Genomic DNA, 141,849 nt, shown 5'->3' with positions numbered 1-141,849 from the left:
AAATATAGTGACAATTAAGTGAAAAGTATCTGCTAACTTTTATATACCTAATACCTTGATTATGGAAAGTCAATTCATTAAAGGCTATTTCAAATTTTTAGGTAGACCAGTGACTGTCTCTTGTTCCATCTCTCTCATATGTCAGTAAGACATGCATTTAAGCTTACTTTGAGCTTATGAATCTCTAACTCCGCTATCATATTAACTCATTAATTATTTTTAAAATTTTAAACTATCATAAAATAATATAATTATATATATATATATATATATTAAGAATTAGTATATCTAATTTTAAAATCAAAAATGTTTATGTGAACCAGCAGAGAGATTTATATCTTTTGAAACAAGAAGGGACACTCAACTCTTCTAAACAAGAAGAGGTTAATATGTTCCTTTTTATTATATTTTGAATTGTTATTAAATATTTTAACTTAAGATGTTCCATTCCTATAAGATAAAAAAAGGAATTAGAATGCAAAAATAGGATATTAAATGCAACTTTTTTTTTTATTATTTTCCATTTGTTATGCGAGCTAAAGATTAAAGAATGAATTCTATATAATATACAGTGACGAAGCTTCCGGTCAATTCTCTACCGACAGATGCATGCAATGATAGATATTACATGTAGCCATAAATGCCAACAAAATATAGTCAAAAGATTTCACGCAGGTGATTGGTTCATAACCACGTGTATTGCACGAGGCCATGGATTTTCTAAGCAATCTCTTTCTTTACTAGATCACAATCTCATAAACTAATTACAAAATTAGATTTTAAAATAAAAATTAGTCCTTTTTAATTAATAAAAAATGAAATATTTAAAATCATAATCTAGAATCCGACATTCCGATTACATGGGATGAAAAGGTCTGCCTAGCGGTGAAAAAGATAAGAGAAAAGGAGAGATATAAAAGTTGATCAGTGGATTGACTAGGATTTGATGGACCTAAATAATATTTGATAGTGGAAAGTAACTCACGAAAGGAGACTCATCACTCTGGCCGACACCTAAATTACCCCCAATTTAAGGTAAACAAAAGTACCTTTTATTGTGTTCCCTTTTTGAGGATGCTTTATATAATATATATAAGCATTTTATTAAACTTCAATTTATAATTTGGAAACTACTTCAATTTATTATTATAAATTTATTTCTTTATTTACATTAGCCTTCATATTAACGGGTTATTATTTTTTCTGCAGAAATATTAGAGAAAGAAAAGGAAAGCGAAGATGGAAATATTTTAAATTCCTTCTTCTATGCTCGTGTTTCCGGCTTCGACCATCTAGAATTTACTAAGCGAAGACGTGTTGTTACCTCGAGCCAAAAAAGAAAAGAAAAATAGGAGTAGAGTACGGATCCGGGCGTGGGGATGTTTCAGCGAGATTAGGATCCGTCTATAACGGGTCGGGCTCGGAGGAGATCGTATGGCGCCCAGAGCGCGTCAAGTGGGCACGGGCGCCTGGCGTCGATCCGAACCCAGGGCTTGCCCTTACCACTCCAATGCAGCAGGCTAACGGGTCCCGGATGAAGATCCCTACACAGCCCGATGAAGTTATCCCCTCCGAGCCCGTGCTGGTTCCACTTGTGGTCCACCGCCGCGATCCGACCCGCGAAGACTAGCAGAAAGGGAGGCAGCGACCCGAGCTCGTAGATCCGCATCCGCTTCTGGAGCTCCATCCACTCCTCGATCCGCTCCGTATATCCGCTTTCCCTCCACCGCTCCAGATCAATTACCATCACGCCCGTATTAAAATAGCACGCCCTCCTCCCCTCGAAGGCCATGGAGAGCACCGGGTTCGCCCAGAACCCGGGGGTAAAATACGACGTGAAATTAGCATTGCAGTACTCGGGCGCGGCTAGGGCGATCCCATCCGGTAGCGGAGTCGAAGCCAGACCCGTTATGTCGTCGACCAGGACGAGATCCGAATCCAAGTAGACGACGCGGCGCACGCATGCCGGGAGGAGATGGGCGAGGTAGGAGCGGGCGTAGTTCAGCGGGCGGTCGAGCGCTTCGCGGATGGAGGTGGAGATGAGACCCGAGACCCGGGACTCGTCGAAGGGGTAGATTCGGAAAGAGAGGGAGGGGAAGGAGGAGGCGATGGTAGCGTTGAGGTGAGGGATCGCCGAGGAGGCGAGGAAGTGGAACTGGATCGACTCGGGGCAGGAGGAGTGGTGGAGGATGGAGAGGATCGCGGCGATCGAGCCGCGGAGGTACGCAACGTCCAGGGTCATCGCCACGTGGACGGCGGAGGAGGAGTGGGAGCACGAGGCGGCGGAAGACGTCGCGAGCGGCGGCGGGCACCTGGGGGAGTTGTAGAACTGAGGGGCTTCGCGGAAGGCCAGGTCAGCTGCGGAGGAGGAGATCGCGATGGCGGAGAGCATCGTGAGGACGAAGATGCGAGCGGAAGCCATTACGTGGAGTGGAGGAAGGGAGAGGGAGAATTGGAGATGGAGATGGAGGAGGTCTATATATAGAGGAAGAGAAGCGGACTAGGGAAGTCAAAAGTTTAGAAGAAGACTAGGAATAGAAGGCGAACTTATTCAGTATCGGGAATAAGTTATTCCAGTCAGTCGAAATCGGCGGATAGAGAGATCTTTTATGACGATGGGCGAGAGAGAGAGAGAGAGAGAGAGAGAGAGAGAGAGAGAGAGAGAGAGAATAAAATAATCCGGTTCTCTCGTATGAATAAAAATAATTTGGACAAAGGAATAGAGGTTGAGGATGCTTCGGGTTGACGCCAACTTTCAAAGTACCAATGGGGCGCCGACAATTAGACGCAGGTGGGCTTAGCTGTCATGAAGTTGCCCTCCAAGGATTAGGAAGGATTAGTTTTCAGTTTATGCAATCAAGTTATGATCGGACTAGGTTCTTTTTAAAAAAAAATTAAACCTAACACTTATTTTTATTAATATTCTATAAAATATTAAATCCATCTGTTCCAAAACTACCTTGCACCATTTCTTATAAACTTATTTTTATAACATTATTTTAAAATGCTAAGATGTTCTACATGACACCAAATTTGTCACTAGTTTATATGATTTCAGAATAAGCCCCCAGCATATTTTGCAATGTATCCCTCTCTCTCTATCTATGGACAATTGGATCCTTAATTTGCTCTAAAATCCTGTGCAAGTACTTTCTGTAAGGTTGCAAGATAGCTGAAAAGAGCACACCTTACAGTTGTAGGATAAAGAGCAAATCTTGCAGTTGTAAGGATGGATGTCTCTCAGAAAAAGTGATAGCTTTCTCTTTTCTTCTGCTGCAAGTGTGAATGCAATAAGCATCTTTTCTAAGAGAGTGAGAGAAAGAGAGAAAGAGAGAAAGAGAAAGGTTGGTGGGAATTGGTTGCTGGGCTTGTTTGAAATCCTCTATAGCAGATTAGACTGGGAAATGGCAAATGGGTGGCTCTTTAATTTAAGTGTGGGGTTCCCTCAGAGGTGGCTGTGGCTCTTTAGGTGTGAAAAACCCACTTGGGATTATTAAATTTCCTGTCAGTTATCAGGATGCCACTACTCTCTACTTTTACTCATAAAGAAGAAGAATGGAGGGTGGAGAAAAGGGCTCAGATGTACTACTGATATATAAAATTGATACAACTTTACATCTTCAACTATTATTTATTTATGTTTCAAATGTCAAAAAAATTGCTCATGATACTTTATTAATTTGGTAGCTTTCTTTTATACCTTATGTTTTAAAAGGCATGGAAGAACCCATTGAGAAAGGAGGAGGAGGATTGAGGAAGAAAGGCTTGGAGAGATTTTTAATTTTAGTGAATGGTTCAAGTTTTACAATAGATATACTGCTAATTTTAGTACTGTAGATTAATTAAACTTAAAGGCTGGTTAGTCTAATAGATAGTAAATATAAAAATAGAGGTTAATTTAGAAAGGAAGAGAACGAAAAATAAAATTTCTATACTTATTTTTCTCTTTTTTATTTATATTTCATGACACATTATTCTCATAGAACTTTTTATTACATTAGCTATCTATTTAAAATTTTGTTAAATATATTAATTTTAGATGTTTTGCGAGTCGTATAACATTTGTATTTATAGTCTGCACCACCGTCGTAACTTTAAAATGTTATGAAAAATAAATAAAAGAATATACGAAAGCAAGCAATGCTTTATAAGTTTAAATGCAATTAATCTTATAATGTCATGTATTTTAATGGATTAGAATGGGATTAACCACTACTTGCCTCTTTCTTCTCTTCTTTCCAAGCCAGTTTATTCTTCCATCTATTTACAATAGCTCTCTTACTGTTAGAAAGATGATCCAAAAGATACAGCAATCCAGAAATAAACTCCCATTAATGCAAATAAAATTATTATTGTTATTAATTATCTTGGTTTCATATCGTTATCAACCAAAACCAAAGATTTAAATTTCTAATAAATGGAAATTTTAGAATCGTAGTGAGAAGTACAATGCATTGCCGGCAAAGTTTTTGCCAGAAAAGATGAGCTGATGGGTTGACTGACACTCTACGTGTGAGGGGACACCAAAAATGGCGGAAGAATATTGGCGAAGAATAATAATGCATGGGGAGTACGGACGTAGATACAGAACTCTAGTTAACATTAATATTATTAGGAGCCATTAATTAACACCGACACCAAAATGTTGACCATCTTCTCATCATAAATTCTAGCTTAATAAACACTCTAGATGGATGGATAGATAGATCTTGACTGATGAGTTCCATAGTTTGTGAGTTGAATAGAGTCAACTCTCCGTCCAACATAATATTGCCAAAGTGTAAGAAATAGGAAGAGGAAATTAGGCTTACTTTGACGCAATGGAGACTCTTATTTTACCTAATTAGAGCTAAACTATAATTTACCCTTGAATTAGAATGCAAGGAAACAAAGCCTAAGCAAAGTAACTTGTTGAAGCTCCAGATGATAGATTCACCTACGTTACCGAACTGAGACACCATGCAAGTGCTCATGGAGAATAGTTGAAGGTACTACCCCTTCAATTAATGAGCATTGAAAGCTTTCCAGTTGAGTAGAAACCAAGTCAAGAATCGGTAAGAAAGAGGCCAAACTATTTTAGAATGCACTAAATAAATCATGGAAACTTACAGCTGACAAAGTACAGTCTCAGATCCCAGAAATCTATCACTGGTGTCTCCTTGGCCACTGCAATGGCAGCACATGGGAAAGTCATCAGTGGTCTCCTGCATTAAAAGGTTAGCAAGAACTCTATTAAGAAACCTGATACAGATGTGAACACTAAAAAATTATATACAGTCTCTGGTCAACTAGTAGCCCATAACTTGTCCCATATCTAAAGGATAAAGTATTTAATTCTCCAATAACTCTGCAGTCTCGTGTGTGGCCTTTATAGCTGGAGCCTTTCCTCCAAAAGGAAGGGCATTTTGGTTACAGAGGGTCAGTCTAACTATCTATGATGGAGCTATCAAGGCCATTGCAGTATCCATGTCTCCCTACTTGCAGTAGTTCTTGGATGAAACTGGGCCATCACAGTATGTAGGAGACATTACTTGCACTGGAAAAGGTGTAATATTCACAGACAGAGCTATAGGACTCTCACAGTGTTGAAGAATACCATACCTTCTGAATAAATAGAAAAAAAAATAGGAAGAACTTCTGCACTGGCTAGAAAGGACCAACTATGTTAAGTATTGGCTAACTGTCCAAGGATTTATGAAAGAGTGATTTCATTCAAGTTGAGGTTTCTGGAGACACAATGGAAGACCAAAACTGATGCGTAAGTGTTAGTAAGAAAAGATATGATCATAGACTGAAGACTCTATCATCTTTGGTAGTGATACAATGAACTAAAACCTTGAGACTGGACCAAATACTTCATTGTATCACTACCAAAGAGATAGGATAAAGTGATCATAGACTACGACATTATCACTAGACTCACTTAATGGAATAGGAAGAGCGATAAAACTACAAGTTTGGTGCTGCAGTATCTTGCTTAAGTGCTGGCTTTTGTCTATCTACTTGTCTATCTTGCACTTCTGAATTAGTTGGGTCCATCCACAACTGCATATGCAAAATGTTGTAAGAACTCTACTGCACCAGATGCTGCAATTCCCTAATTCCTACTAAAAATTCTATAATGAACAACATCCAATGCTTAAAAGAGTGCTTCTCGGCGAGTACCTCGACACCTAGAATCATTATTCTGTGAGCAATTTTGCACAAGGTTGCAACCTCTTACTCCAGTAAAACAATCTCAAAACACGCCAAATCAGAACACATTGTGAACATGTACCGCAAAATTGTCAAGCAGAAGACATACATCTAAACTGTTTGCCTATGTCCAATGATTCAATCACTGAATTATCCTAACCTTCAATGATAAACAATCAAATTACGCAGGCGTACCTAGTAATTTTCCCCCACCAACCCTTAAAGGGGTTTTCACCTTCTTGTAATGTCATAACTAGATGCAAGTCCACAGAAATAACTACAAATGATTAAATTCTTCTAAAAGTCTCTTCCATAGGGATCATAAGGTCCTCTGCCTTCAGACTATCCTCTCTGCATGTTCAAATCAATTTTAAGACTAAAAATGAAAAATAGATCTGCAAACTCCACAATCTTTGTTTTAGAACCGTATATTAAGGTGGAGAACGGCTGAATAAGTCCATTTTCTGCAAAATGAATGACACGAATTTGGGGATTTTCTCATTTTTGCTATTTAACACAAGTGGATAGTGAGGCTCATATACCATTGCACCCCAACATTATCTTATCTCAGGATCTAATCCACATCTTGTTTCTTTTGCCAAAAGCAACAATAAGTAGTATATATTTTACGTCTAAACTAAAGCTGGAAATTTTCCCTCAACATCTAATCATTTGTTCTACAGCATCTCCCAGATTCCCACAATTGTTTTATTTCCAAAGCTAAAAGAATGCCCCCAAAACATCATCTCTCTTACAATGTACTATAAATCGCCAATTATCATCTAACACTTTCTTGTTATCCTTTCTGTATAACCTATTTCTTGCTCTAAATGCATGTCATCCATTATGCCCCCTATCTTCGTAGCCTCTCTTAAACTTGCTCGATAGCCCCTACTCTCCAGTACCCAATTAAGATGAACCTGCAGTTACTAATAGGACAAGCGTATTAGTTATAGTAATATAAAGAAAAGCTCTAATATTTCTGTACTTCCATGCACATATAAAAGTTGGATTAAATATATTTTACGAATATATACTTATAATAATATTACTTTACTCTCATGTGATTCAAAAAATTTCAAACCAGCCTTTAGATTAAAGTGAGATTGTTTGTTTCTCTATCAAATTTAACTAAGAATTGCTAAAATGACCAAACTACTCAAGTCGTTCCAACAATCATAGACTAAACTGCAGATAGATATATGGCAACATCTTACTCCGGGCTCAATTTTAAACTTCAGTATGTCTCCTCCTGCCATATGAGAAGCTAAGGCTTGTTAACTCCTCACCTCTCTGTTGGATCACCTCACAGTTTATAACCTGTAAAATTACCTTATCTCTCAATGACTTTTACTTGCACCTGCATGAAATTCTACATTGCCAATACTTCACTATAGTAATCTGTTGATTTACACTTTGTTATTTAAAAATAAATATCATTATAAAGAAACACAGATGACAGACCCCATTAGATAGATGATACCATGTCTAATTATTCACTTTGTGCCGCAAGCAGTGGCTAATTTATCAAGAAACAGAAACATTATGAACAATCATGCCACTAATGTAGAACAATGTAAATGCATACGGTAATCAGAATCCTATGAATACATATATAACATCACTGTAACTATCTAAATCGCGAGAACGGTTCCAACTACAAGGTAACCAACAAGAAACAACGCCACCTCCAGATCCAATGAACGCCTGCTGTAGGACTCCCTGCCCCATACCTGACATGAAATGAATGGTTATACTCATACCCGTAAGGAAAAACAGCAGATGGTCCATACGGGAATCCATGCACCTCGAAGCTAGCTCACCACTGGGTACAAGCCCTCCATAGAGGTGGCGACTGGAGCACCGCCCATGACCCCCGGAATCCCATGAGGATTAGCTTGAGGGCCTGTCGCAGGCTGCTCCCCTGTGGGCCGAGGGGGAATGGATTTAGACTGCGGGTACGCGAGAGTCCTCCCGCGTCCGTAAAGAGGGACTAATTTCGCCTAACTCGACGGCGGCCTTGCAGACGGGGCAGTGAGGCGAGTGGGCATGGAGACGTAGCCATTCGTAAAGGCAGGGCCAGCAGAAGAGATGGCCGCAGTGGGTCACAATCGGGTCTTGCGACGATTCAAGCCAGATGCTGCATTCAAAACTCCCGGCGTCGTCGCTGATGCCGCTGCTTCCGGAGCAAGACGGGTTCTGGTGATCACTGATCACTGCCTGCTGATTCTCCAAAACTAGTATCCATTTGTATAAGTGTAATGCCCACAGCAAAGAAGAATTGATTTCGTAAAATAAGGTAGAAAGAGGCAGTGAGACACGCCGCAGATTGAAGACCGTCAATCAAGCCCACCCTAAATCAAGCATAGCGTGGTTGTTGAAGCAGAGAAATTACCAAAAGAAGAGATTCAAGACGTATAAAAGTCGTTCTAAGAAAGGAACGGCAGAGGATTGATTGATAGACGAGTTAACAGGGGAATTTTCGACCAAACTAACCTTATTCTAAATTTCTTTTACCAGAATCGACTATCCTCAAATTTATTTATCAAATGGGTCTAACGGTCCTAATAAAAATGCAGATCTAATCAGTATTTTTATCTAGTCCTAAAATATTAATATGTTCAGTATTTTATGTATATAATTTTTTTAAACTTATCTTTTAATAGTTTAGGAAAAAAAATTAGTCTTTTAGTGTTTTAAAAAATACTTATTAGTTCATCATTTTTATTAAGACTACAGTAAATTAAACCCCATATAAATTTGAGGATAAATTTTTTTTTAAATGAGTCTATTTTAGTTAAAAACTCTTAACAGGGGTTAAATTGCTTCAAATAGAAACTTCGAGGTGAAAAAATTCCAGATAGGTTATATCGGATCTTTCGATGCCTTTTTTTTCCCCTGGGTTTTCGACCTTAATCAGCCAATGAAAGGAAATCGAATGGCTTCTTGCGCGTCGTCGACTCCGTGCTCCAACGCGATGAATTCTTGCATGCATGCATGCACTTTACAACCCTTAGGTGCGTGACGGCATCCCGGCCGTTCTTAATAGAATAAACTGCCCATGAGATCAATGCTTTATATTTTGAGTAACGCACCAGCGCTAACAAGCGTCATAACAATATTGTTTGTTGTTAAGATTGCGCTACTGGTCTTAGTAGCGACTCAACAATACTGTTTATGAAAAGAAAATGGAAAATAAATCTGGTTTATGTTAAGATGCCCTACATGGCACAACATTGTAATTCACAGGAAGATGAGTGTTTAATAAAAATCAAATAAAAATCTAATAAAAACCTAATCCTAACCCTAAATCTAATAAAATCTCTCCAACAAACTCAACATCTACAGATCAAGCTGCCGCCTCCACTAATCAAACTCGGGCTCAACTTAGGCTCGACCTAGATCAGCTTAAGCTCAGCTCATATTAAACTAAGTTGAACTTAAACATCTTTGGAGGGCTCAAATTAATCTCGAACAGAGCATAAACTAAGAGTCAACTCACTCAGGCTCAGCTCATTTACACTCCTAATTAAGGGACTTCATTTGATCATAATGACAACATGGAAGAGTAACATGGTAAGATTCATACACATGTCAACCATACAAAAGATTCAAATTACAAAATTTTAATAGTTAAGATTGACGATCCATCACCAGAAAACACAAAAGACACATAATGGATAAATTTCATTGAGTTGAAAGAATGCAATTCTTTACCACCTCTCATTTGAGCTCAATAATTCATGACACTGATTTATTGCATCCACGATCCCGATCCCGAACCCGATCCATCTTTATATAAAAGCAACATAGGTATCTTGATCACAAGATAGCTACTCTCTTGGGCCTGAGGGATGCTACTCACTCGCTTCATCAAAAGATAACCATTCCGATTCCAGGACTACCCTGCAGAAAAAAGGGAACTAAAAATAAAATTTATAGTGGAGATCACTGATGTGGAGTCAAAGATGTGATCAAACAGTAAAAATAAAGGGAGACGAAAAAGAATTATCAGAAATTGTGGAGATCACAGAAACACCTGCATATCTATTGTTATGTCGCCTTGATTATGAGCTCAATGTCAGCTCCCACTTCAGCAATCTTCAAGTCCTTTGAAGACTTTGCATCTTGCGCAATACTTTGAACATCAAAATCAATGGCGATGGATTTTATGAGACCATCTAACATCTATTTGGGGATCAAAATTAGGGACAACAAATGTTTGTATCCGGAAATTTCAGTACAAAGTATGGCAGAGAAGATCCAAAGCATAGTTGGCCCACACAATCCCCTCGTCGGACCAAAGGATTAGTTATTAGCCAGAGAAGTATGAAGGACGTACCAATTTATTCAATAAGGAATAATGACCACTAGAGAAGATATTCACACGCCAGTACAAATATGATTATGTGACAAAAGAGTACCACAATTATGTGCTAGATGAAACTACTAAACATAATTCTTTCTGAAATATTCTATCCATAATGGATGCAAAATTTTTCATAAATATAGGTTCAAGTAACAGAGCCAAAATGAAAAAGAAAAAACATTGAACATACCTAGCTCACAATGAAACGGAAGATAAAGAACATAAAATGTATAGACCAATCTAGTGCAACACTAGAAATAGTAAGGAAATAACTGTTTGCTTTGGTCCTAGTCAATTATATTAGATTTTAAAATGTAGACACCTAGTGGAAATTGAAAGTATAGTCAAGTTTCTTTAAGCTATGAAATCTGTGGAAGTTCGTTCTTGGATCTCACTTGTGGGATTTTCCTAACAAATTTTTTGTTGCTCACTCTTTTTGAAATAGGCTATGTAACAGGCAAGCAAAGTATCAAGATCAATTATGTGCATTACCATATGTGATATAATTAGTCGAATGCGAATTGAGTTAAAAGCAACTGCTAGACAGCATCGTGAGGACAATAGGAAACAGAATTATCCAAGGATTGGAACCAGGTTACTTGCCATGTGTAAATAAGTATCTGAGGCAAGCAAAGGTCAGTTTCCAGCTCTACTTGCAAAACTAGCATAGATGGTGCATCCTTTAATTACCATTGTTTGTAAGTTTTGCCTGAGATGGAACAGTAACTGAAGAAACTTATTGAAAATTAAGGCCAAAACTTGCAAGTTTGTTGATTTCAACTTTTGTACAACTGATACATTTTGGCCAATTTTTTTCTAGGGGTCAAAACTGAACCAACTGAAACCAAAACCAGAACTGTGAACCACAAAACCAACAAAATGTCAAACATAACTTCCCAAAGGATACAAGAGAACCAATTGTGACAAGCGCCCGGAATCTTGAATCAACATCTTGATTCCCATCTTCTGCAATCTGACAATAATCTAGGATGTGAACAATATATACCAGAAAGCCAACACAAAATATTTTCACTGAAAGAGATAAATTAAGGGCATCTCGAAGTTATAATCTTTGCACACACACACACACACACACACACACACACACACACACATATATATATCATATCATATCATATCATATCATATCATATCATATCAGAGAGAGAGATTAAAATTTGCAAAAGTTCACTAAAAGGTGGCCATACTTCAAGAGCTGCAGAGAGAACATGAGCTTGACAATCTTTATCCTTCAACTCGATCAGCAGTACAGCATAACTGCAAAATGAAATGAAATGAAATCTGGCATTTTACTTGAGTAATGCTGAAGAAAACAAAGCAAATCAGTATAAGCCAAATAAATTTAATACAATTACTGTTATCTTATCAACTATATCCAGAACATCTCATCTTCTTTTATTGAAACAAAAGTTCAGCATGATGTCATCAGCAAAGAACATATGCATGGGCTTATATATTTACAAGTATATTCAAGAACAGAATAATTCGATACTGTCTGATTATTGCCCCATGCTACATTAACAAAATATATGGAAGTGCTTGGTTAGGTATCTAGAAAATTTATTAGAATATTGAGGTCTCATCAATCTCTTCTTCTGTCCCTACTAAAATATGCAGTTATTTATGTACTTCATATTGGGAATTTATATGCATACAACATTCCTAGGAATCTGGTTTCTTGTCCTTCATGTGATGTGGTCAAAACCAATGTTCGCCATGTCAACCATCACATGCTGATACATGTTGATACATATTGTGCCAGTGAATTACTGGCATTGTTTGGGGACCCTCATGCCCATCTTTGCTGATCGATAACTCCAGGTATTGAATGTATCTTACTTCGATGAGTATCTCGATATTCCCTCCTGCCTACGCATGCCTCTAAGTATTAAGCATATCTTACACTAATTTTTAGCACTAAAAGACTTCAATTTAGCCCCTAATATTTACTTAAGGCCCTAAAAAAGGTTTACAAATTGTTTTCTAGACATACTGAGCCCATCCAATCTGCCAATATGCAGTGGCACACCATCTCACCACTTGCTGCCACAATACATGCCGAGCAAAGACCGACATGTCATGCCTATTGCACGAGAGTCCGTTGTCAAAACCTTAGGAAATTACACAACCAGAGACAACATAGTCCTCTACATCTTGTGTCGTACCATATGCCTTTGATTATTTATAATCCTTTAAAGTTCTCTTGTGCCTTATTTTTCTGGTGCACACTAGAGTCCATTATTGCAAATAAAAAAAATCAAATATAATTAAATTGCAAAAGTCCCCTTAATTCAACCTATTGCCTTTAGGCCCACAGTGGCAATTTGCCTCATCCTTTGTCTTATTACATCATCAGTCTGCTAGTTAGATTTTAACAAATTAATTTCTTTAAACAAGGAAAAAACACATATTAGCAAGATTCCTTACAACCTAGTATTTTTATTCAAGGAATAAGCAGACATGCCATCTTAAAGTTTGCATAGACATCATACAAAATGAACAAAAAGAAACTTGGAAATACAATTTATGTTTTTAAACAAGGAAATAAAATGAACGTTAAGAAACCAATTCTACCATGTGATTATCTAATGCCTTTTGCAATAGATATGCTATGAATATAGATAAGCTTATTTATAACATAGAGAAGCCTTACTAACAAGCAGGACACAACAAAGTAAATAATCTCTCATTAGCCTGGAACTATAAGAATTTGACAAAACAAACCATGTGTTAATGACAGAACAACTGACACTTACTTCAGTAATAGTGTGGCAAATGATAAATTTGTATTTTTGTTGAAAGATGGTCGACAACTGGACAAGGCATCCAGAATCTGAAAATTCACAAAATGAACACATCCCCAAAAGTAAGTGATAGACAATCATAACATCTGAAATTGACTTCTTTCTTTCCCCCTTAAGATTGACAAATAATTCAAATCAACAGTTTTGCTCATCATATTATCTATCAATGATTTGATCCTATAAAAATAAGTCAAAAGTCAAAATATTCAAGATCAGGAGGAAGTTATTTTGAATGGCGGTCAAAGTGTGCTCTAAAAGACTACACTAGTTGACAGCGTTGTCAAACTAAGAATCTGAATCAATAATTTCTCATTAGTACTGAACTTCTGCATGTTTTCTTTTCTCATTTTCATCTTAAAGTTTTCTATGGACAACTGTATGTCATTCAGATAGTTTACCATAAATTTCTTAAATTTTGACAATGCTCGCAATAGAAAGTAAAGATTATGGCAAAAATGTAAGCTGATAAAATATTGGTTCTATAATTCGCAAAAGATATCATAATGCATACATAACTCAATAATCCGCCAAACTAATCACTTTAAAAAATTGATTATTTCTACGAAAAATATAATATTATACAACAAACAGATGACAACAATAATACAACAGACAAGATATAATAGTGGAAAAAATTAGATGAAAGAAGATAGAGTTGAAACATTCAATGACGGAAAACTTGTTAGATAAGTTGCAGAACAAAGGTTCGCTATGAACAGACTCCAAGATGTCAAAGAGTAAATAAACCAGATAGTTTTAGTTACTGCAGTATGAATTCACCAGATGATAAAATAATATCCTCAGATGTCATAATATGGTTAAAATGATGCCTCCAGGTACTCTATTAATATACTAGTTCATTTAATAGATTATCTTGCTTTCTCCCTACTTTCATTAGCAATAAAAACAACCGAGGAAAACTGTTAGGGTTTGGCTACATGGATCTTTCCTCCATTCATCTTAATTAGTACAAGGTCAGTGACCACAGTGTAATCATGTATTTTCTTACTACTACCTCTCACATTAGACTTGGACTTCTCCCTCTCAAGGCACCTTTACTTGAAGGAAATCACTCTTCCTTATTTGTGCAACAATCTGTTTTAACATATTCAAATCATCTTAATAAATTATAGCAAAAGTTTGGAAAGAAATATAACCTCGCTGCAATGGGATTGTAACCACGGGAAGAAACATGAATGCCTAAAAAGATTTGTAACAGCTTTAATGATAGTTAGTAAATTAGCTGACAGAGTAGGAGCTGTTACGGCCTTTTGAAATGTCTCCTTTAGTATATCTGCCACAAAAAGAAGAAAGAGGGAGTTAGACACAACAGGATAATGGAGGGTCGTAGTTCTGCAATAACTTATGGTTGCCATGCGAGACCAAAAGCATCTCTACTTTCATGTACTACCAACAACTATAACTAGAGTGTCATAATACAGTTTAAAATCTTGAAAAAGAATAAGATAACAAAGAAGTGCTTTTTCCTGGCACCTTTTCCACTCTCGATGTGCTTGGAAAGTAAATTAGCTCCATCAGGATGTAAAACAGTCATTCTTAAGATATCTATAACTGCAAGGTAGAAACAGAAAGTATGACAGATATATAAGTAACAAGATAAAACCTGATAAATTTTGAACTGCAGAAGGCTAAAACGATATGAACTTAAACTCTCTTTTTTTTTTGGTGGCAAAAAGATAACTATATTACCACAAAACAGAATGAACCTAAGCTTCAGAGAATGACATGCTAACTTTCTAAATACCCAGTTATACGGTTGTAAAATTGATGATAAAGACAGGTTGTCGATATTAAGACAAGTTGCCAGCAACTTCCAAAAGCTTTGACTGGCTTAGATGGATTTTCCAAATAAGTTACCATCAAATCATAGTTCATACCAACATGCCTAGTAATGAGAGGAAAAACGGGGATAGTTCAGTTATCCACAGTAGGAAAAGGACAAAAAAGAAGTTCTGCTTTTCAATGTTAGACATGCAAGAGAAAAGGAATTTGAACAACTCCAAATCTTCTAGTGCTTTCTATACTTTCTTAGTTTCTTATTAGAGCATATAGTGGAAGACTGCAAGAGGTAGGCTTAAAAAACAAATGCCACGTTTCCACAGTATTTGAAATAAATTGGACGAAAATTTCACAAGAAAACTCCAACTTTATCATTCGCAACATAAAAACTTAACAAGCAAGCCAAGGAAAAGTTGTTCCAACTTCCAAGAAAAAGAAACATATATTCTACAACTTTCCTCAACTAAATTCACCTAAACAAATTCTTGTATTAGCATTTTCTGACCGTAGAAGTTGTTACTACAGCCCACACATGAGGGGAAAAATGTTAAAAAATTTCAATTTTGGCGGGAATTTCCTTTAATGTTATGAGAGAATAATCAACAGTTCCACATAGCTCAGAACCTTTAACAGTTCCTTTCATTAAAATTTCCTTTAAATGTCAAATGAAAATTTGGGAAAGTGGGATAAAATGTACTTTCCCCAAAATTTACTACATTTTTTCTGCTGTTCAGCATAAGTAGAAGAAAGTTTCAGCCAAAATGGATTTTCTTGCAAGAAAATCCAGAGCAACAATTAGCCTTGATGAATTTCGGATAATAAAACTTGAGTCAAATAAACAGTAGTAGACTAATCAAGAACTACCTACTGCAAGAACAAATCAACTATGAGTAGAACTATAGTTGATAATCAACAATAGTTTAATAGAATAAAAGAACTAATCAACTAATAAACGGTAGGATAATAAAGTCAAATAGTCAAGAACTAATCAACTATGAGTCGCAAGAAGACTACCCACTGCAATAAAAGAAACTGGATGACAGAACACTGGAATAGGGCATTTGCTCCAAAAATTTGATAAGCTCTAATTGAAAACTTGAAGTGCAGGAGACTAGCTATTCAATGAAAGGAACTAATTGTAATACAATCTGAAATAAAACAACATGGATTGTTGGATTGCCAAAGTCAAAAAAAAAAAAAATATTGCAACTAATATATCCTTGTATACCATAGTGGTTTATATTTCCATGCCAAAATAATGCTGATAAGCATCTCAATTAATGGCTAGAAGTCATAGAATGATAGAGCACTGTTACAAAATCAAGATTAAAGAATGAAATTCAACAAAATAAAAATTCTACAATGTTAAGGTAGCAGTAGAAAAGAGACTCAGAAAGGAAATAACCTGGAAACATCATTGAAGGAGGCCATGACTTCAATAATTTCAGTAACAAAACAATATCAACATCTGCAAATGTACTGGAGTGATAGTATGATGTATCTTTCAACACTTTAACAATGGCAGCCAACCTTGATAACTCTTGCTCTGACAAAGACAATGAAGTCTTCTCCTGACCAAGGGTAGCAACAACAAGATGAATTATGCCACTACAACTTTATCCTGTTAACATACAGCAAGGAATACACAAACCAAGATAAAAGGAAAGGCTGAGGCAAGTTGCAGTCAAGAATAGCATTTATTTCTCATATAGGATTGCATGGAAAATTAAAATGCCTAAACAAGTGGGCTTCTAAGATGAGTACGAATTTAGGTGCGGTTGAAGATTATTAATAAGATCTTTACCATGAAATAAACTGATGTTCACTGGTCTTAATTTCAACATCGGTTTTCTTCTGTGCAGTACAACCACTGATGGTTTCAACAGTTTACTGCAGCAATAAATAGAGGGAAATGGTAATGTAGTAGTGCTTTACCTAAGCATGTTTGACAAGCCACATTGGAAAGCAGAGGATGACACTGCATGGATTCTTGGTCGTAATTTATTGTTTGGTGGGATGGGTATCACATCACATGATAACATACGAGTTCACGGAATTAAAATCAACACAATAGATTTGAGAAGAGCTGATCACATGAGATAAGGTGGGCCCCAATGGCATTTGGTACTTTAAAAATATATTTGGATCTAAGTAATTACTGATAAATATACTATCATATAAAATGCAAATAAAAGATGAAATAAACATATACTAAAAAATATAATAATAATATGTTAACTACGTAATGATCCTCATGGCAATAACAGATATCAATTTCACCCTCTCAGGAAAAATAAACAATGGATAATAGACCTGATCAAACAGCCCAACCCGCCCGTGCTAGGCCCAGACCCGGTTTGGGCTCGGCCCGGCCCGAGCCCAAACTATCCATGGGTAGCACGGGCTAGCCCTTTGGTTGCCAGTTCGGCCCGCAACTAGGCCTGTCCATTTTGCTACAGTGAAAACCAACGAAAATTTTTGATACTATACCATTTTATATTTTTTTTAGCACATCTTTTAATTTTTTTAATATATATATATTTTTTCAATGGAGGAATAGAAATATTTTTTAAAAAACAATCTAACGGTAAATTTTTTTCTAAAATAGCTAAAAGGTGGGTTAGGTGGGCCCCAGCTAGACCGATCTCTCATAGGCTGATGGGCAGTAATGGGCTAGACTATTCTAGCCCAGCTTGAGTGATTGGTGGGTCGGGCCGTGAATAAATACTTAAGCTTGGTTGGCTCGAAAAGTCCGGCCCGGCCTGCTCGAACTCGATCCGACCTACCCGATGATCACATCTAGTAGATAGGTGCAACCCTAATTTACTTAAGTATATCACTGAGCCCCTTTCATCAGCGATCTTGTTGACATAAGCTAGAAAATTAGTCACATGATTAGCATGTGACATCAAGAATGGAACTAACTAAATTGGTGGACTTGTATAAATGCCCTTACAATCTCATCTTGTCATCCTTCATTTATTTTTTTTCCTCTCCATCCTTCTTCCCTTTCCTCATTTCTTATAGTCAATTAGGGGAATTAAATTTAGGGGTTAGGAAAAGACTAGGTTGCAATTGGAGATTTAGAGATAGATGATAATGGAAGCCCCCAATGGAATAGTTTGAAGGAGAAAGAAGGGTAGAAGAAAAGAAAGTCTAAGGTTGTTAGCATTGGTGTCGTGGAGCGCATGGATTGTGGTGAAAGAGGGTAAGGAAATGGAAATGGAAGGGAGAAGAGGAATAAAAGGAGGATGTTCTATTTGAATTGTGGTTTGCATTGATTAGGTCAAACCTTTCTCTATTTAAATATCATTCTTAAGTAGGGATAGAACTATAGTTTCATCATTATATTAATGGCATCCAAGGGGTTATCAAACCCAAGTAATTGAAGGGGTTTTAATTCTTTTCTTACGGGTGAAAGTGATACTAAGATATAAAGCGGTTAAAATATAATTACTAATTAACCTTAATAGTAATATATCATAAAGAATTTCATATATAATATTATAAATATCTTACATTTATAAATAACATGAGACTAAAATTTTTAATATTATACTATAATATGTTTAAATACTGCCAAGATATTTACTATGAAATAATTCATATATACTAATGTAATTCAGATTAGTTGTATTTAATATTTCTATTTCATGGTCATACAATTTGGAAAGAACTTATTGGATCAGCCATTTGCTCATAACAAATTAAAAGTTGCTCCTACTTAGAGGTGATCATTGCACGAGCTTGGTCGGGTTCAAGCCAGGCTTTTCGGGTCAACCAGGCTTAAATATTTGTTCACTACTCGACCCACCAATAACTTAAGTCGAGCAGGGTTTAGACTGGACTAGAATATTCTAGCATGCTACTACCCACTAGCTCTTTAGATATTGAACTTGGGTTGGATATAATAGGTCTAACTGTCATGGATTTTGTGTCCGTTCTCAATCAAGCTTGGATGCAGGGAAGCAGTCCGAGGAGAATAATATCAAAATATTTTCCCGTAATCAGAAAATTACGAAACTAGTGGTGATCCTTCCGTATCTTTCTGATCTACGTTTTTTATATTCACACCCTTCGTAGATTCTGACTGCACCTAAGGCGAAAATATGCAATATTGTGGTGAAGGTAGAGATGACATGTGATGATGATAATGGTGATAAAGGTGGTGATAATGGTGATGGATTTGGTGGCACGTGGTGTTGAAGGAATAAGGATGAGGGAGAAGAAGTTGGACAAGATCCTAAGGAGGAGGGAGAACTCGATAATCGAGGGGAATTAGAGGTAACCGACGACAAAATGACACACAACTAGAGTTTGAACGAGGAGGGAGAAGAGTTAGAATAGAGAAGGGAAGAAAATTCAATATTCATTCATAATCCTTAGCTTGCCATCCACATCTTAAAAGGTTAACCTAACAAGACAAATTAACAAGTAATAACCCTAAAAACATTGCATTCTCGTCGAGCGCGTTCGAACGGAGTCGAGCGCGTTCGAATGCGCAATTCGCGTTCACTATCGATGCGAATGTATGCAGACGTTCGCACGCATATGTTCAAATGAGGTCGAGCGCATTCAATACACAATTTGCATTCTCTGTTGATGTGAACGTATAGAGGCGTTCGTAAGAAACATTCGAACACAACCTTCCCGTATTCAAACGCGACATCCAGAATCTTTATTTTTCTAAAGAAAACAACTAAAACAAAATAAGAAATAGATCCCATAAGTTGTATCCATGCACAAGATGACTCAGTGTGGCCCGAATCATATCATTCCACCATGCTTCTGCTCATTTTGTCCCCAAAGTGCAAATTCAGGATAACGGTCCATCAATGTTGCCTCGGATTCCCATGTGGCCTGCTCCTATGTCTGACTGACCTAGCTCACCAACACCTCTGTGACTATTCGTCCTTCACCTCTGGCCCTCCTTCGTGCTAGGACCTTCTCTAGAGTGAGCTCAACTGCCTCCGATTCGGGCTCGGGTAGTTCTACTGCAACCTGCTCAACTAGACCAACTCCAGCTCTCAAGCTAGATACATAGAAGACAAGGTGAACTCGGGACGACTTGGGTAAGTCCAGCTTATATGCAATCGGTCCCACCTTCCCTAGAATCTAAAATGGACCAAAGAAGCGATGTGCTAGCTTTTGGTTTTGAATGGTTCGTACTGAGATTTGTCGACACGGTTGGAGTCGAACATAGACCTAATCGCCAACTTCATAGCTTCTTTCCTAATGTTTGTGATCATACACTTGCTTTATTCGGTTTTGTGCCGTTGCTAGATGAAACTTGAGCCGCTTGAGTATTTCATCCCATTCCACTAGCACCTCATCTATGTCAATACGATCAGGTGCGCAGTTGGTCATAAGATCGCAATATTGGGGGCACGCACCCATAGACAGCCTCGAAGGGGGTCATCCCAATAGCGGTGTGGTGAGCCATGTTGTATGAGTACTCTACCTAGGGTAGGCAAGCTTGCCATCTCTTCGGTTGCTCCCCGGCAAAGCATTACAAATATTACTCAAGGCAGCAATTAATGACTTTGGATTGCCCATCGGTTTGCAGATGATACGCTAAGCTCATTTTCAGTTCAGTACCTTGCATGCTTGAAATACTCTTGCCAAAAGTGACTCATAAAAATCAAATCACGGTATGAAACTATTGACCTCGGCATTCCATGCAACCGGGCTATTTCCTTCACAAAAATTTCTGCTACCTTCTTTGCGGTGTACAGGTGCGCTATAACTGAAAAGTGCACTCTTCATCAACCGGTCGACCACCACCATTTTCACTGTATGTCCTCTGACCTAAGGAAGTCCTTTAATGAAGTCCATTGCCATATCTTTCCAAATTTGCTCCGAAATTGATAGGGGTTACAGCAGCCCCGTCGGTTTCGTCAAGTCCGCCTTGGCGCGTTGACAAATTTCACATGCTCGAATATAGGACAACACTTTTTTTCTCACTCATGCCCATACAAAATTGTGTTAACCTCTTCCAGGTTCTGAAGGTTCCCTCATGCCCCGCCATAGGAGTGTCGTGGGAGTGACAAATCAAAGTCACTCGTAGTCCAAATTTGGTCGGTACTCTTACTCATCCTCGCCCTCAGTCCAATAGTAGACCATCCTTCACTTTTAACTTGAGATAGCTAGCTGGTTCTTCCTCTACCTTCTTTATGAGTTCCATCATCTCTGGATCTTCCACACATGTAGCTCTAATCTCTGAAAGAAAAGAAAAAACCAGGATAGAAATCATGGCCAGGTCGACCGATTTGGGTTGCCGCGATAGTGCATCGACGACCTGATTCTCAGTTCCCTTGTCCAACAATTTTGTCGCCCACCATTGTTGTACCGTGTAAATCCGTTATCCAAGGAAATAATAAAGACTTCGCTGGTCAGTACGCACCACGAATCGCCTCCTGATGAGATATGATCTCCATTTGGTGACGGTATAGATTATGGCTAGCATCTCTCGCTCATATGTAGACATCATCTGGTTCTTTGTCGACAACGCTTTGCTCATGTACGCCATTGGCCCCCCTTCTTGCATGAGAACAACCCCAATTCTAGCCCCTAACGCGTCGCTTTCCACGACAAAAGGTTTGGTGAAATCAGGTAACGCCAAGATTGGAGCTGTGGTCATTGCCTTCTTCAATTCTTCAAATACCTTCGTTGCTACCTCGGTCTACTGAAACTCCCCCTTCTTCAGTAGTGATGTCTAGAAAGCGACGATCTTGCCATAGTTGGCAACAAATCGATGGTAATAGCCTATCAATCCAAGGAAGCCCCGCAATTCTTTGAGTGTCCCTGGGATCTGCCATTGCACCATGTTTTGCATCTTGGAGGGATCAACTTCCACTCTCGTCGCTGATATAATGTTGGCCAAGATACTCCATTCTCAGCTGGCCCCATAAATATTTGGAATCCTTCACCTTCAGCTCATTGTCTTTCAAAATCTATAATACTTTGCGGAGGTGAACAAGATGCTCCTTCCATGAATGGCTGTACACAAGGATCTTGTCGAAGAAGACAAGCACAAACTGCCTTAATAGCGCCTTAAAGACGTCGTTCATCAACCCTTGTAAGGTGGATGGGGCATTAGTGAGTCCAAAAGCATGACCTTGAACTCATAATGATTGTTATGTGTGCGAAATGCAGTATTGTGCACATCCTCAGGTCTTACTCAGATTTGGTGGTAGTTGGCTCGCAAGTCTAACTTGCTGAAGTAAGAGGCCCTCGAGAGCTCATTCAAGAGTTCAATGACAGGGATAGGATACCTATCCTTTACCGTGATGGCATTGAGTGCACAGTAATCCACGCAAAATTACCATATTCTGTCTTTCCGCACTAGGAGCATCGGTGACAAGAACGAGCTCCGACTCGGTTGGATGATTCCAATACCCAGCATCTCCTTGACTAATCTTCTGATCTTCTCCTTTTGCACAAATGGGTACCAGTAAGGCCGTACATTAGTTGGCTAAGCTCCGAGAGTAATCTCAATGCGGTGGTCTTAGGGTAGAGGCAGTGGCATGCCGCGTGGTTCTTCAAACACCTCATTGAATTCCTTCAGTAAGGCGGACAGATCAACGAGTACTTCTTCCTTTGTATGGTTTACTTGATTCTGGATTAATTGCAATAGAAGTCCATGGCACCCAGCCCTTGGTAGTCCCACCATCGGCTGAAGTTGGGCTCCAAGTTGCAGTCGAATTCCGTCTAACCGTACTCGTTTGCCACTTCGTTTGAAATCCATCCATATTTCTAAAAAGTCAAAGGTCATCGGATCCTAACTTTGCATTGAGTCCCCAATACAATGTCAGCCCCTTATAAGGCTAAGGGGTGAAGATCCAAGGTGAAGGAATTGCCTTGAATCTTCAAAAAAAACCCTCAGCATACGTCGTTTGTCCGGAGCATCGTGCCGTCTAGCAAAGCTACATCAAATGCAGAAATAACATCTATAGCCATTACTATCTTTTTGACCACAAGTTCATCCATGAAGTTGTGGATGCTCCTAGTGTCAATGAGGATTCTCACTATTTGATTCTTCACAATGCCGTCGACCCGAAGTGCCCTTGGTGCATTAGCGCCAGCATAGGTATGCATGGAGATCTCAACGTGGACCTCATCGCTGCTCTCCAAGGCTTCCTAGTCTTCCACCAAGTCCTCTACTTTATCTTCCACCGCTTCCTCTTCCTCCACATCCTCTGCTTCGTCCAACACCATCACCGTGGCCGCTGATCGCGCACATTTGTGCTCGGGAGTGAATCGTTCATCACAATAAAAGCACAACCCTTTAACTCTTTTTTGTTCAACTTGGGCTGGGGTAAGTCTTCCCATGGTAGCTCAGGAAAGTCCCCTCACCTCTAGTTGAGGCTGTGGAAGCAATCTTGCACCTGCTGTCCTCGGCGGAGCTGCCGACACATGATGTGTGGCTGTGATTTACTGAGGCACTCCTCTAAACTCTGTAGTGCTCCAGCCCTTTTTTGCTACCAACTGAAGCTCTCGAAGCTTTACTTCCATCAATTAAGCTGTTGCAAAAGCCTCAAGCAATGTGGTTGGTCGAGCAGCCTTTACTTCGGCTTGAATGTTCCACCTAAGGCCACTAATAAACGTGATTTTGAGTTAGGAATCTAACCAGTCTCGCACTCGATTGCGAACACGCTTGAACTCCTCTTGATATGCTCTCACTATAATCCTTTGGATTAGTTTGGTAAGAGTAGCTTGGAAATCTTCATAACTAGAGGGTCAAAACTGGACACAAATAGTATCAACAAACTCCTCCCACGTTCGATAAGGTTGAGCTCAATTCGTGGCCTGGTACCATCGGATGGCGGTGTCTTCGAGATGAAAATATGCTAACAACACTTTTTGTGCATTAGGTGATCGCTGGTACACGAAGAATTGCTCCGCTTGATAAACCCAATTAAGCAGATCTGCGTTGAAGGGTGGGAAGTTGAGGCAAACATTCCCTGCATGGATGCCGCGTTCTTCTTCATGTCGGTTAGGACTTTTTTCCCTTGGGTTTGATTCAGCATCCCTAGGATGATATTGAGGGGTCAGGTTCTTCGTAATCTACCCACTCATCATCGTCAACGTGGTGAGGTGGATTTGGTACTCGGTTGCGGTGAAAAATCAGCGGCAGTACATTGCGCCTTTCGGGTGGCGTAGGCAGCAAGGGCCCCCTAGCATGTCCACCCATGAGGTCTTTATTATCTTCCTCCTGCCTGGTACGGAATGGTGGAGGCGGTATCCTTTGACGAAAAGGTGGTTCCATCGGTGGTATAGCCTGGGCTCGAGTAGGAAACTCGATCGCTGTCGTACCCCTTGGTGCGCCTCAGAGGACGTGAGTCATTGCTTCCATCGACACTTGCATGGCCCGTTAAATCTCTATCATGTCCGCAAACATCTTGATCAAATCCTAGTTGGATTTGCCTCCGATCTGATAATATCCGTGGCCTCCCCCTCAATGGAGGTGTGGGTCTCGATGCCATAGATCATGCGTCCGTTCGATCAAGCTCGGATGCAGGGAAGCAATCCGCGCAGTCGAAAGAGAATAATCTTAAAATATTCTCCTGTAGTCAGAAAATTATGAAACCAGTAGTGATCGTTCCATATCTTCTCTGTTGATATGAACGTATGCAACCATTCGCAAGGGGTGTTTAAACACGACCTCCCCGCGTTCAAACGTGACATTCAAAATCCTTATTTTTTTGAAGAAATAGATCTCATAGGTTGTATCCATGCACGAGATGACTTAATATGGTCCGAATCACATCACTAACATAATAGGTTAAATATAAAAAATATTACATCTTATTGGGCCAAGTTTAACGGATTTATATAAATATATTTTAGTTATTTTCCATGGGAACATACTTATATATTGATATATAATTTACTAAATATTCAATGTGGGACAAAAAATTGTAGAAATATGCATGCATTATGAATCGGGTCATAGATGAGAGTAGTGGGTCGGGCTTTCGAGTCGGGCCAATTGGATAAAGACTTAGCCCATGCCGTCCACTACCATCTCGGGCTCAGGTCAAGCTGGGCCCAAATATGGCTAAGGTCGAGCTTAGCCCGATTAAAGCCGGGAGGGTTCAGGCTAGATTTGGGTGGGTTGAGCCTAATGATTATCTCTACTCCCACTACTCAACCTAGAGCCTTATAATTAACTTTTTAAGAAATATTCCTAACCGGTAGCTGTTTATATATATATGAAAGACCAAAATACCCTTCCTACTCAAAGTTAGAATTTTAAATATGCCACTTGTTTTATAAAATAATATTAAGATACCTTGATCATGATCTAAATCCATTTGCACTATGATATCGGGTAAACTTAGATATTTCAACCATTTCAAATGATTTATAATAGGGCAAAGTCTTTATAAAGTATGTTATGTTATAATTGTGGTTACTTATTTTTAACTAATGAAATGGCAATTTGAAATAGTCCAATAATTTCAATGGCAATTATTAGCTTTGAAGAATGTTGTGGCAATTGTAATACGATTATGGTAGCAATTATGTAAAAGTCTATATTATATATATATATATATATATATTTGAAAGGCAGTGTAAACATGTATATCATGGATTTTTATTATAAATTGTTAACATAAAATTAAATCTAAAAAGTATAAATATTACTAACATCTGAAATTGAATAAATATATATATATAGTTATATAGTAATAATATTATTAGTATAAATATAAACCATATTACCTAGATTCTTTATTGGCCTCACTAATTATTCAGTTTGGAAAACACACCCTACAACATCAAATCACTGTTTAAGTATCAGCGATTCAGCATAACCAAGAAACAAGAAGTTATTCAGTATAGTGTTATGTTTGACGAGCAAAATACAATTAAATTTCTTAATTGTTAACATGTACTAGTCGATACTTTGTGGCATATAAGTTTTTGCTTACTAGATTTCTGATCAAAGTACAAAAGGACATTCACAAATTCTTCTAAATAAGTAGACATTACCGGGTCAGAGAACAGCACAGTGTTGAATTCTGATAATTTCTTTAGAATGCCATCAAATTGAGCTGTGTCAAACAACAGCATCCCTTTCTGCAAAAGTGAATGAAGGGTAAAACATTACGGACATTTTTTGTGAATGCTAAGGTGTCTTTGTAGATGTTGCCTAAGCAATATAATTAAGGAAATTATAGTTTTCTAAACTTGCTTGGCATGATATATAGACATAGATATATGATTACAACATCAATACCGAGAGTGAAGTTAAATCATGAATAAAATTGGAGAAAGATGCCAACTAAGAAATCACATACAATTGCCACCAAAACCAATTAATTCCTCTACTAAACCATCAAAGAACAAAAAGAGAGAGATCCATCAAGAAAATTATAACTTTTATTCAAAGGAAAAAAAAAACCAACATGTTGCCGGCCTGTAGGAGTTTTTTCTTTCTTTCTTTTTTGCTTCATTCCTATGTGTACTGGTCCAGAGAAGATGAAACCCCTTGTTTTTACAAAGGAGCAACATTAACTCACACCACCTTTATCAGTAAAATTTTATATTATAGGCAATATTCTTTCCCCCAAAATATTTGAAATCAATTAATCAGTTTGTATTTATGTTTGTTGTTTATCATTCCATCAATTTACGATGCAGATGGACATTGAAGTAAGTCATCATTAAGCAACAAGTTCATTTTCATTCTCGTATCGTCATCATTATTGGACATGTACTAACAACCAAAGACTATAAGCTCGTCTGTGTTCATGTGTGACTAATATGTGCACAGAGCACCACCTACTGAACATGTCACAAACCTGACTATGCACATTAATATGTACTTTTACTGTGCTAAATTTGAAAACTGCCACTGATGAAGCAGATATATCATCTTCCAGATATTGACCTGAAATTGATTCTGTATTCCATTATTCTCTACTTCCTACTTCGAAGATGATGGAGCCTCCACAAGTAGGGGTGAAATATGTTAATACAGAAAATTACAGTAGCAAATAACCATTAATCAGTAACTTCAACAAGGAGAAAAGATGAGCTAATTACCTTTGGGATATGTTTGAAAATTGGTTTAGGTGTAGTACCTGCAACACCAAAAAATAGATATAACTAGAAGACATACATCTAAACTTATTGGGAACAAGTGCTCCATTTTGGAGCATGAACATGCACCAGTCCTACTTATTGGAGTTATTTGCTTATATGTTATTTATTTATATACATGGTGACTTTGTATAAATAGGGTCAAGGCCCCTCTATCATTTTAAGAAATGCATTCACCAAAATCCTCTTCTCTCCTCTCTTCTCTCCAAACTCCTTTCTAGGTTTGGATCTTCTACTGTTATATGGTATCAGAGCCTTTTGATCTCTAGAGATTTAGCTCAAGCCATCTCCTCTTTCCCCTTCATTGTCTTCATTGTTTCGTTAGACAGACCCAGCTCAATCTGTGCTCCTCGTCATCATTCTCAAGCATCCCTTCTCCTTCGGCTCCACCACTCGCCGGAGGAGGAAATCATTTCTTCTTAGCTCAAACTTCGGTTGCATCCTCGTTATCTTCTCTTTTAGCCTCGAGTTCCAGCAGCAGCAGCCCTCTTCGTCGACTCTACAACAGCTGCAGCATCGAGTGCCCATCAAATGCTCAATAAAAGTTCTCTGTGACGAGGACTTCTTTTTTTCAGCAGTAGCCACAGCAACATGTTGTAGTCGCCATTTTCGATCATCACTGCAACTCAATTGTTGCTCATTGACTCCACAGCAGCAGCAACAACAAATGCCCACCAAGTGTTCGACGGAAGTTCACTGTGTCAGTTGGTGTTTGTTGACTCCACAGCAGCAACAGCCCACTTCATCGACTGCATAGCAGCAGCCGCAACAGGTGGCAGTCATCGTATTTGATTGCCACTGCAGCTGAATTGGTGCTCGTCGATCCACAGCAGTAGCAACAAGTGCCTACCAACTGTTCGACGAAAGTCCTCAGTGTCTGCAGCCCTTCTTTTTTTTTCTGCAGCATTGTTTAATATTTTCGCTCATCAAATGTTTGACGAAAGACCTAAGTTAGCAAATTTTGAAACACTCTCAAGGTGTTTGATAGATTGTCTCTCCTAAATGGCATCAAGTGTTTTGGTCAGTTATGAGAGCTTTAGCTTCACTAGCGCCTTTACTTTTGTCTCTGCTTTCCCTGGTATAACTTAACCTTGGATTTTTATTCTGGCGCCTCATATCATATGACAGGTGACTCATCCACTTTTACTTGTATCACCCATGCCTCTACCTCTCTTCCTCATGTTCACATTGCTGATGAGGCTCATTATCCTATCTCTCACATTGGTTACATCACCCCGACCACAGATCCTATTAGTCGTCTTACCTTATCTAATGTTTAGCTTGTTCCCGGTCTTACAATAAGTCTTATTTCTATTACTCAGCTTTCTGACTCTAGTTATATTGTGTTCTTCTTCTACTTGTATTATGCAGAACCCGTCAACAGGCCAGAGGATCGGCACCGATAGTTGGATTCGAGGGTTTTACTACCAAGACCGGCTTCACTTTCCACCACCTAGTCCCAGTGCTTGTCCTGTTGCTCTTCTCTCTCCTTCAAACCTGTGGCATCAGCGTTTAGGTTATATATCGAGTCAGTGTCTCAAAATCTTGTCTAGGTTTGGATCCTTAGGCAGTAGTCGCTTTTCTTATTTGTTTCCTTGTACCAGTTGTAGTTTGGTAAAATATCGAGCTCTTTCTTTTTCTCTTGGTGAGAGTATCTCTGTTTCTTCTTTCGATCTTATCCACTCTGACATTTAGGGCCCGTTCCTCTTTCTCGGATCTTGGTTTTCTTTATTATGTATGCTTTATTGATGAATTTATCTCATTTCACCTGGATTTATCTTATGCATTAGCGATTTGAGGTACGTCAGATCTATCGTGACTTCTTTTCTATGGTTCGTACTCAATTTGGACGATCTATTAAGATCTTCGACGATGCTCATGAGTATCTCCCCTCTAAGTTTCGTTCTATTCATGCTTCTACTAGCATGCTGCCTCCGCAATTGTGTCTGTATACCCCTACTTAGAATGGTGTTGCCGAACGAAAGTATCGTCATCATCCTGAGACCACTCGTGCTCTTCTATTTGAGGCTTCTGTTCCTCGTTTTTATTGGGCTAAGGCTCTTCTTACCGTTCTCTATCTAATCAATCGAACTTCATCATCAGTCTTTAATGGTGTGATCCCATATGAGCGTCTCTTTAGTACTTCACCATCTTATGATCATCTTCGTATCTTTGAGTACATCTACTTTGTTCTTCTTATTCCGAGTGAATACAACAAGTTGTCCCCACGAGTGGCTAAGTTTGTCTTTCTAGGATATAGTCCTGAGCATAAAGGCTATTATTGTTATGACACTTTTGCTTGTCGTCTTAGGATATCACACCATGCCATTTTTTTGGAAGAGATACCCTTCTTTACCTTTGATGCTTTGTCTCCCTCGGATTTATTCTTTCTAGATCTTCCTACACCTATCAAATCATTCGTCCCCTCGGATGTCTTTGCCTCAGCCCCATCATCTGCCCCCCACTTGCCTGATACTCCTCTACCCATAGACACTCATTTACTATCACTTCCCTGCTACTCCGAACCGCTCTCTTACTAAGGTTCTAGCTCTTTCAAAGAGTAACCCCCTCCCATGACGACCCTACCATACTTTTACACTCGCATCATGTCCCCCTTCTATAGTTGAGCTTCCCTCTACTGCTAGTATCTCTCCAACTGTCCTATCCTCTACTGTGACAACTCTTGCACTCGCTCGTTGTTATCCAAAGCGTGTGCATTGCCCTCCTAACTGTTATGTTTGTCTGATGTCTTCCACTACATATTCTCCCCAGTTTCACACTTTCCTTACAGCCATCCACTCCACTCCTCAGTCCAGATTATATCGTGAGGCCATCCAAGTTCTAGAGTGGCAGCAAGCTATGACAGATGAGCTTCAGGCCCTTCAGCAGATGCATACTTGGGTTGTTGTCCTTCTCCCACCTGTCATCGTGCCTGTCGGCTGCAAATGGATTTTTAAGATCAAGTATCAGCTTGATGGATTCATTGCTAGGTACAAAGCTTGTCTGATTGCTCGGGGCTTTACTTAGGATTTAGCTTATTAAATAAAATCCTAACTAAGTGTATCAACGGGATAGACTACGATGAGATCTTTGCCCCTGTTGCCCGAATGACATGTTCATACTATTCTTACTATTGCTTCTAATCGCTAGTGGCCTCTTCATCAGATGGATGTGAAGAATGCATTTCTTCATGATCTTCTTGACGAGTAGGTGTACATGGATCCTCCACCTGGTTTTCCCTTTTCTTTAGGTCACATCTGTCAATTGCAACGAGCTATCTATGGGCTCAAGCAGGCTCCTTATGCTAGGTTTGATCGATTTCGTAATATTCTCACAGCTTACGAATTTCAGGAGAGCCTTTCTAAGCCATCTATGTTTCTACTGTCTTTTGCTCATGGTCGGGTCCTTCTGTATGTCGATGATATGATTATCACTAAAGATGACTCGACATGGATCCACTCTTCAACAACATTTTCGGAGTCAGTTTGAGATGAAGGACCTCGGCCCTTTTCGGTACTTTGTAGGTATCGAAATTGTTCAGTCATCCCATAATCTTTTGCTGTCCCAATAGAAGAATATTACAGACATTCTCAATCGTGCTACTATTACTAACACTCATCTTGCTAGTACCCCAGTCGAGCTTCATGTGCAACTTCAACCCGATGATGGTTAACTTCTTCCATATCTGACTAGATATCGTCAGCTGGTTAGAGTACTCGTCTACCTGACCATTACTCAGCCTGATCTCTCATGCCATTGGTTTTGTCACTCAGATCATGCAGGCTCCTCGAACTGCCCATTATGCTACTCTTATGCGTATCCTTCAATATTTTCATGGCATCATCACCCGTTGTCTTTTCATGCTATCGACTTCTATCTTAGCTCTACAAGCTTATTCTGATGCAGACTATGCTAGTGACAAGTCTAATAGAAAGTTTACTACTGGCTTCTACATTTTTCTGAGAGACTCCCTAATTTTCTAACACCGCAAGAAACAAAATGTAGTGTCTTTCCTCAATACTGAGTCAAAGCATCATGCTATGTGTACGGTGACTAAGAAGATTGTTTGGCTCCGTCGCCTCCTTAGTGATATGGGCATTCAATTGCCCCTCTTAACTCCTCTTTATGTCGACAATGACAGTGCTAAAAAACTCGTTGAAAATCCTATTTTTTATGAGGACAAAGCACATTGAAGTCGATATACACTACACTCACCAGGAGTATCAAGCTGGCATTATTTCTCTCTATCGCCTCATCACTGAGGAGCAAATTATCGACTTCTTCACGAAGTATCTTTATCTTCCACATTTTGAGTATCTAGTTATCAAACTCTCAGTTTATGATCCACCTTGAGTTTGAGAAGAGTATTAGAGTTATTTGCTTATATTTTATTAATTTATTTATATATATGGTGAGTTTGTATAGATAGGACCTAGGCTCCTCTATCATTTCAAAAAATACATTCACAAAAATCCTCTTCTCTCTAAACCCATATAAGTTTGGATCTTCTATTGTTACACTACTTATCAAGATAAATTTGGAATGCGACGAGTTATCATAACAATCAATACATACCTGATGAGAACGAAGGTTCCCCAGGTACATAAGCACTTGCTGATACACATCCATGAAGTTAGTAAGACTGTAAGGGTACTACAGTACAGAGTACAAACTTCTTAGCTGAAAGACAGAATATCATAAAATTCTTACATCCAGTGTACGGATCCCGAAATGATGTATCAAGAGAAAAGTTCCTTTGCCCACTGTTTTGCAATATGAATTCTACAACTTGCTGGCGATATGAAAGGGGCAGATTTTCCTTGAGAAGCCACTTGTCAGCAACTTCATAAGGGTTATCTGCAAGAGAACAAGAAATAATAATAGCAACAACAATAACCAAGCTTTAGTCTCAACTCATTAGGGTTAGTATATGGATCTTTTCCTTCATTCAGCTCTATTTATTATGTGTTATCATATTGAGTGTTATCATGTCTTCTCTCTACTACAACATCCAACATAGTAGGTTGTCAACAGAGCTTATAAGCTAGCAAGCCAATCATTCAGTTTCTGCTATGGTGCGAGTTTGTTTGTTTGTTTGCTTCTCCAACAAGCCAAGCTCAATCTTTCTGTTGGTCAAGCTTGGCTGGAATTAAAATCCTATAGATCAGATATATTATATACAAATATTTTGTATATATGTTCAATGTAACCAGCTTTCTAGTTGATGGAAGTCCCCCTATCTGTTCATGGTTTCGAATCCTTGCAACTGCACAAAAATTAATTATCATTTTGTAATGGAGCCGAGCTCCAACTAGCCCACTAGTAGGGTAAGCCAGCCTTGCACCAATCTTTTATTAGCTCAAGGCCAGCTTAGCAAACTCAGGCTTGACTTTTTTATGCCCTACTCCTCACACTAGTGCATTATGTGGTCTCTATAAAGACATGTTCAAATCATTTATATCTCTTAAGCTACTTGTCCCACAAGTTCACGTTTGCAAGCACGCATATATGAGATCTTCACATTTCATTATATTGGTTGGACAATTATTATATCTACACAAACACAGAAAATGTCTAGTACAGTTATTAGTACACTACCACGTATAGAGAAGGTTACTTTGTTCTTTTCAAGATAAAAATAGAAAGAAATGATAAAGATATTAGTAAAGAGCAAAATAACAACCAAGGAGCTTATCTAATGTAGTCAATTCAATGTAATCTAAGTGCTCTTCCAACTAATGAAAGTCTAAGATGTTTTCTTTTATTGGAGAGGTCTAGCATCTCTCCCTCTGTTCAAAACAGAATAAAATGAAACTGTAGATAAAACAAGTCCTCCCAATCTTCTATTGGTGAGACACTGCAACTTAAAGCATTGAAATTTTAAAGCATTTAAATCTTTTTGCGAAATTACCATCAGCCCTTTTACCATTGGTGTTCAAAGCTTTGGTGCCTGGACAGTAGAGAATTTAGGTTTCGCACAATTCTGAGATCTGCAACTCAAAATGCAATAAAAAATCTTAGGTCTTGTTTGCTTTGAGTTTAGGGGAGTCTTTAAATTGGTTCAGTGACCCCTAACCTGGTTCAGTAACCAAATATCAAATTATCTTTTTTTTTCATAATCTAGATAATATTATAATATTATATTATATTATATTATATTATTACATTTTAATATCATAAAATATGAATATTATAATATAATAATATTCACAAGTTATAATACACCATATAATATTTGTATATTATAATAATAACCACTATAATGATAATAGAGTATTTTTGTCCATCAAATTTATATATCATTCATTTCCCTCCAAAACCAATACTTTTTCACATCACGTCACAAATAATAAATATACTTTTAGCCTATTTCAGAATTAAACACCAAATTATCTTAGCCTAGTTTAAAATACTTAAATCAAGACTAAAAAATGAGACCAACTAAACTAGTTAAGAGCTTAGCCTCAAACCAAGCAAAGATTTAAAGTTCAGTATGTAAAACATATACTTGACCAATGTAATGACCAGGAGATATATTAGTGGCCCTGACATATGGACTCTACCAAGTGAAAAGTTCTGCAGCAATTACACATGATACAAAAAGAAGGCTAATGTAATAGCTGTCTTTAAGAAACAGAGAAAGAGAACTACAGGCAAAAACATATTATATAAGGGCTAATTATGATGATAGATAAAGGATTAAGAATGATAAGAATCATTACCTGTCCGATTATATGGTAATTTACGTATAGGTTCACCATCTCCAATGTCAACATCAAAAACTGCAGTGGAAAAACTTGAGTCAGAAAAATACCTATATCAAAAGTAAATAGGCATATATTCCTAACACACCAAATTGCATACCATAATCATAATGGGTACCATCAATAACTTGACGATTCATTGAATCTCCTGGTCCATCAACAACTTCACCGATCTAATAATTATAACAGAAAAAATGACACATTAATATGGTTAAAAAAAGGAAGAGACCATTTCTAAGTATTAGCTCACTAACTACTTTAAAATTTTAAACTATTAGGCCTTATTTGTTTTGAGTCTAGAGGTGGTTCCTGAACTTGGTCAAGGACCCCTAGCCTAGTTCAATAACCAAACACCTTTTTAATTTTTTCTTTTTCTAATCAAGTTAATGTGAAACAACGGGATTGTTAGGATTCTTGGAATGATGATAATTAGAAAGAGAAAAGGAATGAGGTTTCACACAACTTCATTCTCAACTAGAGTTTCACATCTTAAACTCACATTAAAGATAAATCTAAAAAAAAAAATTCTTTTCTTCATTAACCTAGATTGAGTAAAAGGAATAGGGTTATTAAGATTGATGATTAAAAAGATAAAAGGAATAGGGTTTCATACCTTCATTCTCAACTAGGTTTCACATCTTAAACCTCACATTGGAGAAAAATCTTAAAAAGTTTCATTTCTTCGTTAACCCCGATTGAGTAAAAAGTTGGCCTATATATAGTATATAGACCTTGTAAACGATAATAAGCAAATAACACCCTAAGCAATTTCAAAAAATATATATATAACCCTAAACACCATAAAAATTTATTAACTTAAGACTAATTTTCTTAAGAAGGAACTATACTAATACATGTGCCCATGTAATATGCCACTGATATCTGCAACAAAATTTTAGTCCTCAATAAATAAATAAATAAATAATATATAAATTCTAATATCCTTTCAAATTGATTTCAATTTTATAATTAACATGATTTAAATCTATCAATTTCATGTCTTATCAATCTCCTCTATTCTCTCTTCCAAAAAATATATAATTCTTTATTATTAAAGATCTCATTCTTTCACCATGGCTCACAAAAAATAACGTTACAAAAAAAAAGTTCGTACAGATGAAAAATAATTATTTAATATAATTTAGTGATAGGTTTAATATGAGTTTAAAATGGCTAACTAGCATGTATAATTTAGAAATTAAATAATAATATTTTAATACTATATGCAAGACATACTCAATTTTCCTTAAAAAAAGTATTTTTCACTTTTTTACATTTATTAAGTCCACAATAAATCGTAGAGTGGTTGTAGGCTTGTGAGCTTTTAAGCTCGCAATAACTTCTTTTTTTATAATAAAAGTTTGCAATAATAACTTCTTAAAAAATAATATTTTAAAAATAATTTGTAAAAAATAAATCATTAAAAAAATTTAAAAAGTAATAGTAAAAAATAAAAAATAATATTAACAAATATTTACAAATTATTAAAATATACTAAAAAATAATATAGCCTTACATGTGGGGTTAAAACAAAAAAATAAAAGAAAATAAACATAGTAATATATATTATAGTTGTAAATGAAATATTAACCTGTCTGGCCTTAGAAACAAATAGAGTTTGACCCCTCTGTCTGGAGGTCTCCCATACATGTGTGGCGTCAGTCAAAGGTTCAGTCGTGTGTCCGACGAGCATTCCACATCATCTTTTCGGGTCGGTGGAACGGATCGGACGATAAGCCCATCCGTACCTGTGAGCCCATTTGTGAGCTTATATAGTAAGCCCATTTACAAGTATAATTACATACTACATTTAATTGATCTAAATAATAATATTTTTAAATTTTATGATTATAATAAATGAGCATTTTGGTCCATATATTTTATATATTATTTATTTCTTCTAAAACCAATATCTTTTTCACTTTTTCACATCACATCAAAAATAATAATTATATTTCAGCCTAGTTCACAATCAAACACCATATTTTCTTAGCCTAGTTCAAAGTACTTAAATCAAAACTAAAAAATGGGGCCAGCTAACCAAGTTCAAAACTTAACCTCAAACCAAACAAGGACTTAGAGAATGGTAATTTTTATATTTATGTTCTAATACTCTCTTTCACCTTTAGGCTAAGACATTTAATAGGCCTAAGAAGTGGATTTGATTTAAATGAATAAAAATTTAATATTTTAAACATGGATCCCAAAATCGGCCGATCCCGATTAGACCGTTTTTCGGTCAGTTTCGACTATATCAGCTAAAATTAAATTATTTTCAGATTCAGATCGAATCTAAAATGTATCTAACCTAGGAGACATTAATAATTGATATCATCAACTGCTTCTTTTTAAAAATTTTAGTTTTTACTCTCTATCTCTCACGCACTCTCCTTTCACTCTCACACTTCACCAAGTTCATTTGGTAGCCGTTCCGATGAGCCTTTTTAGCTAATCCACACTTAAGTGAACTTGGATAAATTTTTATTTTATTTTATTTTTTTCCTTTTTTCTCACCCACTTTTTAACTTTCTTTTCTTACTGCTATAGAACAATAGAGAAGAGATATCTCTCTCTTCATGTTGTTCTATAGTAATAATTTACGAGTATAAAAATTTGTCTAATTCAAATTAAAATTCATTATAGTTTTAAGTTAAAATTCATATGTGACTAATTTCTATTTCTTATTTTTCTGTTATTTTTTATAAATTTTTAGATATGTTTCTCATTTCAAATAATATTTAAAATTTACGTAATTAAAAATAATCCGATCTGATATGAACGGTCGATACGATCGATACAGCCAATACGTATCGATTTTTTTAACAGACGATCTCGATCCCGATACTGAGTTTCGGAACCTTGATTTTAAATGACAGATGGATCTAATAAGATTTGAACTCATGATCTCTGTTATAATACCATGTCAACTTGCCAACTACTCCAAAGTAGCATTTAGATGTAAACTAGCTCCAAAACCAGGTAAGCCTACTCTGTAACCTTGAATATGGTATCTTAAATAGGTTTAGGGAAATTTGGTATTTGCTTGTAAACCACCAAGTTAGTGGTGTCATTATTACTTTTAATTTGACATGAAATGTGGTCTTTCAGTAGAATAAAATGTGTGTTCAAGAGATAATTTGTGTCAATTGACAAAAATATCAATTACACTGGATGGATGAAGTACACTTAAATAATATTATTAAAAGGCTTGTGAGGAAAGATAGGAGAAAAGGACTAAAATGACAATTAATTGAAGTGATGTCTTACAAAGGGCAAAAAATAGTAATTTGACTTTGTTGTTAAACTAGTTTAACTTGGTGCTCTAAATCAGGTTTAGGGAGAGGTAGGTTGACATAACCTGGTTTTAGCATAAATGATATTTAACTACAAAACCAGATTAGTGGAATACTAACCTAGTTTATGGAAACCTTTTAACCCAATCTAAATAGGACCTAAAAGCTTAAGCTATTAGATAACGATAATTTTTATATTTGTATTCTAACACTAAGTATTGCTGACATAGTCAGTAGCTTACCTTGTCCCATTTAAGCTCTTTCGAGTTCCATGAGTAAGCCACACCATTGTCCCCTTCTCTTACAACTATTGTCTGCCCATTTGTAGTACCTGACGAACCAGACAAAAGAATTAAGAAAAGTATATAGCTGCATTAAATAGAAAACAAATTATCACACCAACAATGAGATCTGCTGAAAAACAAAATAGTGAATCATCTCAGTTCCAACCTCCAAAGCATGGATAAACTTTCAAATTTGTGCAAAGTTGCAAACTGCTAGCCGATGTACAGCACAAAGATATTACTTGATCATATTCAGGAGAAAGTCAACCGAGATAAACCACTGAAGGATATTTTTACATTACTGCCCCACAATTGGTCAGAACTTTTGCAAATTTTCCTAATTATCATAAATTTTAGTTTTTCTGGCTTAAAAATTAGAAAAATCTAAACTTAAATCTAATTTCAGTTGAAATTAGATAGCAGAAAAAGGGTAGATCCAAACAATGTTCCCTTTAAATTGTCATGATTTCAACAAAATCTTAATTTTATTGAACCTTTATTTTATTTTATTTTATTTAGCTTAAGAATCTGGGAAGTTTTATTTTATTACAATATTAACCAAAATATTTTAGTAAAATCTGCATGCATCTTACCTTCTAAATGGCATATCTATAATTCTAATCATCCTCCCCCTAAAGTATCGTAGCCCATACCCTATATGCACAACCTGCCACATCAAGCCAACTGCCAGAAGTGGCACTGCAAGCTATAACTCTGAGATAGTGTAACTCGTTCCTTGAGATATCAGCAGAATATGCACTTTTTCCATCCTGATAAATCTTGCATAAGAAGATATCAAGCTTACTAAAAGTCTTCAAATTCTTATGGTTCCAATCTAAGAAGGTTCTGGATGTCTCTTCCTATATATATATTTGTCAGCTAATAGACAAGTTGTCAGCCTGTAGCTAAGAGACAAGCCTAGTTATAAACATGAGTTATAGAACTGTACTAGCTAAAAAAATTGTAATACTGCACCTCGAGTCAAGAATATCAATTAAGAGTTAAGACATCATATACTCGGGATCAACCTGATCTTAATGAAAACATCGAATAATCAGTAGTATGAGAATCATGTTGCATGGGCCAAAGAAAATGGGTAACCAAGGATACATTAAGCAATCTAGCTGACACATTTCATTTGTGCATTGCTGCACTAATTTTCAAAATTTTCTTGGCTGCTTTTACATGTTAAGGAGTTGGAACTAGTATTCCAAGAGATACTTTATTTATTTAGATTAAGGTGTAGAATAAGTGCAAGCAATCTCTAATGATTTAATGCAATTTTAACTCACGAAGAGTAAGAGATGCATTCTCAAAAAAGTGGGTAACAACCTAAGCAAAAGTCTAAGTGCAAACTCAAGCACAAAGGAATAATATAGGCTGACCTGACCGGGATTCAAATGAAACATAACAACCATAGAATCGTAGATATAACTTTCAGAGACCATGTAACAAATGCATGAATTTTGATCTATAAAAAGGCATAGCAATTTATGCAAATTTCCCTGAGCACAAAAGGAAAGAACTGCCAAGATGCAATTAAATATTTGAGAAGCATTTTTATGTGACAACAAATGAAGAAACAACAACAACAACAACAACAACAACAACAATAACAAAGCCATTAGTAACAAAAATATCACGGGTTGGCTTGTACTGACCAACTCCTCCACTTAAGCAGACAAAGAAGAAAAAGAAAAGGCTAAAGACGAAAAGATAGAAGCTTATAAGAACATCAGATATATAATAATTCAAAAGTGTAAATGTGGATTTTATTTGAAGATAAAATAGGTATGGATATGCAACCTGGAACTTGCAAAGCTTCTAAACCAGGAAGATCCATCAACTTCAAGCCACCAACTTTCTTCCTGTGATATGGTTTAGTTATAAACTAATGGAAGTAAAAAAAAAATGAATGGAAATTTAGCCTTCTTGGCAGGATGTATCAAAATCAAGCAAATTAAAAGCAGATAGGCTCCAAAATTTGCAGAAACGAAAGAACAATAATTTGAGAACTGTGAGAAAACTAATAAACTGAGTTATATAGAGAAAGTTCTTTTCCAAGCTGTGGCAGACTACCTGTTGGTCTTATATTGAGAAAGTTCAATTGTGTATGATTCAATTTCATGTGGATCAGATATATGATCCTTGTGAGATGTCCAAATCCGCACAGCTCCATCAGAACATGCAGTCACAATATCTCCATTCTCTAAGAACTTGACATCCCAAACACATCCAGGGTGTTCAATGCTTTGAATACATATACCATCTGTACTGAACAAGAGCTCGAAATTAGAAAATTAAGTGAGCAATCTTCACCTGAATCAAGAGAAATATTGGCAACAGCTAAACAGATAAAAGAGAGTCAAAGAAACTAAATCAACTTCGTTCAACTTTCAGCAATTAGCTCAGACACAGAATCGAATGCTAATTTGAGTAGTACATTTCTTAGAGGAATACTAAATATCATATAGTCTGTGAGAAGCTCCAAAAATATCATGAAGGAAACATGCAGGATAATTAACTCAAAGATTTAACACTCCTTGGTCATCCATAATTGTTTGGATCAATTCTTCAAACCACAATAATATCAAAATAAAAAGCTTCTCATATCTGAGGGAATGTTATGAACAAGGCATATAGTATTCATACAGTTATGTCAGAAACTCAGAATAAAGACAAGATGATTCCCATAATGGAATGTAATCTGTATTGAATCCATCAAACAGCCAACAATACAATAGGCAACATTGTAGGACTCTCAGTATAACCAGTTTTAAGTTAAATTATAATAGCTTTAGAACAAAAACAAAAAAGGATCACCTCGCCATATTTTGAGGAAGCAATCTTCACTCCCACTAGCAACAAGTCCAGATGGATATGCAGCCACCGAATATACCAGAGAAGTATGACCAACCATCTCCATCATGACCTGACCAGTTAATGTCCATAACTTAATGGAGCTGCCATTCAAGCAATTGATTAGGATGAGGAAAGAACATGCTAAAACCAAAACTAAAACCATAAACAAGAAAAGGAACTTAACATGAAACTCATGGAAAACCAGCATGCCAGTGCACAAAAAAATTTACAAACAGGAACAGTAATAAGAGAGGAATCAACAGGGAAGAAAATAGGTGAAAGGTGACTCACCAATCATGTGAGGCAGAAAGAACTCCAATGCCTGGCATTGTTGCTATACCTCGAACAGTATCTGCGCCATTAGTGTCACATGGCATTAGATTAATTTAGCTCTAAATATTTTATATTGTGAATTCACACAAATCGAAATGCCAATAGCAGTACCATGAACTACTAAAAGAAAAATGAAGAGAGAATGGGGGCAAGGTAGAAAATCATTGGCTTAACTTCCAGTTAATTTATCCATAACTATGGAAACATGATCTGTCAACCAAGTTCCTGCTGGAGTTACGTAATACAAAGAACATCTAACGTTATATGATTATATTCCACACTTGAAGTTAGATCTATGTAAAGGAGATAATTTAAAGAGATTGACAGTAAAGAGAAAAGGTAATTTGTGAAGAGTGGGCAAGGCGCATATAAAGGTAAAGCTACACTTTGTTCATTTGAGAACAAAAAGTCATTGATTCATCAGTGTCAAGCTACTACTATCTCTTACAGAATAAGTCATATCAATGAGCAATTCACGGAATGAAATAAGGTGATTAATTATGCGTTTTTTGTTTATAATCCACCCACTAGAAAATTTGGGATTTACTTCATGGCATGTTGTGAGTAGCTTGTTTCTCTCAGTAAATAGTAAGTTCACTTAATACACTTCTTTTCAAATTGTTGCAAACTTGGAAAATTGTTTGAACCAAATTAGACAAAAGGGAAGCTTTCAAGGAGATAGGATGGAACATTGAAACCAAGGTTCCGAAACTTGGGATTGGCCGCAAAAAAAACGATACATGTCGATCATACTGGCCACCCATATCGGCTTGGCCTATGTTTTATGAGGTAATATTATTTAAAAATATAGAAAATTTTATAAATATTTTGAAAAAGTGACAGAAAAATAAGAAAAAAAATTACGCACATATAAAGTCTAAAAACTAAAAAAATACTCATTAAAAATCATGATAAATTTCTATTCTCGTCAATTACTATGCAAAAGTAAAATGAAGAGAGGTATTTTTATCTCTTTTCACTACTGTTTGCAGCAATAAGAAAAAGGAGTCAGAAAGTTGGTGAGAAAGAGAGAGAGAGAGAAAGAAATGAAAAATAAGAATTTATAAAATGCTTACTTTTAGAAATTTTCGAGAACCAACTCGGTATTTATTAAAGTTTTAAATTTTAAGTAAGTTAATATATTTTTTAAGTTTTTAGGCTTCATTTGTGAGCAATTTTTATTTTCTTATTTTTTTATGACTTTTTCTAAATTTTTAGAAACTCTTGTATTTTTAAATAATATTTTGAATTTTACATAAAAAAATAGTTTGATCTGATACGAATGGCCCATATGGCCGATACGGATCCCAATCCTAATACTGGAAATCTTAGTCTTCGGGGCACTAGTGCCCAAGTATGCGTGCATCAAGAACTCGGCCTGCATATCCTCCTCCACTATCTCCTCAAACTCCTCTCTAACTACCTCATCTATGTCACCCCCCTCAGCCTCGCCATCATACCCGTCAATCAACATGCCACTACCCGTAGCCTTAACATAACGATGCCCCGAAGTGTAGCGCTCATTGCACCAAAAGCACAAACCCTTGGCTCATTTTTCATCTATCTACGCTTGTGACAAGGATCAACCCTTGGGTTGCGTACCTCCTCTGAATCTGGTCGTCAATCTCGTTGTATCCCATTGCCCTAAGGTGGATATCGGTGGTCTTAGAATGAAGCTGGAGCCACTGATTGTGGGCGCCATCCGCGGCATATATCGGCTATCTTTCGACATTCAACTCATCCTCATAGCCCCTTTCAAAGCAGTATACTTCTATTCCATGCTTGTGGCAATCTTAAAGGCCTCCATCAAAGTCCACGGTTGCACGGAATAGACGTCAGCTTTTATCTCCTGGCACAGCCCTGCCAAAAATGTGCTCACTGCTTTGCAGCCACTTTGGAAAGCAACAACTATTAAGGTGTTCAAAATCTTCTTGATATGCTGCCACAATAGTCTTTTGTGTCAATTTGGAGAGTATAGCACCATAATCTTCATATCCAATAGTCTCAAACCATTGAACTAATGCAAAAGTGAGTGTATCCAATTGTTGAACGGTTGGTGAGCGTGTACCGATTGTTACAAATGTAAGGCCACATCATTCAAATGGAAGCTCACAATATGTACCTTAGCTTAATCAGGTGTGAGTACTATTCGGCATGAAAAATCCAATCAATAGGATTACCTCCATTTAACTTTGAAAATTCTAGCTGATTGGGTCATCCGCGAATGCCATAGTCGCGCGCCCATTGTCTAATAGGTGCTCCATCCTCATCGCTGGAGGTGGCAAATAAAGGATGTGAATCTCCGGACCACAATGCCTCATTTCCTCTTCCTCGCGAGCAGCTTCACATTTGTCGTCATATGGCCACGCTGCCCCCGGTTTGCCCTTGCCTTGATTGTGCTCGGTTCTTCCTCCATCCACGCCATAGTTCACCACCGGTGGAGCCTGGTATGGCATCCTTGGCCTAGGAGGGTTGGACTGCAACGTGCTCGCCTGCCCAAGGAAAACTCTCGTCATCGATGGAGTTTGGTTGGCCGTCGGTGTAGCTGTGGCGGGTTCCTCTGGCGCCAGTGCTCTACGTGATATCAATCGGATCTCCTCGCATAGGGACTACACAAGAGCATCCTGCATACGCTGCTGCTGATCCATCATCCTTTGTTGCTGATCCATCATTTATTGGATGACATCTGCAACATTAGGATCGAGCAGCGTGAGAAGAGACGCACTCGGCGTGGCGTTAGTGCTAGCATTGCTGGTGCTGCCCGAGGTCACTGGTAAGCTTGAGTCAGGGTCCGAGTTAATGTGCAATGTCTTGCGCCTCGCCATTGACCTTGTGTTAGTCATGGTTCGAGAACCAGTAGCTCTAATACCACTATTACGTTCTTGAATTAAAGAGGGGATTAGATTGGGTGTTTAAATTGAAGGTAGCTCGTTAATGGTGGTGGAAGGAGGTAAAGGTGGGGTGATCGTGGAGATGGAGATGCGTGCGAGTTAGTGAAGAGATAGGACGAGGAGGGAGTAAGGGTCGCTGCTAAAAAAAAGTAAGGCAGCGATAGAAGAATGGAAAGGTCTAGCCAGTGTCGGCTAGGAGTCGACGGGAAGGTTAGGGCACAAGGAGGAAGAGAGAAGAGATAAAAAGAGATAGAGAAAAATAAAATTCATTCAAAGCTAATCCAACACGGGTGCACTCCACAGTACTTAGAGACTACCCAATTGACCAAACCAATTAAAGAAACCCTAAAACAATGCATCCTCGCCGCGGCGTGCAAGACCGTTCAAACGGGAAAAACCCGTTCTCTGTATTGGTGAACGTGTGCAAACATTCGAACAGTCAAAATTCATTTTCTATATTTGCGAATGCGTGCAGGTGTTCGAACGGCACGTTTGAACACGAGTCCCTGGCGTTCGAACGCACCCCGACATTAAAGTTTTATTCTTCAAACAAAATTTATTCCTTCCTATACAACTTGGTCCAGCCTTACTTGTATCAGAACTTGTCTTCCTTCTTCGTGATCTTTAGCAAAGCTGGCTCCTTTTTTAAAGCTTATCATAGGAATGGGTTGATCTCCTCTATTCCTCAGTAGCTCGCCTCTTTGGCAATTTTCTATTTATATTTTGAAGGAAAGCTTTGTCCATTCCCTCTATAATTGTCACACTGTGGACTCTAGCTGCTATTTTGCTGCTGCTTTAATCAACCACTACTACATGACTAATTCTAATCCAGGCTATGATTACCTTCCTTCTTCCATTGATTTATGCTCGTGATCGCTGCTAATTGGCCATATTGATCTACTACTATAGAGAATGCACTTGATGGTCGTGATCTCTCTAGTCACCTCGATAAATCTAATCTTCTACCCTTTCGATGTCTCCTAAAAATATGATGTTCTAAAGGCTCGTAATCGTTGTGTTTGATACACCTCTTGAGCTTCATATGAGACTTCACCCTACAAATGGTGTATCATTAGCAAATCCGACTAGATATAAGCAATTTGTTGGTTAGCTTGTGTACTTATGTATCATTAGACCAGATATTTCTTGTATTGTGAACATAGTTAGTTAGTTTGTGACAACCCCTCGATTTATTCATTTTGCAACACTATTTTAGATTCTTAGATATGAGTGGGGGATTATTACTCGCTCCCTTTCAATGTTTGCATATTCATCTTCTATACTTTGTTCTTATTCTGATGCTGATTGGGTGATTTTTCAGCGTTCTATCACTAGATTTTGTGTTCCTTAGTAACTCTCTTATATTTTGGTAGAGAAAAAAACAAGATATTCATATTCTCTCTCTAATACTGAAGATATATAAAGGCACTTCTACTACTTCTGAGGAGATTATTCATCTTCATCGCCTATTGGGGGATATTGGCATGTTAACTCCTATGCTCGCTACTCATTATTGGGATAACATGAGTTCTACAAATTGCAAACAACCATGTATTTCCCGAGAGAACATAACACATTAAGGTGGGCTATCATTTTGTTCGACATTAGTTTTTGGCTAGCACTATCAATCTTCCTCTTATATAATCTATTGAGCAAATAGTTGATTTCTTCACTAAGTCACATTCCACTCCACATCTTATATATCTAGTTAGCAAACTCCTTATATTTAATCCACTTAGAGTTTGAAAGGGAGTGTTGATGTATGTATATTCTTATATTGTACCTTAGGGATAACTTATCCCATGTATACATGTATTTATACTTCTTAATTAGAACAATCTAGTGTTTTTCCACTAGGTACACTATCAAAAACTAACAATTGAACAAGTCACTAAGAAAAAGAAAGCATTAGAAGAGAAACTGAAGATGCTTGTTCATAGTTATAAGAACCGGACCGAACCAGGTGATCGGATCGGTAAACCGATCACCAAACTGGTTCGATTTTATTATCAAACACGATAAGTAATCAACCTAGTAAAAACCAACAAACCCGACAGTTGAACCAGTGACCCGTGCAACCCGACTGTCTTTTAGTGAACTGGTCGGGTTAAGTATTTTCACAAAATTACTCAATTATCCTAAATATTTAATCATTCTATTGTATATCCTAATAGTATTTTTGTCGTGAACTTTGAAAATATTTAGTTTACAACATGTTTATGTTATAAGATTAGTTTTTTTCACATATACCCTTAAAAAGGCACTTATTTGCTTGTTAATTACTAGTTAAAATAAGACACTTAACTATGTAACTAAACAATTTAAAAACAGGATAGAAGACCTAACACAACTTGGATTTGAGTTGCAAGAAAGAACTTGAAAAGCATGCAAAAATACTAGCCATCATTTATGTAGAAATGATTAATATTAACATGTATATTGCTCAAAATACATAGTTTTTGCATATATACATTTTAAAATCCTTATGTTTTGCATGAATACCCTTTGTAGTAAACCTCTATTAGAATTTGAACAATTTAAATGTAAAAGATAAAAATATCCTTATTTTAGTTTTCAAGTATTTCTCTTAGTTAATAATATTTTTATCTTTTTCTATTAAATAACTTAATTTAAAAATTATCTATATAAATAACATATATTTTGAGGGATATACATATAATTATACTGCTTTTGCCGATAGTTTTTTTATTTTTAGAATTACATAGAACTATATGTATATTATTTAAATAGTTTTAAAAAATCTAATAACCTGACCGGAACTTAACCGGGTGAATCACTGATTAAACCAATAACCCAGTGACTGGTCCAGTTCTAATAACTATATGCTTGTTAATTACTAGTTAAAATAAGACACTTAACTATGTAACTAAACAATTTAAAAACAGGATAGAAGACCTAACACAACTTGGATTTGAGTTGCAAGAAAGAACTTGAAAAGCACGCAAAAATACTAGCCATCATTTATGTAGAAATGATTAATACTTGTACTAAGCCAGCCTTATCGAGTTTAGGTAAGACCTTGTGCTAGGGGTAACAATTTGAGCCTATAATAATTGGACTTATTTATCATTTTACAATATGATATTCAGTCAATTAACATTTGCCTATTTTTGTGCCACAATAAGAGAGGTTGGCATCCTATAACTAAACTTTACTGTTGGCTTAGATCAAGAAAAGCAAATGCAATGCAATTTGTAAAACTGAATCTATCACAAAATGTTAACAAGCAAACATGAGTAAATGAAACCAACATACAAGCCCCGAGAAGAAGTATATGATTTCTATATGTGAACAAAATGATAAAGAATTCAATTAAGCACATCATTATTGGAAAAGTAGAATGAGCACCAGATTAGAGAACTAAGCAACGAATAGGGAAGGCCAGGACAACACAAATACTCTTTTCCTAAATATATGTCATTTGAGAAAACAAATTAAGCAAACCTGTATGACCCACAAAAGTGTGTAGACAAGTCCTCCCTCTCCAAAGCTTAAGAGTGGAATCACTTGATCCTGAAGGAGAGAGAGGTCAATTACATTACTCCTCCTTGTATAAATCTGAGAAAATTACGCAAGTAGAAATGAAGATAATTCATGATTAAACAAATTTGGGAACTAAAGTTCACAAGTCATTCTTTACGGATTCCTTAATAGGTGATATAAGTTATTTCAGATCCTATCAACCCACTCTGCTAATATTACAACATGTACAATACCCGAACTTTTTAAAATTTGAAATTCATATCAAGGGTCCGCATGAGTTCAGTTGTCATAAGGGGCCAGTTGTTGAGCCCACCACTTTGATGCTAGAACATTTTCAAATAATGAAACCAGATGTCCTCTATATCATAAAAGTTACAAGTAGCAAAAACATAATACATGGTAGGACTTCTGATTCTAAGTTGCTAAGCTCATTCTTCTACATTATCATATATGAAAAGTTATGACAAAACAACTGCTAGTCCTGAACTAAAGGCTGTACGTATATAATATATAAAAAAATTTGCAAAAAAATCCTCTATATGGCATTGTGACTCTCCAATGGAAGATATGCCTTCTGACGTCCAATAAATTGACTAGTAAGCCTGCAATACTATTGGCTCTCTGAATACCAATTTTATCAAAAATAAGCCAAAGCTTGGCTACTTTCACACACTAGACTCGATGTGCTAAAATTAGTTTTAATTTGACTTTGGCAACACAAGTAGTAACAGAGTTAGTCCCATCTTTCATCTCATAGGTCTAACCCCCCTTCCTATAGGAAATCCAGTAACTACTTATTGTGTTATAGCCCCACGATAATTAAGTCATCTGATTGCTAGATTCAGTATCTTATCAAAAGGGCCAATTTAATCTTTTGACTCAAAAAGCTTAGGAACATAAAAAACACAATGCACTTTCTTTTTATCTCAGCAACATTTCTCGTGATCCAACTTCAAAATTTTCTTAATTTGAACACATAAGTCATATAGGTCATTTTTCTCAATTTGAATACAGCTTTTCTTTTATAAAGAAAATGGCCCTATAAGGTATACATATGCAATAGACCCTACATTACAACTCATAGTCCAACCCAATAGGGTATAAGGAGGACTTTTGGTCAAGAATAAGTTTACAGAGCATCAAAAAGTGGATTTGCACTGGTACTGGTAAAAGTAAAATTATTCCCTTCTTTTAAATGCCAAAAGAAATTGAATAGCACAATATATATTTATGACTTCTACTATCTCAAAGGGTAATAACTAATAAGCACGGTTCAAAGTTTCGGCCCTTACTAATTTGAAGCCGGGGCCAAAGCTAAATTTTCCTTAGTTTCAACACAGTATCAACCATATCGGCCTAGTATCAATTGTATTGGTCAATACATATAAGCCGTATCAAAGGCATCAACCGTAAACACAAAATTTTGATTTTATTTTATGCAGACTGTATGTGGAATACATCATAAATTGCATCTAATATAAATACAACTTAAAACATTTATTATTGATCTCTTGATGTCTTGAGCACCACATTTAATTTTTCATTCCTATGTTTCTCTCTTTTCCTTTTTATTGTTATTCTTTTCTTCCTTCACAACCCTTTATTAATTTTTCTTTTAACAACCCTGCACTAAAGGTGATTATTAGCCTCATCTATAGGAGGCTTTCTATCATCTCTATCGTTGAAGTAATGATGGCAATGAATACAGATACTTTCTAAATGCATCCAGAATTTAATATTATTTTTAGTATTTCACTCTTTGTATTATATTGTTACTATTTTATGTGAGTAAGCTAAATTTTCCTATCTTTCTTTTCCTCAACTTCTAAGATTTTTCTATATCTTATATCAGTTTTTAGAATTTAAGTAAATTAAAAATAGTCCAAAATCAAAATGGCTGATATTGCTAATACATATTATATTCTCCGATGACTAATATTGACACTTAGAACCTTGCAAGTAAAGCATAATCAATAACATAAGTTATCGAGCAATTGACCAGCCAAATGGAACAAGAAAAGTCATAAGAAGGACCCTTAGTAGATAAATAGAGATCTGAGACTTAACCAAGTCCCTATTCTACAGGGAAAAGGGTCATGGTTTTTGATAATCCAAGACATTTTCTTTTGTTCACAAAGTTTGCTCAGTATAAAACTTGCGGAAGACGTGCCAACAAACTTAACACATCAATGACGGCATTAATCATATAGTAAGACCTTACAGATTCAATAAAGTACTCATCAGGTGCATCATGCATCATTTCACAGCCACGCATACATAGCAGTACGGATGGAATTCCAAGCTTGCTCAATCTAGATGTAAGGATTACTCATGTGTAAGCTGTAATAGTCCTTTATCTAAAAATCCAGCCTCAAGGGATCTTTAATGGAAAAAGACCAGGATTTTGCTAGAAGAAAGATTGCTTGTGAAATAGACATTACTAAGTTATCGACATGATGTAAATTGGAAATATTCAACAAGATTTTCTAGGATGAATATATAAAGAATTATAACAACTTTCCATTCTAGAGGATGTTCTCCATGATGGAAGGAACAGAGGATCCCATTTACAACATAGACATCAAAATATGAATGTTCTACATGGAAGAAAATAAAAATAAAGCCAAAAACCCTACAATGAACTGTTACCAGTAACAATCTCTCCAGAAGGTAACTTCAGAACTGCTTGAACAGCAACCTTATGAGCTTCCCAAAGCTCAATCGCTTGTCCTTTCCTCCACCGTCTTATTGTACTGCAATACAGAGATCAAGTATACGCTGTTTATAGTTACATTTCAATGTCCAAATAACCATATAAGAAGCATATCACCATCAAAGAGCACACAATGATATAGGGAGCACACAGAAATTGTTCAAGACAACCATTGTCCGATATGCATAATCTAACACAATGTAGATTATCTATGTAAGTCTAAAAAGCTTATCTGAAAATTCTAGATAATGAACAACTATGTGTATTATTTGATATAGTTAAAAAAAGGGGATATTATATTTTTACCCTTGTGGTTAAGCCTAAATTAAGGTTATATTCAAACTGAAATTGTTTTTTTTCACTAATCTAAATATGGAACTAGAAGATACTTATAAGAGACAAAGTTGTAGATAATTGAATAAGCTTCTCAACGCATCTAAAATAATACTGATTAGATTTCAAATAACAAAGATGTGATAAAAACATGCATATATTCAATATATTTGTCATATCTTTGTTATCTGAAATCTAAGCTGTATTATTTTAGATGCATCGAAAAGCTTATCCAATCCTATACAACTTTCTATCTAATGAATATCTTCAAATTCAATTCATAGATTAATCAAATATGATAAAAAAAACTAATTTTAATTTGAATATAACAATAAGGGGGTAAGCTACACAAATAAAATTATAGGAGTAAAATAATTCAAGCGTAACACCAAGGGGCGCTAAAATATAGTTTTCCCTTAAAAAAGATCATGCATATATCAGTTCAGGACACGGTCCGATCTAACTAGCCAACCTAGGTGTCTTCGGTGTGGCGGGGAGCTAGGTAGATTTTACAGAATGATGGACCTGCTCAAGTTCAGAGTTTTATCCCAGAAGATTTCAAATAGACTTAGGTTAGGCAACAACACGAGAGGTTTCAAATAGACTTAGGTTAAACAACGTGCACTCTCCTTCCACTCTCTCTGCCTCATCTTCTCTCATAATTTCACACCAGAACAACTGCACGAGTCATCATATTACCAGCATTTTCACTAAAGAGAGGTTTCCTAAAGATGTATTATGGCAGTTTAGACACCTGATCGGAACTCACTCACCTAACAGATCACACTACACACAAGTTCAGAATTCAACAAGCATAAATTGAACGCCAAATACAAGAAGACACGTGGAAATGAGGTCCTTCTGCAAAATAATATACGCTTGTTATCTAACTAATAGTACTAAGTTTTCAAAAGAATTACCAGTCCATGGATGAAGAGATAATATCGCCATTATCATCAAGAGCTAGACCAGTGACCTGATACTGATGACCCTTCATCGTCTCCGTGATCTCCCCTTTAGACAAATCCCAGAGCAAGACGAGCGTATCCATCCCACCAGAAACAATCCCGCCTTCGGGAAAACGATCCCCCGGAGGAATCCAAGCCAGAGGCCCGACGAAGCTGGAATGCCCCACCAGTGTCTTGGAAAGCACAAATCTATGCTTCCTCTCGGGATCTGGCGTCCAAAATTTTACCGTCCGATCTCTGGATGACGTCGCTATCCCGGCATCGCCACAGATGCAGATGCCACGAACCTAATTACGATTCAAAGAGAAATGAGACCAAGAACGTCCTATATGTAGCAATTAGGGTGTAAACAGTCCCTAAAAGGCTAAAACACAGCAAGAGAGAAGAAAATTTCGAGACAAATCACATAAACCACTCATATGGGATCAAGAAAATCAAGAATCTTGATATTACAAGAACTAGGGTTTCATCGAATCATAGATGTCTGCCTTCACAAAATGAACTAAATCTCAATAAAATAAACGACCGGAGATGATAAAGCAAAGAATTGAAACAAAGATTTGTCTATAGAGAGAGAGAGAAAGATAGATCGCGGATTGGAGAGAGAAAAGGAGAATAAATCTTACATCGTCTTCATGACCTCGGAGCTCAGAGCTCAGGAAGTACTCGCCGGTCTCGAGCGCCATTTCTTGGAGAAGGGTTTAAGGAATCTTAGAAAGGGCGAGCGAAGCTACGAAGACGAAGCAAATGGAGTTGGGTGTAATTAAGGGCGTTTTATAGTTAGCCAACCGCTGTGGCGAGATATAACTGTGAGAAATTAATAGAAAACACCCTGTATTTTGATTTTATTATTATCAGAGTATCTCCAACCGATCTCCCTAAACTTTAAATTGGAAGCACCATCTAAAAATTTTGAGCACTGCTTCAATACTATTTACCTTTTAAAAATATCAATTTTACCCCCACAAAAGCTTAATTAAAATATTTTAATTTTATATATATATTTTTTATTAAATAATCTAATTAATTAAATTTAATATATAATTAGTTTTGCTAATTAAGTTTTAACAAAAATAGTATCATTAGAATACTCTAATCGAGATCTTTAAAATGAGTCTTATATTAAATAATTTAAATTATTTTAAATATTTTATTTTTATTTCGTGTAATATAATTTTAATATTTTTAATTAAAAAAATAGTAATTTAAAATTATTTTTAAAACTATTAAATATTAGTCTTATTATAAAGATATCGGTGAGAGTTTTCTAACCATATTTTTTTTATTAGAAAATAATAACATTAAGATGACTTATTTAAATAATTTAAAATATAATATATAAATATATATATATTATATATTAATTAAATAATAAATATAGATCTCCTTGCATCGGAGTGCATCGAGCTCTTGGCTCTATATTTAGCCCCCTTTCGACTCCAAATATAGAGCCCTCCTTCAGAAATAGAGATGCTAACGCCATGACTATGTAACGCCATGGCTATCTTTCAATCACTCATAAATTCATTATTTCAATCTTTTCTTATAAGGTTTGTTTTGGTATTTTCGATGATATTTTAATTTATAGTTCTATTCTTAATCTCATTTTACATCATTTGGAGCAAGTTTTATAAAATCGTAGAGATAACTCCCTCTTTACAAAGCTCTCAAATTATGTCATGGTAACTGACAAAATAGAATATTTGGGGCATAATATCTCTCAATGGATGTTCCTACTGATCTTTCAAAGATTCAATGTACGTTGGACTGACCTATTCCTACCACATTGAAGCAATTACAGAGTTTTTTAGGATTTACTAATTATTATTATAAATTTATTATGAATTATCAGTTGATAGCTAAAATCCATTTACTGGTCTACCCAAAAATGACTCATTTTATTAGTCATCTAAAGGTAAGTTAGCATTTCAGACTCTTAAGAAGTCATAACTTCAAAACCTGTTTGCCCAACTTCTCCAAATAGTTTAAATTAGAAATGGATATTAGTGGAACTGGTATTAGCATTGTATTACATCAATCTAGCTATTGTAATGGCAATCATTTGATTATAAATGAACTATGAGCCAAATTTAGTTCTTATTTGACATACAAAATTGAACTATTGGCTATTGTGATGGCAATCTCTTGATCGATGTCATACTTGAAAGGTTAGCACTTTATTATACATATTGACCACCAAAGTATAAAATACTTCTTCGAACAAAAATTACATACATCATTACAACATAAAATGATGGTCAAAATTGTTTGGATTTGATTATGAATTACAATACAAATAATTGGAGTTGAATGAACCAGTTGATGCCCTTTCTTGACTACCAAAACTAAGTAGTTTCTTGTCAACTATTTCAAGTGTCACATTACCTAGTGAATAGATGTCTGTAACTCCTATCATGGTGATTATCTTTTTTTTTACTTTAAACTATTATTACCCATATTGGCTATTAATGGTTCTCTGCCGCAAGAAACATTAAGTTTCATAGTAGAATTTCTATTAATTATGTCCGTGATATTAGATCACAAGTGATTTTAGCTCTTTATGCTTCTCCCTTGGGTAGTCATTTAGAGTTGCAAGCTACTTACAAAAAAGTGAAATAATATTTTTACTGATTGGGCTAAAAAGTCATAACTTTCATCTAAATTTGTGATGTCTTAATTTTTCCACACTCAGATGAACATATCGAGAGAGTAAATGGTTGTTTGGAATCTTATCTCCATTTTATAACTAGCTCTAAACCAGAGAAATGGACAAATTAGATTTCTGTGGCTGAATGATAATATAACACTCCTCAACCTCGTATCTGCGGAATAGAAACTAGATAATTATATTACTACGAGTAAACTTATTGAAAGCTCAAGCCAAAATGAAATACTACGCCGATCGGAGAATCTCTCCTCCACTCAGACAAAATATTAGTTTGAAGGATAGGAGGAGTGTTGAGCTACTTCTAACTATCAGTGCAATGATGCAAATTAGCCATCTGAGAAGATTATCACACTCTCCTCAGCCAATTTCCTTCCTTGGATCCCTGAGAACAAGAATCTCAAACGGCAGGCATTGCCATTGAATAAAAAAAAAATCATTGAAGAAGAAGGCATCATTTTAGAAATAAGCCTTGTATCAATGAGCATGACTAGTCATGTGTCAGTTCATTTTATTGCAACTAGGTTCTTAAGGCTTTATTTGTTTTAAGTTCAAGGACCAAGCTGGTTCAGTAACTAAATATATTTTTATCCTTTTCATATCTAACTAAGTTTATTATCCAAAAAAATTAAGATTAACTAATCAAATTCGGAGCTTAATCTCAAATGAAACAAGACATATGTTACTCGTGCCTAGCACATGATGCCATTAGGCTAAGAATTATTGAAATCCAATAAGTTAGAAGAGAGGGAAAGGGGCTCTGATAGCTTATAAAATTCTATAATCCCTAAATTTATAATTACTTGGTTACTCAGTGAGATAGAGGGGTAGGGGTGAAAACAGGTCGGATTAATTTCGATCAGACCCGATTTGGATCAGATAAGATTTGGATAGAAAATTTCTATTCGATTTGGATACGAATTCGGATACGGATAGAGTTTTTGAAAAAAAATTCGAATACGGATTCGGATATGGGTCGGATATATTTTTTGGATTGATATCGGATATCCGTTTATCCGTATAATTTTTTGAATGATTTACAATTTTTAGTTGTTTATTTAAATAGTAAATATTAATATTATTACTAATAATATGTTGTATATTATTTATAGAGATTAATTTCTCTAATTTTACATATTTGACATACAAAAAAATTTATTTGTTGTAAATTTTTTAATATTTTTGTGTTAATTATATCTAAATAAAATATTATAATTCTTTTAAATTTAATCAATATCCGTTTAAAATCCAGTCCTCTATCTAAAAATTATCCGTATCCGTTTAGTTAAGATATCATCTTAAATTTTGCTATCTATCCGATATCCAGAATTCGTAAATATGGAGTGTTTTCACCCCGGGTATGTACGTAGGTTAGCCACTACTTCTCCTGAGTGCAATTTTGTGAGAAAATTACTAGTTCTGGCTGTTACGATACGATGAGATCATAACATAGGCCAACCAATCCAAGAAGCCAAACTATAGGACACCAAATGGACGGTCAGGATAAAGTGCTGCCTGATTGGATTACTACGGTCCATCATGATCAGATGCGTACTAGGGCTTGCCTCTCCTCTAAACCCTAGAACTATAAATAAGACACAATAATAGCGATCCTATTTCTCTTCTTGTTAATCCTCGTAGCCGCCTGAATTCGCGAGAGGAGAGGAGAAAGACTTAGATCGGTGACCCTTAGAGATCTCAATTCTGAAGCGATGAGGGCGAAGGTGAGTTTTCTCCTTAGATCCTTAACTTCCTACGCTTCAATGTTTGTCGAATTCCATCGGCTTCGACATACAATTTGACTGTTCCGGGTCGTTGATTGGACCCAAATCCTCGATTTCTGATGTTTTGGGGTGCTATTTGGGTTCATCGGTTTAGGTTCATTTCATGGTTAATATTGTTGAAGAATTGCTGCCTTTTGATACTTATCTTTTGTTTTTAATGTATTGGATAGGTAAACAAGAAAGATTTGCTATACTTGTAAATTCATGTAATGATTTATTCTAGTGTTGCTGGGCCGTCATTATTCTGCTTTCTGGAAGACGAGAAGTAGGGTGCTGTATTCTTCTACGAATTAATATGAGTTGCGTGTAATGGTATGGTCCTTGAATCATTGATGTTTAAATGTGTCGCACATAGATATAAAGTGGGATTTGGAAGCACGATAGTGTTTTACCAGTCTGATTAGATTTTTTTTTCTAATGTTAGAAACCCATGTTTTAAAATCAGGACATAGACATACTTCGAGGCATTTTAGATTATAGAAGTGCTCAAAAATATTGAGGTCACATCTGTTAACGATTGTATTAATGAAAATTAGAAGTAATACGAAGTATGACATTAGATTTCTGTACATATTTCAAAACTACCGGTGGAGCGGAAGGTGGGGGATGGGGAGAGAGAGAGAGAGACGGGATGAAGAAAGATTGCCACCACGGGGCAGAGATCCAGTAATAAAAAAATGAACATGGAACATGCTAATTGCTGTCACTATTATCAACCTTTATCTTTCAATAAAAAAGGAGAATATTAAATAATCTTGCCAGACAACTCAAGTTGAGAGATAGCATAGCAGGTTGTTTGGGCAAAGATAGGACTTTGAAGTCTGTCTTAAATTTTGCAGAAATCTACTAAATTCAGTCAGTCATCTGGCACCAAAAATCTGATCCCAAGAAATTTTGTGGACAGATCTTGGTTTGATACAAGGTGTAAATGGCAAAGAATGGACAGTGGATGGCAGGATTTATAGTTATCATCAGGAGACATAGCTACTGGTTGACAGTGTTTAGCAGTTTTCCCTATCTTTCAATTGAGATGTAGGTACTTGTAGTAACCCATATGTCAGCAAATTATATATGCGCAAGCAATCTAATCGACTGTTGTGAAGATTGAATATTGTACTTAAGTTTGTAACTAAAGCAATAGATGATCATCTTTATTAGGAAGCTTGTTTTATATTAGTGACGTGTTTTGCAGTTTTTGGACCATTTGAATTTTCATATATTGTCACTTCTATTAACACTGTGATGGATAAGTTATTTTTTTTTGGATGTTGTATGATGCTTGTGAGAAACTACAAATATGAACAATAGTGTCTGATTAAGTCACAGATTTGGTAATAAAGAGTTCCAAGATCTTTAGAGAAATTGTTTGTCGAACACATGATTTAGCTTCACTCTTGAAAATATCTGTGTTTTTTTATCGATTCTTTTACTCATCTTTCAAATTTAGTTGTCATCAAAATTGAGTAATTTAGTTTCACTCACTCATCAAGTCTGATTATCGGTTCTATCTGCTTTTGCTTTATTCAGTGGAAGAAGAAGCGCATGAGGAGACTTAAGAGGAAGCGCAGAAAGATGAGACAGAGATCTAAGTAGTTGGATGATGCATGGACAATCTCTATATCAGCACATCTCTTCATTAGATTGGGGATATCTGAAACTTTCCTGGCTGATGTTTGAAATGTGTTAATACTGAGGGCAAGCTTTGTCATTCATTCTCTAAAATTTCTTTTTATCTTTAGGTGCTTCAGGATTTGGTTTTGTTTAATCTGATAAATTCACGTTGTCAATTCTAGTGTAAGATATAGTGTAAGATCTCTCTTCTGAGGTGCATCTTGAGACATATCTGCAATGCATGTTTTAAATCAATTTACATGCTTGTGTCAATCTCTGTGAATTTTGGAATATTGAATTCAGTATATCCGACTGAGGAAACAATTAGTTTAACTTCATTCCTGGTTTTGTTCTGCCTGTGTCTGTAGAAGATGTTTCGACTTAATGGTAGGATGAATGATGATTTGAAATGGAAAACTGGCTTTATATGATGAATTAATGTAGAGAGATGAATTGCTTCTGCCTGTTCCAACATTCCAGATTTCTGTTACTTGCTATTTTGATCTGCAGGCAGAAAGTTCATTTTAGCATGTCAGTACAAATTGTTTCAGTCAGACGACTGTAACTAATTCAGAACCAAAGCATTCACCTTCCAAAGTCATTGTGAGTAAATATCGCAAAAACCTGGTCTTTAACTCAATTCACTCATTGTGAAAAGATGAGTAAAATATGATTCACCTAACAGAATTTGCCTAATAGGTTGTTGGACTATTAGATGATTCCAGTTAGTTAATTTGAAGTCTCAAAGCAACTGCAGGATTTTGTTATTTCAGAATACATACAATCAAGTTTGAAGCCTTACGAGCAAGAGGTTGTCATGCAATAACCTTTTCCATAGGTCTTAACATTAAGAGGAAGCGCAGAAAGATGAGACAGAATACATACAATCAAAAATGTCCGCTCACCAACGAAGTCGAAGTTTGAAGTTTCTTTTGAGTAACAAATAAAAGTACTTTACTCTTCAGGAAAAGGAAGCAAGACTAGTATTTAATAATGGTCAATGCATAACCTATGAAATCTTAATTCAATTATATTCTGATAACAATGAAAGGACATAAAATTCACATAGGTCCTGGATACCAAACAATCAGACAAATATTAGATAGTTTTGACCACCTCCATAATCTTATACTGGTATGATAACAATACCTGTTTAAAGTAAGCAAAAGGATACAGGTGAGTAGTCCATCATCTGCACCTAATGTAATAGCTTCAGACTGAGCAACTTCTTTTTAGGACATCGGTTGCATGGTAAAAAAAAAAAAAAAATCAGCCAAAGGAGTGTTTGTATGGTTGACTTGAACAACTGTAATTATCGAAACATGATAGGATGAAGATTGAGTCAAACAATGTGAACCAGGAAAAATTCAAACTTTGACATCCTGTGAGAGAGTGCAACCATTCGTCCATGTTCCAACATAGGAGCAGCCACAGACAAACCCATAATCATGCTCGGAAATGCATAAATAGATAGAATGATCAACTAACATGTAATATAGTGCAGGAGTACGCAGGCATCATTCAGTCTAATGGGAAAAAGTAGTCTTTATGTGTCAAATTGAATGCAAAGCTTGCTCTACATAACAAGCAAAAGGGTACACTATAAATGAGGAACCCAAAAAGATAGAAAAGAATTCCTCAAATAGATCACCATTTTGCTATTATAATAGGTACCGACGGCCATCTATCTAGTCTGATATTTGAAGAGCAAATATTCAAACAGCCAGAAGCTACTCCAAATCATACTGCATAGTGATTCTCTCCATGGTATTCTGGCTTATAGCATTTCTTAACCGCAGTTCTTTTAACACTTCTGATGCCAAATCTGTTTCATCCTCATGAGCAATACCCTCAACAAGGATTGTGTATGTCGTTTCATTGGGGATATAACCTTTCACAATCATTCTTTCATATATATCAAATGACAGATCGGTCCGCTGGGCTTTGCACAACCCAAGTATTAGTGCATTATAGTTGTCTATGTCTGGCTTATTACCGTTTTCCTCCATCACTTCAAAAATTTCAATTGCCTCATCCAACATACCCTCCATGCAAAGACCTCTAATTAAGGATGAATTGGTGTAAGAATCAGGAGTAAATCCATGCTTTGTTATCTCATTCAGAAGTTGGAATGCAGCAAAAGTGTTACCCTTCTTACACAAGAATGAAATCACACTTCTGTAGAACTCATGCATGGAAACATTCTGCTTATTGCCCAAGCTCTGGAGAATGGAGAAGGCTTCTTCCACCTTCTCTTCCCCACAAAGCACAGCAATGGCATTGTAAGTCCCTTCATTAGGAGAACAATTCCGGTGCATCATCATGTCAAGGCACTTGAGTACCATATCCAATCTCCCCTCTTTGGAGAACCGTGCAATTACAGGGTTATAACTCGCTGCCACAGGCTTGAACCGATTGTTTACCATCTCCTCCAAAATCTCAAGCGCTTGCTCCGTCCGACCATGGTAAGCAAGCGAACCTATCAGGATATTATATGTGATGATACTTGGAGCACAATCCCTATCAGCCATCTCGGATAAAAGCTCCTCTGCCTCCTCCCACCTCCCTTCATAACACAAACTCCTCAACAAAATATTGTAGCTCACTACATTGGGACTAAACCCCTTCAAAGGCAACCTCCTAAAAAATCTGATCGCCTCATCCAACCTACCCTCCTTGCAATAACCAGTGAGAAGGACATTATAGCTGACTAAATTAGGCCTCCCACCCTTATCCATTATCTCATCCAAAAGCCTCACTGCCTCATCCACCCCTCTTTCCTTGTACGCCGCTTCTAGCAAAAATGAGTATGTAAAAACATTTGGAACCAACCCCCTGTGCATCAACCTCTCCAGGAGCTGCAAACTCTGCTGTAAATTCCCATGGATGCAAAGGCCCCTTACAAGAGAATTATACGTGATGGTGGTCGGTGGGCACCCATACTCGTCCATTTTATCGACTAACTGCATTGCATACCCAACATTCCCCCTCTTGCACAATTGATTAACCAAGAAAGTGTACGTCGGTGACTCCGGAGTATTCCCCGATTGAACCATCAATTCCATGACCCGGACGGCCTTCCGAATCTTATTCTGCTTGCAAAGATCATACAACAGCTGGGTAGCTTGAGCTGGGTCAGGTTGGTGCCCTTTGCCCACCATATACTCCAAGTATAAGAAGGCATCATGAAGCCGCAACTCTTTGCTTCTGGACTCATTCTTCCCATTCCTCCAGTTGGGTAGGGAAAATATCGCATCTTTACGAGGAGTTGCAACATGGGTCGATGCAAAAACCCTATAAAAACCCTTCTTATGGGAAAAGAAGCGGGCTTTCGGGAAACGGGAGAAGAACCATGGCTTGCTTCTGTTGGTGTCCGAAGTCGCAGCGCTTGGGAGGGGAGAAATGGAATGGATAAGAGTAGGCATGGGTTCCTTTACTACTCTTTGGAGCAAAAATCACCAAAAAGATGACAGATTAGCAAAGAAATGAGATGGGTTCGCGATTTCTCACATGGGTTTTGGCTCCATGGAAGAATTCTGCATTCTTGAGTGGTCAAAATAAAGATTAAGTAAACCAAAGGAGAAGGAGAAGGAGAAGCTCATGTGTTAAGAGGATCAGGAGAGAGGACACAGGAGAGGGAGGAGGAGGAGTAGAGAGGAGAGTTCGATACCATGCTCTGCTGATGCGATCTTATTGTTGCAGATAGGGAGAGAATAGAAAGAGGAGAGATAAGATCATACGAGCACCAGTGTCATATAAGAAGAGCACCTAAAATCTCATCCACAGTTGTTTATTGCCACTCAAATCTTCTATACACGTTTTAAGTTCTCTCTCTTTCCTTTTCTTTTATTTCCCTCTTATCTAAGGCAGCCTACTGTGATTCACTGGTACTAGAGATAGTTAGGATAATCCCAAGAGGCCTTCTTTTTCCTTTTTCTTTTATAATCCCAGGAGGGAGTTAAAAATAAGCGCATTTGTAACAGATAAACAAGTTTTGGTAATGGTAATCACTTTTTAACAATGAGTACGTATAATTAATACAGAAAGTTCATATAAGAGTTCACTCTTACTATTTTAAAAACTTGAGAAATCTTTTAATGTAAATACCTCTTTAACGGGTTTAAATATAATATTTTTTTTCTGACAGAAACGGGTTTAAATAAGTTAAACCCGTTGAACCACTGCTTTTCACTGAGAACACCTGACCTTATTTCACCCAGTAGATTGAGAGTTAGAGAGCCCACTGCGTAGTGATTTACGACTTAACTAACCCATAAATTATAGGTTCTAAATATTAGGGTGAATATTTTAGTAAAGTGATTAGTGAAATGCAATACTTAAGTTTGACCTATTTGCTCTGATGGAGATTATATGGTTTGCTTAGTGATATATGATCACTCTTAAGCTAGATGAAGATGACTAAAAGCATAATGAAATATCCATAAGAGTAGGCCAAGTTATTTATTAAGGACCAGAATTAAAAAAGAAAATAAAATAAAAACACTAGCTGATGAGAAAAAAATGAAGAAACCAACCAAAAGCTGCAATAGCATTAAGTTTTCTTCTTGACATTTGAAAAATCTTTCAAGTTGCACTGTTCATAATATATATGTTGATGATTCGAAATATCAAAAGAGAAAATAGCAAACTCTTATCTGAGAAGCTGATTGCCACAAATTATAAGAATAAATATCCTACGTTGCAAAACCAACCAAACTGTGTTACAAAATTTTGGGACCAAGAAAAGCTCGTGATCTGTGTAGTGTTACACCAACTAAAAATGGGCTTCAAAATTTGCTAAAGAAAGACAGATTATAGTAGACTATATTTTCATGCAGCCTCTTTCTCCGCCGTCTTCACCATATAAAGCACTTCTTTGAACTGCAAAAGCAGCCCTTTCATAGATCAGCCAATGCCTTTAAGGACACCAGCATAACTAGGATGTGCCAATTCTTGCAATTCCGTGTATCAGTTCTCCGAGTGACACAAGGCAGATGGTAAATGAAATTTTATGAGCACTAACTTGCACAAGTTTCTCGGCAATAGCTGCATGCAAAACCCAACCACATCTTATCAGTTCTCCAGGTGACACAAGGCAGATGGTAAATGAAATTTTATGAGCACTAACTTGCACAAGTTTCTCGACCATAGCTGCATGTAAAGACCCAACTACATCCTGCAATTATCGTTCATCTGTGATTGGTCTCTTTTCCAGCAAGGATGACAAAAATTCTGAACATAATTTTGTAAGGGGTGGAAGAACATGAGATGATCCACTGAATATAGTCTCCCAAGGTCTTTCTGATGGGACAAAAGGAATATCTCGAACAGGGTCTTTCTTCAATTCAGATCCAGGAAGCTCCCCGTAGATTGAAGCATATCCAATCAGCACTGCAGCAGATGAAAGAAACTTGAGAACCTATCTTTATTTATTTTTCTCAAAGTTCAAAGAAAAGCAATGAATTTGAAAAGATTTATAGGAGTGCAACAGATGAGCAATTATGGAACTGGCAGTCGGAAAAGGTAGCAGACTGAATAACAGCATATCTATATCCATATCCACTTCCCTTTCCCAATTATTAAAACGAATACATATATGATTATATCCATTTTTTGTTTATGTGTCTGCATTGACACACAATCACACTAATCCTATCTTTACTCTTTACCATGGAGAAAGAGGACAATTAAATTGAGGATCCACGAAAAGCTATATAGTTGCCACTAAGCTATTATTTTTGTCATTTTCACATATTAGTATGCAGATACATGAACCAAACTGTTGGGCAAGATTGCAAGGAGAAGAAGATAGAGCTAATACTAGGACGCTTCTGCAAGGCAAAAGCAAAGAGAACCCCTTCCTTTTGGAGTAGCTAAGCAAAGAGTCTAGCTCTGGAGAATCTCTGCTGGATGTTTCTTAAAACTAAACATTACTTTGTGGTTTGTTTTGTGAATGTTGGATATATTGTCTACATACTATAATTTTGGCATGGTAGTATACAAGTTCATAGTTACCTTGTAAAGCAGGGCTTATATGAGTTCTTTTGTAATACCTCTACAGGTTGACTCTATCCTTGTTCGAGGGTAAGGTTCAAAATTATGTTTCAATGAAACAGGAAAGAGAGAAGAAGATACAAGAATCAAACTAGGTTAGAAAACTAAATAAATACGCAGATTGAAAAAGGATCCACCCAGATCAAGAGGCAAGTGGGACACATCAATTTATATCCACATATCTGGCTACTCTAAGATAAAGAAGCCGATTTGGATGAAAAATGCACACTTGTGCCCTTGCATGAAATAATCAGCGGTTGATGGGAGTAGTTCCCCAGAAACTAATTTTGTGAGCCTCAAACGGTGAAATATGATGGCCTAAAGGCCCTAAACTGAATCCCTCTCTCTGTAAGCAAGAGGAACAATATGAAAAACAAAAGCCCTATGAAAAAGTTACCTGCGCACTGAACTCACAGATAGCAGACAAAGTATTGACAACACAAGCAACAAAAATCTGATAAAATTGCACAGATAGGAGACAGTATTGGCAACACAAGCAAAAATAAATTCTGATAAAATCTCACATGCTTCCTCAGGAGAAAGTTGATTTTTCCGAGCTGTCTTGCTGATCTGAACATCTTCTGTGCTTTGTGGATCAAAGATTATGTACTCATGATCACCATTTATGTACGCTAAACATGATGTGTCTTTTCTCTCTTTAGCATTAGTATCTTGCTCATGAAAAGATTGATTGTCAGTTAGAAAAACAAGGCCACCTCCCTTTGCCTGAAATCACATGAAAATCTATTAAATCAGCATCACATTTCTTCACAGGCTAGTCTGAGGAACAAGGATAGTTATATCTCAGGAAAATCGTATCCATCAAGGGAAGCATACCAAGACAGGAAAACTAAAAGTGGCACCACCAAAAGAAAATAAATAACTAAATTAATTGAGGATTAGATTTTTTATTTAGTTAAAGTTTTGCCTAATACATGGCAAGAGTATGCTCCTTGAGAATTGAAGTTCCTAGACTCATGTTATTACATCAACAAGAAGTTGTTGAGCATGAATTAACAGTTTAACACTAGTATCAAACAATACCTCCTTCACCAACCAAGTGGTTGCAGGGGCTGGATCTTCTGCACTGAACAATAATATTATGCCTTCTTGGTCTCTCACGCTACTGCCATCATGGGAATTTGGAAGGGCTAGGATAGCAAAATGAGGTGCATTTTCAGCACAGCATACAGCTGTAAAAAAGGGTAAAACCATAAGAGAATTGATAGCCATCAAAATTATCATGATAAGCACTTTCAGGAAATTCAGGGAGAGAACCTAACTAAATTTGAATGTCAGCATTATGAAAAAATGCAAACCTTCAACAAATAGCTTGTATGACCAGCACATTGATAATTTTGAAGTATTCCAGACTGCCATCTGTGGTTTTGAATTCTGGGAAAGTGACACAAGAAATTCTGTCTTTCCAATGAAAGAAAGTGTTGTGATTGGCTGCAAAATTAAAATACAAGGGTCTCGCTTATCATTCAGGCCATTTTAAGCAGAGTAGCAATAATCAGGTATCAAATGATCACCGAAAGTGCTTCTCCAATCACAGCCACCAGAATATTAGTGTCAGGGTCCCACAGCGTAATGACAGTCTCCGCTGCAACAGCTAGAACAGATCCATCAGCTGAAAATGCTGCAGCAGTCATAGGTTTTCTCCTGCAAATTCATATATGTACAAATTTATGATAACATCTTTATGAATTTCTTATGTTCAGTATAAAACAAGTGCAGAGGAAAGAGCAAAGTGACACTAATAAGAGTACTAGACATGTGAAAAGCAGGAAAAGATGTGACATGAAAACACCATAGCAAAACCGGATGTCATAATAATGGTTATAGTAACAAGAGCACTGGCTAATAAAAAAAATAGCACTGAATCTTTTGTGATTCCAAAGCCTAGAGAGCTTTGGCAAGAAAATGTCTATGATATATCCTTACAATGCAGAAAGCACCTCCCTTCCATATTTTGCAGCATCAATAATCATCCAATCTGGCATCGGTACACTTGGATATTTTGCTTCAGTATCCTACTATAAAGAACAATTTCAGACCCATGTATGAAACACTCTCCCAGGTACTTCGTACAATGGGGGAGCTATAATGTTCACTACTGAACACACTGAGAATGTCAATGGTCCAAGAAGAAAATCACAGTAAAGGAGCTTCATTTTTTAACAGAATTTTAACCATTATTCACTTATTTGATTCGAAATGTTCCTGTTTTGCAAGTGATGTTTATGATTTCGTCAGTAATATTTGTGCTAATACATTTTTGTAATCCATGAATCTCATACCTTTTCTACTCTTCAAGATTTGTATATCCACATAATGTGGTACATATACACCATATCCAGGTTAGTGGTTCAAAGGTATTTGATGTTGATGTTTAACATGAATCAGTCATAAAGGTACATCCTTACCATAATAAAGATTGATGTTCCACAATATACCAAGACTTGGTTGTATTGAAAAAGAATAGGCAAAAGAAAAGGCACATGAATTTAACTGAAAAAGGTGATGTACTGCTAAAAGATTCTCCTACTTGTATGAACCAACAGATTGGCATCTCCAACCAGCTTTCTCATATTTTTGACCACTTGACTGAATTTCAGCACTACGAACCCAGACCTACAAAATTCAAAATGAATAGTCAAGCTATGCATCCAAACAAAGAATGGCAACAGGAAAAGTAAAGCAAAATAACTACCTTAAAGTCACCACCAAAAGAAGAGCTTACTGCAACGCTTTTGCCAGGACGGAAAGCAACAGAAGAAATGCCAGCATCGCTATAATAAAAAATAGGGCAATTTAAAAAAAAATGTGAGTCAATAGAATAGCCAATTACCAACAGGTGTATATGTATGTCAGTCAGTCTAAGTGCGAGACATAACAACCACCTTTTGTCCATTCTCATATTTATGTATAAGTACATGTTACACACAGAATCAATAAATGGTACATCAGGTAACCCCTCAATATAATCTCACCTCATCAGGGGAAGACTTCAACAATGATGATGCAACTAAAGCCTATTACTAGATGCAGATTTCTCTAGTTCTTCCCACATAAGACATAGTTCATGATTAGACCTACAAGCAAAAACCCTCTGGGTATACCAATATAAGAGGCCTTTTGCCATTGGCCATGTGTAAAATTATAAGGGACAAATAGGATGACATATTCCATTTAGGTTACAATGAGAGACTTTCATTCTGCAACAAGGTTTTGAAAGGCAGTAGTGGATTGCGAATGATCACCCCACCGCACAGCGCTAAGATGATCTAGTATTTTTAATATATAAAAAATAATAAAAATATATGATATATAGCATATGCTAATATAGCACATATATATAATTTTTAATAGTGGAATTTACAATGATAACAACAAAAACTCACAAATTATATATATATATATATATAGAGAGAGAGAGAGAGAGAGAGAGAGAGAGAGAGGGAGAGAGAGAGAGAGAGAGAGAGAGAGAGAGAGAGAGAGAGATGCCATACACCCACTTCACTAGTACATATCAGAGACCTTTAAAAAAATGGTGGGTTTCTGACAAAGAGAGAGAGAGAAAAGGGGGAGAAAGAAGTAAAGTAGAAGAAGAGAAGAGAATGTGGCCTCCCGTTAGCTTACGACTCACCTTGTGTCGGCCACATTACTAGTTGTGGGGTGGTTGATGCACCACCCCGTCAAGGCGCCCACCAAAAACGCTCTCCTCTATCCTTTTCCTTTCTCTAAAATTAGAAATAGATTTAATTTGGCAGTTTCCAGAATGAGTGCCTTGAGGACTTCTTGTAATTCAAAGGCAAGCCATCTCATTCAATATACATACTACTGATGAAATTGATAATTATATGCTTAATGGACAAACACACAACTTCAAGACACTATCCAATGGTGGGAGTTCTATAGCGTACCAACCTGTGAGGCTCATAGATGATGGTGGCTAGGGAGTATTCTCCCACCTGGGACCCTTGCGTCCAAAACTTTAGACTAACAAGTCCCCCTAATCCTTCTTCAGGAAGCTTAACATCCACAGTGCACATTAAAGAGGCATCAGTAGAAAGAGCTACCAAAGCCACGTACACCTGAAACCATAAAAGTTTGTATTATCATAAAGACTTCTTCAAATATATTAGGATTTTATCAGGTGCATCAATGAATTTTCTATCTATTGAATATTGATGATGATGCTAACGACACTAGAAACCTCAGTAGGAATAAAATTGTTAGCTCAATCAAGAAATTTAAAAGCAAAGCTATTCTATGAGCATAAAAAAAGTAAAAAGAAGTCCATAATTTTAAAACTCATCAGAGAGTTCCAAATAGCACTATGATATCTAGGTTGCAACTGAATGGAGGTATTTTTGAGAGATAGAAGGAACTTATGGTGCCCCAATTAAACCATAGATCTCTATTGAGGGGTGTCAAACTTCTAAACTCTCAATGGGGATCGGGTGCTTCAAGTTTAAACAATTAGGACACAAGTCTAGAGACTGATGTACCTATCCAAAATATTCTGTTAATTTATCTGTCTCCAAAATAATCCACCTCAGATATTATCCTAGTATCTCTATGCAGGTGTGCAGAAACATGCAATGACTAATAAAGCAACTGCCAAATGTGGTTCCAGATTACAAGGGCAGACACCTGGTGGTTACCATTAGGCTGAGACATTGACAAAAAGGATCAACTAGAAAAAGTGCTTCATAAATCACAGCAATCACAGAGGAATTAGTTAAGCCATAAGGCAAATACCTCTGAATATAGAGAGAGGTAGTAATTTCATTTCACTCTTTGAATTGCTTCTACTTCTTCTTTTTTTTCAAATAACCCTACTTCAATGACACTTTCCTTTATAGAGAAAACTAAAACCGATTATTCAGTTTTCTTAATCTAGGAAACTGTTGCCATGTTTCTCTTTAATAGTTATTACTGATTCTGATATAAGTAGGCCTTAGAAGCTTCAAGCTATTCTGATACATTGAAGGATCATGGAATGCCAAACGGACTTCATAGCTGATATACAACATAAGCTACGCTATAAGGGAGAGTCAAGAACTGAAAACTAAGATGAACAGAATATATAATGAAATATCTTACAGTAGTATCATCAACAGGCTGGAAATTCCTTTCACATACTTGCACCTGGAAAGATCCACAATGATCACATCAAATGTGGCAGAAATATGAAGCATGAAAACTAGAAACAACTAACTAATGACTTAGAACGACACAAAGCTAAAGCTGCTCCTATCTTAGATCACCAACCTGTGAAACTTCACAATTGTCAAACAAACTGAAGAATTGTATGCAATAATCTTCAGTACGTATAGCAATCAATCCAGAAGTTTTGTCATATGCAAATGTACTGCGTAAACCTTCATGTATATCCGGAAAAGAGAAAGGTAGCTGCAGAGGAAGGACAAATACGTAATTTTTGTACTAATTCAACCATCATGTAAAAAACAATCTGAGGAGCATACATGACCACAACAAACCTTAATTCCAGAGATAGATTTGGCGATCTCCATTGTAGGCATTTTTAGTAGATGGATTTGATTATCTGCACAAGACACCTGAAACACCAATTGATTGAATGACTCTTCCCAGAAAATGTGAAACTAAGAATATGCAGCAAAAGATGCAAGTAAGTAACAGAACATAAGAACATAGCAACTAATATACAATAAAGGTAATATATAATGATGCCAACTACTTCAAGTATAAATGGCGCAATCTGTTGATTAAGGCAATGCAGAAAAGGCCATCTAAGTAAATGAGGCAATACAAGTGAGAATAACAATGAAACACCAGAGATGCATAGTTCTATCACTTTAAAGTCCTTCATTAAAAATTGTTAACAAGGCGAATCAAATCAGATCTACCAAATATTCTTTTACTAAACAACATGTTTGAGTAGTCAATTGATTTGATGAACAATTCTGCAAATGCTTTGTGCACTTTTAGAATCTTAACTTTTAGTCCATCTCTTCCTTCAACTAAATTGAGGTAAAGAGCGGATTTTAAGCTAATAGGCTGACATATTAAAATCTTAGAGAGGACTTCCTATTTTGTGTTCCTAAGAAAATCAGCACTTGTCATCCCCTTTATGCATTCTAGAGAAGTCAGCTACATGCCATGAACATGCTACTCCATAAAAAGAGTACCAAAGGGAACATGGTCAAATTTGGGCATGATTGACCTTGCTGGGAGATCGTATCACCAGCTTGAGGAAACAATATATACTAAAAATATATGCAGGAGAAGAAAAGGATCAACAAAGAAGGGGTTCCGCAGTATCCATTGGCAATTTTTATTGCATCTTTTACTTGAACCATCTAATGCTGTCTAAAATGGTGCAAGTCTCACACCAACAGAACTTCGAGATGTACAGTTGTACAATTGAACCACACAAAATGCAACATCAAATAGAGTACATTATTATTACACCATTTCTGTATGTACTATTAATAGATGGCCTTGTGAAAAACTGAAAATGCAATACACATTGAGATGTTACAACTTCCAATGCTAACATTTGCTTTTCTTATGAAGCAATCATGGAAAGGCAAGTCTGATGGGAAAGCATGTGGAATCAACAGTTAGCATTGAATAAGTTATATCATCCTTGAAGAGTAAGGACAGTTCAGGATTCCCATTCCATCAAAGAAAAAGATATATAGACTTATACTGTCCATCTCCAAAATTAGGTAAGACCTTCAAAGTTCAAGAACTCTAATAGCAAGCATGACATCTATGTCTAAAGTTCTACCAAGCGTAGTTTTGGTCCTTCATTGGTCAAGAGATCAGCCTTTCTCCACCTACCAGATGATGTTGCAGAATCCATTCACTGCTGTCAGACAGTTAGTAATGTACAGTAGCCCTAGCAGTAACAGGTACCATTAACTTCCTAGGAAGTGGCATCATATTGTTATTTTGTGTAGACACACAAAAATACAATTTTCAAACAAAGTATACATACCAAATGAAGCAGAGCAGTTAGAGAACAGTGAACCATGAAGCATTGATCTTGTACAATAAAAACAGAAGGTGGGCAAAATTTTCAAAAAAGGAAGCATGTCTTACACAGGAAAGAGAAGGATCAGGAGAATCTGTAAAGTACAATAGTGGGGATCCTAGACGCGGTTTGTACTTTCTCTTTCCAGTGTCAAGCTGCCAAACCACAATAACACCCTCCCTTCCACCTGTTAAATTCAAACAAGGGTATTACGAAAAATGGAGTCAAGCTTCTAAAGGAACTATTGAAGATCATTTGTCTTATTTTCACAGAGATTGTTAATATTATTGACCAAGCTACTGCCTAGCATCACAACAGAAGGAAAAGAGGTACATGCCAAAGCTTCAAGGCTGATAACCTAAAAGTAGAATGTATTATCTTAAAACGTGTGGTACCTGAGTACAAATAAGCTCCATCTGCAGAAAAGAATAGAAATTTAATTTCACTTGGGTGCCAGTGCCATGTTGAGCAGGAGTCTGCATCATCATTGTCCCTAACACCAGGCCTTTCTTCATCAATTTTTGCCCTTCCTCTACTAGATTCTTGTAATCTTTCTGAGAACTTTCTCCTTCCAAAACCTCTCCATATTAGAATACGCCCTGTTACATCGCCTCCAGCTACCATTCTCTCACTTGGATGAAAGGCAAGAGCAGTTAAGCTTTTGGTATGATGCAGCTTAATCTTCCTTATTTCATCAGGCTTACAATCTTTTGCAGGGATCCTCCATATATGAAGTTTTCTCTTGTTTGTCATACCAAAAAATTCTCCAGATCTACTCATAGTTATAAACTCTGGGTTGCGTGTCTACAACAACGTATTTCGTGTCAGGTATCAGTGATTCATCGCATGTGCTACTCAGACATAATACATCAGATCAACAAGAGAATTTAACTCTGAGAAAAATAATGAATTATAATTTGCACAAGAGAATATACAATCAAGAAAGTATTGACTATAAATTTACTTCCAATGTCTCCAGTAAATAATTTCTTTGAATTACTAAGCAAAAACTACAACCCAGTGTAACAGTATGCTCACACCTCAGCCAAAAGCCCGCCAACACGATGTGCATTCATCAGGTTGTAAATCTGAATTTGGCCACGCAATGCTTTAGACTCATCATCTGATTTATTGATATCTTCCACTGAGATAAATGCATAAAGAGTGGACGATTTGCGATTGTTTCCTATCGAAGCACTTGATATATTGGGTATTATCTGCACTTGAAGCAAAAATAGACTCAAACATAGAGTACTGACAGTTAAGAATCCACACAGATTGATGAGGCAAGAAGCCGAGAACATAAGATAAATGATCTAAGTAGCATACACGTGTACCAAATACAGACATCCACAGAGAATAGCAAGAAAATCTTTAGAGTATTAATTCAACAACTCAAAAGCACTACACGAGTCACAAAGTTGAAACAAATCATTCTGCATATTGTATTATATAAGTGTTAACATATGCAAACACTAAAAACAGTATATTGACATGTTACTATGATGCAATGGGGCTAAAACAGGACGGGCAAGAGAATACCGAGAGAAAGCGAGGTAGAGACGCCCACATACCATGGAATAAATTGGCAGCTGCACCTTCACCTTCTTAATCAACTCTGCCGCAGCGAAATCCCAATAACAGATCATCCCATCAAGCGAAGAAGTCCAGCAATAGCTAGTAAACCTACTCGCAGCCGCCATCGCTGTCGGTACTACCACGATCGATGTCACCCGATCCGTGTGCCCCTCTAATTCCGTAACCTGAGAAACCAATATGTTATTTTGACGTCAATCCAATTCTGCCACAACCATCTTCTCCATCCCAAACGAGCAAACATGTAAAGAAACAAGAAAGTGATTAAATTTGGATTTACCAGCATGCCCGTGTACGTGCTGAAGACGGAGACGGTGCATCCCGTGCAGACCAGGAGCTTCTTGCCATCGTGGGAGAAGGCGGGAGGAGAGGAGACGAAGCTTTGGCCTCCTGACATCATGTTGATGGGAAGGCGGGGTTTAGGGTTTTGGATTTGCTGGAGTTCTTTTGAGGCTGATGAGAAGGGGTTTAGGTGACCGAGGAGAGAAAACCTAACAAATTGTTCACACTATAAGAAATTATTAAATGCCACATATCAAATACCGACCTTAGCTCAGTTGGTAGAGCGGAGGACTGTAGTGTTGCAGATAAATCCTTAGGTCGCTGGTTCGAATCCGGCAGGTCGGAAATTTTTATTTCTGTTTTAACTATTTTTTTCATCCTTTTTATTTCCATTTGAGAATATAACTTTACACGACCAATAAATCAATTATAATAAATAAAAGAGTTAATTATATTTTGACACTCTTAACTACCATAATCACTTTTCTTCCTCTTAAGATTAAAAGTAGATAAAGACCCATGCTCCTAAATTATCTAATTTTATCACTGAAACTTCCTCCATCAATATTTTATTAAAAATTTCACTATCACCCCTTCTTTTCCTTTTATATTCTTTCATAACAACTTCTCCAAATATTAAACTCTAAATCATCTTCTCTAATTACTTCAAAATTTACTTATAATAAAAAGGGGAAAACGAAAATAAGAGTATTTTTGTCTATCTAATTAATTAACAAAAAACTTTCTAACAAAAGTTTTAATGAAGAAAATTAGTGATATAATTAGATAATTCAAAAGTGTAATGTGCCTACTATTTTTTTTTTCTTTTTTATTTTTTCTTTTTTCTTTTTTTTTAGAGGGGTTGAAAAGTGATACAAGAGATAGTTGAGATATGGTTAACAACTTGATAATAGTGTCACAATTAAACTGGGTCAGTAGATTTGGATGAGTTGAAGTATAATACCGGATGCAATAAATTTATTCTCACGTTAAATACCTATCTCCATAAAAGCAAAACAAATTCTATAATATAGATGTTATGAATCTAGTATTCCTCCAAAATTCTCAAAGCACATTAAGTGCAAGGAATTGACACGAACATAAGAATGGAAAGCATAAGAACCCCAATCTCCTCTAATTCACCCAAGTTGGAAAGAAGCTCTACAAAACAATTCATATGTAACAAACATGAAATCTCTTGCTGTTAATTTATCAGCATATGATCTCCATGAGTAGATGTAAATGTTGGCTTCCAAACTTCTCTTAGTTTGTGATCCTGTATGCCGAAGAGAGCTTTGGTTTATAGTATTGTTCCCCTCTAAGCTAACCGGTTTACCACATCAATGTTGAGGATGAGATCGCAGATGTGGAGGCAAAGTAGCTAAAATCCTGAAGCCTTTCACATGGATCATGATCCATTGGATTCATGCTTAGTTGTATTACCTCTCACCAAATTTTGAACAAACAGCTCCCCTGCTCTGTAGGACGATCGAACCTGCACAGACCACGAGAATAGGAATTAGGAAGTAGCTTCCTTCATATTCAAGTAACTTACAAGAACAGATTAAAGCTGTCTATCCGACAAAGGTTGCAACAACACATTAACAGTTAAGAAGAATGGAAGTTATACAAACACCATGTCCTGCAATAAAAACAAAAGTCTTCCCTCAGCAGGATAGAAAAGTATAATAATTACACCTAAACCTTCTAAACTGTTGCCCATTTCCATATAGGTCCCCTCATTTGATTTTTGTGACACATCAACTCACTAAAATCTTAACTTTGGAAAACCTCCGAAATACTTATTCTGTTAGTTATCCGTTAAATTTTTGTTAAAAAAAATAACAGACGAGTGTCACATGATCAAATTTAGGTCTTTTAGAGGAAAGAAAGAAGAACAAAGTTGAATGTAAAATGGTCATATGATGTTTTCGATTAACACTGTCAAGAAGGTGAAAGATTTTTCAAAGTTTAGGGAGTCAATGTATACCAAAAGCTTACTAGCCTTAAAGCCACCCATAGAAAAACGTGGGGTTGCATGTGGAAATAGGTAATAATTCAATGGCTCTTATTATAATCATCCCAAAATATATAGATGCTGACAGAACAACATTTAAATTGAAATATGTAGCTAGGAGTGCAGCTATCTGAGGTGAAGCTCCCAAAGGAGCAATACTTGCTTTTCCACATGTTCCTGTGAACTTCCTGTCTTATAATGCTTACTTTCAATTTCTACTTCTGAAATGGACAAATTAAAAAAGAAAAATTCTGGATTACGGGCTATCTGTGATGATCGAACTCCAACAAATTTCTACTGAATCTTGTAATCATGATTGATACAAAATATGAAATATATCTAATGATTAATGGAGGCATAATCTTCTCGGTTACATAAACACAGTACTATAAGCAAAGATAAAAGGTTGGCTGAAATTTACAACCAAAGCTAATTACAAATGAAAGTAAAGAACATTTACCAGTGGTCCACTAGCAACATAGCGAAAACCAACAGATTCTCCATATTCCTTCCAGAAGGCAAACTTCTCAGGAGTCACATACTCCTTTACTGTGAGGTGCAACGGTGTCGGCTGCCAGAGTACCCAAACATAACCGCTGTTTAATACAACTAATGAAAGTATAAATTACACTTGTTATACAATTTAACGAGTATGTAATCTAACCTGTAAATACTGCCCTAAAGTCAGGATATCAACCCCAATGGCCCTTAAATCAGCCATAGCTTCCTTCACCTCCTCGTCTTTTTCTCCAAGACCAAGCATGATAGAAGATTTAGTAACCATCCCTTCTTTGCAAAATTTTGCATGCTTTAGAACAGATAAGCTTTGCCAATACCTACCGAAAGAGCAGTTTAAATCCCAGATGCAATTAGTAGAAAAGTAAGAGAATAATGTCAAACACGCTACAGATGTTGAATCAAATTATACTTATTCAAAATTGAAAAGAAATATTTCTGCAGCAAGTTATAGGAACCTGCTATATATTGTTAATGCAACAATTTTGATTCAAAGAGTATTCTGCACCAATCATACTAATATAAGCAATAGAGAAGATTCCAGCATCCATGGAACTCTTGTATTATCTTCTTAAAGATGTATAAAATTATGAGTAAAAGGTGATTCATTTACCCAACACTAATTATGACATTATGACAAAGCAACTGCAGTACTATTAATTTGCCAATACCATGGAAAGTTGAGCATAAGGAGATGAGATTTGGTGATGGTACAGCCTAATTCATACTGAAATAATTCTAGCAATATGATGGAAGGTGCCACCTTGCAAATGGTAATCCAAATAGTATTCCATACCAGGCATTACTGAATTTCACAATTTAAAGGGCCATTACGGATTCCATCTTTCTTATGACAATGGTGGCATAACCTGCAACTGTTATGCTAGATATTCAATTCTCATATCTGCTGACGAAGAGGAAATGAGAATTGATAAACAATATTTCCACCATTGAAAATGTAAGCAAGTCTAACCTAAATGTGAACTTAGTTTTTGGGTCTTAAGTATCTTTGAGCATGAGAAGAATGTATCAGTAGAAATCTAAGAGCACAACTTCATATTTTAAAAAGATACATTGGCTATTCTTCTCCTTTTGCATGGCTGAGGCATGAAATTACCAGCAGTGAAATACTTTCACAAAAAAAAAAACTTAGTTTTGGGATATAAAGATTATACAGCCTTCCTTTCCTTTGGGACATATGAAAGGCTAATTCAATGGAGAATAAGATGAAACTTAAGAAACTAAAGAGCCTAAGTTGTCAGTCATCCATGAGAAGGATAATTGGATAAATCGATTAACTGAAAGCCTTTGTTTAAACTTTCACATGGGTAAGATCAAAATAAGAAAATGACACCAAAGAATAGGTGCTAGTTCATAACAAGCCACTTTCATATGCCATAGTAGATAACTTGGCAGAAGAATTAACTTAATCAGAAGAATGTACAAGATACTGGAGCCCCTAACATGATAAGTATAATAAAATGTATTTACCAAGTTAAATATTGATTAGGATTATAAGCGTACATGATCCTCAAGGTGTAATGCAAATAGCTAGGCTAATCTTCTGATCTTTTATGTTAGTTTACATGTATTGTTATACTTTAGACATACTTCTCTGTACTTGATGATAAATGTGATAGGTTTAGATTATCTTCAAATTTAGATAGGTTTAGATTATGATAATAATGGGCTATTTAAGAAATAAATTTTAAATTTAATATGTGGACTCCATTTAATTGCATTCGATTTAAGGGGGAATGCATGAGCTAAGGAGTAAAAAAAGAGACACAATGAGCACCAATTAAAAATCAATTGAAAACCAATTAAAATCAACTGAAACAGTAAAAGACAGGAAACAAGTTGCAGCAAGAATTTGTGGGGCTGGAGGATAGAGAAAAGATATCACAATTTGAGAGGGGGGTAATATTAATACAAATACTATCTTCTCATGACAATAGTGGCATAACCCACAACTATTATGCTAGATAATTTTCATATCTCCAGAAGAATAGGAAATGAGAATTGATAAACATAATTTCCACCATGGTAACAAAGGCAAGTCTAACCTAAATGTGATTTTGGGACTTAAAAATCTTTGAGCATGAGAAGAACATGTCCGTAGAAATCTAAGTGCACAAACTTCATTTTTTAAGAAGATACACTGATTATTCTTACATTTTTATTTTGTATGGCCTAGGCCTGGAATTAACAGCAGGAAGTGAGTGAAGCAAAGAACTATTTTCATGAAAAAAAAAAAATTTAATTGCAGGATATAAAGATATACAGCCTTATCTGGTTTTGTCTTTTGTTTGGGACATATGAAAGGCTAATTCAATGGAGAATAAGGGGAAACTTACGAAACTAAAAAGCCTACATTGCCAGTCACCTGAGAAGGATAAATGAATAAAATGACCAACTAAATGCCCTCGTTTAAACTTGTACATGCGTAGATAGAAATAAGAAAATTACATCAAAGAATAGGTGTTAGTTCATAACAAGGCACATTCAAATGCAATACTTGATAACATGGCAGAAGAATTTACTTAATCAGAAGAATATTTCAAAGCCCCTTACCCTGCACGAGGATCTCTAACAATCCTCTGTAGGCGCTTCACGGTTTCAATGTTGTGTGCAAAGACATCTAACCCAGAATCAATCAAAGTTGATACTGCCTCTAGATCACCTCGAAAATCAGAAGTTAGACACTCAACTAAAATCTCAGGTTTGAGCCTCTGCACCCCAAAAAGAAAAAGGTTCAGCATAATGAACTGCATAGAAGTAACTGCCAATCCTTTTATCAACTTATTAACTACTTATCATAAGATGCACTTTATATAAACAATAACAAAATTATGCATCTAAGATTTCCATCTTGTTCATAACTCAGGGTTGCCAAAGTGAAGTGTATGAACCTTCATAGTTTTGACTGTCTGAGCAAAGTGGCCACTTCCACCATCAGGTAGATCATCTCGATCAACACTAGTCAATACAATATAGTCCACGCTGCAGACAAAATAGTAGATAATCATAAGATCCAGCACACAATATTAAAGCCTAAACTTGAACAATTTTAAGTTAACGCAATGTTTTACAGCCTCAGCGACTTGGCTGGGCACCTGTAAAATCTGTGTCTGCTAAATGCCAGATTAAAACATGTACAGGATATCAGAGCCACTAAAAAGCATGTGTAATAGAATTTCTGGTACTACAAAGAATGTACATGATCCTCAAGGTGTCATGCAAATAGTTAGGCATACTTCTCTGTACTTGATGATAGATATGATTACTGAAATTTGAGGCAATGGGTACACCTGAAGTTGAATAATATTGAACCATTGAACCATTAAACCATTACCACACATCCAAAATGAGTCGATGGTAGGGTCAGATTTGTGATATAAACAGCAGTGATAATTAAGCATTAGAAGTTAATATGGAATTTCAACTGGATAACTTTTTTAAAGTACTACAAATTCTACAAACTACACACAAAAAAAAATGGCTATAGCACTCGAACATGCACAACATTTTGTTGCTTCCAAGCACTGTCTGAAGTGGAAAAGTCAAAAACCTACCCCCAACTAACAATCGCCTTAGCCGTATTCTCAGGCTCCATAAGATCTGGAGGTGCTGGATTTCTGCTGGTTTTCACAGCACAAAACCTACATCCACGGGTACATGTATCTCCTAGAAGCATGATAGTTGCAGTTGCAATACCATCCCCTTCTCCACCTGCCCCTCCACCTCCATTCCAACACTGCAATCACAAAACCTACGTAATCAATATATTTATGGTTTGAAGTTTCACCCGAGACAGAACAGTAATGGCTGAGACTTAATAAAATCTAAAGCTGAAACTCAGTGGTTAAGACCAAAACTGTCAAGAATTCTTGTTTTGACCTTTACCAACCAAAACTTCGAACTATTAAATATTCTCGATTTACAATCACAAATCCATCTTAACTAAGCATTAGCCTAAAAGTTTATATAATCATAATAACAGAAACACATGACTTAAGAAAAGATACAAATAAAAGGATTCCCTTAAACATTCGACCTACAATAAGTAAAGTTGAGGTGTATCAAGAAAATCCTAAGGATCACACAGTCAAAATTTACCGTTAAAGATGACAACTAATAAAGCAGTGTTCAGAAGAGGGGGAAAAAGATTATATAGCAGTCTTTAGAAGAGGAAAAAAAATATCCACAAAAAAAGAAAAGAACTTTCACCTCTCCGATGTTAGGGCATTGTGCTTCCATGCAAACCGTATTGAGCTTCAAATCCGAGAGTGATTCCTTCAACCTATCAAACTTCTCCCCTTGAGGAGCTCTCTGCCGCAGCCATTCGGGTTTCTTCACGTTTGGATCGCGACCCGTGTGCGGCCCCATCCCTCCAGGGTACGGGCCCGAGGAGGCATCGGCTGATCCGAACAGCTTCTCCGGCGTCGGATTCGGGCTCGATTCCACCTTCTTGGAAGAACCCACGGCATGGGATCGAACCACTAGGCCTAAATTGAGGGGAGTTCGCGACCTGTGTTTCGGAGAAGAGACCGGAACTGGCGAGAACAGGGGATTCGAGAGCGATTTCCCAAACATCTTCTTCAAGATTAGGAATTGAAACCTACGCCCTATAATTTTGGTGGCAATTGCAAGAGAAGATCAAATAACAAGTTCCCCAAGGCTGTCGTGAGATTACTAGGACAAATCTGCCCTGCCAATTTCATAAAAGTACGGGCTGGGTCTTGACTACCGAACAAGAAGCATTTTATTAAAATATTTCTCGTTCGTCCGATCGAAATTGGACGATTCGTTCTTTGAGCTTAGTAACGGCACGTGACTAGATTGGAATTCCTGAAGGGGGTGGGATGGGAAATTAAATAGAATTCGATGATTCCAATGAAGGGAAAACAGGCCACACCACCGTTACGTCTGCTTGCTGAAAATTAGAGTTGGGAAAATGCTTGGTTGATTCTTCTACCTTGGAAAAAAATTACTTTAATCTATCATGCTCTTCTACTTGTGGTGCCATTGCTTACCCTTCATCTTTCCTCACCAATTCCACCTACTCTAACCTCTCAGGAGCCATGGGAAGAAGCATTAGCATCTATTGTATACACCAATTAACCCAATGGAACCCACATCCCCACCAAATCTACCCGACCAGCTCTGTTCCTATCTCAAACGCCGGGTCATCGACCCAAGAGCCGTCCATGGCCTCTCTCTCAAGCTTGGTTGCTTGGCCTCCACCTTCCTCTGCAACCACCTTCTCCATTCCTATGTCTTGCGAGCGATGCTCGTCGATGCCCGCAAAGTGTTCGACGTAACGCCACTGCGGAATGTGGTTACATGGTCAATGATGATTTCCGGTTATACCCGTATGGGAAAGCTTAAAGACGCCGTATTTTTGCTTGGGCAAATGCTACGTGAGAGATCTCACGCGTCTGGTGATGAAGATGGTCTTGTTCCGAACACATTTACGTTTGGGAGTGTTATCACCGGATGTGCTCGGAGCAAGGATTTAAGTACTGGGATTCAGTTCCATTGCAATGCCATTAAATTTGGCGTTGAATCAGATTCCTTTTTAGCGGGGACGTTGATCGACATGTATGCCAAGTGCGGGGAGGTTGAAAGGTCATGGAGGGTCTTCGACCAGACTCCTGACAAGGATGTGGTGAGTTGGACTAGTATGCTCACTTGTTTGGCCAATAGCGACCGGCATCAGTTCTGGGATGTTGCATTTAATCTCTTCAAGAGCATGATAGGCACAAAGATTTGGCCGGTCGGCATGACATTTTCTAGTCTTCTTAGGATTTTTGATGAGCCGAAGAAGCTCAGACAAGGTAAGCAGGTCCATGGATACATGATGAAGCTAGGAGTTGAAGTAGATCATCTCCTGGGGAGTGCTCTAATTGCAATGTACGGGAAGTGTGGGGGAGTGGATGAAGTAGTTAGGCTCTCTGTCAGGATGCAGCATGATATGGTTTCTTGGACTTCACTGCTGGTAGCTTACATGCATAACGGATATAATGAAAAGGCACTTGATGTCTTTCGAAACATGATTGAGGAGAAGCTGGTACTTGATCCATCAGTCATAACTAGTGTAATTGGAGCATGCTCATCTCTGGGACAATTAGCAATGGGAAAGGAGATCCATTGCTATGCTGTGAGGAATAGTTTCTTGTCAGATGTGTCGACGGCAAATTCAATTATTACACTTTATGGAAGATGTGGTGAAATCAGAAGTGCAGAAGCAATATTTCAGCTAATGAGAGACAAGGATATCATCTCCTGGACAGCTTTATTGACTAGTTTTGGCCAGAATGGTTATGGCGAAGAAGCACTGATGTTGTTCAGGAAAATGCTTTGCGAAGGGCTAAGATCACCCATGTTTAGTCTCACCGGAGCGCTCAGGGCTTGTTCTACTACTGCAAACCTTTCTGTGGGTCAGCAAATTCATGGAAGGATTGTAAAATTGGGGGTCAGTACTGATATATCTGTGGAAAATTCTCTTATAACTATGTATGCAAAGTGTGGTAGTGTAGAAACTGCATTGAAAGTTTTCAACTCGATGGGCAACCAAAGTATTATATCCTGGAATGCCTTGATCACAGGGTTTTCACAGCATGGTCATGAGAGAAAGGCTTTAGAACTCTTTGACTTGATGCAGAAAGAAAGCATCCAACCTGATGACTACACTTTCATTGGACTTCTAGCTTCTTGCAGTCGAATGGGTCTTGTTGCAGAGGGTTGTGAGTACTTTAGCCAAATGATTACCAATTATGAGTTGGAGCCAAAGATGGAACACTATGCTTGTATGGTCGATCTATTTGGTCGTTCTGGCAGGCTTCATGATGCTATGGAGTTTATTGATGCAATGCCATGTCATCCAGATCAGCTAGTCTGGGAGGCCTTGCTTTCATCATGCAAGATCCACGGAAATTTAAAGCTTGGAAGATTTGCAGCAAAGAAAGTATTGCAGATAAGACCGGAGGACCCTTCTCCTTACATTACCTTATCTAGTATGCATGCCTCAATCAGTAGGTGGGATAGAAAGGCCTATATACGCATCATGATGAGAGCTCAAGGAGTGCAAAAAGACCCTGCTAGGAGTTGGGTTGAAGCCCAGGAAATTTTGGTGGATAGACTTGAAAGCTTACAAGGAGGAGAAATTTAGCAAAGGAGTCTTGAAAGCTTACAAGGAGGAGAAATTTAGCAAAGGAGTAAAATGTGGCATCAGAAAGATTAACATATGTATCTGTATATGGTATATCTAAACTCCACTTATTGGCACAATGGAAGGGTAATGCAGAGCATAAGATGTCATGGATCATCACAGTTCACAGATCACCTCCGGAAGGAAGTCATTTCATTATCTAAAAAATGTTATCATGTCACAGCCTTATCTATGATGCAGAACATTGTAGATTCGTAGCAATTCTTTAGCAGCATACATTGGTAACTAACTCATCTTCTTTTAAAAAGGAATGATGATACTGTAGATCAGTAGCACTTCTTCTGCAGGATAAATGCATTTATGAACTATTCTTGTTTCAAAGAGACAATTATATTTCTTATTTGAAGAGATAATTGAATGTGGATAACATATAGCCTACATGATTACACGAAATGGCAGCAGATACATTATCTTCAGGTTTCAAGTGTACGTTGACATATTCACAACCACTCGTGCTCATGTTTTAACTATCAGCAGCAGCAAATACGGTGCTTTTGGATATTATGTACAAACTTTTTGTATTGGGATTGCCTCGTATGGTCGTTCAGGAAGGTTTCATGATGCATGGAGTTTATTTATGTAATGCCATATCGTCCAAAACAAGCATTTCTTTCCATTGCCTAGCATATAGATATTTACCATTGAACACCTTCATTTTGCTTTTAATGTCTCAAAAATATCTGAGTTAACTTTCGATATTGATTTCTGTTTTATTTTTATCTTAATCAAAATACCGGAGTTGAATTATAAATATCCATATAATATACTGAATAACAAAATGTAGCATAGCATGAGAGGACCAAGCGAGGCGAGAAAAGGGATCTCTTTTGACAAGTATCTGCATAGTAAGAACCATAATTAAGCATATAAATTGAGGATTAAATGTTAATTATTCATGTTCAAGTGATATATAAGAAGAGTATTTCAATAATGCATGCATTTATTTAGATCGAGGACACACTTGATAGCAGAGTCACATACGCGTGCTACTTACTCTTTACTAATTTTACTTTATATTAATGGCCAATATTTAAAATCGAGTAATGTTCATTATAGGTCCAAAGATTAGTATAAACGATTCAAGTTATTAAAGGGAGAGAAAAGGTATCTCCAAAAGTAAAGGGAAAGAAAGAAATAGGAAGAGAAAAAAAAAATACTCTCTCTTTTTCTCTTCTTTTCTTTCCTCTCCCTTGCTCTTTTCTTCTTTTAGGTTTTCTCTTTAATGTAATTGCAATTGAAAACTTTTAAATATAATATAATTACCACTCTATTTTCTAAATATTGCAAATCACACTGAATCTGAGTGTTTCATAAGCACAATTAGAACTAATTTTTAATGACACAAATATCTTTCTTTCTTAAATTTTAGAGTGTGAAATATTTGTCAGTTAACTTTTTTTTCTTGCATATTATTTTTCCTTTTTTTCTCTAATTATGATATCGGATAAATATTAGATAGTTTTTAGACCATTTTAAAAGATTTATACCAGACCAAATGATCTTTTTATAATCTAAGTTCAATATTAATCATGACTAATGGCAATTATGATATGTTGAAGAATGGCAATTGTGATAGTTGAGAAGTTTTCAGTAGTAATTATATAAAGATCCAACTGTAACAGGGTTTGGATACTTATCCACAATCAAGTAGAGTAGATTCAGACATGAGCCCTATGTTTCTCATCAGTGCAGTCAGCTGCTCCAAAATTCTGCAGACTTCTTCTGTTCTTGGCTGTGCTGAATCATCAGAAGAGAATGCACAAATCTTATTCTTTATCTCTATCCAACTGCGTCCAGCTTGCTTCTGCACTCCTCTCTCTTTTATTAAAACCCTCATCTTCTCAACTTCATCCCATCTGCCTGCTTCAGCATTAATGTTTGACAGCAGCACATAATTTGAAGTCTTGTGAGGTTCCAGTTCAAATAGCTTCTCAGCAGCAAACTTAGCAAGCTCTTGATTCTTATGTATACGGCAAGCTCCAAGTAAAGCACCCCATATTCCAGCATTTGCTTTGATTGGCATACCTTGCACTAGCTCAAATGCTTCAACCAACCTCCCTGCTCTGCTGAGCAAATCGACGATACACGCATAGTGTTCAGCTACAGGTTTGATAGAGTAGTCTTTATTCATGGACTTAAACAAGTGCAGTCCTTCATCAATCAAACCTGCGTGATTGCAAGCTGATAGAACACCCACAAACGTGACCTCGTCAGGAGCAATCCCATAGATTCCCATCTCTTGAAAGAGCGAAATCGCCTCTCTTCCGTAACCATTCGATGCATATCCAGCAATCAAAGCATTCCATGAGATGAGATCCACAGTAGTCATTTCGTCAAAGATTTGTCTTGCTTGCAAGATTCTTCCACACCTAGCGTATGTAGTGATCAACGCATTACCAGCAAAGAAATCACCAATGTGTGCAGTTTTGAGAAGGAGATTGTGGAGTTGCTTCCCAACCTGCAGCGCAGCAAGGTTTGCACAAGCACTGAGGCCACATGCAAATGTAGACCAATCAGGCCTCTTTCCCTCTTTCCTCATAAGCATGAAATACTCAAGTGCTTCAGCATAAAAGCTGTTCTGCGTGAAACCGGAAATGATGGAATTCCAAGATACTGTATTCTTCTCAGTCATTTGTTTGAAAATATGTAAGGCCTCATGCATTTTTCCATTCTGAGCATAACCTGCCAACATAATATTCCAGGAAACCACATCCTTCCTTGGCATTTGGTGAAACAACTCCATAGCTTCATCCATCCTTCCACATTGTGCATAGCCCGCGATCATCGTATTCCAGCACACAACATCTCGCCGTGCTCCGATTTGCTCGAATATTTGATGAGCATCATCCATCTTCATGCTCTGAACGTACCCATTCATCATTGCAGTTTGTGCGGCAACACTGCAGAAAGGCATCTCATAAAGTAACTTCTTTGCTTCATCAAGCTTTCCTATGCGAACATACCCATTTATCATCGTGGTCCAAGAGATTGAGTTTTTCTCTGGCATTGCCAAGAACAACTTATAAGCCTCTTCTACTTGCAAATTTTGCACATACCCTGCAATCATCGCATTCCATGCCACCACATTCCTCTCTGGCATCTGATCAAATAGCTCTCTAGCCTCAATAATCCGGCTAGCCTTGCAGTACCCATTGAGCATAGTCACCCATGAGACAACATTAGGGCATTGAATTCTCCTAAAAAATTCCAATGCAGACTCCAAATCTCCAACCAAAACATACCCATCAACCATTAAGTTCCATGATACCACATCTTTCCTCGGCATCTCATTAAAGAACTTCAAAGCCAGTCCCATTTCTTCGTTCTGGGTATATCCAGCAAGCACTGCATTCCACGAAACGGAATCTGGATAAGGCATCACGTTTAACAGGTTGATGGCATCTTGGAACCTTCTATTCTTCGCATATCCCGAGATCATCGCGTTGTAGCAAACTGAGACTTTTTCTCCAGGCATTCTATCAAATAGGTACCTCGCCTTCTCCAATTCCCTATTACGGGTGTAGCAAGTAATCATTAGAGTATATGAAAAGATGTCTCTCTTGGGCATTTGCTCAAACAACTTATAGGCTTCGGCAACACAGTCGTTGTGGGAGTATCCGGCTATCATGGTGTTCCAGGAAACCAAGTTCTTGAAAGGCATGGTATCAAAAAGACGCCTCGCTTCGAGAATTCTTCCGTTCTTGGCATATGCCGAGATCATGGAATTGTAGGTGACCGTGTTGCGACTGCTCATGCCATTGAAACTTTTGATGGCTTCTTCGATCTGGCCGGATTTAGCGAGCCGGGTCAGCTTTAGATTTTGTTGGAAAACTTGGGTTGCCTTGTCGCCTATAGATTTGAGTTTGGAATTCATCCGGTTTTTTCATCAGGATTCTTTTTGGACGTCTAATATTTAAATCCTGGCGTTTCGTACTATACGCATTTGCAAATTTGCATACAGCTACCTACATTTAAGTGAATTTTGCAATTCGAACCTAGGTGAACTTAATTACGCCAATAAAGAGTATATACCTTCTTTTGAGTATTTTACATAACGGCCCCTCTTTTTTTTTAAAACTATTATAATATCACTGAATCTTTTGGCTTTCAGAATTTGCACTATAATTATCTTTGGCTTTATTTTATTTTTTTTATCTTTACAAGGGTAATTTATCTAAGGTAATTTGCCCCCTAACAACATAGTTTTAATTCACAGAAAGCAAACAGACAAATTTAATTGTAGCTTTTAAAAAAATTAGAAAAATATTTGTACGCTTCTATACTATAGTAAGTCAAAATATTGGAGGCAAAATATAATTAGTATTTTTATTGAATATGTTTCAACAAATTGTTCTAAATTTTACTGATAAAATAATATTTTAAAAGAGTCTAATAATTAGAGGGGCAATTATGATATTTACGATGGCAACTAAGTCAAAATCTGTCCTTTAACTATGCCATAATTTACCCAAATAGTGTGAGCTTAATCTAGAAGAAAATATTCTATTTACTAATTTTACGGTATTGTAGGGTCCGAACCACAAAACTTTCAAAACCTTTGTATCACAAGGAAACGCACGTAGCACGAAAACTGTAACAAAAAAATATAAGAGAAAAGGAAATAGATTCTTTGGTTTTGTAGAATGACAATCTATAGCAATTCGAAGGGCCTAATTAATATATGGAAAATCTTCCTGTGTTTAAGTAAAAAAATTACAATGAACTGCACCAACCTCACAATTACATATGAAACCCTTCATTGTATCACTTCATCCTGTAAACCTTCATAATGCCATCCCTCCCACAAATGATCAATGTTTTTTTTTGACCTCTAAGAAATTAATTTAAGTGAATTACTTATCACAAATATCAGCCTAATGAGATGATACAAAGAGCTGACTCATAATACCATGGCAAGTGGTGGACCGTAACCGCTCCTATGTGATTTCTGCCACCTCCAAGCAATCCTAAGGCTATCTAGAAGGTCTGTGTGTTGCGCCGTCCAGTTCAACTCGCGATTGATCTTGGTTGGATCACTAAAAACTTCAGCATAGTCACCTGGCCGGCGATCGAAGTAGTCGACTTTAATATCCACCCCAGTTGCTTCCTTGCATGCTCTTACAAACTCCTTCACTGATCGACCTGATTACGGACAAAAGGATAACATTAGCAGATGGAACATACAGACTGCAAATACATCTAATTTGGGGAACTTCGACCTTCTTATCAGGTCAGTACATTTACAGCAAGCTTCAATGAAACTACCGACATATTTTTACTACTAACTGATAGTTTAATGCAAAATGAGGTACTGCAATGGTACTTGTAAGCTAGTAGGCTGGTAAAGTAATCTATTTATCTCGGTTCCTTTCAGAATCATGTGAGGAGGTCTCATATAAAGGATTTCACGGAAAGAGTAACAAAAGCCATAAGACGATATGCATCAGTTAATTTGATCTACTACTGAAGTACCAACAGAAATAAGTAGAAAACTGTAGGGACCAATAAGAGTAAGAGTTGTCCAACTAACCTTTTCCTGTACCAACATTATATATGCCAACTTTTCTTGCTTCTGCCTTTTCAAGAGCTTTCACGTGAGCATCAACAAGATCAGTGACATCAATGTAGTCTCTTATGCAAGTTCCATCAGCTGTTGCATAATCAGTTCCTTTAACCTAGGTGAGAGACACATATCATATCAGTAAACCTATTGCAAATTTATATGCTCTTTATTTCTAACTGTGAGTAGTATTGTTTTTTATGTGCAACATCACTATCTGGATCAATCAAATTCTCCAAGTATAATAATTGGATTAGAAGTGACAGAGTTATGCATTTTCATTACAGAATAGCATACCTTCAGACCAGGAATAACTCCTAAAGCTGCATCAAAGCATGCACCAGAAATACGTCCATGCTCCCGTAACTCAGGTCGGGGAGATTCACCCAACCTTCCTTCTGGATCAGATCCAATGACATTGAAATATCTGATTTTTTTTTTTAAAAAAAGAAGGTCAATGCATTGAAATATCGGATAACATGAATGGAAGGTGCCTCTACTGATTAATATTAGGTAGTTCATTTCAATTAAAAGTAAATAAAGTGTTTGTTACAGCAATCCATTTTATAATACAAGTCACAAACCTTAGAATCATTACAGCCATGTCTGATCTCTTAGAGAAGTCTAAAATGATGTCCTCTGCCATTTTCTTGGCCTTCCCATATGGATTGATAGGGACCTGCAATTTGTACCCAGTAAATCAGTACATGCTTGACTATCAGCTATCATGACTTCTTTACTTAATCTGTAGAGCTAAGACTGTTGAATAAGTACATTTATGAAAAGACAAAATATCCAACAACACACTATTATAAATTCATTACAAACTAGAGAATCGATGCCATGTTTTTAAAAAAGATAAAGAAACTTCAACATGCCACTCTTTTGATATTATCCTAAGCTAACCTGAGGAGTTTCTTCAGTGATTGGCATCTTCTCAGGTTCTCCATAAGTTGCACACGTGCTAGAATAAATTAAAGTTTTAACACCATGGGCTGCCATAGCTTCTAGCACAACCAAAGTATTTGATGTGATATTATGATAGTACCTAGATATATGAATAGAAAGAATTAACACAGAAGCTATAAAAAAAGATAAGTTATTTTTTTACTTTTTGATGGTTAGATGTAAACATGACAACAATATGAAGTAAACACTAGAGTGTGGAAACAGAGAGCAAAACCAAATGTTTGGAAATTTATATAGATGAAAGGACCATAATGCAACTACTAGAAGCAAAAAGGTGATTACAGTGTTAGAATCTAAATTGTCTGCATGGAGACCTAGAACACGAAAACAAGAAAAGTTTCAACAAGAAAGGTATAAGATCTTCAAGTTTTGGACTCTAAAGTAACAACAATATGCACAATACAAGCATAGAGAGGAACACACTCGCACTCTCAGGAGCTGACCATACTGCTGATCTAATTTCAACTAGACAGTCTGGAAAAGTTAAAATTGTCGCTAAGAACTCATATCCTAATCTCAGCATTATTGAGTACATGTTTGGAAATATAAGTTGGTTGACCATACAAAACTTGTTAACATATAAACTTAACCCCAAATGTCCTTCAAGCTATGCAAGTAACAGAGTTTGCAGAAAATAGAAGCTTGCTTCATGTATTAAGGTAATACTTGATGTTTCTGAGACTGACAAAAGGCATGAAACATATTCTCTTGCATAACTTATGATGTTAAGGGTATGCTATTTGGAAAACATAGGAGTACCTAAGAGGTTCGAGGGTACTCTCACCCACATAAGCGACCGCTGCAAAATGCATAACTGCATCAAATGCATTTGCTGCAAATATTTTGTTAACCTGAGCATGCATTAAGGATCACATTGAAATCCGCCTTCACTGGCAATAATTCAATTATGAAGAAAATAACCGGGTATATAGGATACAGATTTTGCATCTCCTAAATCAGCATTTATAAATTGAAGTCGCCCAGGCTCTGGGAATTGCTTCTGGAGAACCTTGATTGCCCCAATGTTTCCTCTTGAAAGATTGTCCTGTTGAATTGAATAGGGGACTTCAATTAGTTAAGCTTTAATTTCTTACAAGCACTTGAAATCAAGAAGAAAAAGGAAAACATCCTCATATGGTGTGGAAAGGTACCACTATAGTAACTCGATATGAATCTTTGAGAAGTCGAAGAGCAGCATGTGAACCAATATAGCCAGCACCTCCTGTTACTAGGACATGTGTCACCCCAGGTTCACGTATGGAGAACTAAAGGAAACAAGACATGTAAAACTATCAGAAAACTCTGAATGAGAAAGAAAAGAGTAGCAACATATGTACTTCAACTAACTAATAAACCTTCAGACTTTTAAGAAAGAAGATAATCCAGTTTCACAATCATAATATACTTGAAAAAAAGACAATCTATCAGACTCAACAATCAAGGGAGTCAGAACAACTTTTAGTCAAATTAAGTATGATAAACTTCTAGGAATATCAGTTGCTTTAAATATAAAGTAAGAGCTAAGAAATAGTATATGAAGGTAGCCTTGTGATCCAACAATCATAGGCTCGTAGTAGGGCAGCCTTTGTCCAGCAAAGCAGAATATTACAATTAACTCCAAGACTACTGAACGTGGAAATTGATTTAATGTTATGCTAGATTTGTGATCAAATGTATCAGTCAAAAGCCAGTCATGTGGATACAGTTTTGCCAAAGTATAGGAACTTGTTAGCTGATACAGATGGTGTTAGCAAATCACTTATAGTATGGCAAATGCTCTATCGTGCATTGTAATAGCATTAACCTTTAGATGGCATATCACAGTGTAACTCTTTTAAGTACTTAAAACTAAAAGAGGTTCAGACTGATTTATATGATTCAATATATTGAAGCTGATGCAGCTCGTGGGCCTGGAAAATAACTAATCATTCAGAGGGGAAAAACAGAGCTGATTTTGATGTAAGCTTACAACATTCTCATTGTATATCTGCCAAGAAGAGAGTATAACATTAAAAACAAATAGCAGCTCCAACTGTAAAAGGATAAAGTTCAAAACTCACCACGCTAGGGGCGCTTCTATGACAGGGATTTTGTGTCAGGATAACTATGCACATGGCAGTTAGAAGAGCAGCCACAAGTACTTTATTCAGAAAACGAGGCTTGCGTTTTGGATCTGAGAAGTCTATTTCTGAGCAATCATAATAAGATCAATCAGAACCAGTATTACTGGATAACATATTAATGTAAATCCCTCTGCTCTCATCCTCAACATCAACAGCATAATTTATTATTCATCCCTTTTTGCCAAACGCCCATTGATAAGATGTACACCAAAAGATATTGCATAATCTAAAAGAACAATTTTCATTTTTTCTCAATCAAGAAAAAAAAATCAACCTTAAATATCAAGTGTTTGCAGAAAGTGCAATCAAAATTATCATTCATTTGTTCCTAACAACTGCACTATGATCCCCTAAACATAACAAAAATATGAACAAACACAACCAAGAATATATTCTCAACCAAAATTATCCTGATTTTATAATTAAGTTTGTGTCTGCATTGTCCAATTTCGAAAGCTCAAAAGATTAGTGGCCATAAAACCAAACCTGGAAAGGACCAAGATCTACCAGCCCTAGGCTGAGGTCTATTACGACTGGAAGGCAGCATTGTGAGGGAAACCTTTCTATGCGAGACTAGTAATAGAAAGAGGAACACTCTCGAACAACAACTCCTCTGTGTCGCAAGAACTGAGCTTCCAGAACCAAACCTTCCTGCAATTTATAACAGATCCAAGTAAAAAATTATGGAAATTCCATGAATCATTTACAAAAAGAGAGAACCCTAGAGGCTAAAAACATAGGAAGCAAAGATCCGAAAGCAAATAATGTGAAATACTACATCTCTGTACATCTTGCACAAGAAAAACAAGAGCAACCATAGAAAGCTTTTCCCCAGAAGCAGCAAAACACTCAAATTCCATGCTTGAAGAAACCAGTAAACCAACAAAACTCGAGATTTAAGGCCAAAAATAGCACCTCTAATTGATAAAGTGTGCAATTTGCCGAAAGAATCACCGGAAAGTCCAGATCCAATTAGCAACGAGAAATTCTCAAAGAATACGATTATAAAAGGAACCACCAGAGCAGGAGTAGGAAAGGAAATCCGAAACCAACAAAAATTCGCACCTCTCAATCACCCCTCGGAATTAATCCGATTTAATTGTAGAGAACGACGAGAATTACAACAACCCAGCTTAGATGCCGCAACAAAAACAGAAATCCATCTCGTTAAAACCATCTAGAGCCGGAAGTAATTAGAATATGGTGGTCTATGGAAAGCTACGCTACCTGTACGCAGGACGATCCAAGGAAGAAGAGAGATAATATTAAAGAAAGCTTTCGGAGTTCTCGTGTGCTACCTTCTGAGGTGTTCTCCGACAAGAAGAGGGAAAGAGGAGTAGAGGAATTCTACTCGTTTCCCGTCTTCAACTCGGAATTAGGAATCCTTTTAAACTGTCACTTTACGTTTAATCTTACCACTAGATTCTGGTAATAAAAAAAATAAACACTAAATCTTACACCACCTCTAAGACCTCTTTTAATTAATCTATCAAAATAATAATAATAATAATCTATCAAAAAAAATCCCTATCAATTAAATTTAAATTTAAATTTTATGATTAGACACATTTCTATTTTTGGAAAGTCCGGTACAATCAGTCTAGAATACGCTCTTAGTGTCACATGAGTACATGACTATTTGACATATGACAAAAAAGGTTAATAATTAGAGAAATTTGTATATAACTCCATGCTTTATAATATAATTATATTTTACACCTTATAATTTTATTATTTATAAATTAAGTCATCTCATTATTTGACTTACGACAAAAAAGGTTAATAATTACATAAATTTGTATATAACTCTGATGCTTTATAATATAATTATAATTTACACCTTATAATTTTATCATTTACAAATTAAGTCATCTCATTATTTGACATATGACAAAAAAGGTTAATAATTAGAGAAATTTGTATATAACTCCATACTTTATAATATAATTATAATTTACACCTTCTATTTTTACTATTTATAAATTAAGTCATCTCATTTAGCGGCATAAGATATCGTGTATTGATTTGAACTAACACTATCAAGATATTCTGTTAAGCAGAGTTATTTTTATATATTTTAAATGTTTTTAATTTGTATGTATAATTTTTATGTGATTACTCTTCAAGTAATTTTCAACAATCTTTATACTACTTCTTCTAATTATAATTAATATCTATCCCTAACTTTTTACACTTAAATTAATCAGACTCTAACAGCTAATCAGCTTTTAAGAGTATCTATGCCTTAAAAAAACAGAGTCCTAAGGGTATCTATCCAAATATCAAGTTTTAGATAACAGGATATAGGGCTCTCCTGCACCACATCAGAGATTCAGAATATCTAATAAAATAAAAATTAATTGGTGTAATTTGTTTGACAAATAAAGCTTTTATCATACAATTTGACCAGTATATAAGTCAATCATTTCACGTAAACAAATATAAATAAGAAGTCCTGTTCCTCATACAGGGGATTGAATCCTGGCTTGATATTGACAAACAAACGACCATCTCCTTCAAGTGGGTTGAAAAGGAAATCCATTTCTTTTTTGCATGACTTGTTGTAGAATTCAAGACTATTAAATCCACTCTCTTAATATTAGCATGCAACTTATACCACCCTAAGTTTTTAGCTCCAACTTTGCCACTCCCTCCTCAGACACAAGAGAGGAAGAAGTAATTAGCGTCCACTAATAGCTATGACTGCGGACTGCGTAGATTTAGTTGGAAAAGTTCTTATTTGCATGTGCTAAGACAACCTCATGCCCATTACCAAATACTTTAATGATTGATATAATTACTGTATCCACAAGCGTAGTACCACCTAACACACATGCAGCTAAGTAATCTCAAATAAAAGAAAAAGAAAAGAAGAAAAAAGAGAAAGCTTGCCTACTTGAGGACCCACTTTATATATAATTAAATTTATTGTTTAAAAATTAAAATAAAAAATAAGATTAATTAATCGAGTTCGAATATATTAAGCGTGACAGAGACAATTTTTTAGTATATGTAGTTTATGATGTCTTTGGACATAGTTAATTGATTAGCGTGGCCCAAAAGCAGCATTGTTAGGTGGTACATCGGCGTCACACAAAGCCCACCAGTCTCTTTACAACGTCGCTGTCCTCCAATTGGATTCTGGGGTTTCTATTATTGTAAAATTCTCTCGAATTTTTTTTAAATTTTTTTTTATCACACGTCTAATTTATCTTAAAATTTGAATTCAAAGTTAGATGAGTTATAAAAAGAAATATTCATAAAGCTTACGATAGTATGGTATTTAAATTTTAAAGTATATATTAGACGTGTTTAAAAAAACATTTGGAAGAAGTAATTTGGCCAAAAACTCCTGCAGTGGAAATTAAGAATTATTTTCTCTCATGAAAGCTTAGAGAGAGAGAGAGGTTGGCATCTGCTTACCTCTTTGTCCATTTCCCTGGACAAATTAGAAAAAGGCTCATGTCAACATGCTCGAACCTACCCATGGAACTTGTTCACGTGCCTGCCATACCGGGACCAACCTCGTTCGATGCTTCCAGTTTCCCTTTTTCCATAGAGAAAGCTAGACATCAGTGCAAGGCTGGAAGCTGCTGAATTAAAAAAACAACTACATATATATATATATATATATATATATATGAGAAGGAACAGAGTAGCAACTTAAGAAAACCTCAAGGTTCTAGAAAATTTAATAAAGATTTTACTCAACAAACACATAGGGAAAGATAAGGGTACAACTGAACCATAGAAAGGATATTGTTGCAAAGTAGTCTCATTAATTTTGTTATACCTGGCTTTTCCAGATCCTAACATAAGCTCTCAGTGCAATTGAAGCAAGCACAAAGGAGCAACTTGGTGGGCACCTTCCTTATTCATCACAACAGAAGGGAATGTTGTAGTAAAAGAATCTGCACAACTTTTAGGCCCATGATGGCAAAGCAATAAATATAAGTTGGGAAGAAACTTTCAGCCGTAGTTGTAAAACACAATGCGTTTATGCATAAGCTACTATGTTCACCATAGAAGTTGAAACGGAAACCTGCAGTTATGCAGTGATTCTACTTGTTTCTCCATGTGCATCAACCAAGAACTGATTCAGAAGGTATGAGTCCTCTAGTATCACCATGAGTAAAACAATGGCAGGCATAGACTTCTGGACAAAACCATGCAATACCTTACATCGATTTACTTTTCTTACAAGCAACACTTGCACCTCACAGCTCGGTAGACATCTTCACAGTTTTAGCTGTAGCCCGGCTACCTCAGATTCAAAAACTGCAGTGTTTGGCACCTTCAGCAACATTTGCAATACACTGTATATTTCCTCTCACAGCCCCAAAGGTCAAGAAAAGACAGTGTGGTTGCTTGCAGCACCGGGATCGGTCAGATTATCCATCAATCTGTCAAGATCAACAGATTTTATTGTTATGGACGCTTAATCACCAGCAGAACTACCAAGTGGAAGGCGAGCTGGGTGCTTAGATGAACAGACTACAGCCGCAAATAATCTTATTCCATTGCTGGCATAAATGAAGAGACCATCTTTGCAACTTTAGTTGGCATTTCTGCTGCAGTAGAAACTGAGCACAGACCTTCTAAACGAAAACCTCAGATGCCATAAAGTAGCCATGCAGATATCTGGATGAACTCCTTTCAGGGATGTGAAGGTGAATGTAGAACCGCAGAAGTTCCCAACCTCTAGAAAGATAGACTAACCAAAAGAAAAGCTAACAAACCCTGTTGACGCGTCTCTTCCCCCACAGTTAGAGGCAACCACCTTGTTGACCATCTGTAACAGCTAATACCTCGGCATCCAGTAGAAGGCATAGGCTGTTTCAACGGCAATTCAGGTACCAGCATTCGATCTTTTTATAGGACATTTATAAAAGATTGCTGCTCATGGGAACTACCACCAAATGCAAATGGCAGGTCAATCAAACCCAAATAAGGTTCATCTTAAAAATCGACAGCTTCTTTTCTTCTCGCCATCTTGTGTGTGTAAACCATCAGGATCAATCTGTAGAGGTACCTATATGAAGAAAGATGTGGTAACAGAAGTAACATTGCTGCATGAGATCAATATGCAGTACAGAATTTTGTATTGATGCCCAATCATAAAAAATTAAGTTACCTGAAAATATAGCATCAAAGAAAATATGAGAGGAACATCCATAAAGGAGTGAAATTAGCTGCTAATCTAAATATGAAACCATCAATTGAAATAGCACATCCTTACCTCTGGAAGAAAAATGTGATGATTACTGACATGGAACTTTCATCTTGACTAGTCTATTAGCTAGTAAAGCACATTGTTTTGAAGGCTTCGATTTGTTTTGCGATTACTATTTGTAGGTCCATTTCAATCAAAATAGTTGCACAATAATTAAGGGAAGATACCAAGTGAACCTTTCAAATGTAAACAGCCTACTCCTTGAATTCTAAAATGACACCATATAGTCAGGTTAATGTTGTCAGGAAAATCTAATTGCCCCGCTGCTAATACACAAGCTTCTTCATGGACCAAATGATCACCATATACAATTATACATGGACTTGACAAGGAAATGCTAAGATCCAAAATCTGGAGATCTACATCTGGACAACTTACTAGATGCAGCCTATGAACAAACTAGCTAATTGATACATAGGAATTAAGCATGTATTGCATTAGTGAGGTCAATTTAATCTGACCAAATAACCCAGAGATTGAGACTGAACCAAAAATTTCAAGCTTATGCCTTAAACCAAGCAGAAAAATTTATGCAACTAAATGAATCAAGTTCAGGTCTCACTCTGAAATCAACTGTAACGGGGTATGCACTGAAAAGAGTGAAAATTGAAAAAGTTATTGAGGAATGAATCAATTTGTGCTGCCCTGGCCCAAGAGGTCTGGGGATAGATTAGTAATCATAAAAAGGGAAGTCTTATACAGCATGAATATCAGTTCCTACCATTGATTTTACATGCTGTTCTGTGAGAGCTAGATAATGCAAGCAAGGCATACCAAATTACTACATACTTAAATAAAATCAACTCCAGAAAAGAAAAGAAAAGAAAATCAAAGTAATCTTGATGAAGTAGGTCATTATGAATAAAAAGGAATCCAAGGAATCAAATAGTTCACTAGTTTTTTATCTTCATGATTACAAAAATATACAACAACAATGACCTAGTCAATTCCAACTATTTTGGGTAGGCTATGATAACAAAGTATATGTAAGCAAAATATCTCAAATGAGCAATTACCCCTATCTCGGAACCGCTTATGAATCCTCAAAGAGTTCCTGCTTGTCAGCATCCACATGTAGTGGGTGCCAAATGTCGTGTTGGGGTACATAACCTTCATCACTTAGTTCTAGAAGAAGATTCTTTAGGCAAATGTATATAAGTGTAGAGTCCGGATGACTTATATCTGCTGCAACAAACATATGATTAGTGTTGTTAATCTCAATCCAGCTATAGCCAGGCACTTTCTGTACCTTTCTCTCTTTCATCAAGCTTCGCACCTCTGAAACTCCCTTCCATCGACCAGCCAACGCATTGATGTTTGACATAAGTATGTAATATCCAGAATTACCAGAGTCCAACTCAAAAAGTTGCTTTGAAGCAAGTTCAGCAAGCTCAACATTGCCATGAACACGGCAAGCTCCAAGCAACGTACCCCAGATACCAGCATCAGGCCTGAATGGCATAGCAGAAATAAAGTCCACAGCCTTATTTAACTGCCCAGCACGGCTATATAGATCAATCATGCATGCATAATGCTCCATCCTAGCTGGAATTCTATATTCATCTGTCATACAATGAAAAAGTCTGTATCCTTCTTCCACCTGTCCAGAATGAGCACAAGCAGATAATAAGGCAAGGAAGGTTATGTGGTCTGCTTTGTGACCTGCTTCCTGCATCTGCTGGAATAAATTTACGGCATCTTTAACAAGACCATGAGTTCCATAAGCAGCGATAATACTATTCCATGATACCTCATTTTTCTCAGTCATTGAATCAAAGACACAACGAGCCGAATATAAATCCCCACATTTTCCATACATATCTATAAGCGCACTCACAGAAAATAAGTCTGATCCCAAACTGCCCCTCACCATGAAACCATGGATCTCTTTCCCGTAGAGTAAAACAGGAAAACTTGCACATGCTGACAAAGCAGAAGATATAGTGACACAGTCATATGTCATTCCTTCCATTCCCATTCGGCGGAAAAGAGTTAGAGCTTCTTCTGGTTGTCCATTTTGGGCAAAGCTTGCAATCATTGAATTCCATGCTACTGTATCCTTTGAAGACATCTTAGCAAAAATATGACCGCTGAGATCAAGTCTACCGCATTTGGCATACATATGCATTAGTGCACTTGCCACGTAGCACCTTCCCTCATATCCATTTTTAAGAATGTAGCTATGTAGCTCCTTGCCGAGTTTCAAAGCAGTCAAACACGAACAAGCTGGCAACACACTAGCTAATGTAATGGCATTAGGTTTCAGGAGTGCCTTCAACAACTGGCGAAACATTAACAGAGCATCCCAACTCATTCCATTAAGCACATAGCCTGATATCATTGCACTACAGATGACAACATCCAGTGTTCTTGTGGCATCAAAAACCTTCTTTGCCATCCCCACATCCCTGCATTTGAAATATATATCAATGAGTGCACTCTTCAAAAAAGCGTCCATGCAGACACCATTCTTTATGATATAGGCATGAATCTCCCTACCCCGAGTCACATTATCTGAATCAGAAAAGGCTGGCAGAAAGCTTGCAAGTGTAATAGAATCTGGTTTGACTCCAGCAGTTTGCATCTGATAGAACAAATCTAAGGCCTCATCTCTCAGTCCATTTTGGACATACCCAGAAATCATCCCATTCCATGTAACCACATCAGTTTGTGGCATTAAAGTGAACAACCTCCTTACATCAGACAAGCAGCGGCATTTTGAGTACATGGCCAACAATGTATTAGCCACCGATGCCTCCAAATCCAAACCAAATTTAACCACAAGCCCATGAAGCTGCATGCCATACTTCAACATTGCTTCAACGGCACAGACGGACAACATACAAGAAAATGTTACAAAATTTGGCCTACAGTCCATATTTCTCATTATGTTAAAGAGACCAATAGCATTTCGCAGATCCCCAATCTTCACATAGCCATCAATCATCACATTCCACAACACACAATCTCTTTCGGACATTTGATCAAACACCTTCCTGGCCTCGTTAATAGAATCATTCTCTGCATACAACTTGATCAGCGAACTACCCACAAAGAGATCAGTCTCAAAACCCATCAAACAGGCCGTTCTATGAATAAATCTCCCCAACCCAACAGCAGACAAGCTGCAACAAGACTTGATCACGTAAGGAAACGTGTACTTATCCGGCAAGGTACCCACGCAGAACATCTTAAAGTAGAACAATATAGCAAATTTAAACAGACCAACATTGGTAAATCCCCTAATCATCCAATTCCAAGGACAAGGCGACCCCTTTTCGAGCCGAAAGAAAACATCTTTGGCATCCGTGAAGCTTCGGCAGAGGACATACATACCCAAAATTCTAGTGGACAACACATTGTCGTCCACTCCATTAACAAGAACTTGGGCGTGAACTTGGCGGCCTTTGCAGAGATCGGATGGGTCGTGGCAAGCTCTAATGATTGAAAGAAACCGACCCAATATATCCTCGCAAGTTTTACTTGGATAAGAGGAGTTGTGATCGAATTCTACGGGGTTTATGGCTAACTTTGACAAGTTTCTACGGTTAGCAGAAAGATATTTGGATCGCAACGTAGATATTAGATAACGGTTCTTGCAGGGACGAAGAGAGCTGCTTCCATGCATTATAATGGTGCAGAGGAGTAGCACATGACTTCAACGTAATACTAATTGAGCGGCTTCTTTGACGTACAGGTGCTAGGTATATGGTACATATAACATATTGCAACTTTTGCAAATGACCACCTTCTTCGTCTGATTATTAGGGAAAAGCATCCCCACTTAAATATTTAAATATTAGCAAATTTTGAACGACCTCATAAAAGTAACACCCATTTATTTTTATTTTTTATAGAAACAAAAGCTTAAAGTTTTCATTTCAGCTTAGTTTAAATTACAAAGATGAGGATGGTTATTATTATTTTTTTTAAAGCAACAAAAGCTTAATTTTCGTTTCAGCTATGTTAAAATTACAAAGTTGATAGGAATTGAGGATGAGCCTTTCTTTTATACTGCACAAGCCATAAAATACATATACCATGCTCACGGATGCTACAAAGATCTTTTATTTTTAATAAAAAAAACTAAATGCAAACACTGTGTTCACTGAAAAATCTATCTTAGTCAATTAGAGAAACATGTTCATTCCAAACTTGATCCGCGACTTCAAAGATTGTCACCTGTTATAGCTAGAAGTCTCAGAACATTAGAACATAATCATATAAGATGTGCTCAAATTATGTAAAATCTGTGTGCAGATCCTTTTAATTGGTCTCATAATTGGATAGTTTGATTGAAAACTATACCTCATATCTGAGGGTAGTGTAAATAAGCTGAGTTTGAGAGAGCTGAGTTTTGCTCCTTGAAAAGCTCAATACTCTGAGCTCGAGCCGAGCTTGCTAATATGGGCTTGACTCAGCTTACTCAAGTATTGAGCTAGCTCAGCTCAACTTAAGTGGGTTGTATTAAAATATTATATATTATTTAATATTGATAAAATTATATTTTAAGGGTGTACGGATTTAAACTATAAAAGGCATTTCAGGTTTGTTAACTTTTAATATGGGAGAACTTTCAGTTCAAATAAATAACACACTACCTTGATAAATATATAGGATTCAAAAACATGTCTCAGATAAGCAGAACTAAATATATCTATCGAGCTAATTCGGTGCTAAAAAACTGAGTGTAATCAACTAAGATTTGGTCAAATACTAATTTTTGTTGTGCAAAGTATCTTATCGTATGCACCTTTACTCTCCTATAAGTACCTAACTTTTGTTACGTAAAGGAACGGAGAGGAACTCGGAGTTGATTCGTCCCAACTGATATTACTCGCCGGATCGAGAAACATTAGCATTGCCCACCGGCTGCAAACAGTCGTGATCATCCGGTGTGGATGTTTCCGGCTGAGTTCCTCCTCCTCCTCGTCGGAGCTCTTAGAAGCTTATATTACCTTCGAGAGGCTACAAGGTCACGATTCCAAGAGTCAAAGACCTTTCTCCGATCGAGGAGCCTTGGTTGGTGCTTTTCCGACCAGAATGGCTCTCTATCGACGTACGCATCCCTAGCTTTGGAATCTTGTTCGTCTCGTATGTTCATCAGATCCCAAACTTTGGAATCTTGGAGTTGGATGGCCTCATTTCTATAGTGGATGCTTAATTGGGTATAGTCTCTCTCTCTCTCTCTCTCTCTCTCTCTCTTAGCTCTTATCGTATCTAGCTCCTACGTCTTCACCTTCATGTGGTGGTGGTGCATCTGGAAAGTGATGGGAAGTTACTCGATCTTTTAGTATTATCGAGGTTGCTGACAGAGCTGATTGTCTTTTATTTTGGGCCTTGTCTTTTCATTGCCTAACTCCCTCTGCTTAGCTACTAGCTAGCTGCATTGCAATAAGAGATTAATTGTTTCCGATAGCCCAACGCATGGAGGTGTGGTAGGATAGGTTGGCGTCGCATGTTATACAAATCAGTGGGTGGGGTAGGTGGGTCTTGTTATTGGGCCCCACCTAGCTCTATGTAGCTGATCTTATTTATTTATTTTTATTATTTATAAGCTTGAAGGAGATTAAATAAAATAACAACCTTCTATATATACAGAGTTATTTAGACTCTACTAAGCTTTTAGCTGCCTGATCTAGACTTCAAACTATATGCATCGCCAAATAATTATTCTAAATTAAACGCTGCTGAGACCTACTCCAAGTCATTATATTGTCAAACTGTTCCTCCAAGCTAACCGTACTGTTGGATCATCAAACTACCGATCAATAAATAATTTTTCTATAATATTATTTAAAATTAGAGTTAAATCCATGGCCTCACTGGTCATTAAAAAGAAAAGGTATCTATTAGAGTCGGTTGGTGTGCAGCCGATTTATTTGATAAATTGGAGTGTTTTTTGTTCGTCTCCTGTACTCTAATCCCATTAATCCGTTATACCATTTCAACGTCTCCTGATTTTCCAAGTGGCAGCATCTTACACGTGCATTGGTAGCTTATCGATCTTCTCATCCAGTGTTTCTGCCTTGGTTTTCTCATCGTCTACGCCACGTGTCAACCGAATGGACATTTGGCGGACGCGCGGATCGCCCTCACCGTGCGGTCGTTGCCGCACCGAATCCGGTATTTTTTTTCTTTTCTCATATCCTCTACAACCCCACTGCAACGCTTGACTCCCTCTGATCCGTTCCGTAATTTACATTAACACCCTCACGTTGCATCCTCCACAAAATCCTAGCTATTAGGGTAGATTCGTAACTTTGGATCTGGTTCATAGGTACACGCCAGAATTTAGAAGATTGTACCCCATCACTGTATGAGATTGGTATAAAGGAATGTTTGAGGACAGAAAGGGGAGTGTGAATATATGTAATCTTTTAATTAATTTTTTTTTCTTTTTTTTTTTTAAAGTGGAGCCAATGTTTCTTGTTGAGTTGCCTTTGTACGCGGAAGGTGGAGAGAAAGTGCTCGAAGGCAAAACTGCGAAGAGTCAAAGCGACGTTCCCGAGCTCGAAAACTTGCAATTTAGGGGGAGAAGATATCAAATTCTGATCAATTTTGAGATCCAGGTACCCTTTCCTTACACGCTTGATTTGTTGATTTTGGAGTTTTCATGGTCAAATCTGGTTCGGAACTGTGCCCGATCCAGTTCGCATTGATCTTTTCTTCTTCTAGGGTTTCGAGGGCTCGATTGGTTCCCGATTGCAGAATTCTTTGGCACTGAGGATTTCTGCTAGTTCTTTTTGTTTTTGTTTGAAATTTCTCTACTTTTTCTTGAATTTGGTTGTTTGACTTTCTGGTATACGTGTTTTGGTTGGGTTTTTTATGTTGCGTGTATTGAATTGATGCAGATTTGGGTCCACCTTTTCAAGTTATCGAAGCTGGAATAATGGTGTTGTGATCGAGAATGGATACTGCTAAGAACTGGTTCCAAAAGTTGCAGCCAAAAGGGCGTAAATCGAAGTCCCCAACAAATAAGGAGACGGATAGTAAGAAGGATTTGGGTAAACCTCCAATCGATGAGGCACCTTCGAACACAACGAAGCAGAAGGTTGCTGCTGCGAAGCAGTATATTGAGAACCACTACAAGACCCAGATGAAGTCGTTGCAAGAACGAAAGGAGAGGTAATGTCGTTGTTTTCTTGGTTTACACTTTGCAGTTCTTTTGTTGTGTGATATTATATTTATGGCTCATTGTTTTCCATAAGTTGTGTTGAAAGATCATCCTTTTCTTTTTCTTCGTTTCTTTTGTGCTCTGGTTACTTTATTTTGAACAAATACCTTACAGATTTCTTCAACGGTACAAGTGCAGCTTATGAGGTGTCTTTTTCTGATTATATCCTCACATCTTATCTCTCGCTATAAATAGTCGTATGCTTCATTTATCTCAATAATGACTACACGGCAGAGTTTTTTTTTTTAAAGTATTCTATCAGGCCTTTTGACAATTATTTAATCAAGAATGTGCGTATTTCTAACTTGATAAGAAAACACCATGGCAGGCCAAAATATTTGTATTGTCATCCCCTCCATTAATTTTAGATTTTGAACCATTAAGTAATCCCTTGATAGTTATAGCTCTGTAAATACTGATATAATTTGGATGTCATACAATGGCGCTGAAGGCCTGTAATTTGTACTAAATGCTAATATATAAGGAATTTAGGATTGAATTATTCAACTTAAGTATGGGCGTTCATATTTTTTCTTGTTTTACAATCTAGGATAAGAATGAGGTTTGCAAGTAGCGTTTCTTTACTCCAAACATTCTAAAGACTAATAGAAATTTTGAGTTCTTTCATGATATCATTTCGGGTGTTTCTCTTAGTTTGTCCGATTTTCTATTTCTTTCTCGTAGTGGAGGTCATATTTTGCATCTAAAAATGGTTCTTAGATAAAAAGAATTCTCATGAGTCTCGATATTATCATTTTGTAAGGCTAGAAGCCTGTTCTCAAAGTTTACTTCCCGTGACAACTGATTCACCTTTAGTATCTAATTATATATACTTTTTAATTATCTGTGTTTGTTTGAATTACATGATTCTAGACGCTGGGTCTTGGAGAGGAAGCTTGCAGATGCAGAGTTTTCTGAGGAAGAACAGAACAACATTCTTAAGCATTTAGAGAAAAAGGAGACAGAGTACATGCGTCTACAAAGGCATAAAATGGGAGTAGATGATTTTGAATTGCTGACAATTATTGGGAGGGGTGCATTTGGGGAGGTAGATCAGCTTAGGCATTTTATCTATTATTTCATTCTGTAGGTTTTAATCTTAAGTGTCTCTTTTCTTCCTTTTTTTCCTTTAATTGGAGAACCCTTCTTCATATTTACATATTTGTGGAATATGCTGCAATCATGCAGGTTAGACTTTGTAGAGAGAAAACCAGCAGTAATGTTTATGCAATGAAAAAGCTAAAAAAATCTGAAATGCTTCGTAGGGGCCAGGTATCGTTTATATTTGATCTGATTCTCTTTCCTGAAAATAAGATAAAATGACATTCCTTTGACATCTTTGACTTACATTATAGGTGGAGCATGTGAAAGCTGAAAGAAACCTTCTTGCAGAGGTGGATAGTGCTTACATAGTCAAGCTTTACTGCTCTTTTCAAGATGATGAGTTTTTATACCTCATCATGGAGTACCTTCCTGGTGGTGACATGATGACTTTGCTAATGCGCAAGGATACACTTACAGAAGATGAGGCAAGGTTTTATGTTGCAGAGACAGTACTAGCAATTGAATCCATTCACAAGCACAATTACATTCATAGGTATTCTTTCATCTTTTGATTGACATAATGTTTACAAATTTACTCTATCATATAACAAATATTGTCTCTATCTTTATAGGGATATAAAGCCAGATAACTTATTGTTAGACAGAAATGGCCATATGAAGCTTTCAGATTTTGGCTTGTGTAAACCTCTGGATAGCAGTAGTTTCCCCAATCTCAGTGAACCTGATTATGCAACTGGAAAAAGTACTAAGCCATCAATGGAGAGTGATAACAGGTTGAGCGCCTCTTCTGTCCCCAAGCGTACACAACAGGAACAATTATTACATTGGCAAAAGAACCGACGAATGCTGGTACGTGACATGCATGATGTTTTACTCCTAATTGATTTATCAAGATGTGACAAGGTACTTATGTCTGATTTGAATAGGTTTTCACCATTTCCTTTTCGTGAGTGAAAAACTTGCTGGTAGGATAACAGTTGCTTCACACATTAAGTAGTTCTATAAGTGTCAGATAACATGGTTGCATTGTAGATGGAGATATATCAGAGCCTTTTTGCTTATGCTTGCGACATTAACTTTAATTACCATTTACCAGTCTCTTGGCTATAGTTTTGACATCTACTTTTATGTCCAGGCTTATTCAACGGTTGGTACTCCTGATTACATTGCTCCAGAAGTTCTATTGAAGAAAGGATATGGAATGGAGTGTGACTGGTTAGCTCTTCTGCTTTTTGATCACTGTTTAAACGCTGTCTTAGATTGCTCATAGTTTATATATATTATTAGGTGGTCACTTGGAGCTATTATGTATGAGATGCTCGTGGGTTACCCACCATTTTATTCTGAAGATCCAATGTCAACCTGTAGAAAGGTATGCATTTTGTATCATTTTCTTAAACTGGCTATCCAGTGTAGTTAATTATTTAACTGTAACTGAGTGCTGATTTGGGCTCGTCTTCATTTTCCTCCTGGTAGTTGTATTCTGTTGTAGCATTAAATACTCTCTGAGTCAGAACACCTGCTTGGTGGTGCCTTAATAAGATAAGTTAAAAAGAATAGAGGGAGTGGAAATGAGAGTTGGTGAGCGGAATTACATTAAATATTTGTTAAAAGTGACTTCCTTTTCTTTCTGTAAACTTCCAACAATGGATTCATAAACTCTGGAAGTTATTGAAAGTATTTTCACTTATATAATGAAAGCAGCCAAATGGATTCCAGCTCCAATTCTAATGTTTTGAAATTAAAAGGAAAGAATTAAATGGCCGCGATATGACTCAGTTTTCATTTTCACCCTTTCTTTTATCTGAAATATGTGTTTATGGAGCTCTTGCCTTCCTGCATGTTTATTTTAAGTTTCAGTAATTTTTTTGTTATATCTCAATTATGAGAAAAGTTTACTCTGAACCCACTGTAGTTGAACCCCACATGAATTTTTTATGTATTAACCTAATATCTTGATAAGGCAGTAAATTTACCTTGTTTAACCCTAAGATTGTCCTATCATGCTTAGTGGAGGCCTCAATCAGCTGCTCATATAATTTTTATTGGTCGGCATTCAATTTTACAGTGATGCCAGGACCACTATCCGAATTCATTATTCTGGCAAGACCACTGTTACCTATATTTTACACCTGTACTCCTACTCCCACCATTGTCTCATTAATTAAGATCTTTCAATCTCTTCACATTTATTTAGCTGTTCGTAATTAATCATTTAAATTACATCTTCACTTTAATGGTCTCCATTGGTGCACCTTCAAGTCTACCATCTCCACCTAGTTCATAATATCATCTGCTTGAACAATCACCATTCTAGCCATACTCAACAACTATTATCAAATTCGATTTAATTAATTTTCTGAAAGTTTCATTGTTTTATGCTCAAATGAATAATTTGTTAGGAGATATGAGGACTTAAAAATTGATCTTACGGTGCATGTAGGTCTTCATTAGAATCATTTTGTGGTGTATATATGCATTACGAAATATAGTTGGACCTTAGTTAGAAGACACATACCAGAAAGTTATCCTGGCATCTATTGTAGGTGGCTGCATTTTATAGAAGTTGTGTTGACTGTTGAGTTTAGTTGACTCGAGTAGTTGAGTGCAATTGTTATATATTGCTACGTGTTTTTGAATAGCAACTGCTTGTACACGCTTACTCTTTACCTTTGCATCTACAGATTGTGAATTGGAGGAATCATTTAAAATTCCCTGAAGAGGCAAAACTTTCACCTGAGGCTAAAGATCTCATCAGCAAGCTTCTATGTAATGTTGATCAGAGGCTCGGAACAAAAGGAGCCCATGAAATAAAGGTGTTTAACTATCCAGATGTCATCCATATTTATTTAGTTTACTGCAGTTGAGATTTTATTAGCATTCCATCTCAGGCACATCCTTGGTTTAGAGGGACCCTGTGGAACAAGCTGTATCAGATGGAAGCTGCTTTTATACCAGAGGTATTGGGTGAGCTGGATACTCAGAATTTTGAGAAGTTCGAGGAGGTAAGATATTCTTTGGCTGAGTTCAGTCATGTCTTGTTTACCAGATCTCTATGTACTTTAGTCATTGACATCAGCATTCATGACCTTATTGTTAAATGGAGGGTTTGATCAGAGTAGTTTATAATAATGTGTTCATTTGGCTTTTGAAAAATGTTGGTCTCCTAGAGAGCTGTCTGTATCTTTGTACCTTGCAAGAAATGCTTCTTCTATGTTTTCTTTTCTCTTTCCTCTTCTGTCCAACCGTGGTCTTATTTTTTGTTCAGAAGTAATCTTATCTCATTATGAGCTTCTGTTCCTCAGGCGTTTAGAGAGTAAAACATTCTTATATATTTTAACTTTCATGTTTTTGGATTATCAAAACTTTTTAAGTTTTTATCTTGATAGTTGCACCTTGCAGATACAGACATCTGCTGCTTGATTTATCATTTTTTTCTTTGTAAATAAGATGCTCTATTTAGCCATATCGAACCATTTTTTAATCCTATGAAGGATATTATTATTTGTTAATTGTATTTAACTCACAAATTTATGCTTTATTAATTGGATTAAGTAGTTCAATTTTATTCATAAAAAAAAAGTAGTTCAATTTTTGCAATTAACAAGATAAAATGTACTTTTCTAGAAAGAAGTATATGATCTGTATTTTCCTTGGGATCTTATTGTTCTTCCTTTTCTTAGAGAATCAGTACTGCTTCTGACATTTTTTTGGCATTGTTATCATGCTGCAGTCTGCGACACCAATGCATACTTCATCAAAGTCTGGCCCATGGAGAAAGGTATATGTTGCATTCTTTATCTGTTTTGTTTTATCCATTACTCTAAATAGCTGAGCATATAATGAGACAGAACGTTTTCTTACCGTGAGATACTAATGCACTCTCACAAGTGTATTCAACATTCGCTAGAGAGCATAGGGCAGAGAAGAATGAGCACGGACACTTCTCTAGAGAATATTTTGGTGGATTTTCTCGTACAACTTGGGCAGATTGATGTCGAGTTTGACTATTTTAAGTCTTCCGCTAATTTTTAATGTGTCTAATTCACTTTGAACTTAAGTAGAAAATTAGGTGCATCTTATCATTTCAGCAAAACTGATGATTGGGACGACGACTTCTAAATATAAACCAATTTTCAGGTCAGCAACTTATATAAAAATTTAAAAACTACTAAGATAATTGCTAAATCTGAGAAAAATCCATTCTCTTCTTAGTTTAGTGGTTTTCAAATTTATTAGAAGTCGCTGAAGCGGAAAGTGACTTATATAAATTTTTTTCCGGTTAGTAGTTTTGCTGAAATGATAAAATGTACCTAGTTTTGTATTTAAGTTTCGAAACGTACTAGATGTATGAAAAAAAGTTTGGGAGCGCTAGTTTGGTCAAAAACTCTATTGATGTTTGTCATTCACCCTTTGACTAAATAAGGACTGTATTGTTTTCTTTTTGTGGGGAGCGGTCTAGATCAGATCTATTTCATATCTAGTAGGGATGGATTTGAGTGCATCTAGGTTGGTTGTAAACAGCATTGCTGCTTTAAATTTTATTGATTTAGAAGCATCACAATTCTCTTAATAATGAGTTAATCTCTTTTTTTTTTTTCTACTTATGACATTCCTTTTTTATATTTTTTGCAGATGCTTCCATCCAAAGATGTAAACTTTGTTGGTTATACTTACAAGAATTTCGAAATCGTGAATGATCATCAAGTTCCAGGGATAGGTTGTTTTTCCTTCCCTCCCTTCCCCCATCTTTCACTTGCATACACACACATTTCATTTTCACCTATATGTGCATGCATGCATTCTTGGCTGTCTACCAGATAACATGAATGATCACATTTGACATCTTCTGTAAGTTTCTGTTTTATCCTATGCTAGATAACATAGATGGATGTCGGTATGCTGATAACATGCACCCAGATATTGCTATTACTTCTTGACAGTATTATTTGTTATTTATACAGTGGACTTGAAGAAAAAGAGTACCAAGCCAAAGAGGCCAACCATTAAATCATTGTTTGGTAATAGTCCAATCCCCTTTATGTAAATTAAAATTTCCCATGTAAGTTACTTGATTGCATTACTCGTTGCTTTTTGTGTTGATATCCAGAGAGTACAGATACTCCAGACCAGCCTGCTCAAGGTAGTTTTCTCAACCTATTGCCTACACAAATGGAGGTTTCTGAAAGCCTCGAGCCTTCACCTCACTCCAGCATTTCTTCTCCAGAACAATCACAAGCTCGTCACAGATAGGAAACGGACGACGTTCACAGGATACTTGGTCATAGGAAAAGTAAACTGGAAAAGAAAGCAATTTCCAGCTTCTTCACAGTATTTGTTATCTTAGTTGCTTTTTGTAAATTTTAACCCAGTCTGCCCTATGTTCTTGTATGCCCACCACAAATCCATCTCCCAACACCCAGAACGCTGAGAAGGTTGATTGACCTAAGGGTACTTATTTGCTCTCCTGTAAATTTTCGGCTTGGATTGCAGGTTTGAAATTAAATTCTAACTGGCAAGAAAGGTTGCGCATTCTGATACTTATTTCAGACATCATATGGGGATTCTTCACCCTTCATTAACTTTTTTCATCACAAATTGCGGGAGGGTGTAGTGTTGAATGCCCACATCAATAAGCAATTTGAGCATGGGAAGAAGAATAAGTTTGAAGTTGATCCATTCAGCCACTTCTGTAATTGGTTTTTAATTCTCAACTAGTCTTCTATTTCTGTGCAAGGATACCTTCTCTCTATAAACTGCTAAACGAGATGGACTGGTTTGTATCATCAATTTGATGCAACTATATGTTAACCTCTCTCTCTCTCTCTCAAATGAGTAGTAGTTGATGGTCTGCTGTTCTACTTGATGGTGAAACAAAACAGAATCTATTCGCTTTTCTGGAGCACCAGTTTATTATTTAAACCTATTATTCTAAATTAAAAAGGAGTCGAAATTCACGTGCCGATCACGTGACTCATATCTCTCCCCTACCGTTGTCTATTTGGTCGTGAGGCCTCCAACTCTCACCTCCATTTTTTCGGCGGCTCAGCCATTGCGCCACGGCACAAATGGCGGTAGCTAGGGTTTTGGGCTCGGCTTTCATAGGATTTACCCGGAACCCCTCCTCCGCGTCGTCCTACTCCTGCTCGAGCTCCTCCTCTACTCTCCTCCTCCCGTGGCAATGGCGGCGGCTCTACTCGTCCTCCGGCTCGCGCCTCAGCATGAGCCTCAAGGCCGGAATCGTCGGCCTCCCGAACGTTGGCAAGTCTACTCTCTTCAACGCCGTCGTAAGCTCCCCCATACCCCAATAGAAGTCTCAGTACCATTCTTAGAGAGTTATAAAGAAATCATTCAAAGTTATGGAAGTCTCTTTATAAGGCAATATTATAGCTTTTCGTTGAATTGATTGCTTTGCTGTAATCTGTTCAATTTTTAGACACTGATAGCTACTCAGGAGAAGTGCTTATGTATTTTATGGAAAAGTGAAGAGGAACGAATACTATGATAAATGAGTTTTGTTTGGCATAATTATTATTTTTCCAGGAAAAAAGGGATTTTGACTCCAGGAAGGTGGTTTAATGTCTTCAATTTACGATTTTTAGGTTGAGAATGGGAAAGCCCAAGCGGCCAATTTTCCTTTCTGCACTATAGAGCCAAATGTCGGGATTGTTGCTGTTCCAGATCCACGTTTGAATGTGCTTTCTGATCTGAGCAAATCTCAAAGAGTGGTTCCAGCGTCTATAGAGTTTGTTGATATTGCTGGCCTTGTCAAAGGAGCCAGTCAAGGAGAGGTATGATATGTTTCAGGATTCACTGGATATTATATTCTGTCAATTAGGTGACAAGATTATTGAAATTTTGCCTTTTTGGTATTTCTTGTATTTTTTTTCTGGTAGAAAAATAACGGTAGATACCCCCTTAAAAGAGAGAAATAATAGGAAGTTGAAATGCTAGCTGCCTAGATACCATGCTTATGCTCTGCCTAGGACTGCCTAAAGAAAGGCAACATGATTGATCTGTAAATCTGGTAATTCAGGAAATGCCTAAAAGGCAACATGATTGCGTTAGAAATCAATTTTTTTTCTCATTCTGGTTAGTCTGTGTTGTTCACCAAAATTTACATAGATGATGAAATTAGTTGTTTTAACATATTTCTGCCTTTTTTTTTATTGTATCCCTCTGTTTAACTTAAGGTCTGTCTTACAGGGTTTAGGGAATAAATTTCTTTCCCACATTCGGGAAGTGGATTCCATACTTCAGGTTAGTTTCCTTATGATATGCACTCCACCACTACCATTGCGTTTCTTTTTTGTTGTACTATGCATAATGTTTTAGTTGCATTTAAGTATGTCCCGTCATTCCCTTTTTTGTTCTTATCATGGTGTTGTAAAGAACTTAGTGGGGTAGGTCCTACAATGTTTGGGTAAGTGATGTGTTTGCCATGGTTTCAGGCTTTCAGCCTATAGCAATAGAGCATAATTATGGTGACTTTCTCAACAAAATATCTAGTCTCATATTTGTTCTATTCCACTTAAGTTTCGTCTTTAACACCATTCAAAATGACTAAATTTTAATATACCAATTAATTAATTAATTGATAAAAGGAAGTCAAAGCAACTTATCAATCAGGAACAAAATAATTCAAGTAATATAAGTTGATATCTCATCCTTCTATGGTGGGCTAAGACATTTGCTGTCAATTAATAAGTGATTGCATGCTATCTAGCTCCTTGCAAAATGATTTAATTACTATGAAGTTAAATTGATATCTCATACTCTTTTGGTGGGATAAGACATTTTTAGGCAGTTTATCAGTGATTGTAAGACCTGATACTCTTTGTTGCACATGAGCTGTAGCCTGTATTAGGTCCAATTGGCTATTCATGTTTATATCATTTTCAAGTCCTTGTCAACCTTAGAGGCTTTTTCATTTATTGTTTGTGCTCAACCTTCATGATCATAAATTCAAGTTTTATATGTGAAATCAGCTCTTGTTGTAGGTAACTTAACTTAGACGCAGCACTAATCTACAGTTTGACACTTTTAAGCTTTGAGAGATAGTACATTGAAAAAGGAAGCTATGCTATCTAGCCATTTAGTTTGTATGGTTCTTACTGAAGATTGTTTAGTACTATATACTGTCACTTACATGTGCTAATATTGTGCTTCGTGCACTTATATCTGGAAAACTAATTACACAAGTATTTTTTGATCATGATTATGAAGGGTTGCATCATCCTTTTGTCTTTTCACTATCGATCAGGTTGTGCGCTGCTTTGAGGACAATGATGTTGTCCATGTGAATGGAAAAGTTGATCCAAAATCAGACATTGATGTCATAAACTTAGAGCTAGTTTTCTCTGATCTTGACCAGGTATGCAACTAAGGTAATTTCTATTCTTTCAGATCTATTGAAGTATTTGTTCGACCCTCAAAATTCTGCATATTGACCATCTCGGCCACTGTGCAGCTTTGATAATATTAGTTGTGTCACAGCTGTATAAGTTTAGTTTTGGTAGTAATAGTCATGAGTCACAATTGAATATGTTTATGTGATGACTAGCTTGTATTTTTTTAATAAAAATGCAGATAGAGAAAAGGATAGAGAAACTTAAAAAAAGCAAAGCAAAGGACTCCCAGTCAAAAATGAAGGTGATCCACAGATATATGAAAATGCTATGCAACTTCTTGCATTTGTTGACTTAATCTTTAGAATGTTTGTTCTCTTATTTGTATCACAATTTCAGGAGGAAGCTGAGAGGTCAGGACTGGAAAAAATTCAGAAGGCACTGGTTGATGGAAAACCTGCACGATCTGTTCCTTTGACTGATCTTGAGAAAGATTCAATACGGCATCTCTGTTTACTCACCATGAAACCTGTCATATATGTGGCTAATGTGGCTGAATCTGATCTAGCAGAACCTGATGCAAATTCTCATGTCAGGGAAGTGGTAACACTTGCTGCGGAATTGCAATCAGGCCTTGTGGCGATATCAGCACAGGTTTACTACTTTCTTCAGCTGTTTGCTTCTGAAAGATATAAAAGATCTTTGTTGCCTGAGATTGCATATGTAGTAGGATTTATCTTGCTCTATTAGCTATCTTGCAAATCATTGCGAAAGTGCTAAAATGATTTTGAGGTTGTACAGAACATTTTGGTCAGATTTCTCCGAAAAGCCAATCCAGTGGCTCATATACGGCTAGGATCGGCATTGAAACAAGATTGGCTGAAAGCGGGAACCTTACTTGCAAGCACATGCTTTCATTACACAAGCTTATATGAGAGGAAAAGGGACGGAAAGTGAGTCTGAGGGGAGAGGGAGAGAGTGAAAGAGGAGAGGGAGATAGTGAGAGAGGAGAGACAAGGGGTTTTGGAGAATTGTAAAACTCTCTAGAGAAAGATGGAAATCGCATTGACTAAAGAGTTTAATGAGAGTAGAGAGGAGAATAGGCTACAGAGTTGTAATACTCTAGGGATTTTTGTTTCTTTTTCCAGTTTCTAGACTTCTTCTTTTTCCTTTTTTGAGAACGATGGGAAATCCCATTTTCTGTTATCAATTTTTAATTTTAGAAAATTTCTGCATTATACATATATAATTTTTAGAATTTTATGTAATTAAAAATTAATCCAATACGAAGTGGCTTCTACAATTGATCTTGCTGATCCATATTATTTTTCAAGCGACCAATCTCGATGTAGATTTCTAGAACCTTGCTTGTAAGCTTGATATAGCTGACGGAGAAAAGGGTGTGGTTATAATTCATTAAACCTGTGGAAAAGAACTCCATAATGGTTGCATAATCTCTAAGGTTATTTTGCTGTACAATAGTTTTGTAGAAAGCTTTCCTTGCACAAATGTAACTACTTGAATACTTGTAATTCTACCATTTCTTTAAACTAAACTAATTGTTCACCTAGCAGCTTCACAAAATCATAATGTGATTTGTATGATAAATGCATATTACTTCAACTGCTTTATTATGAAATTCTTCACATGCATGACATGCATAGATTCTATATCAGGTTGAAGCAGAGCTTACTGAGCTCACATTAGAGGAGAGAATTGAATACTTGAAGTCTCTTGGTGTCAGTGAAAGTGGACTAGGCAATCTGATAAGAGCAACATACAACCTATTGGGCCTCAGGACTTACTTCACATCAGGAGAAAAGGTGAAGCTTTTGAACAAGCATTTACATGTGATATGATATCCTTTATTTGACTGATTGTTTGATCTCTTTCCCGCCCAGGAAACAAAGGCTTGGACAATTCTTGCTGGTTAGTTGCATTTCCCTATAGATTACTTGTTGCTAGTACTTATTAGTTATTACTGTAATTTTGTCAAAAGTGGTTGCTTACAATACTGTAATTCTCCATTTATAGGCATGACAGCACCTCAAGCTGCAGGAGTTATTCACTCTGACTTTGAGAAAGGCTTCATTCGAGCAGAGACTGTAAGCATAACTTTGTATCTCCCAGTCTTTTGTTTCTTCTGTTAGATACTATGATAATAGGACTTACAAAAGCAGTAGCACAAGAGAAAATGTGCCTAGTTCCAAATGTGCCTAGGTCCAAATGTGCTGCCAATAAGTGATGCTTAAGCCCCATTTTGCAGAACATTATGCCCAAATGCACTAACTTTTAAATTTCAAAACATATTATTCTTTTAAAAAAGAAGAGAACTGTTTGTGAATTACTTCTTTCTTGGAAAACAGAAGTTTTGCTATTAGGAAGTTGATTATGCAGACATGATTTCTCAATATGACCATTATTAATCCTCTGACCTGTAAATTTATCCTGTGCATTTATCTTTTATGTTCTTTTCTGATGTGTACTAAATAGATGCCAATAATCTGGCAGATATCTTATGGAGATTTTGTTGCAGCTGGTTCTCTAGCAGCAGCAAGGGAAAAGGGGCTGGTAAGTTTTCTTCTGCACCCAGTACATTGCAATTAAATTTAGTTATGGATGGAACAATTGCTAAGGTAAAATAACCTCATTTTTTATCTCGTATTCTTAAATGTTAATGCAGTTGAGATCAGAGGGAAAAGATTATGTTGTACAGGAAGGGGATGTCATGCTTTTCCGTTTTAATGTCTGATAACATCTTCAGTAAGTTACTTATCATTCTTTGGACAAACTTGTGTGAATTTCACACAGTTGCCAATCTAATGCAAAAACCATACGAGGACTCATCGTGAGCATATGTGTGACAACGTAAGGGGAATTCAATTTTGCAATTATTTGTTAAGATGTATATCTACATATTTCAGAAAGAACCATAGTTTCTGAAATAAATGCGAAATAGTCTCTATTTATGGTGTTGGTGAAATTTATAAGAATGTGGTTAGAGGAACTGTCCTTTTCCATAGTGTTCCTATCTTGTTGTTCTGGATGCTATTTATTGTGCACCATGTGCTACTTATACAGATCCACTTTCTTCAGTACAGTTGCCTACTTTTATTGATGCTTACAGATCCACAAAGAGCCCCTGTCATTTTTTTTATTGAACTTTGGCTTTGTATATAGATGAGTAATTGCTTTCTTGTTTAGCTTTCATTCGTAATCGGCAAATTAGTTGTCGTAATGATTGAGATTTCCCTAAATAGTTTGTAGCATTTCATACTGAGTTTCTTGTCCAAGTACTAGGTCTCTATTGCTTGCTACCAGATACTGAATTCAGAGATTTCAACATTTAAACGCCAATTTCGGACATCAAATGTTAGCAGTTAGAAGGCCTCGGTTACTTGTGGAAAAAGTATCAATATTATTATAGTTATTCTAATATTTTATACTAGTATAAACTAGATTTGATTTTATAATGAATGGATGAGAAGAAGAGAGGGAAGAGGAAAGAGAGAAATATAGATTGAAATGGTAGTCGATTAAAGTGATCTGTTTTAATGATAGTAATACTAGTTAGTAAATATAAAAATATTAGATGAAAGTAGATACTATTAGATAAATCTAAGGGGTTATTTAATTGCTATACTAGTATAAAAAAAATATTATATTAAAATAAGTTTATTTATATTTCACTTTTATAATGCTCAACTTATTCCAAGGTACTTATGTTTGACCAGATTTGCTCCTCCTTGTCAGGAACTTGGTTGATTGGTCATTCAAGGTCAACAACAAGGGCATGTGAGATGTATAAATGTGATGTATCTATTTCAGTAACAGGAAATTTATGCAAATCAATTCATCATCAAAACTACTTCAAATACTCATTTTAATTGGCGATCTATCTTAAACTGGATACCAACACAAATGTTGAAGAAAGACCACGAAAAGCATATAGCTAATAGACTACACTGATAGTTTCAGCTCAGCTTGAATGATAGGATTTAATGTCTTCCAACTTTACCCGAGAAGACTGCAAGAAACACTATTCCATCTGTAAGTCATAATATCCATATTAACGAATCATCACTTCCAACTTAGCTGGTGATGGTGAATTTTTAGGGTTAAATACGATTTACACGTCTAAAATTATTTTACTTTCCGTACTTAAAAAGTCTCGAACCAGTCCATGTACTTACAATTAAATTGAGACTCGTTAGTTTTTTCATCAAAAACTTTCAAAAATTAAATTTCGAGCTGAATTCCCTCTATTTTAATTTTTTATGGACAAATATATCCTTGTCTCTTATATGTGTATTTCTTTCCCTTTTTTTCTTCTTTTACTTTATAGATTATGCTTTTATTAAGCATGATTTTTTATAAAGTTTAATAGCTATATCACATCTAAGAACAAGACAAATATGAGGTTTAAAAAAATTCAGATAAAAAATTTATCAATTTTGTCTAATAAACACTACGCGGATATTAATTCTGACTGAAAAATCGACGGTCTCAATTAGTTGTACATACATAAATTTATTTAAAAAATTTAAAATATAAAAAATAAAATAATTTTAAGCATAAATATAGGCATGGTAAAATATATTGGGCCCAAAAGATTTTAACGAGCAATTCAAGCCCCCCAGTTTAGAACGATGGTCCATTTATAGGTTTAAGCTCACTACTGTGATTAATAAGTAGCACTTTATCGAGGCCATGTGCGTTGCTGTAGCTACGCACACCCCAAAGGTGGGAGTTGAGTTTGACCCATCAACCCCCAACCCCAATAAGGCAACCATTATAGTGGGGTCCATTTTTTGCCCCCCCAACATTATGCCTTTATAAGTTAATTAACGTTCCCAATAACGTGGTCATGGACCATTATACCTTCGTGCCGGCGTGCCATTTAACTGCTTGTCTTGGGCTTAAACTTTGGCCCGGCCCAATTCACTCCTTAGCAAGGCCCACTTAGTTGACCCAGATCTCAATAAAGAGACAGCCACGACCATTATTAGAATATACATTTGACTTCTGAAAAGAGTGTGGATTAAAACATTAAAAAAAAAAAAACTATTAGTGTAAATTTAAGGATTAAAATTGCAAGAGCCCCAAGTTTAAAATTACCTGCGACACACTGTCCGCTTGCCAATAACTGGAACCTGAGTGAAGCCAATTCGACAACCTCTTCATACGCGTATTTGAGTCGGCTTTTTGTGGAGGTGTGCATGGATGCTGGAGCCCCGACATGTGGCTTTGACTCCTCCGAAGCTCAAATCGGAGCTTAATGTTAATCTAATGAGATCGTTCGTAGATGTTGTTGGTCCACGTGGGCCTGACATTAATGATGGGCTTAGGACCCATATGGGTTAGATTTGTTAGGTTGTAGTGATCGATATCACCACTCTCTCGTTATTTCCATATAACGACCTCACACCTACCCTTTTGCCAAAGTTCATAAGATGAGCTCCCAGGAGAGTGTATATTAAGTTACATGCTTATGTCTTTTGTAACCTTCAAGCCCCCCCCCTCTCTACCTCTATCTACCTCTCTCTCTCTCTCTCTCTCTCTCTCTCTCTCCCCTCTCAACTCTTGAAAGCTATCTAAAATGAAGAGGATTAAAATGATATTAAAGAAGTTACGGAACTCTTCGTCCTACTGCAGCATGAGTTCGAAGTCCACTATAGCAGATGACACCTGCGATGCAGCTGCGAAGAGTGGCGATGGCGGCGGAGAAGAGGCGGTGGTGTTCGTCGGTAGCTCGCGGCGGCGATACATGATAAACTCGAAGCACTTGAACCATCCCGTGATGACTGCACTCATCGACCGGTCGGAGCTGAAGTCCGGCGACAAGATCTCGGTGAGGTGCGAGGTCGTGCTGTTTGATCATCTACTGTGGATGCTGGATAATGCAGACCCTAAGGTTGATGCAGATGATGGTACGTTGCAAGAGCTAGCAGAATTGTACGTGTACTAGCTAATTAGTTATGTATACGTATAACGTTTTGTTGGCTACTCCAAATCGTAATAAAACCTACTCGAGTTTAGCTTCTATCTTGTCAATTCCTTTTTGTTCTATTTGCTTGTTCTAATTCCTTTACTTTGATGTTCTTGTTTTCTTCTTCTTTTGTTTTAATGGCAAACCGAGAGGAAGAAGAGGAGGGACATGCAACTTTACAAAGGAGTGAGACATCCCAACAAACCTTCCAACCTAGATAACTGTCAGTTAGCAGTATATAATTATGTTGTATTGGGAATTAGTCTTTTGTACCAAAAGGTGCATCTTTGTTTTAAATTTTTATTTTTATTTTTAACTTGGATGGAGTATATATAAGTTCATGAATTGCAATTGAATATTACATGACCATACCTGATAAACTAAGTGGATTATTTGTTGAGAGATAAAGTTGAATCTATCTCTCAACAATTTTTCTTAATTTCCTATGTCGTAGCTCCTTTTACTCTGATCAACTAATTTCTTGGAGAGAATATGTAAAATTTGATAACTTGTTATAATTTTAAAGCAGGATGACATATATTTACATCTCAACAAAGCTTAAAAACATTTTTTTATATAGATTATGAGCGGATAGGCTAATTATCGGCTAAACAAAAAGACTGACATTTTCCAATATATATGTACAATGAATTAAAATCATACACATATAATATTTTGATTAAAAAAACCTACTAGGTAATCAATCTCAAATATCCACATGGGGGCCTAGAGGCTCCTGTTAGGAGTGTAAAAGGTCGGGCTGACTCGGACTAAGCTGAGCTTAAACCTAAAATTGAATAATTGTTCAAGCTGAACTCAAATTGAGTCGGACCAAATTGAGCCCAATCCTAAAACTGGGCTATGTTTAATCTGAGCATATCTTTAGATCAAAGATCTAATGGTTATAGATATATTTATATATAATACTAATATATAAAAAAAATTGAACCGAATCGATCGAGTCGAGCATAAGCAAGCTAGCTTAGGCTCACGCTTAGCTCAAAATTTAATTAGGTTCAACTCAATCCAAGCTAAGCCGAGTTAATTCTGAGCCGAGCCCGAGCTTTCTCGTTTATTTTGACACCCTTTGCTCCTATCATAAGAAAGTTCCTATGTTCGAATCCCAACGAGGACATCAGTATTAAGTGGGAAACCATTATATTTTTACTTATTTCTTCTTTGAAAATTAAAGTCCATGGAGGATCAAGCCAATGACTTACATTATTGGCTGATAAGGCTTAATTTTTGAGCTACAATGATGACCTCACAAAACCTTAATCTTGGTCAGGCCCAAGGGCCCAATTATACCTTTTGGGTTAGACTATCCTTTTGTCAACTTAATGGGCCAAGCTAAAATTTCCAACCTGATTTTAGAATAACTTTTTTAATTAGCCAATAGTATAGCTGCTGATATGCAAAACAACTCAAATTGAAAAGATGTTTTTAACATAATTACCAGTTTTATTCAGAAAATACCACTACGGCTGGTTCTACTTGTAATACATTCATGACAAATGACTATTAAACTTAACATATATATCTAATGAAAAAGTAATATTCTTGCTAACAATTAATGATTTCATATTAATCTAAATTATAGGGGTTAAAGCAAAAAATAAATAAATAAATAAAAGTTTAGGGTTTATTTCATTTAACGCCAAATTTTCCGTATAATATTTTTTATTTTTTATATTTGAAAAGTTTATAGGGGGCGTTATGTAAAAATCCAGAAAAGAAATGGTACCATTTATGGGTACGAACGGGAAATCTCCCCTTACGAGCGATGCAAGTAACTGTGCTGAGACTTGTGGTCTCGACATTGCCCACGACGGCGATGAGATCGTCTCTGACGAAGGCCTTCTTCTCCGCTTCCGCTGCTGCAAAGAAATGGGAAGGAGGGGTTTCCATGGTGCAGGGCGCCTCTCGAGGAATCGGCCTCGAATTCGTGCGTTCAATTATCATCTCATTTCCACTTCAATTCATGAGTTTTTCTTTTCTTTCATTTTATAGTCTTTAACCTCAATTTTGCTCTAAAATTGCCTTCATAGCTCTGGATTCGGAGTTATTTTCTTGTCAAGGATATGTTACTTCCGATAGAATTGGCTTAGCTAATCGAATTAAGCGTAGTAGTTGAAGTAGTTCTTCGTATGTCGTTACCTACATTTTGACATATTTGCAAGACATTACCTTTGATTCATTTATAAATATTGTGAGAATATTCTTTAAAAGTTTAAACGTCAAATTGAGGTCAGTTGGAATGAGGTTAATGTTAGGTTGTGATTTGTAGGAAACCTTACTTTATTTTCTTTTGAATATGTTCCTTGAATTGAATGAATTAAATATGTGTAAAGTGAACTCTTTTTTATGTCAATGAAGAGATTAGGCAATGTTTGGGCATATTAACCAAATATTTTGTGCATGAATCATGACAGGTGAGGCAACTGCTGAAGAGGAGTGAAGAAGGGCATGTTATTGCCACTTGCCGAAATCCAGATAAGGCGAAGGACCTTCTTGAATTGAAGAATAACTATGTCAAACGCCTTAACATATTGCCATTGGATGTGACAGAGGAAGGCACCATAGAGGTACACCAGCCTCCTCTAGAGGCATGTTTCATATGTTGCCTTATGAAATTTCGAAATCTAATCACTTGTAACTAAGAGCTAGAAACTACTTATTCTTTGCAAATAGATGAAAAGTTATAGTAACTCAGAAAGAAGTGTAAAAGTAGATTTCATTAGTAAAACGTTACATTTTTCCACTTCCTCTCTCGCGCAAATCAATTGGCTAAAAGAGAATTTAGAAACATATATCTTATCAGAATGTGACACCCTTCTGCATCAATGAAATTCTTCTTCTGAAAGATATGTTTCAGGCTTTACATCTGATTCTTGATTTTAGATATATATACATAATACTTGCAATAATAAGAAGTTCAGTTTTTCTCTGGCTTTTTCACAGTTCATGAATCATCTTTCAGTTTTTTCTACTTGTTCTCGTAATTTTTCCTTTATACCACATCAATGATGTGTCACAACAGGCGGCAGCAACCTCCATAAGGGAGACCTATGGATCTCTTAACCTGCTGATCAATACTTCCGGGATTCTTTCAATACCTGATTTATTACAACCAGGTTTGCATTTCTAAGAAAACTTTAAACTGAGGCTGACTAATATTGTACCAGACTTTCCTTGGAAGTTCTAGCTCATTAGCTGTGTATTTTCATCAGCATGTTCTATCAAACTGCTTTAATGTGACTATGTGCATATGATGTTATTTCTTCATGGAATTAAGTCCCCTATGTTTTTGTTCAGAAATACTGTATGATTTCTACTTTTAGTGCAGAAACAACATTAAACAAAGTTCAGAAGTCATCCTTGCTGCTAACATATGAAGTTAATGCCATTGGACCCATCTTAGTAATCAAGGTAATTAATTGTGGATGCCACTTCTAATTTGCTTCATCAGCTGGAGTGTGCTCAGCTGCTCACACCTATTTTCATTTACATCCTTGGATCATTGGACTGACTGTGAAAGAAATTTTTAACAGCATATGTGGCCATTTTTAAAGATGGGAGGGGCCTCTGGAACTGAAAGAGAAGTTGCTGTGGTTGCAAATTTAAGCGCTAGAGTGGGTTCTATTGGAGATAATAGTTTGGGGGGATGGCATTCATATAGAGCTTCCAAAGCAGCACTAAATCAATGTATATAATTTAACTAGCTTTCAACCTTATTTCATGTACTTAATGTGGATATATCACAATTTTAATTCAGGTAAATTTGGCTGCTTGCAACTAGTGTTGATGTTGATCTGCTCCTTCTTAAACATAATTGCATTAGTTTAGTTCGTGAATTATTGTGTTGCTTTTCATGTCATGCTTTCCTCTGTGCTATTCATTGTTCTAGGAGTTCTGGTATCAGGCTAAGAGTGCACCAAGACTGTAGAACCGTACTGCTTCTGTGCGATTGTAGAAGTCGTCCTGGAGAATAAGGATTCATGAAGTGAGAAGTAGGATTAGTTAGAGAATGCTTAATGCTTAAGATTATCACTTAGATAGTTAGTTACTCTTTCTGCTGGTCTGTGGATCTGAAGACCACCGTCTAAACTCAGTTTACCAAAATGGCAACCATGCATTTCCTAAATGAGTTGCTGCAATAGTATATATCCTTGCGTCAAATACAGTACTCATAACAATAATTCTATGAACAAATCTTTGTTTGGAAAAACCAGGAATATAGGTCATAGTTCTTTCATTTCTAAGCAAAATACACATGTTAGGCATCAATCCAATATGATAATTTGTTAAGCATCAAACCAATTTGATCATATTGATTGAATGTATCAATTTGATGTGGTATATATAAGCTAGTATGGGCATTTGAATTTCTCTGCTGAATTAAACTCATTTTTCATCATCTTGCTAATCCACTCTAAAAGCTTTCCCTTATATGTGCAGTGACAAAGACCATTTCTGTGGAGTTTGCTCGGAAAAAGGATCCAATTTCTTGTGTCCTACTGCATCCAGGAACTGTGGCTACCGACCTTTCTCGACCATTCCAGAGAAATGTACCAGAGGGAAAGCTCTTCACCAGAGAGTTTTCAGTACAAAAGCTCCTAAACATCATTGACAACATTAAGAAGGGTGACAACGGAAAGTTCTTTGCCTGGGATGGGCAGCAAATTCCATGGTGATTGATGCTTCCATGCCATGATCAGTAACACAAGTTTATTTTGAGGCTTTTAGGCTCTGTTAATTCATGCTTTCTTCCCTCATTTATTTATTTAAATAGATTCTTTCCACCCATAATTGCTACTGTATTTTTTGTTGAAATAATGTACTCCAATTACCACTTGCACACAAAATATTGAGGTAGTTAATTTTTGTACTAAACATAAAAGAATTATGCAGTCTGTTATACAATTTCCTTTGAATTTATTTCTTCAGAAGAAGCCCATTCTTATTCTTATTTGATTGTTTTTATGGCATATCACATTTATTCCAAAAGGCTTATTTGTTGCTACTTAATGGGAATTAATACCGATATGACCTGAAAATTTTAGCAAAATGGATGGATTTATTCTATTCAAGTCTGAAGACCACCAGGGATCACATCAGTGTATAACTACAACAGCTGAACACTCCAACTGAAAGTGTTTCATCCCTTATTCTCCTATAGCAGCACTGCTACTTCCATCACATTGTTCCTCCTTCCTTTAGTTGATCCTGCAAGCAGCAAAGGAAAAACACAAACACAGTCAGGCAAGTACCATGCATTGCACTTATATGTCTCTTAATCTATGCTACTCACTTGTTGCAGTTGGTGTTAAGGGAAACAGGGAATCCAATCTTTATTCCACAGAAGGAAGGGATTTGGCTCAGGAGCCTATCTTGCACACCTGGGAAGGCCTTCACCCCACTCTCCAAGCATTGGCATATCGCCCTACGGTCGACGACCGTCACTGCCCCATGCGCCAGCTGCTGCAGCCCACTGCAGCATCCAGGTGCTGGTTTTGGTTGCTTGCCTGTCACGAAGGCAACACAAGGTATGGCCTTCATTGCCACAACGCTGCAGCTCACTGCGGCGTGGGAACTCTGAAGGAAGAGCATAGAGGAGAAGAGGAACAAGAAGAAGGAGGTGGAGGTAGCGGTGTTCATAGTGGCTGCAGTCTTTTTGGTTATTGTGGTCTTAGAGATTATTTTGCTGTGTAGGAGATGGTTGGATAGATTGGCTTTATATAGAGGTGGATTGGTGCTTTGAGGTTCGGGAAATTTGTGTTTCCCAATGCAAGTTGTGATTGGGGTCCCAATGCCTCGTATGCTTTTTGCAGAATGAATTCTTCTCTACTACATTGGAAGGATCAATGGATCAACAACAGTGGTAGAATTTGGTATGGATCTTCTCCAGCTCCGAGAAGAATGGAATGATCCAAACTGAAGGATCCGATTGGTAACCTTCTATGTGGCAGCCATAACAGTGAGCACCCATAACCATGCTTTGTGGTGTGAAAAATATTACCCTTATCTTGGTCCCAAATTTAAATACTACAGCAGAAAGTTTACACTTACATATTTACAGTAGGCATATGATTTTGGTGAGGATGGCAAGAGACCAGTTAGGCCTTATAATTAGGTTTTATGATCGTTTGATCAAGCTCGCATTGCTAGAAAAGGAGAGAGGTGGATTTCAGGGTTTTAATACTTTTGTTTACTGATATAGAAAGTGTATCTTTTTCTTTTCCTTGCGAGTTAGGCACTCACTCAGGCTTTAGCTCTGCTAGGGTTTGGCCGCAGGTCTTCTCTCCTCACCTAGACCTCTTCCCCTCCTCTCTTCTAGCCTTAGGGTAGGGGAAGGGAGAGACCTTCTCGTTTCCCAGTTGTTCTCTACGCATTCCACCTTCCTCCTAACCTCCTTCTCCATCTATTCGATGGCCTCCTCTTGTTTCTCCCTCTGTCTCGCCTGCTCTTGTCATCTTCGACCCTTGGTCTTCTTTTTCCAACCTTTTAAGTTCTTCACTAGTTTTGTCTTCCTCCTCACCACCTCTATTAGTTGCTGCCCTTGCTGACAACCTCCTCTTGTTCGCCACCTTTAATGCCTAGTGCACTAATCCCCTTCCCTCCCTTGCCTAAACTTATTTTTTTTAAAGTTTTTTTTACTTAATCGTTAAATATTTTATCTATCTAAAAATAAAAATGTTAATAATATTACTGTTTTTTTCTAAGTAAAAACTTAGGAATTTGGAAAGGGATATATAAAATATAAACTAAAGTATCTTAATAAAAACGCCTAAGAGATCAATGGTTTACTTAAAAGAAATGTTGATATTATTAGCCTTTTATTTTTAGATAAGTAAAACACTTAACAATTAAATATTTTAATTAGGAATACAGTAAAATAAATAAATTTAAAAATAAATCTAGTTTGGTGAGCAACTCTATATTCACTAACCACAAAGTCTCTCTATCTTCTTTTCACTTTCTCAACGGAAGCAAATTAGACTGCCAACTGGTCGGCTAACTTGGGGCATGAGCAGAAATACTTCTTTTTTGTTTGGATTGACTTTATTCGCACAATTTTAGTAGATATTCTGTATAATTAGGTATCTGTCTGAATATCTAATCATAATGTATTCTAAAGCCTTTTCTATGGTAGCATAAGATGGGAGATGAAGGCATAAGATGAGAATAAGGTTCATCATAAGTTCTATTCCAGCACACAGAAGAGTAAGGCTTGCGTGAGCAACTGAGAGACATCTATATACTATTCCAAGCTTCCAGCTATATGAGAAGCCGTACATCACTATCCAGACTCCTAGAATCCTGCACGGATACCTTATCCACATCTCAGCTCCACTCCCTCCTCCTCCGCACTGGTCTTCTCAACGCCCCTGACTGCTTCTTCACCACCCGCCTCACTAACTCTTACGCACGCGTCTCTTCGTACTACGTTGCTCACAAGCTATTCGACGAAATTCCTCACCCAAACACCTTCCTCTGGAACGCCATTCTCCGCGCTTCCTCTCGCGCCCACCGATGGCTGGAGTGTCTCCATCTCTTCCGCCGCATGACCAACTTCCCGTCTTCTTATTTCATGCCCGATGCGTTCACTTTGCCCATCGCTCTCAAGTCTTGCGCCAATCTCACCGCTCTTGGCCTTGGCAAGGCAATCCACAGCATCGTTGTGAAGACCCAACTCGGCGATTCCGATATGTTTGTCGGTGCTGCTCTTGTCGAGATGTACTCCAGATGCGGTGATATGGGTAGTGCTGTGGAGGTGTTTGATGGTTTTCATGAACCAGATGTCGTTCTCCAGACATCGGTAGTTTCTGGGTACCAGCAGAATGGCAATGCTGAAGAGGCTTTGTCATTCTTTTCCCGTATGGTGGTCGGAAAGAGCATGAATTTGGATCCAGTGACGATTGTTAGTGTAGTGTCAGCTCTTGTACAGTTGGGGGATCTTTCTTCTGGGAGGTCCTGTCATGGGATCGTTATTAAGATGGGCTTAGACTATGATTTATCCCTGGTGAATGCTGTTCTAAACTTGTATGTGAAATTAGGTGAGGTTGGAAGAGCAAAGAGGTTGTTTGATATGATGCCAGAGAGAGATATCATCACATGGAGCTGCATGATTGCATGTCATGCACAAAATGGGAATCCTATTGAAGCTTTGAATGTCTATAGGAGGATGGTTGAGATGGGAATGAAGCCCAATATGATTACAATAGTTAGTGTCCTTCAGGCATGTGCACTAGCTCTTGATCTGGAGGAAGGTAGAAGGGTGCATGAGATTGCCATTGGAAAAGGTTTTGAATTGGAGATGGCAGTTTCGACTGCTCTGATTGATATGTACATGAAGTGTTCCTGTTGCAATGAGGCAATGGATATCTTTTACCAAATGCCAAAGAAGGATGCAGTTGCATGGGCTGCAGTCATTGGTGGTCTTGCTCAAAATGGTCTTGCCAATGAGGCACTGAGAGTGTTCCGAAGCATGCTGTTGGATGGATTGGGTCCTGATGCAGTGACAATGGTGAAGGTTCTTGCAGCAAGTTCACAATTGGGTATCCTTAGCGAAGCTCTTTGTCTCCATGGTTATTTGGTTAACGGTGGTTTCACCAACAAGGTATTTGTGGCAGCTGCACTTGTGGACTTGTATTCTAAGTGTGGCAGCTTGTACCACGCTGTCACAGTGTTTGAAAGCATTATTGAGAAGGATGTCGTGCTATGGAGTTCAATGGTTGCAGGATATGGAATTCATGGCCTTGGGGACAAAGCTATCGCCACTTTTGAGCGCATGACTCAATCATCAATCATGCCCAATAATGTAATATTTGTATCTATCTTGTCTGCCTGCAGCCATGCTGGTTTGGTCCATGAAGCGAGGAGGATTTTTGAAAGCATGAGACTTGTTTATGGGATTACACCTAATTCAGAGCATTGTGGTATCATGGTTGATCTCCTAGGCCGAGCTGGAGAACTGCAGGAGGCTATGAGGATTATCAAGGGTATGGCTAGTCCAGTTAGTCCACATATATGGTGTGCTTTGCTTGCTGGTTGCAGGAAACACCACAACACTGAGATGAGTGAGTTAGTGGCAAGCAATTTGCTCAAGATAGAGCCTGACCATGCTGGGTATTATAATCTTCTATCTAATATTTATGCATTTGATGAGAAATGGGAAAATGTGAATGAGGTTAGGACAGTGATGAAGGAGAGAGGTTTAAGGAAAGCACCGGGTTACAGCGCAATCGAGGTTGATAATGAAGTACACACTTTCCTGGCAGCGGAGAGAATGCATCATGAATGGGAGAGAATTTGTGAGCTGTTGATGGAATTGACATTGAAGATGAAAGAGGAAGGTCATGCTTGCGGTACATATATTGGTTTGCATAATGGAGATTTGTCTGAAGCTTGGGATATAAGGCCTCATGAAAGCAACAAAATCACTAACTAAAAGTTTGAGTTCTAATAGTTCTCTAGTGCTAAAACATTTTGTATTGAGGTTGTAGATAACAAATCTTTATGGCAAATTTTGATAGAACATGTCATCGTTGATTTTTCATTTTTCTTTAAAGTAAAATATGTCTGTCATTGTTCTAATTTAAGTGGATGTTAATCCTAAACAAGTGTTCTATCCTACGTAAATATATTTTCATTTTTCATGTCACCTCAAGTATAATAATTATCTCACTACCGAATTATAACCGAACATCACAAATAACTTATCGCGATATAAATTCTCTTATGCGAGTTTAAAAAATGAGCATAGTCTTCTAAGTCGAAGCCCAAAAATACTTAAAAAAGAATTTGATACTAAATGATGTTGAATGACCCCTAAACAGCATGCCTCAAGCTCAAACTCTAAGAATTATATGAAAAGAAAAAAGAGATTGCTTGACTCATAGTATTTGACCTTGTAAAGGTAACCAAAACAAAGAGCCAAAACAAAGAGCCACCCACCCAACCCATGGCTTGACTCACTCACAGTCACTCACAGTATTTGATTGTATTTGTCTCAGCTCAAAGTTTGCCGAAAGCCCAAGACATGGTGTAGTCCCACTTTACGTACTCTTAACCCATTAGCAGCCCACGGATTCATACTAAACCTGGCGGAAAGTTTCGAACTTGACCCCTAGATTTCCAATTATTTGAATGCTGCGAAATAGAAAGGGCTGTTTTGCATATAGGCTCTCTATAACTATAATAAAGGTTTCACTTCAAAACCCTCCATGCAGGGTCTTAAGCGATATTGCTTAAATATAGGGGGCCGTATTCAAAGTTCTGTTTAATTAACTCACAGTGGCAACTGGCAAGCGAGATTAGATAACATCTCTGTATAAAGAGATAGGGTTCACCCACCGCAGGGGATGTCATGGAGAACGGTCCGAGAGAAATAGAAAGAAATGGTCGAAGCCTCTGCTAGTTGTTGAATCCTAATAAAACCCTAGCAATTACTTCGAATACTCTTCGTGTAGCATCCGATCTCTTCTAATGGCTACTTCACTCTTGACGAGAGCGTTCACGGGGCTTCGATCGATTCGTTCGTCGGCTTATTATACCCAGGATTCGAAGAGAATCTATGGATACTTCGCAAAGGAAACTCCCCTTCTTTTGGTTCATACTGCAAGAAACCTCATCCTTATTTTGGCTTTTCTGATCCCACTGGTCTCTCCTCATGTCTGATCTTGTTTCTGTTTCTTCTCAATTGAGCAGAAATTTACTTACGTTTGTTGGATTTTTGGTTAGATTTGCGGTCAGTTGTGTATGTTTCTAGAGTCTAAGTTCCTTGTCCTTGGTTGTTTTAGATCTTGCAATTAAATGACGTTGTAGATTCTTGTTGAATATTTGGTTTTTCTCTTTGCTAGGTTTTTTAGCTGACAGTTCTTATTATCTGTGTTCTTTCTATTTGCAGAGTAGGGAAGCCTATGTTCGTGCAAATGCAAATGTTCCGTGTTTTTACTCTCCTATTGGATTTACTCGATGCAATATAACCGCTTCATCTAATACGAGAATTACTACTTCTTCCATTCACTCACTAGCGGATAATGATCCTGTTGTTTCTGCTGATTGGCTTCATGCTAATTTGAAAGAGCCAGATGTAAAGGTGCACATCTGTCTCTGTCCACACGTCTTTATAACTTACCACTGTGCTGAATTGAAGTAATCCTTCACTTACCATGCATCTTATACTTAATTTCATTTAAGTAATTTTCCTGGTGAAGGATTTCCTCGTTCAATATCTTTTAGTTAAAGAAATATCTTATGATATTGGACGTATTGGTGCTCTGAACTCTGTGGATCTATATGTGATTGGACACAGAAAAGGAAAAGCAAGAGGGTGTCCTATTGCATGAGCCTTGTCACTGTGGTATTAGGCAAGGGGGTAGATGTAGACAACTCTCCTCCATTATTATGGAGCTTGTTTCAATGACTGAAGTTAAGTGGAAATGGGGCAAACCTTGCCTTTCACACTGAGTGACACCCTCTAGGTGATTATATATACATATGAGCTTACTTTATCTTTGTAGTAGGTAGAGAGTTTACGCATTAAGAAGTTGAAAAATGAAAGCTCGATCTGATATGGGTTGTTATCATTCAGCCAGTTTAGATGAAGAGTTTGGTCCAATTGGTGTCAGTTATGGTTAGTTCACTTTTCTAGATTATTCTTGAGTGTGTAGGAGTCCAACAAAAAATGAACACAAAATGGTCGGAGACCATCCTGAAAAAAGGCCCAGCATCAGCTGGTGTAATAAAATATTCTATCTGGGCATGGTGAGCATTATTATGTCTTCCAACAATTATAGAAAAGGCCTTATGAAGACCTAGGTGCTTCTTATTACTTGAGTGACTGCAAGTTGATATAATAATGGATTCATTTGGCTAATAATGTTCATTCATGTTCAAGGGCAGCACCAAATAGCGAAATAAATTTCCTAAAACCCTTAGCTGTACTATGGCTCATGTTATTAGGTAGAGCCATTGTTTAGAAAATCAATATATGAAACTCTTGCCCACTCTGTTTAAAAACTGCTACTACTAATAAGCACATGCCGTATACGTAAAGCATCAGGAGCAAGTACTTGAACAATCAAACTATTTGTATTTGGGCAGTCACTTATACCTTTATGTGCATTATCTTATTGTTGCATTCATGTTTCTTGATATTCTTTATGCAAAGTGAGATCAAATTGTCATGTTAATCGGGACCATTTGAGAAAACTTCTTATTTTTGTCACAGAATCCTCAAGTTATCAGGTTGTAAGTGTGAATGTTGTCAAAATTGTAGTTAAATTACTTATGCTTGTTACTAGTGTTAGAAAATCAGTGATGTTGTGCAGTTTTATTAATTTTATTGAAATAATTATTATTTTCCTTTGTATTTCTTACTATTTAGCCTTTTACTTTCTAAAGGTACTTGATTCTTCTTGGTATATGCCAAATGAGCAACGAAATCCACTTCAAGAATATCAGGTCCAATTTCAGTATGCTATTTATGTTTTTTCATATTGTTGTGCTGCTCCGTGCCATACACATTGCTTCTCTTAGAGCTAATTTTTGATGAGATTTAAGCCCTTAATTGTAATGGTGTAGAGAAGGCTTACTTTCTAGATCCCATGTAGCTTTTGATTTTGCATTTCAAGCAACTTCAGCATATATACTTTAAAAATCAAGTATATTTTAGGAGAGACTGAGTTTATGGAAGAAAGGGTTATTAATTGGATGTACACAAAATTCATTTGTTGTGGAAATCATATCATAATAGTACCTCATAATTGTATGGAATTCCGTCTGTTAGAATAAAAAAAAAGGAATATGCTAATGTTAGAAACTAACAGCAAAGATGCATCTTTAATATACCATGGTTTAAGAACATTTACTTTTGCACTATATATTATGATATTAACTTATGGAAGATAAAGTGATTTGGAGCATGCACCTTTATTCCTTTAAAGGGTTATTTATGGCATACAATAATTAAGGCTACATACACAAATGAAAAATACCTCTTAGCCTGTTAGATAAGGTCTTCATTCTAATTATAGAGCTCCTTCCTTCATAATGAGTTATGCGGAGCAAAATTAAAACCCAATCACCTTAATTGTGAAAGACCCATATAAGTCAAAATTTTGGATCTAAACCTAAAACAATGAGGATAGAGATCATTTATGGGGTAAGGGGCATGGTTTATTTTTCCTTAACAAGGTTATTAGAAGATGGTTCAATTCCTGGTAAATTCTGGTATATACTATGAATTGGTAGACAAAGATTGCTTTAAACAAGGAAGTGCTAAGTACTATCCTTTCAATTCAAAAGGTTGTAGGAGCTCATTTATCGCATATCATACTATCACCCAGATATTAAACTAGCTATGGATGATTGGTTTAACTTGAAGTTGAAGATATTTCCTGCTCCATATGGAGCTGTGAAATTGCACCAAATAGTTGCGGATTGGGTTCTGATTTTTCATAAGTTTGCTGATTTGCTTCTATTGAGTTGTTTATCAAGAATGGCCATGCCGGCCGGCACAGGGGGTGCCCTGTGCCGGCTGGCACTTGCGGTGTTGGCAGCATATTGACACATGGCACGAGTGGTGCCACACAACACCCTTCCTCTCACCTTGTAGTAGTAACCCACTCACTATCATTGTCGCCATTGCCCTCGTTGTCACCCTTCGTGTGCCCTAGCTCGCTTAGGGAGAAAATTATGATGGAAGTGGGTTTAATAAAAGTGGATCGTTTTTATTCGACCTGTTTGGGTCATCTTCTTCATCCATCTTGCCCCCGATGCTAGGGCACGATGGGGCAAAGGTGAGCAACGACAAATCGAGAGCGAGGGGTAATGACGACGGCGACAGGTAAGTTGTCTGCCCTCTTTCTTTCTTTTCTCCTCTCTTCTCTCTCTTTTTCCTCCTCTCTCTTTTCCTTTTCCTATTTCTTCTTAGCCGTGCCATCTGTGCCATGTTGGCCATTGGCTGATATGTGGCAACAGCAAGGCGATCCTTGTTGTTTATCATGAATATTCATATGAAAACGTGCTTTTCTATATACTTGTATTTTCATGAATTTCTACACAAAAAGATCTCTGTTTTTTCTTGCAATGATGTAGTTGGACATGATGCCTTTTAACATCTTAATATACCAAATTACTAACTACATTATTCAAAACTTGCTCTATTTGAGATGGCTATCTAGTCTCTCATATATCTGTTTTCTTCATAGGGATCAAGACATCAAGTCCTTTCATTAGTTTTTTTTTGGGGTTGTTCAAGATAATCTTCTGACTTTGAACTAATATTACCAAATTATTTAATAAAAGTATTATAGTTGTACTGTTCCATTGGCGCCTAATTAGCACACCTATTTTGGTACCTTTGAGGGATGTTAAGATGGAATCCTATTAACAATGGACTGGCTAGAAGAAAAGGAACTCAAACTGATATTATCTTTAAAATAAAAGTTGAATATAATATGTTGCCGGAAGACTCTAAACTACTGAAATTTGTGAAAATTGCAATGATATGTTTGAAAATTTAAAGGTTACTGCAGATTATGGAATGTCTTTTTCCCCAATCATCTTTTTTGGCTGTAATGCATGTAGGGACCTATAGGAATGGTGGTAATGTGGATCTTGGTTACTTCACTAGTGCAGCCTGGCAGCCGTATCTAAGTTTCATAAATGTTAGGAAGTAAGAAAAGATTTGGCAAAATAAAGGCATTACTTGATGTGATTTATAGCCTCTTAAGAACCCCCATTTGGTTTTGACTTGAGATAGCAGCTATGAACCTATGATTTTTAGAGAGCTAGGCAGGGCACTCTTAGCTGAGTCTTTCTAGCTATTTAATTTCTATTAACATTCCCGCTCAACATCTTTCTTTTTTGGTATATTTAGCCTTTTGACACTTTGTTTTTGCTTCTTAAGGTGGCCCACATACCTGGTGCTTTGTTTTTTGATGTTGATGGAATATCAGACAGAACCTCTGATGTAAGTTGAGCTTTTTCAATTACATACTTTTCCCTCTTAATTCTTGATTTTGTGATTAACAAAATTATTATTTGGATTTAGTACAATGCAAGCACAGTTCACGGTGATGCTGTAAATGCATTTTCTATGTTGTACATTGGCATCTTGAAAGTTTGCATGTTGTTGATTTACGTAGCATTGAGGTGCACCAATTTTTTCTTAAATATTGCCTCCCAAAAATAAAGAAAGATAATTGTTTCATTTAAAGCTTAGCCTATGCATTCCTTCCATTTAGTTGGTGAAATTTATAATTGACTAATCTTTATGTGAACTAATATCATGCGTACCTGTTCTTAGCTTCGTTGGTCAACATCGTACTAAGCATAACTTGCCTAGAGCTTCCAGATTTGTGTTGGCCGAAGTCATATACTGAAAGATAATATGCATTAATGTAACATGTCAACAACAATTTGATTAATGATTCTTTTAGTACCCAGAAATGCTTTTGTGACAAACTTTTATCTAGATAATTTGTGTGTAATTATATGTTCTTATATGTTGATGTAGCAATCATACCACCTTATGAAATCATGCTTTTGACCTCGCTTGATTCTTCTCTTGTGCTCCAGCTTGCTATAGTTGTCTTGTTTTTATTATTTCAAGAAATTTGAATTGCCTTTTAACCTGTTTGTGTTCTACACCCTTCAATTTTGATTATTTGCAAATTAAGCTCTACAATTTATCAATATGTGCAGAAAATACCTTGATGTTAGATCTATTAACTAAACTTAAATAAACTCCTAGGTTAAGTTAATTATACTAAGAAAATTTACAAAATTATTCTCACCCAAACTATTCCCAACTACCTAGGCTATACCCGACTCAAAAAATTCAAGCTATACCCGACTCAAATAATACCAAATCCTCATCTCAGAAGTCAATTTCTATCTCCTAAGCCCAAGCTTCCTCTCATCTCTGTCTCCATCTCAATTTCCTATTCACAATGAGGTTGATTTGATAGGGTTTTATGCTGCTTAATCTTGTTCTTTAGTTTATACAAAAAAAAATGACACATTTAAAAGGGAATACAATGGGTGGTGTAAAACTGTAAATATCTAATAATTTGAATTTTTACATGTCCGTACTATTTGACAACACATTTATAAGGAAATATACTTTGAAGAAAGATAGAAGAAATAAGGGCACTGTAGTTATTCTAGGAATTTTTTATGTAGATGATAGAATTTTCTTTTTTAATGCTATCTGCCCGAACGGTTTAGTTTAACCTCATTTAGGGTATGTTTTGCACATATATGATAAATGTAGGGCTCAATTTGCAAATATTAAAAATAGAGAATATAAACTGCAAATAGTTTAGAAGTTAGAGTGCTTCCCAATTATATTTATAATAATAATTAGAAATAAGTTTTAATTTCTTTACATATGTACATTTTTGGTTCATTTTTGTCTTCATCTGTACTGGACATGTAATTGTAGCAGGCATTAGGGTTCATAATTTTGACTAGAGTTTAGTTCATCCAAATATGTGGGGCTCCCATCGTGAGGTGAGGGGCATGGGCAGGGAAGATGTTTGAACCTTTACCCTCATGTATAGAAAGGCTAGTTTCATGACTTGAACCCATTACCTTTTAAAACTTAATGTTCTTCTCGCCCATTAAAGAGGGCCTAGACTCCTAGCTCAATCCTCCTAGCAGACTTCAAACGCAAGATGTCACTCTTATTGTGAAAAGTTGTCGACAATAAAATATAAATTAAGAGAAAGAGTTAAAAAGTTAAAGAATACATGGTTCGATAAATGTGTAGCAGCAGTGACTCTAATATTTGTCAGTTTCACAAGAATACATCATCATCACATCAAAGATGAACCATGCTCAAGTATTCCAAGAATATGGTTTTCTGTAATATTTCTTATTCAGATTCAACTTTGCTAATTATTTATTTTTCTTAATTTAACTTTTTAAAAATGACCGTTAAGTTATTAACCGATGCATGTGATTCAGTTGCCTCACATGTTGCCATCAGAAGAAGCTTTTTCTGCTGCTGCTTCTGCTCTTGGTATTTACAATAAAGATGGTGTAATTGTTTATGATGGAAAGGGAATATTCAGTGCAGCTCGCGTGTGGTGGTAAGCATTTTCCTTTAAATTATTATGCTAATATCTACGTGATGAAGTGTTCCACTCAGAACCTGACAAGCTCAAAGTGATAAATAGTTCGATACATAAGACATCCAATGTTTGGACATCAATATGATTCTCAAAATGATGTTTCTTATCTGAAATTCATATTACATGGTATTAAGACAATTAGTAAGCAAAATTTGGACTTCCATAAATGTTATTCTAGTATAGCTGGTAGATCTTCATAAAATATCCACAAGTTTGGGAAAGATGCTTCATTCATAAATTCTGTTGAAATTTGATCCTTATTTGTGCATAATAAGGTAAATGTGGCATGATGAAATATAGTCTACCCGAATCTAGACATCATCTTGCAATCATACTGTAATGTTGTCTCTTAGTCTGTTCAAAATAACTATATTGTATTGGCTATAATAGAGATTTCTGAGTACACTCTGTTGTAGTTGTTAACAGTCATAGAGAATCTCAAGCCATAATGTACTACATTATTGATACAAAATTGCGTAAAATCATAATCCTAAGAGCACCACTCTACTTGGGTCTAGAACACCCTCAAAGACCAGACACTATAAGGGTAGATTCTACTATTTACAATGTCATGGCATCTTCTTATTTCTATTGCCAACCTTGAGTCTTTGGCATGCACTTGTCATTCTTGTGCATTCTTTTGGATTGTCAAACACTAGTCTACCTTTTGTTGATATCTTGCTTATTAGAAATGTAGCATCTTCAGGAGACCCTCTATTATGTTGTGGGGTAACTTGAGCAGAACATGGATTGACAGTACTTCTCTTGGAACTTTATGATTGGAATTGTATTCCTGTGTTTCTGTATAAATAGCTTTTATGCATTGTTTAGTCAGATCACAATACGAGTTACTTTATCTTTTTTCTCTTTCCTACTCTGTGGTGATTAAGTTCATTTATTTATAAAAAAAATAGGATGTTTCGAGTCTTTGGACATGAGAAGGTTTGGGTGTTGGATGGAGGCTTACCCCAATGGCGTGCTTCTGGATATGATGTTGAATCTAGTGCCTCTAGTGATGCAATTTTGAAGGCCAGTGCTGCTAGAGAAGCCATTGAGAAAGTTTATCAAGGACAACCAGTATGTTGTTTAGAACTTTTTCCAACTAAGTACATGAATAATTGACATTTATCTTGTCAGCCATTGGGCTGATACTAATTGTCATAGCTGGCTTATTTATAATTAATATATTGTGAAGATTGAACCTCTGAACTATCACCAAACATTGCGTTCAAGTAATTTGCCATTGTAGGCTTTGGATGAGTAGAAATGGTTAAAGTATATTTCTGTTTTAGTAATGTGAAAATTTTGATGTATCGTTGTTATGATTGTCTTCTTATCAAGTTCACTTTGCAGGTTGCCCCTTCCACATTTGAAGCAAAGTTGCAACCTCATCTTTTATGGACACTTGAAAAGGTTAGGACCAATGTTTGCAATATACTTGATTTTGTGAAGTGCATGAGTTCTTCCTACTACTTTTCAATATATTATAAAAAAAACTTATAATTTTGATAGCTTAACGTATTAATCAAATTAATATTGTGACGGAAGCTTTGATTTTGTTGCCTGTTCTTACAAAATTCCATCCAGTCATCCAGAAAAAGTTGTGTATGCATTATGAATATTGAGTTAGAAATTTATTCCTGTTGAAATGCATTATGAATATGTAGTATATCATAGTACCTAAAATTGTGATAAGTGAAATCAATATTTTTCACATATAGGAGTACTTCTATTTTTCTTATTCTACTTTTATACATTCGTGCACTGTAGTAGTCATTTTGCGTTAGTGAAACGTCATCAGCCTAAACCTGTGGTTTAATTAATCTTTTCTTTTCAGGTTAAAGAAAACATTGATCTCCAGACACATCAGCATATAGATGCTAGATCAAAATCTAGGTGAGTTGTTTATCTCTTGCTCGATCAAGATCTGAAGGATTGAAATCAGCATGTAGATAGTTGATGTACTTTTGTTGATCTTTTGCACCAGAGATTTTACATTGTACAAGTTTCCTCACATAACTTGTTCAGTTTAGTAATATTATCTTGTGGTATCTCGAGGCCCTCACTTGAAAGTCAAGTCAAAATATTATTCACCTTTCTCTAATTGTATAGGTTTTCATTTTTAAATTTGTTTTCTGAACTTTGTAAGCCTAATCATAGATTAACCAACTGTCATGCTCTGGTTTTAATTCTTAATATCAGAAAGAAAAAGAAAATAACAAATTTCTCCTGATCCTTGGAGGAGATGAAAGACATTAATTTGAACAAATGTGACAGCATTTATCTGTCAATCCTTTAATAGTACAAACCTCCTAAGGAACCAGGACAGAGAATAGGGAAGCAAAGCATGCTTCCCTGCTTATTTGGTTAATTAATCAAACCCTTTCGCTGCTACAGACCTACAATAATTAAGTGTTAATTACTGTAGCAGTGAAGAAATTAGGAAGAGAAGAAAGCCGACAGTGAAAGGAGAAAGAAAAGGTGAAAGGGAAAAAAAAGAAACCTCGGCAGCCTTTCACTCTTGGCGGCTAAACTGAGAGGTGGCCGTTGAGAGTGAAATGGGAAGAAAGAGAAGAAGGTGCCTTGCTCGCTGCTGGTTGTTTGTACTCGCTTGCTACCGCCGCTCATGCTTGGAGATGATCGAAAGAGGGAAGGTTTTTAGGGCTTAGATTGAGAGTGAGGAGAAACGATTGGGTTAGTGTTTAAATGGTTAATGAGTTAGACAATTAGCAGATAGTGAAGATCTGACCTAATAAGTTCAAACCCATTGATATAGTGGGCTGAGCCGCAAAGTTTAGCGGGCCACTTGGCCCTCTACGTGACTTGACGGGCCCGCCAAGTCTTCCCAGGCAGCCTGGGCACCAATCCTGTTGGCAGGGTGGCCTGCGTGCTGCCTTACCAAGGCGGCCGTCAGGGCTGCCTTTTATGACACTGCATTAGCCTACTCTTGTATGAAACAATTTGTGGTTTAAAATGGTAGAATATTGTACTTGAATGCATACATCTGTGAGCTTATTAGGTTGAGATGATCTCAACGTATTTCAGGTTTGATGGTGCAGTTCCAGAGCCAAGGAAAGGAATAAGAAGCGGTCATGTTCCTGGTAGTAAGTGCATTCCTTTTGCTCAGGTAAAGTTTGCTGTTAAATTACCAATTTATCATTTTTTATGCCTCATTTCAAAAGCATAATATTTTTTAGTTGATGTAATTTCATATGATAGTATATCTTTTATCACTTGAATGAACAAGGGCCAAAAAGTGAACTTTATCAGTATATATTATCGCTTGAATGAGCATGGTCAAAAAATGAACTTTATTAGTATACGGTTGATTGACCAAGGCCAAAAGTGAAGTTCCATCTATGATGTTTGTGGCAAATGACATGCAGATCACATAGGGACATATAGTAATTCCATCTAATCATATTAGATTGATAGCTTTGGTCAACTTATTGAAATTGTTACATGCAATCAGTGCATGAGGAAGGTTTATAGTGTAATTGGTGAATCAATCTGCGGATTGCTAGAAGTTTAAACTAGATAAGTACCAAGCTACCTGAAAGGGTTGCATTTCATTGTATTTATGAGATGGTTTTTCTTTTTCTTTTAGTAAAGATTGCAATTGTTTCTCTTTCATGAATCATTAGGGCATTATAAGCCAAGCAGGAAGGCACTTATGCAAGTATCAGTATAGTAATGTTTGCAGAGCCTAGGCTTGACTGTAGTACCTTATGGTGATGTTAATGAATGTCTATCTAGTGTATATACATGATGGAGATAATACTTACTATTTAGTTAACACCAGTGTATTTTGGAAGGTGCTGTGAGCATTAGTACTTTAGTACCCGGTTCCCTAGGGGCAAACTGAATGTTCCACTTATGTACTGTGATCCTGAACTTGACTGCTTTTATTGTTGACTCAAAAAGTTGGCACCAGTCATTTTGTCTATTTTTAACAAATGAGTCCTTTTCCTGGCAGTCTGGCAGTAGAGGCCTTTGTATAGTATATTGATATAGACTCGATATATTGTTGTGCATATTTCGGGCTTCTTGTTTAACATCTGGTTATTCTTTGCAGGTGCTGGACAATTCACAGATGCTATTGCCCGCAAGTGCCCTTCGTAAACAGTTTGAGCGAGAAGGTCAGTGCTGTTTTTCCCCCAATATTACCATTCTAATATGTTCATAGCAGCTAGGCCATCTTCTTTCCCTTTTATGGCTCTCAAAATTCTGTATCTTCCATCTCATGAGATGGTTATCATGGATTGAGAAAATATATCCATCTAGGGGGGAGCAAAAAATAATGCATACTTATCAAAACCAGTCCTTGGCTTTATGTCTATGGGAATGTAGTAAGCTGTTGAACTAAATACCAGCACATTGAACTAATGTGATCTATCATAGTAAAGACATACTTCCATTGTGGAGAGTAGAGGGTGAGATGTGAGGGATCTCTCCTTCAAGATAGAATGGTTGTCTTTCCTCATTTAACAATTGACATGTGGGATTTGCATTTTGCAACTTATTTTTTAGCTTACTAAGCAAAATTAGTTAGTGTTTGACCATTAGGGTTTCATAGTCACACCAATCAAATTAACAAAGCTACATCACATTTATTTCTCTCATTTGATGCTTTACATTGAGAAGTCATATTGTCTTTAACTGCAAATTAGGCACAAGGGAAGATAATCAATTATCAGGTAGCTACTCAGTCATAAAATCATAATTTGTTTTCATCACCAATTATCCGTTATATTTGTATCAATGAAATTTTGTAGGACAAAGTGGGTCCCTTACTTCTACTATTGAATATACTTCTCTGGCTATTGACCTTGTTGCAGGTATATCTCTGGACCGTCCTGTTGTTGCCTCTTGTGGTACTGGTGTTACTGCTTGCATACTTGCTTTGGTAAGAACGATAGACATTGAACTATGAGAAGATTTTCTTCTCTAAACAAAATTAACATAATTTAACAAGAAGAGTAAATACATCTTTAATCTCCTCACAGGGTCTCCATCGGCTAGGGATGTCTGATGTTGCAATCTATGATGGATCATGGACCGAATGGGGTTCCCTCTCTGACACTCCCGTCAAGACTGCTTAGATTATTTGATGTGAGTGCTCTTGCATTTGTTCATATTGAGGTCTAAAGAAACAAAAACGAGGGAGGGATCCACTTGCGCATAAAGTGATGCTTCTCAAGCTCGTTTTTGTACAAGAGTGAACAAAGTGATTCATGTCACATCTTTATGAAAAAATATTTACCAGTTTAGAAGGCAATTCTTTTGTGTTCTGGAGTACCCTTTGCCAATAATGGTTGGAAATGATACAGATGAAATTGCTGTTTATGAAAGCTGTATGATATGAAGCAAGAACCAAATAAATGAGATACTGTTCTATTGCAACATATCTTTACCACATTAGTTACTTCTCGTAACCCCATATGATTCACAATATCTCCACTTTGTACCCCTCGTAATGCAGCTGCATTAGTTGTATTCTCTATATGGCATATTAAATCTTATGGTTTTGATCTGTTGAGCCGAAAGGATCCCACTTCCCCTCTTATCTCATCTCAATATCCTTTTAATAATGTTTGTGCATTGCTTGTTCTATCGTAGTATCTACTTAACTAAACTGTACGTGATTAAAATTGTTCAAGTTTCATTATTTTAGTGGACGGTAGTCCCGTGATGAATGTGAGTCAATTGATAGATTTGCTGTCACACACATGCAGTACCTTGTATTGTAATTTTTGCCTTAGCTGCTTCACCTCTGGATTACTGATCACTGTGGGCTCCATCACTATTTTTCTAACATCCTTGTGCTCTATTATTTTGACCACTGTTCCTGGCCATGTTCTAGTGATCAGGAAAGTAGAAGCTCATGCATGCAACTGGCTGCCGTTTACTTATCCAGCACATGAGAATTAAAGACCTGCAGCAAAAGGACATACAACTTATTCCAGTTAACAGACTCGATGGTCAATAGTATTAGACTATATATATATATATAAATTACTTGACAGCAAATCAATCCCTTCACCCATGTTAGGCTATTAATTCTGGCTTACCGAATGCATGTGCTTTACAACAACTTCCTCAGAAAACAAAAGGAAAAAAAAAATTTGACGGCGCAAAGTATGGACAATAGATCCTAAAGATTGGAGAGATTTTTTCTTTAAATTCAATGTTGCTTCCTTA

General features: G+C 36.7%; 15 protein-coding genes, 1 long non-coding RNA gene and 1 other non-coding gene across 26 annotated transcripts; 8 read left to right on the top strand and 9 right to left on the bottom strand.

Annotated features, from left to right (window-relative positions):
- Positions 1–648: 648 nt before the first annotated feature.
- On the bottom strand, positions 649–2,649 carry LOC140763313 (probable galacturonosyltransferase-like 1). Its single transcript, XM_073101440.1, has one exon. It carries the CDS (start codon positions 2,420–2,422, stop codon positions 1,394–1,396), a length of 1,029 nt encoding a protein of 342 aa, XP_072957541.1. The 5' UTR covers positions 2,423–2,649; the 3' UTR covers positions 649–1,393.
- A 7,062-nt stretch (positions 2,650–9,711) lies between these two features.
- LOC140762443 (ubiquitin homeostasis protein lub1) lies at positions 9,712–52,009 on the bottom strand. The gene is made up of 23 exons (XM_073100247.1): positions 51,872–52,009; positions 51,198–51,532; positions 49,881–49,984; positions 47,193–47,261; positions 40,795–40,855; positions 40,465–40,604; positions 39,721–39,910; positions 39,448–39,509; positions 37,600–37,688; positions 34,165–34,237; positions 34,023–34,082; positions 32,011–32,157; positions 31,876–31,914; positions 27,244–27,281; positions 26,188–26,274; positions 16,595–16,760; positions 14,884–14,961; positions 14,547–14,683; positions 13,342–13,418; positions 11,773–11,842; positions 11,472–11,537; positions 10,235–10,383; positions 9,712–10,101 (listed from the first exon to the last, which is right to left on the bottom strand). Exons 1-22 carry the CDS (start codon positions 51,929–51,931, stop codon positions 10,249–10,251), a joined length of 2,283 nt encoding a protein of 760 aa, XP_072956348.1. The 5' UTR covers positions 51,932–52,009; the 3' UTR covers positions 9,712–10,101; positions 10,235–10,248.
- A 3,457-nt stretch (positions 52,010–55,466) lies between these two features.
- On the top strand, positions 55,467–57,643 carry LOC140762877 (uncharacterized). The gene is made up of 2 exons (XR_012104766.1): positions 55,467–55,634; positions 57,222–57,643. It is a non-coding gene; the product is annotated as an uncharacterized lncRNA (long non-coding RNA).
- Positions 57,644–58,832: 1,189 nt separating this feature from the next.
- Positions 58,833–61,105, bottom strand: LOC140763816 (uncharacterized). Its single transcript, XM_073102174.1, has one exon. It carries the CDS (start codon positions 60,728–60,730, stop codon positions 59,036–59,038), a length of 1,695 nt encoding a protein of 564 aa, XP_072958275.1. The 5' UTR covers positions 60,731–61,105; the 3' UTR covers positions 58,833–59,035.
- A 737-nt stretch (positions 61,106–61,842) lies between these two features.
- Positions 61,843–72,455, bottom strand: LOC140763354 (uncharacterized). 2 transcript variants are annotated; one of them, XR_012104820.1, is made up of 17 exons: positions 72,269–72,455; positions 71,967–72,155; positions 71,433–71,609; positions 70,788–71,196; positions 70,461–70,579; positions 68,873–68,950; positions 68,643–68,783; positions 68,475–68,519; positions 67,293–67,459; positions 66,076–66,154; positions 65,911–65,996; positions 64,895–65,024; positions 64,679–64,811; positions 64,404–64,552; positions 63,884–64,085; positions 62,434–62,696; positions 61,843–62,351 (listed from the first exon to the last, which is right to left on the bottom strand). XR_012104820.1 is itself a non-coding variant. In XM_073101507.1 (16 exons), the coding sequence occupies exons 1-16, from the start codon at positions 72,386–72,388 to the stop codon at positions 62,488–62,490; spliced, it is 2,433 nt and encodes an 810-aa protein (XP_072957608.1). In that variant the 5' UTR covers positions 72,389–72,455; the 3' UTR covers positions 61,843–62,487. The 2 variants fall into 2 exon arrangements, 1 of the variants encoding a protein (XP_072957608.1); XM_073101507.1 differs by having other exon boundaries at positions 61,843–62,696.
- A 75-nt stretch (positions 72,456–72,530) lies between these two features.
- TRNAY-GUA (transfer RNA tyrosine (anticodon GUA)) lies at positions 72,531–72,615 on the top strand. The gene is given in 2 exon segments: positions 72,531–72,567; positions 72,580–72,615. It is a non-coding gene; the product is annotated as a tRNA-Tyr (tRNA).
- Positions 72,616–73,373: 758 nt separating this feature from the next.
- Positions 73,374–79,484, bottom strand: LOC140762858 (lipoyl synthase 1, chloroplastic). Its single transcript, XM_073100829.1, has 7 exons — positions 79,034–79,484; positions 78,379–78,560; positions 77,716–77,806; positions 77,378–77,535; positions 74,952–75,123; positions 74,748–74,858; positions 73,374–73,765 (listed from the first exon to the last, which is right to left on the bottom strand). Exons 1-7 carry the CDS (start codon positions 79,397–79,399, stop codon positions 73,679–73,681), a joined length of 1,167 nt encoding a protein of 388 aa, XP_072956930.1. The 5' UTR covers positions 79,400–79,484; the 3' UTR covers positions 73,374–73,678.
- Positions 79,485–79,502: 18 nt separating this feature from the next.
- On the top strand, positions 79,503–82,540 carry LOC140762857 (pentatricopeptide repeat-containing protein At4g13650-like). The gene has a single exon (XM_073100828.1). It carries the CDS (start codon positions 79,932–79,934, stop codon positions 81,975–81,977), a length of 2,046 nt encoding a protein of 681 aa, XP_072956929.1. The 5' UTR covers positions 79,503–79,931; the 3' UTR covers positions 81,978–82,540.
- Positions 82,541–83,612: 1,072 nt separating this feature from the next.
- On the bottom strand, positions 83,613–85,924 carry LOC140762944 (uncharacterized). The gene has a single exon (XM_073100930.1). It carries the CDS (start codon positions 85,909–85,911, stop codon positions 83,671–83,673), a length of 2,241 nt encoding a protein of 746 aa, XP_072957031.1. The 5' UTR covers positions 85,912–85,924; the 3' UTR covers positions 83,613–83,670.
- Positions 85,925–86,644: 720 nt separating this feature from the next.
- Positions 86,645–92,071, bottom strand: LOC140763873 (probable UDP-arabinose 4-epimerase 1). Of its 2 annotated transcripts, none has more exons than XM_073102247.1 (11): positions 91,917–92,071; positions 91,176–91,340; positions 90,627–90,754; positions 89,718–89,831; positions 89,504–89,611; positions 89,326–89,417; positions 88,504–88,645; positions 88,182–88,276; positions 87,895–88,024; positions 87,568–87,712; positions 86,645–87,179 (listed from the first exon to the last, which is right to left on the bottom strand). In XM_073102247.1, exons 2-11 carry the CDS (start codon positions 91,234–91,236, stop codon positions 86,938–86,940), a joined length of 1,257 nt encoding a protein of 418 aa, XP_072958348.1. In that variant the 5' UTR covers positions 91,237–91,340; positions 91,917–92,071; the 3' UTR covers positions 86,645–86,937. The 2 variants fall into 2 exon arrangements, with proteins under 2 accessions (XP_072958348.1, XP_072958349.1); XM_073102248.1 differs by having other exon boundaries at positions 91,988–92,056.
- Positions 92,072–92,833: 762 nt separating this feature from the next.
- LOC140761871 (pentatricopeptide repeat-containing protein At4g21300) lies at positions 92,834–99,628 on the bottom strand. 7 transcript variants are annotated; one of them, XR_012104636.1, is made up of 4 exons: positions 96,939–99,627; positions 94,732–95,721; positions 94,483–94,608; positions 92,834–94,236 (listed from the first exon to the last, which is right to left on the bottom strand). XR_012104636.1 is itself a non-coding variant. In XM_073099382.1 (2 exons), the coding sequence occupies exon 1, from the start codon at positions 99,548–99,550 to the stop codon at positions 96,956–96,958; it is 2,595 nt and encodes an 864-aa protein (XP_072955483.1). In that variant the 5' UTR covers positions 99,551–99,627; the 3' UTR covers positions 94,400–95,721; positions 96,939–96,955. The 7 variants fall into 7 exon arrangements, 2 of the variants coding, with proteins under 2 accessions (XP_072955483.1, XP_072955485.1); XR_012104637.1 differs by having other exon boundaries at positions 94,483–94,600; XR_012104635.1 differs by having other exon boundaries at positions 94,483–95,823; positions 96,939–99,628.
- A 2,724-nt stretch (positions 99,629–102,352) lies between these two features.
- LOC140762008 (uncharacterized) lies at positions 102,353–109,700 on the top strand. Of its 2 annotated transcripts, XM_073099603.1 has the most exons (15): positions 102,353–102,494; positions 102,777–103,050; positions 103,973–104,147; positions 104,288–104,371; positions 104,455–104,696; positions 104,776–105,013; positions 105,300–105,379; positions 105,452–105,536; positions 106,849–106,980; positions 107,056–107,169; positions 107,898–107,945; positions 108,800–108,884; positions 109,129–109,185; positions 109,275–109,307; positions 109,392–109,700. In XM_073099603.1, exons 2-15 carry the CDS (start codon positions 102,833–102,835, stop codon positions 109,415–109,417), a joined length of 1,617 nt encoding a protein of 538 aa, XP_072955704.1. In that variant the 5' UTR covers positions 102,353–102,494; positions 102,777–102,832; the 3' UTR covers positions 109,418–109,700. The 2 variants fall into 2 exon arrangements, with proteins under 2 accessions (XP_072955704.1, XP_072955703.1); XM_073099602.1 differs by having other exon boundaries at positions 109,275–109,700.
- Positions 109,701–110,154: 454 nt separating this feature from the next.
- Positions 110,155–115,607, top strand: LOC140762009 (uncharacterized). Its single transcript, XM_073099604.1, has 11 exons — positions 110,155–110,451; positions 110,767–110,955; positions 111,371–111,424; positions 112,428–112,538; positions 112,754–112,816; positions 112,912–113,166; positions 114,189–114,335; positions 114,414–114,441; positions 114,547–114,617; positions 115,024–115,083; positions 115,196–115,607. Exons 1-11 carry the CDS (start codon positions 110,233–110,235, stop codon positions 115,262–115,264), a joined length of 1,266 nt encoding a protein of 421 aa, XP_072955705.1. The 5' UTR covers positions 110,155–110,232; the 3' UTR covers positions 115,265–115,607.
- Positions 115,608–120,269: 4,662 nt separating this feature from the next.
- LOC140763029 (uncharacterized) lies at positions 120,270–123,435 on the top strand. Its single transcript, XM_073101060.1, has 6 exons — positions 120,270–120,446; positions 120,934–121,086; positions 121,542–121,635; positions 121,848–121,930; positions 122,053–122,206; positions 122,960–123,435. The coding sequence occupies exons 1-6, from the start codon at positions 120,285–120,287 to the stop codon at positions 123,193–123,195; spliced, it is 882 nt and encodes a 293-aa protein (XP_072957161.1). The 5' UTR covers positions 120,270–120,284; the 3' UTR covers positions 123,196–123,435.
- A 134-nt stretch (positions 123,436–123,569) lies between these two features.
- LOC140763031 (non-specific lipid-transfer protein C, cotyledon-specific isoform-like) lies at positions 123,570–125,025 on the bottom strand. Its single transcript, XM_073101061.1, has 2 exons — positions 123,813–125,025; positions 123,570–123,727 (listed from the first exon to the last, which is right to left on the bottom strand). The coding sequence occupies exons 1-2, from the start codon at positions 124,157–124,159 to the stop codon at positions 123,718–123,720; spliced, it is 357 nt and encodes a 118-aa protein (XP_072957162.1). The 5' UTR covers positions 124,160–125,025; the 3' UTR covers positions 123,570–123,717.
- Positions 125,026–125,466: 441 nt separating this feature from the next.
- On the top strand, positions 125,467–128,120 carry LOC140763049 (putative pentatricopeptide repeat-containing protein At3g01580). The gene has a single exon (XM_073101079.1). The coding sequence runs from the start codon at positions 125,784–125,786 to the stop codon at positions 127,950–127,952; it is 2,169 nt and encodes a 722-aa protein (XP_072957180.1). The 5' UTR covers positions 125,467–125,783; the 3' UTR covers positions 127,953–128,120.
- Positions 128,121–128,819: 699 nt separating this feature from the next.
- LOC140762439 (thiosulfate/3-mercaptopyruvate sulfurtransferase 2-like) lies at positions 128,820–141,051 on the top strand. Its single transcript, XM_073100241.1, has 12 exons — positions 128,820–129,163; positions 129,411–129,602; positions 130,910–130,969; positions 133,419–133,481; positions 135,482–135,606; positions 136,563–136,725; positions 137,002–137,061; positions 137,486–137,544; positions 138,694–138,775; positions 139,724–139,787; positions 140,487–140,554; positions 140,655–141,051. The coding sequence occupies exons 1-12, from the start codon at positions 128,990–128,992 to the stop codon at positions 140,748–140,750; spliced, it is 1,206 nt and encodes a 401-aa protein (XP_072956342.1). The 5' UTR covers positions 128,820–128,989; the 3' UTR covers positions 140,751–141,051.
- Positions 141,052–141,849: the final 798 nt, after the last annotated feature.

The sequence above is a fragment of the Typha angustifolia genome, chromosome 7, assembly GCF_048772165.1.
Source record: "Typha angustifolia cultivar Huaian chromosome 7, ASM4877216v1, whole genome shotgun sequence".
NCBI lineage: Eukaryota > Viridiplantae > Streptophyta > Magnoliopsida > Poales > Typhaceae > Typha > Typha angustifolia.
The sequence above is the reverse complement of the archived record's forward strand: the minus strand, read 5'-3'. Positions and strand labels throughout refer to the sequence as shown.

Bases quoted from the DNA above. Each gene is read 5' to 3' on its own strand.
- LOC140763313 (XM_073101440.1), bottom strand. From the start codon at position 2,422: ATGGCTTCCGCTCGCATCTTCGTCCTCACGATGCTCTCCGCCATCGCG.
- LOC140762443 (XM_073100247.1), bottom strand. From the start codon at position 51,931: ATGGCGCTCGAGACCGGCGAGTACTTCCTGAGCTCTGAGCTCCGAGGT. The intron at 37,689-39,447 runs GTTGCATATCCA...CTGGTTCGTCAG, and splicing joins AGAAGCTTTGCAAGTTCCAG to GTACTACAAATGGGCAGACA. The intron at 27,282-31,875 runs GTATGTATTGAT...TTGGTGTTGCAG, and splicing joins GGAACCTTCGTTCTCATCAG to GTACTACACCTAAACCAATT.
- LOC140763816 (XM_073102174.1), bottom strand. From the start codon at position 60,730: ATGCCTACTCTTATCCATTCCATTTCTCCCCTCCCAAGCGCTGCGACT.
- LOC140763354 (XM_073101507.1), bottom strand. From the start codon at position 72,388: ATGATGTCAGGAGGCCAAAGCTTCGTCTCCTCTCCTCCCGCCTTCTCC. The intron at 65,997-66,075 runs GTAGTTATTTTG...TGAATTTTGTAG, and splicing joins CTTTTGGTGGTGACTTTAAG to GTCTGGGTTCGTAGTGCTGA. The intron at 62,697-63,883 runs GTGAGATTTTAT...CATCTGCTGCAG, and splicing joins ACTTTCTCCTGAGGAAGCAT to TGCTGATTGGATATGCTTCA.
- LOC140762858 (XM_073100829.1), bottom strand. From the start codon at position 79,399: ATGTTTGGGAAATCGCTCTCGAATCCCCTGTTCTCGCCAGTTCCGGTC. The intron at 77,536-77,715 runs GTTCATACACTT...TTTGGGGTGCAG, and splicing joins AGACAGTCAAAACTATGAAG to AGGCTCAAACCTGAGATTTT. The intron at 73,766-74,747 runs GTAAATGTTCTT...TGGTCTGTGCAG, and splicing joins ATGTTGCTAGTGGACCACTG to GTTCGATCGTCCTACAGAGC.
- LOC140762857 (XM_073100828.1), top strand. From the start codon at position 79,932: ATGGAACCCACATCCCCACCAAATCTACCCGACCAGCTCTGTTCCTAT.
- LOC140762944 (XM_073100930.1), bottom strand. From the start codon at position 85,911: ATGAATTCCAAACTCAAATCTATAGGCGACAAGGCAACCCAAGTTTTC.
- LOC140763873 (XM_073102247.1), bottom strand. From the start codon at position 91,236: ATGCTGCCTTCCAGTCGTAATAGACCTCAGCCTAGGGCTGGTAGATCT. The intron at 89,418-89,503 runs GTATCCTATATA...ATGCATGCTCAG, and splicing joins ATTTAGGAGATGCAAAATCT to GTTAACAAAATATTTGCAGC. The intron at 88,025-88,181 runs GTTTGTGACTTG...AAAAAAAATCAG, and splicing joins ATGGCTGTAATGATTCTAAG to ATATTTCAATGTCATTGGAT.
- LOC140761871 (XM_073099382.1), bottom strand. From the start codon at position 99,550: ATGCATGGAAGCAGCTCTCTTCGTCCCTGCAAGAACCGTTATCTAATA.
- LOC140762008 (XM_073099602.1), top strand. From the start codon at position 102,833: ATGGATACTGCTAAGAACTGGTTCCAAAAGTTGCAGCCAAAAGGGCGT. The intron at 104,148-104,287 runs GTAGATCAGCTT...GCAATCATGCAG, and splicing joins GGAGGGGTGCATTTGGGGAG to GTTAGACTTTGTAGAGAGAA. The intron at 109,186-109,274 runs GTAATAGTCCAA...GTTGATATCCAG, and splicing joins AACCATTAAATCATTGTTTG to AGAGTACAGATACTCCAGAC.
- LOC140762009 (XM_073099604.1), top strand. From the start codon at position 110,233: ATGGCGGTAGCTAGGGTTTTGGGCTCGGCTTTCATAGGATTTACCCGG. The intron at 110,956-111,370 runs GTATGATATGTT...TCTGTCTTACAG, and splicing joins AAGGAGCCAGTCAAGGAGAG to GGTTTAGGGAATAAATTTCT. The intron at 111,425-112,427 runs GTTAGTTTCCTT...ACTATCGATCAG, and splicing joins AAGTGGATTCCATACTTCAG to GTTGTGCGCTGCTTTGAGGA.
- LOC140763029 (XM_073101060.1), top strand. From the start codon at position 120,285: ATGCAAGTAACTGTGCTGAGACTTGTGGTCTCGACATTGCCCACGACG. The intron at 121,636-121,847 runs GTTTGCATTTCT...CTTTTAGTGCAG, and splicing joins ACCTGATTTATTACAACCAG to AAACAACATTAAACAAAGTT. The intron at 121,931-122,052 runs GTAATTAATTGT...AATTTTTAACAG, and splicing joins GACCCATCTTAGTAATCAAG to CATATGTGGCCATTTTTAAA.
- LOC140763031 (XM_073101061.1), bottom strand. From the start codon at position 124,159: ATGAACACCGCTACCTCCACCTCCTTCTTCTTGTTCCTCTTCTCCTCT.
- LOC140763049 (XM_073101079.1), top strand. From the start codon at position 125,784: ATGAGAAGCCGTACATCACTATCCAGACTCCTAGAATCCTGCACGGAT.
- LOC140762439 (XM_073100241.1), top strand. From the start codon at position 128,990: ATGGCTACTTCACTCTTGACGAGAGCGTTCACGGGGCTTCGATCGATT. The intron at 129,603-130,909 runs GTGCACATCTGT...TACTTTCTAAAG, and splicing joins TGAAAGAGCCAGATGTAAAG to GTACTTGATTCTTCTTGGTA. The intron at 138,776-139,723 runs GTAAAGTTTGCT...TATTCTTTGCAG, and splicing joins AGTGCATTCCTTTTGCTCAG to GTGCTGGACAATTCACAGAT.